Source organism: Polypterus senegalus, chromosome 10 (genome assembly GCF_016835505.1).
Source record: "Polypterus senegalus isolate Bchr_013 chromosome 10, ASM1683550v1, whole genome shotgun sequence".
Classification (NCBI taxonomy): domain Eukaryota; kingdom Metazoa; phylum Chordata; class Cladistia; order Polypteriformes; family Polypteridae; genus Polypterus; species Polypterus senegalus.
In genome coordinates, this window is record NC_053163.1 from 2,540,241 (window position 1) to 2,681,519 (window position 141,279).

At 47.1% G+C, this 141,279-nt stretch overlaps 6 protein-coding genes across 15 annotated transcripts; 3 read left to right on the forward strand and 3 right to left on the reverse strand.

The window, feature by feature from the left end:
* Positions 1 to 376: 376 nt before the first annotated feature.
* LOC120536481 (cytosolic sulfotransferase 3-like) lies at positions 377 to 4,180 on the reverse strand. Of its 2 annotated transcripts, none has more exons than XM_039764859.1 (8): positions 4,078 to 4,180; positions 1,759 to 1,905; positions 1,524 to 1,652; positions 1,343 to 1,440; positions 1,127 to 1,253; positions 937 to 1,031; positions 687 to 861; positions 377 to 606 (listed from the first exon to the last, which is right to left on the reverse strand). In XM_039764859.1, exons 2-8 carry the CDS (start codon positions 1,901 to 1,903, stop codon positions 494 to 496), a joined length of 882 nt encoding a protein of 293 aa, XP_039620793.1. In that variant the 5' UTR covers positions 1,904 to 1,905; positions 4,078 to 4,180; the 3' UTR covers positions 377 to 493. The 2 variants fall into 2 exon arrangements, with proteins under 2 accessions (XP_039620793.1, XP_039620794.1); XM_039764860.1 differs by having other exon boundaries at positions 4,009 to 4,111.
* A 6,999-nt stretch (positions 4,181 to 11,179) lies between these two features.
* Positions 11,180 to 15,396, reverse strand: asphd1 (aspartate beta-hydroxylase domain containing 1). Of its 2 annotated transcripts, none has more exons than XM_039764862.1 (6): positions 15,067 to 15,396; positions 13,493 to 13,915; positions 13,069 to 13,284; positions 12,021 to 12,228; positions 11,822 to 11,935; positions 11,180 to 11,733 (listed from the first exon to the last, which is right to left on the reverse strand). In XM_039764862.1, the coding sequence occupies exons 2-6, from the start codon at positions 13,907 to 13,909 to the stop codon at positions 11,624 to 11,626; spliced, it is 1,065 nt and encodes a 354-aa protein (XP_039620796.1). In that variant the 5' UTR covers positions 13,910 to 13,915; positions 15,067 to 15,396; the 3' UTR covers positions 11,180 to 11,623. The 2 variants fall into 2 exon arrangements, with proteins under 2 accessions (XP_039620796.1, XP_039620795.1); XM_039764861.1 differs by lacking the exon at positions 15,067 to 15,396 and adding an exon at positions 14,577 to 15,025.
* Positions 15,397 to 19,553: 4,157 nt separating this feature from the next.
* On the forward strand, positions 19,554 to 51,067 carry sez6l2 (seizure related 6 homolog (mouse)-like 2). 5 transcript variants are annotated; one of them, XM_039764868.1, is made up of 21 exons: positions 19,554 to 20,182; positions 20,422 to 20,608; positions 22,739 to 22,921; positions 27,895 to 28,081; positions 30,214 to 30,396; positions 31,838 to 32,077; positions 32,162 to 32,295; positions 32,387 to 32,579; positions 34,670 to 34,855; positions 35,085 to 35,256; positions 35,334 to 35,497; positions 35,589 to 35,783; positions 36,696 to 36,834; positions 36,927 to 37,123; positions 37,192 to 37,386; positions 37,460 to 37,651; positions 42,043 to 42,234; positions 42,325 to 42,360; positions 49,974 to 50,091; positions 50,189 to 50,291; positions 50,383 to 51,067. In XM_039764868.1, exons 4-21 carry the CDS (start codon positions 28,006 to 28,008, stop codon positions 50,410 to 50,412), a joined length of 2,745 nt encoding a protein of 914 aa, XP_039620802.1. In that variant the 5' UTR covers positions 19,554 to 20,182; positions 20,422 to 20,608; positions 22,739 to 22,921; positions 27,895 to 28,005; the 3' UTR covers positions 50,413 to 51,067. The 5 variants fall into 5 exon arrangements, with proteins under 5 accessions (XP_039620802.1, XP_039620797.1, XP_039620799.1 ...); XM_039764863.1 differs by having other exon boundaries at positions 19,555 to 20,182; positions 42,322 to 42,360; XM_039764865.1 differs by having other exon boundaries at positions 19,555 to 19,961; positions 42,322 to 42,360.
* A 6,641-nt stretch (positions 51,068 to 57,708) lies between these two features.
* On the forward strand, positions 57,709 to 66,911 carry LOC120536486 (BTB/POZ domain-containing adapter for CUL3-mediated RhoA degradation protein 1-like). Of its 2 annotated transcripts, none has more exons than XM_039764871.1 (7): positions 57,709 to 57,790; positions 64,769 to 65,058; positions 65,135 to 65,304; positions 65,378 to 65,467; positions 65,550 to 65,602; positions 65,690 to 65,885; positions 65,975 to 66,911. In XM_039764871.1, the coding sequence occupies exons 2-7, from the start codon at positions 64,779 to 64,781 to the stop codon at positions 66,203 to 66,205; spliced, it is 1,020 nt and encodes a 339-aa protein (XP_039620805.1). In that variant the 5' UTR covers positions 57,709 to 57,790; positions 64,769 to 64,778; the 3' UTR covers positions 66,206 to 66,911. The 2 variants fall into 2 exon arrangements, with proteins under 2 accessions (XP_039620805.1, XP_039620804.1); XM_039764870.1 differs by lacking the exon at positions 57,709 to 57,790 and adding an exon at positions 57,801 to 57,842.
* Positions 66,912 to 67,226: 315 nt separating this feature from the next.
* nlk1 (nemo-like kinase, type 1) lies at positions 67,227 to 89,229 on the forward strand. The gene is made up of 11 exons (XM_039764869.1): positions 67,227 to 69,342; positions 80,332 to 80,461; positions 80,552 to 80,607; positions 81,723 to 81,829; positions 81,917 to 82,002; positions 82,087 to 82,296; positions 82,396 to 82,497; positions 82,635 to 82,721; positions 84,192 to 84,390; positions 84,964 to 85,057; positions 87,966 to 89,229. The coding sequence occupies exons 1-11, from the start codon at positions 68,993 to 68,995 to the stop codon at positions 88,012 to 88,014; spliced, it is 1,470 nt and encodes a 489-aa protein (XP_039620803.1). The 5' UTR covers positions 67,227 to 68,992; the 3' UTR covers positions 88,015 to 89,229.
* Positions 89,230 to 97,013: 7,784 nt separating this feature from the next.
* On the reverse strand, positions 97,014 to 140,257 carry taok2a (TAO kinase 2a). 3 transcript variants are annotated; one of them, XM_039764874.1, is made up of 21 exons: positions 139,869 to 140,252; positions 134,136 to 134,330; positions 133,903 to 133,974; positions 133,709 to 133,810; positions 132,219 to 132,264; positions 131,980 to 132,076; positions 125,273 to 125,386; positions 124,888 to 124,979; positions 124,665 to 124,758; positions 124,388 to 124,469; positions 124,122 to 124,289; positions 123,809 to 124,015; positions 123,564 to 123,692; positions 111,231 to 111,467; positions 110,936 to 111,064; positions 110,656 to 110,859; positions 110,330 to 110,569; positions 103,941 to 104,153; positions 99,443 to 99,625; positions 98,681 to 99,368; positions 97,014 to 98,637 (listed from the first exon to the last, which is right to left on the reverse strand). In XM_039764874.1, exons 2-20 carry the CDS (start codon positions 134,265 to 134,267, stop codon positions 98,712 to 98,714), a joined length of 3,198 nt encoding a protein of 1,065 aa, XP_039620808.1. In that variant the 5' UTR covers positions 134,268 to 134,330; positions 139,869 to 140,252; the 3' UTR covers positions 97,014 to 98,637; positions 98,681 to 98,711. The 3 variants fall into 3 exon arrangements, with proteins under 3 accessions (XP_039620808.1, XP_039620806.1, XP_039620807.1); XM_039764872.1 differs by lacking the exons at positions 97,014 to 98,637; positions 98,681 to 99,368; positions 99,443 to 99,625; positions 103,941 to 104,153 and having other exon boundaries at positions 108,434 to 110,569; positions 139,869 to 140,255; XM_039764873.1 differs by lacking the exons at positions 97,014 to 98,637; positions 98,681 to 99,368; positions 99,443 to 99,625; positions 103,941 to 104,153; positions 110,936 to 111,064 and having other exon boundaries at positions 108,434 to 110,569; positions 139,869 to 140,257.
* Between the last annotated feature and the right edge of the window lie 1,022 nt (positions 140,258 to 141,279).

Genomic DNA, 141,279 nt, shown 5'->3' on the forward strand with positions numbered 1-141,279 from the left:
AACGTTCTTTCTGAAGACTTCAGACAGCGCTTCAGGCTCGGCCTGGTGATGACACATACACTCCACAGCCTGCTGAATGTCCGAAGTCCTTTAAAATCGTGTGCACCCAAGGGACCCTCTTACTTTTTCCAGAGGTGAAATCTGCATTTATTTAAATTCTACAACGGACCACAAACTATAAATGTTTGACATCTTAGATTGCCTTTACTATCGATGATGACGACGACGATGACATGAAGGTCCATGTATGCTCGGGGTGCACTTACTTTTTCACACGACGGTTCCAAAAAGATACGGTGACGAGTGATCAGTGACCGCCCCCTCCCCACTGAAGCCCCCCTCCAGCTTAATCAAATAAATGACACGCAGCCGACTCTCGAGGTCCCCTTGCAGTTCATCTTTTATTTCACAGCATGGAAGGATGGATGATCACAGGGAGAGCATCGCATGCCTACAGTCATCGTGCCCCCCACACCCACCCTCTAAGGTGTCATTAGATCTCGGTGCGGAATGTCAGCGTGGTGCCCTCCATCTTCCTCTTGTAGTCTTCATCGAATCTTTCATTTTGTGCTACAGTGAAGTGGTTCTTCCAGTCGCCCACCTGACCTGTAGGGGAGTGAGGGCGTGAGTGACCTCTGACCTGTCCATCCAGTCCACAAGCCCCGCCCCATTCATCATTCACTCACCTTTCCTCATGAAGGGCGACACCTTGTGGTTCATAGCGGAGCAGGTCGAGTAGTTGGCCATGGGGGTGCTCTTCATCACGTCAAAGCTGGTTTGGCTCACCAACTTCTGCTTGTCCGCCACGCTCAGCTCCCTGCCCAAGAAGCGGCAGATCTTGTCCACCTCACGTGAAAGGTTCTGCGTGACAGAGACGGAGTTAAAGACAGAGACGGACAAGGGTAGCTATAGGTGTGACAAGTCAGTGCTGCCCACCTCCTTCAGGTCCTCGTAGAGCAGGTACAGGATGGGGTGCGACTCCTTCTTGTCCCACCAGCCCCTCACGTGGTCATACCAGGGCCCAAACACCACTGTGAAGCACAAGAACACCGACCACCATGGGTTTTGGACGCAGGTAGCATTACCACCACACCCACCCTGCCAACCCTCCCACCACGTGGCTTACTCTCTCCATTTATGAACTCCTCCAGGAAGTTGGGCCACGTGCCCGCCCTCGACTGGATCTTGTTCATACGGCAGAAGTGGAAGTAGGAGACGGCTGTGTCTTTGGCATTGCGGGCCGTGTAGATGATCTGCAGGGGAATTGGGGGGATTAGGTTAGCTAGGGCTCAGGTGGGCGGGTAGTTGAGCTGGGCAGCAGCTACCAGCCAGGTGGTCTCACCTTGCAATTGTTGTCCCAGAAAGACTGTGGAATCAGCTGGACGGGGAGGTGGGTTTTGATCAGCCGGGGCGACGGCGTGGCATCCAGAATTATCGTGCCTGTGGACAAAGTAAGGACCAGCTGTGTGACCGGCAGGACACCAAATGGAGACTCACCTGGCCACTCGCAGGCTTCAGCCCACCTGCCTCAAAGTCTTCCGTCTTGGACATTTCCAAGAAGGGGACCCTCTCATAAATGGGGGCTCGGTGCACCCGGCTGGGATCGTTCAAGCAGTACATGAGGTCCACGATTTGGGAGACCCAGGTGGTGCCTGCAGGGCAGAAACAAAAAAAAACAAATTTAAAGAAAAGAAGAATGCTCTGCCATGAACCCTTGGTGCCCACCTCCCCCCTCCATATCTGCTCCCCCACTCGTACCAGTTTTTGGGTAGGATGCCACAATGACATCATCAGGCCTGGCTTGGAACGCCTCCACCTGGTCCCAGTTGTCTGTGAAGTAGCTGACCATATGGATGCCACGAAAAGGGAAGAGTTCTGGCCGATCTTCTTGGTCCTCCTCCATGGCTGCAGATGCAGAGAACAGAAACCAGCCAGTGGGTGAGTGCCAACATGGCACTGAGTGCCATTTGGAGTGCAGAGAGGTGGCAAAAGCAACTCTACTGACCCCTAGAGGCCATGTCTTTACTTTCAGACTTGAATAATGTAAAAGATGTGACGGGCGCTATAACATGAAGCTCAAAATGACGTCACGGCTCTCGGCTCAACGCAAAGCCCCAGCCGCTCTTCATCTCAGCCGCTTGTCTGAAATCGGAACAAAATGTCGTGTCTGCCATCTGACTTCAAATCTCGTGCAGTGTGGGCACGATTAGGCCAGAAGATGACGCAATCGCCTTCTGTCGAGTCATCGTGAGGCCAAGGAAAAAAGTGCTGAGCCTGCGCAGCGGGCACAGTGCCCAGCTGTGACACCTGGGGGTCCACTTGGGCCTTTTGTTTTCCAAAATTCCAGTCCTCTTATGTAAACCCAATTTGGACCCCCAAATAATCTTTAAAAAGGTGCAGTGTAAAAAACAACCAGAAACCCACTGACCTTAAGGTCACAATTCACTGCCCTGGCACAAACCTGAATGATAAAACTGTGCGCCCTGTATACCATCAGAGCAGTGGAGCAGAAACATAACATTTACTAAAAGTACAAAGTGCCCCAAATACCTTTAAGGGGTACCAACCAGCAGTGCCACACCAATATCTGGCAGGGTGACACAGAGCCAGTCCCATGACCAGGCTGAGGTGTTACAATTAACATGAAAATTGAAGCTGGGCATGAAAAGCAGCCACTCCACAGGCTTCACGGTGGAAGAGTGCCACCTTTGGCTTGGCAAGTGAAATAACATCCCACCTCCCCTGCACTTGTAGGACCAATCAATAAAGTTAAAAGTACACAGCATTGCGGTGAAAAGGTCCCAGATGTCCTGCTGACCTGGAGGGTGAAAGGGCACTTCCACAGACCTGCCAGCTGTTTGGCTGGGTCAGCCAGTCCCTCAAACACTTGGCACCTGGCAAGCAATGAGTGTAGAAACACAATAAAGCAAACCGATATTACCATCCACAAGGGGAGTACTGACAAAAAATGACACGCCAAGCTTAAAAGGGATGGCGAAGAAGGTCCTCGCGTGACCACGCAGATGCCTACGCACAAGCGCACCCGAGCGCCCTTTGACAGTGCATGTGCATTCGGGCTCGACCCAGGTGCACTCGCACACCAGCCTCACGCACCCGCGCTCCCTGCGGCAGTCCACGCGCACACAGGCAGACACGGTCTGTGAGGCGCGCTACCGACGATCCACTAATCTAAACGCAGGACTCGCTAGAGCCCACCCTCACAACTTTCACGAGTGGAAGTGACAGTTTTCATTGTAGGGTTTATTACTTGTTGCGTAAAGGAAAATATCATCAAATAAATACATAAAGAAAAAAATCAACAAAAATACTACGTGACATCCTTTCGTTATTTAGCCTGACATTTCATGTTATTATTAGTAATTTACTGACACAATACTTTTATTTATTTGCTCATTTATGTAGTATTTGTATTTTGTTCATTCCACCATACACATGCACACGGACTCCACGCAATCGTGCACGCGAACACGCATCCGCGCTCCTTCCTGCATTCCACGCACACACAGGCAAACCGCAGTGAAGGACGTGCACACGCATACGAACTTCAGCGCGCCCCTGAGCTCACACAGACTCCACGCAAAAATATACGAGCACGCGCGTGCGAACTCCACACACTTGCGACACACGTAACGAGATGGCGCTAATGTGTTTAAGTGTGAAGTGTACTCCACCGTGTTGACCTCTTTTAAAAGTAAGTCGCTTTGGAAAAAAGAAAATCAATCGAAACATTTAGGAAGCAACTAATGCAAAGGAAAAAGTAGGAGCAGTGCGTATGTAAGTGGGTGACGGGGCTTCAAAAGGCTGTCCGCGTGCCCGTTACACGACCCCGACGTTATAGTCAGTAAAGCCTGCGTCATGACAAAACCGCGAGCGACAGGACCGGCAAGAAGCCAAAGGCGGTCGCTGCGCCCCCGTGAGTCCGCTCGAGCCGTACTCCTTGCTGACTCCTAGCCAGTTGGTGTTTTGGTGTTTTTTTTTAATGCTTACGTGGAGTTTCCTCACTTAACGAACGGTGGTCGTTTCTGCACTCGCGCACGCGCCCAGCCGCGGTCTCACCTGTCTAGTCTTCTATGTGGACGTCTGTCGTGCACTGTGCCTTCCTTTCCGTGCCCTCTTAAATTATTCACTCCGCCTGCCCGCCCGCCGCCTGTCCACTCGCTCGTCCCTCCCACCAAACACACCCCCGCCTCCTCAGACCTCCTTATCTTTTTCTTTCTCTCTCGCCAGCTCTCACCCCACCCTCTCATTTTCTCTCCTTTCCCCCTGTAGAGTTCAGCAGGGCGGTAAGCGTCTGTTTTGGCAGGAAGTCACGGGGGGCGGTGGGGGATTATGGAGTAGCGAGGAGACGGACTTGATGACTGATTAAAATTCCAGCGGATTGCCCCCATCCTGAGGCGAAAAAAAATAATAAAAACCAAGCAGGCTTTGACATGACCTAAAGTGGAGCGAGTTCTTTTTGCTGTTTTTACAGGAGTTCTGATAGCTGATCGGAAAATCATTCGAAGTGTCAGATTTAGGTGGCTGAACGCATTAGTTTGGGTAAAAAGGAAGATTTAAATTGGATAATGGAATCTGAAGATAATATTTCAGAAACCAGAGTGTCTTATTCTGTCACTCCTAGCGTTGTGTTCGATAAATGGAGTGACATTATGTCCGGACATTGGCAGATTTCCCTGTTTATCCGGAGTCTGGAGGCGAAGCCACGCAAATTGAAGCTATCCCCCTATTCTGAAGGCTTGAGCTAACTTCGATTATCGTCTAACTTAGTTTATTGGGACCCCCAGAACTGCATATTGCTCCCACCCTCTTGTATTCTAGCCAACCAACCACTTTGCTGTGTCGGGCTTTGCCATTGCTGTTTTCCCTTTCCCTCGTTTAAAGTCTCATCGTTTGAGTTTAAGTCACTAATTGAAACAAGCAGCTCTAAAATGTAAAAAAAATCAACGTGGAGCTCAGCCTTAACGTTAGCGGTGCGCCACCTATCGGAAACTATTTTGTAATGCATGTAGTTATCAAATGCATTCCATTTGTCATTTCAAAAGACGGCACATCACACACTTTCTACATACGTCTGTAAGGCACCATCTGTTGGAATGACAGACATAGCAGCTGAATGGAAACTCAGATTGACAGGCACTCATCCTTTTATTAGGGTGGATTGACAGCTCCTCGGGGACATGTGGGCTCCATTCTGGTGACCTCAAAACATACAGCTTATGGTTTCAATATGGTGATCCTAAATTGTCCCTGGTGTGTGCTTGGTGTGTGTGTGTGTGCCCTGCGGTGGGCTGGCACCCTGCCCGGGGTTTGTTTCCTGCCTTGCACCCTGTGTTAGCTGGGATTGGCTCCAGCAGACCCCCGTGACCCTGTAGTTAGAATGTAGCGGATTTGATAATGGATGGATGGAAACCAGTGAACCAGCAGTTACACATTTTATAATTTGTTAGCTCAGGCCTCAGGTCTTCTGTGATGCCATGCACTGCCAGCTGCCTCATCCTCCATGCCAGCACATCCACGGCAGCTGCTCCACCTCCCTCTGCTCACTGAGTGCCACACTGTCCCCTTGGCTGGCAGCCCCTCTCACAGGTTGACAGAGGGGTCTCACTTATATAGCCGGCTTCACCGGGTGTCCCTGACCCCTCTTACAGACCTCAACTTCCTGAAGAGCCTGGCCATCTCAGCTCCAGACCCGGGGGCTTTACACTGCCCCCCTCTTAAAACCCTCCCTGCCAAGGGTAACACAAATTTCAGCCCCCAAGACATTCAAGGTGTGTAAGGTGACCTGGTCTGTCCAGCCTGAAGTGAGCCATCATAAGTGTGGTCAAGGGGTCCACCACCATTAGTGCTAGACCTCTATCTTGGGGTTGTTACTCAGTGATATCCCACCAACACAGCAGCCTGGTGGAGGGGCTAAAGGAATGTATTCAGCAGCTGTTTTACACCGGACCACTGAGGGGGCCCTAAAAAGGGCCTTTGGCATCTCCAGGTGTTCTGCACTGTCACAGGCTGCTTTGTCCCCTCGTCACCGCCTCGTTCTCCTCACCTGGGGTCCAAAGCAACCTGACAGCCTGGCAGGCTGAAACTGCACAGCCATTGGCTGAAAGGGAAAACAAAATAAAGAAATTCGTACAAAGACGAGGAATAAAACGAAACAAATCGAGAAAGGCCAGGGCGGCTGGCAGCCACAGTTTCGCGGGTTCAGATGGACGGTGGCACGCCAGGCTCCGATGACAACTCCCTCCCTCCTGCGTCAAGCGCACAGCACCTGTGGCCCACCATTCAGGCCCCTCCATCAGTGGACATTTAGGAACCTGCAGGCCTTTAAGCAGGTGTGGTGAGCAGAGGCTTTAAAACACAAACCCGAGTGAGACCTTTGATCTGACTGAGCAGTAAGGAGGCGCTGGTAAGGCGTTGGAATGTGACTGGCGTGCCTGCGGACCTTTGTTATCTACTAACCGTCCAAATCACGGCATCCTGACTTATAGCTAAAGAGCCGTTAAAACACGAGAGAACAAAGGAGCCGACAAAAGGAGCGCAACAGCAAAGTCACATGTGCAGCGGCAAGATTAGCCTGCGCTGGGACCATCCAGGTGAGGAGGACCACATGTGAGTAAGAATGACACGGCCCCCTGCCCACGGGACGATGAGGACCACTGACCTCAAACCTGCTGGAATCGGGACGCCATGTGACTTGAGCAGACAGTGCAGCAAACTCTGAGGATGCGGGTTCAAATGCCACTACTGACAGCGTGAGACAACGAGCCGGGCACCTCACCTGCCAGCGTACCAAGTGGAGAAAGCAAAAGAGGGGAACAGAAAAGGAACCAATTTAAGAAGATGGCAGCCAAAGAAGGAGAGACGTGTTCAGGCACATCAGGGTGATTTAACACCTAGTCCTGCCAACTACGCTATCTATCTATCTATCTATCTATCTATCTATCTATCTATCTATCTATCACCTTTCACTCTATCTATCTGTCTATCTATCTATCTATCTTAGTTATATAGCGCCTTTCATACCTATCTGCCCGTCTTGATTAAACTTCTTTCCTAAATGACAGGTTTTTCAGGTACAGTAGCCTGAAGTTTTCGGGGTCCGCCATTTCTGCTCACTCATCAGGGTCTTAGATTGTCGACGCGTTGCGTGCTGCTCAGGCTGTGCACATCAGAATCGCGCTGGACTCGTGATGATAAGGACCCTCCTAATGGCCCTCTAATTTGAAGGGTCTGCCCCTTTGATGGCTCTGAGCCGATTATTAGCCAAGTAGTTGGAGATTTGCTGTGGACACAAAAGGCTCGCTCCTGCTGGAGTCTTTATTAACGTGTAACTCAATCTGAGGGTGGCAGCCTGGCACAATGGGGAGCTCAGAGGTTGGCGTCATTGTCTTTGTTCTATTTTTGTGTTCTCATGGGTTTTTGCCAGTTCTTCCCCTTGTTAATGGTTGTGTGTGAGTGGGCTGTGCACTAGGCTGCCATGACACCATTGCGTTATTCCTGCCATGATGCCCGTTGCCCTCAGGACTGGCTCTGGTCTGCCCTCCTCATGAAAACAGCTGTGGACGTCTCATGGCTGCTATTTGAATGCTGTCTCTAAACTGTGGACACCCCTGACGGCCCCTCGGTCTCTCCTTCCGTGGCTGCTGCCTCTCGTGTTTCACACATGCCTTGCATGCGGGCACACCATCCCTGGCATAACAGATCTGTAAAAGATGCCAGCTGTTTGGCACTCCAAAGCCCGCCACAGGTTTTCTCATCTGAGCGGACACAAGTCGACTGTCTAGTCACCTAAACACCTCAGATGTGGTCATGAGATGCCAACGGGAGACCCCATGAAGAAACTGTGGCTAAACATTTGCTTAAAACAACAATTCCAGCTTTTGGCCTCCCTCGTACATCAGCTGGGAACCGAGACACACATTGGGTTAATAAGAACATACTGGGGTGTGGAGGGGACTTGACGCCCACCAGTACCCTCATGGTGCTCATCATCCACCGCAGATCTGCAGGTCTGTTTTTTTATTGGATTTTAACCCCTTATGCATAACTCATGGGCTTCTTATGGGCTGACCAATGCAGTGACCATCACAACCACGTCCAGCCAAGCAGATGGCTGCTTTTCTAAGTGGACTTCTGAGCACCACTCACCCCAAGGATAATCAACTGGGCACTGCCATTACTACCAGCCTGGGCATTTGTGTGCCAAAGAGAAGGTGCCCTCAGTCTTCATGGGTAAGAATATTCTCAGCCTTTACTCACTCCATCTGAATTTCAGCGCTTTCCATAAATTGTTAGTATATGGTGGGCTAGGGTACCCGTATGGCCACCCACAAGGTATGCTGGGAACTGTATTCCCGTCGGGCAGCCCTGTTACCTTATGAGGGGACCACAAGGGGGTGCTGCAGGTATTCGTGATCCTTACTTTGTTGGGCTTCTACCTGACCTGGAAGGGCTTCATATGGACAAGGAAGGAGCCGCTCTGCCTCACCCAGGTGAGGAGGAAGAGGACAATGTAGAAGAGAACAAAGCTCACTGAGCAGGAGTGGAGAGAGAAAGAAAGAAAGAAAGAAAGAAAGAAAGAAAGAAAGAAAGAAAGAAAGAAAGAAATGGTAATTAAATCTTCTACAAGAAGCTGCTGTTGAAGGTAATTTTTTTGCAATTACCTTTTCATTGGTCTGTAAGGTTGTGCCTGGCGTTTGGTGCTCTGTGGCTCCCCCTGCAGGTTACTCTTTCCGTGTATACAGTATGTACTGTACATGTGTGTAGTTAATCCTTCTTAATTAAAGGATGTGTGTCTGTGTATTGGTGTGGCAAAACCAACTGCCGTGTCTCTGTCATTCCAACAGATGGTGCATCACAAACATTTGTACTAATGCACTTTATCACTGCAAATGTTTGTGGTGCACCATCTGTGGGAAAGACAAATGCAATGCATTTTATAACTAGAAGCATTACAGAATACATTCCAATAGATGATGCACTGCAAACGTCAATGCTGTGATCGATCAACTGATTACTTAGATTTCAATCGGACATGTAGCACAGCTAGTGTGTGTGTTTAGTATGGTGTGTTATAACACTTTATTCTGCAGTAATGTGCCACACAGACAGAACTGGAACTAATGAAACTGGGATTTAAAAAATGTGAAAATTGGGTCACTGAAAGAAAACCAAAGAGTGTCGTTAAACTCGCCCCAGCGTTTGAGCCCACGACGCCACCTTCTCAATTGTGATTTCTTCTTGGGGTCGCTGGTCGCTCCTAATTAAGTGTGAAATGTGCTGCTGGGTTTAAGCAGTTAGGTTATTAGGTCAAAGGGGCGGGTATGTGTGTTAGCCAATGGGAACGCTTCCTGGGATCACATGCCTGCATTGTGCCAACGCCGCCTGTCCGGTCCTTGTGACTCTGTGTGTCGCCAGTTTGCTGTGAAGAATGAAGGTCTCATCGTCAGGGTCACAGGCTGTGAAAGGCAATCCAGCCTGAAGGCGTCGTAGGCACTCGTTTGTATAAAGTGTTTGAATGAAAAGAAAGAAATCTCCACAAATACAAATCACGGGTATGCGTCTGATTGGGTTTGTAATCGTGACAGACGCCTTAGGGAACTGAACTCTGATCGTCTTAAGGAGCTCTGCTGCCTGCCTTTGAACTGTGGTGACAGAGAGACAGATGTGAAAGGCGCTATATAACACAGATAGATAGATAGATAATGAAAGGCGCTATATACTAGATAGATGTGAAAGGTGCTATATAATAGATAGATAGATAGATAATGAAAGGCGCTATATACTAGATACATTTTTGGTACAGTAGGCAGGATTAGATAGATGGATATGATATGAAAGGCGCTATATGACAGATGCACCTCAAATGCTAGAAGATGTCGCCCAAGCTGCCTGCTGCCACACGTTTGTGCTGAGATGAAGGACACGGCTAACTCTACCTCAGTGCTCCAGGGTGGGGTGGGGGGTCACCAGAGGGGGGCTTTTCTTTCCAGCTACTCTTCTGGCCAATCAGTGATTTTTTTAATATGTCCATTTGATGGACTTACTGGTTGACTGACTGACCGAGACCTCCATGCATGCTGTTGAGCCCCCCCTTTGGTTTACCTGGGCGCCCCCTTGTGGCTCGTCGACTCACAAAATGCCCACAGAGTTCAGTTCACGTTAAAGTGACAATACAGGAGGACACTTGCAAAGAGTGTGCTGCTCATCTTCATGACGTGCCGCCTTATGGGGGGGAATATCCTGCCGGGGGGGTTCACTCCGTTCCCTTCATTATTTGCTTTCATCCTAATTTGAGCCCCACCCCCCAATTCCGATTTGCTGAGCCCCCCAAATAATTAAGACGTTAACCTGTAGTATTTGTGCCAGGCTTAAACAACAAGAAGTCGGGTAGCACAATAGTTTGGGGGGGGCTCACAATTACAGGGGTCCGGGTTCAAGGTGCAGACGCCTTGAGGTATCTACACTCATTCCGCATGCCTGAAGTAAGCAGAAGTTGGGCAGCACAGTGGTTAGAGGGGGGTGGTCTCGCCTTTAGACCATCTGGGCAAGGCCTGGGGTGGGGGGGCTGCAGAGATCAGTTTCTGAACCATCTTTCTGCAAAGCTGAAACTGGGAGCTCAAGGCTTAGGGGGGCTGCCTCCCCACAATTGGGACCCAAGTTCAGCATGTGCACAGCAGGGGGGTATTTGGGGTCTCCCAAGCAGCACTCGGGTGGCACAATTCGTGACCCGGCCCCTGTGTTCCAGTCCCTGTATGATAATAAAGCACCACAACAGCCTGGCATCTCATCCACAGTCATTTCCCATTGGACCCCTCGTGACCCTTCGGGGGTCCCCATGACTCATTTTCATCTTGACAGTCCTGACGCTCTTTAACCCGGTAAATCTGTGCCCCAATCACTCTCCTCATAAGAGTCAGAGGGTCACCTCAGAATTTAACAGCTGGCATCCAAATGGTGAGCCACCAACACAGAGCTGGCGTATTTGTACCCCCCCACCCCCCACTTTGATTCCAGATTTAAGGGACCCCCCTCCAATAAAACAGGAGCCCAGAAAACCCATGGATGAGTGTGTCCCCAGTAACCGCCACCCCCCACCCCCTCCCCATGCCAATCCCTGCCCTGTCCAGGCGGTGGCAGCACTGAGTCCCACTCGGCCACGTTGTTGCTGATTTTCGTTATTAATTTCCAATAAAAACTGCAATTCTTATACAGAGAGAGGATGGATGGAAGACACAGAGGTGAGTGGGGGGCACAGAGACAGACTGATGGACGCTCAAGTGGGACGGTCTGATTTGACACCCCGTTTTTCAGCGAGCTTTATTGATGTGTGTCATTATGGTCACATGTCCTCCAGGCCACCGTTACACCGGACACAAAGCGGGCACACGACGACGGGCACTCGAGTGTAAGAGGCGGACGTCTCCTGGGCCCACCCAGGATGCCAGTGTCCAGTCAGGAACTTTGGGAGGTGGCCACATCCCCTGCCCCAGCTGTTGGGGTCCAGTCTCTCGGAGGTCTACGCTCTGGAAGCACAGCAGTGGACAGGGTATGGTGGTAGGGGTGGGGGGTTTGGTGGGTCGGTGGTCTCAAATGGACATCTGCTTCAGCGGCCAGGGGCAAAGATGTAATCCAAGGCTTGTCTCTCAGCAGCAGCCACGTTGGGGTGCCAGAGATCGACGGTGAAGACCACGCAGGGGCCGTCCTCAGGGCTTCCTGTGTGGCACAGACAGAGAGAGTCACCTGGATTGTCACTCCCTACCCCAGAGCCACCGGTCGGCCCACTCAGATCGACTCGACTTACCATTATGAGCCGTCGTGTGCAGAAAGGAGTCGTCCACCAGGAGGCAGTAGCCCTCCGACCAGCACTGTGGCTCACCGCCCACCACCAGCTCACACCCTGTGGGCACCTTCAGACCTGTGGGGGGCAGAGGGCGGGTTAGTGGGTGACAGGATGGCCCTGGCCAGTCAGATGTGTGAACCCAAGGAGCTCAGCCTCTCACCCAGATGACAGCGCAGGCGAGTGTTGGTGGGCCCGTAGGTCCCTGGCAGGCTGGTGCCAGGCTGCAGAAGGGAGAAGCCAGCATTGCCAAAGATGTTTCCGTTGATGAAGGTGCGGAGGGAGCTGAGGACGCGGTAGGTGCGGGGACAGCTGCGGCAGTTCTGGGGCACCCACACCCCCTTTGTGAAGAGGAAGAAAGAGAAGTGGCCCTGAAAGAGGAAGTCACACTGTTAGCCCCCCCACACACACAGACTTCATGTTCAGCACCTTGACGCCCCCATTCTGCACATTGCTATTTTAAAACACACCACATGTTTAGAACTACAATTCCCATCATGCCTTAATAAGGTGACCCGCACTCGCCTGCGCCTGCATTTCCCATGAGCCTCAGTTCTTTGGCAGTAGGATTCCCGTGACCTCTTTTCATTCTCTGACTACAGACCCCAGAATGCATCAGTGTTTAAAGCCTGTATTTCCCTTGATGCCTCAGTAACCAGGATGACTATGTTTGCCATCATACCTCCAAGACTTAAAGTTGTTAACGCCTCAATATTTAATGGCCATAGCGCTCTGGAAGCAGGTCTGTCATGCCAACTCAGTGCCCTATGGCTGCATGCCCAATACAAGCTGAATATTCTCTAACCTTAACTCCCAGAATGCCTTAATGGCTTAGCTTTGTGGTTCTCTTCGAGTCTCAGTAGTTTAGCATTGCATTCTCTATGCTCTGCCCACCGACTCCCATGATGCTCCACCTCTCATTGTACCATTTAACTCCCTGACCACAGGGTGCCCATTCTTTTGCTGGTGCCTAAGCTCTCCATGGCACATCCTGTCTTAATATTCCCAGGTTAACCCCAAGTCCCATGGAAGGACCCCACAGTGCAGAGAAGCCCAATAATAATAAATAATAAATAATAATAATTCATTACATTTATATAGCGCTTTCCTCTGTACACTGACACTACAAGCTGCATGGCTGTGCCAGTCTACCAGGACCCTACCAGCAGCCACTTAGAGGCTCCTAATGAATTAGGGCTCGATTCTCTCACCTTAGCCTGTGTACCTCCACTGGTCCACCCTAGTTTGCCCTCCAGTCCACGCTGGTAGACCACCTCAAACTCGGCCAAGATGGCAGGGAAGCTGGCCTCCAGCACCTCAATATCATGCCGCTGGGCATCCCGTGTGAAGTATGGCATGCTTGGGACATCAGGCAGGTAGAAGAGCTTGGGCTTCTGGATGGACAGGCGGTCAGAGAGGTAGCGAGCCTGGAGGTGGACAAAGAGAAGGTCGCTAGTGCCCATATGCCAGTCACTAAAGACATATCTCACTGGGCACATATATCGAGCCAAGACTGACAATTTAACTTACATCTGAGGGCTACCAGGGACATCTGTGGTCAGCTACAAAGATGCCCAGCTGACATCCACCGGGGGCTTCTGAAAGCCAAAAGAGCAAAGAGAACACAAGCCTCACCTGCTCTCGCACCCCCTTGTGGACTCGTCCCATGCCAGACCACGAGTAGCGCTTGGCGTAGTCCTGCAGACTCCTGTACAGCTTGCGTCGGCCTGGCGACACCTGGTCCAGGTCTTGGAATGGATGGCCAGAACTTATCGGAGAGAAGTAGCCGTGCTCCGATGGGGTGATGCCGATAATTCCCAGTCCAACCTCACCACCCATGGCTCCGGACACTCCCAGCGCTTTTATCCGACCCCTGGTTCGCCTGCTGCTGGAGCTGTCTGGCTCCTGGTCCTCCGTCCCAATCCGATAGCAGTACCACAAGAAGAGGACGAACAGGCCGGCCAGCAGGGCCAGTAGCGGCCGAGACCCCAGCTCCGGCTTTGGGGCACGAGACAGGAGGAGCGAAATCATGGCTTCCAAATCCCACTGCATCGCTGACTGTGGGGGCCAGAAAGTGAGACAAGAGTCAGAGTCTCTGTGACAGTGACACCTTGGCTTGGTGGCATGTGATCATGACCACTGAGTGTCCAATCATCAGAGCATCAATCAGACCCAGAAGACCACCGGGCCTCTGTTACAGCTGTCAATCAAAGTCGGCTTCAGGGCATCAGTATTGGCATTGGCTTGAGTTTAGGTACAGTGATGCCAAGGATTAGACACTGAGCTCGATTTACATCAGTAAAGTAATAAGACACAAAATATTAAATTATGAAATAAAAGAGAAGAAATAAAAAGATGTGAAAGGTGCTAAGTAATAGAGAGCTTGGTATGAAAGACACTATATAATGATAGATAGATAGATAGATAGATAGATAGATAGATAGATAGATAGATAGATAAACAAGTTTTCAATAAGGTAATTATACGTATAATGAAAGACATTATATAATATGTGGTAAGTTATGAAAGGCATTATCATTTATAGATAGATCAACAGATAGACTGATGGATAATGAAAGGCATTATACAATATTCACTAAGTTACAAAAGGCACTACGTAACAGACAGACAGACAGTCTTCAAAGGTGCCGGTCCTGTCCGCCTCTGCTCATCGCCCTCGACATCCCCCGTCATTCCCGGTGCCCTCGCTCACACTGACCAGTAACTGAAGGCCAAGCCCATTTCTGCTGGACGGGGCCACCTGTTTGTCACCGGCTCGACACGCCCGCCCATTTACTCCTGCGCAGGTAACGTCCGTTTCATTACAGCACAGATGTCCCCAAGCCTGCGGTGCCCACCGTAGCTGAGAGCATAGCGCCCCCCTGTGGCTGTCCATTGCCTTAATGGCCGGCGGCGCGAATGTATGCACGTCGCGAGCCCGCGTGTGTCTGTGCGCGCCTGTGTGCGCTCAGGTGGCGCGCGGCGCTCTGTTGCACACTCGTTTTCGCCAGTTTCACACCAGGCTGCTCGCACCCCTTCTGCCAATGGGCGCTCATTCCACTGACCACAGGCAGATAAAAAAAAAATCGATGAGACAGCCAGCCAGCTAGCCAGTCAGGCCTCTCTGGTCCCCTCATCCGCTCGCTCCACCGACCTCGCCCCTTTTAACGCGGCCCCTAAATGACAAATCGCGCGATCTGCGGGGGTACCTGTGTATCCGGGTTCCGTGGCCGTTAACTCAGTCAGTCGTCATCTTTGTGAATGATGTTGCTTCTGCTCACGAAGATGCGCTACGGAAAAAGCCGGAAATGTACGAGAGGGAGGCTCTGCGGACTGGAGGTTCCCGAGACTTTCTGGGTTTGGTGCAGGAAAGAATGAAAGAACGAAAGAAAAGAAAGGAAGGTGAGTGGGCCGGTGGAGAATCCGAATCCTCCACAGGTCACTGAAACACAGAGAGCACCGCCTAAGGAGCGATGAATTAGTGCATCACGGGAGCTCAACAAACAGCATCGCCCCTACAGCGACGCAATTCCGCACTGACACCACTGGGGGCGCTGGGGGTGCTTTTAAATTGTTAATGGTTTTCATTTGTTATTCCAGACGGTGTGTGAATTCTTTCCCGATTTAAACCCAAAGAGAATGAAGTGCGATCTGACGTGATAATGTGCGGGACTGAACAGAGAGAGGAGAAATGGAGCGCACTGCGCCCCGAAGGCTGAACCGTGAAAGAAATACTCATTAATGGACGGCGACGGGGGCTCCTTCGTGTTTTCGGGCTTCTAATTCGCTTAAGCTCATGCGTGATGTGGAGTAGTTGGGGCAGGAGGGGTGCCGCTTAGCTAGCCATAGCAATCAGTGGGGTGACGGCTTCCAATGGCCGAAACTAAGGGTGTGGGGGTGCAGTGCTGGCATAAGGTGGGACAAAGCAGGTAATCTGTGAGTTAACGGCAGACACCGTCATTTACACATCTACATTCGATGAGCATACGCCGTAAATCACGGTGAGAAACACCGAGAAAGCTCACGCACACACGGGGAGAAGATGCAGACTCCATGCAGCCGGGGCTATGGGGGCGAGAGGCGGACTCCACATTTGTTTAATTTGCGGTCTTTTATAAAACTCTCTTAGTCATCTGTGGCGTTTTTAGACATTCGGTGTGGGAGTCAAGTGCTGTTTCGTCATTGGCTTATTTTAGTGTTGGAACCGAACGTCACACACCACGTGTGCTGCGCTTCGGGAGCGCGCTGCGCGTTGCCGTTTCTCCGCGTTCCCCCGCACAGTTGGGAGATTCGGCCGAAAACTTTCCTGTTTTTCTACAGAAGTCTGCTAATAAATACAAACGCAGTGATTTTCAAGAAAGCTGAAGTTTCTCTGTCGCATTCACCAGAGCAGGAAGAGGGCAAAACCAGAAGAGTCCTAATTTCAGAGACCTATCTATTATATAGCGCCTTATTTATACTGTTTTCTATATATCTCAGCTGTAATCCATGATTTCTGATAATGATGTCACGGACTCCATGGTGTTCCGTCTCTAATCCTGGTTATTTCTGCATTTCTTCACATGCCAAAGCTGATGCCCTCAAGTTGAATTTGATCGTTCGATGTAAGATTGGCCTTTAGCTGAGGTGTCATCGTCACACCGGGGCTCTGGCTCATCACTAGCGTTCTGTCCCACCCAGTCAGAATTTGGAAGCCATGCTGTTACTTCTTCTTAGACACAAAGGCAATATCTGAAGTAACTTAGAGAGAGAGACCATAAGGAAATGGGATGTGCGGGGACAGCTGGTCGGGACCTGTGGTCTAAACTGGACTCCGGCCACAACAGAAAACCAGTGAAGAGGTGAAGCTGAAGGTGAGCCTCCAAAGATGTCAGGCAGCGTCCTGAGGAGGTGAGCACTTCAGACAGCGGCTGCTGGCAGTTAATAAGCCAAAGGAGAGCAACAGCCTGATGTGCACAGAGCCGAGAGGGGTGGGTAACGAGAAGGGGTCACTTTGGGGGGCTTTGAGAAGACAGAACTAGCAGGACAGGCTCAGTGATGAGGGACAGTCGTCCAGGTTGACCAGGCTGAGGGTGAGCATCCATTCAAAATCTTCTGCTAGTCCTAGTTGTGTTGGCCAGCAAAGTTCAGCCTTGGAGTATCCAACCTTCACAGAAACGTGTCACCATTCTCCAGTTTTATAAAAAGTAGACAGTCTGATAGGTGGCTGTGAAAGACGCTATATAATCGACAGATAGACTGATACTGTCTGCTGCACTTTTTCCTAGATGTAACATTTGAATTTGTATCATTGGCCTTCTGCCACATGCAAATGCTGCCCTCAGCCCACCTGGTCTTATTAACCCTGCTGTTCTCTGCCCACCTGCCCTTAACTAACCCTGCTGTCCTCTGCCCACCTGCCCTTTACTAACCCCACTGCCCACCTGCCCTTATTAACCCCGCTGCCCTCTGCCCACCTGGCCTTATTAACCCTGCTGCCCTCGGCTCTTACCTGTATCTCTCCATTTCTAGGACTCGCCTCAGGTTCCTCACATTTTCTAATATTCTCTTTGTTTCCCATCTGCCACTCTTTATGCTCAGAGACCCCCTCAGATTTACAACTAGAATCCAAAACAGTAAGAGTGCTACAACATTAGCTCCCCAGCCCACAAACTTCACTAAACCAGTCTGAATTTGCAAAGGGAGTGGGCCTGGAAACAATTGGGTAGGCAGATAATAGGCTGTTTTTGGGGGGTCCAGGTCCCCTTGAAGTTTTGAGCCACTCACAGGTGTCAGGGGGTTTGGGGGTCCCATAGAGGATTATGTTGCACTCAGCACTCAGGACAACAGAACATTGGATATCATGTCTGTTATTAATGTTAGACCTGAGATGTAACCCACCGACATAGGAGAGCAAAACCTGCACACCACAGCATAAACCACTGGGGGTCCGGGGTCGGCTATATCAAATATTATCAGTCCAAGTGCAGGCTCCAGGACATTTCACAAAATGATCGTAAGAACATCCTGAACAGCTGAGGAAATCATTTTATGGTTGATGCCAAGTCTTCCAGTGGTGCTGGGCTCATTGGCTATAGGCAGCTTGACCATGTAATGGTGGCACCAACAGGGGTCCAGAGAAGAGGCAGACAGAACAGAGGAGGCGTCACGAGAGTCCAGCCGCTACTTCTGGTGAACAGAGACACAGTAGGGTCGCCGCTGCTCAGGCTGTGCTAAAAGCCGACATGGCGCCCCCAACAGGCCCAGCAGCTGAGTGCCCAGTGCCCATGGTAGGTGTGTTTTAAATGCCAATACCTTGAGATGGTGTGTATGCACTGGTAAGTTCATTTAGCATGGCCCCGCCTGGGATCACAAAGGACTCGGACCCCTTTTGTTGTGTTGCTAAAATTGTTTACATTTGTTTTTTTATTCTCCACATCGAGTGACACTCAACTCAAAATGACAAAAGGAAAACTGGATTTTAGACACTTTCTTCAAATTGATCCAAAATATAAAGCCAGAAATACCCCACTGACACGAGTATTCGGACCCTTTGTTGTGACTCAGGTACGTCCCATTCTATTGATCATCACTGAGATGTTTGCAGCCCACCTGCGCTCAATTCAGTTTCCCACCCGTCTACCAGGGTCCCACAGTTGACGATTACCAAGCTATGAGAGGCTGAGCAGATGCCTACAGAGCCTGGAGACTGTCGGGGGGCTACCAAAAACATGCAGCAGTGAAGGTTCCCAGGAGCACAGTGGCCTCCAGAATTATTACACAGACAAAGTTTAAAACAACCATGAGTCCTCCTAGAGCTGGCAACCTGGGCAAACTGAGCAAGAAACTTCCACAAGGCGACGGTGTTATGACTGAGGGGTCCGGTGGCAGCCTCCCCTTAGTATACGGCACATGGAAGCCCGCTTGGAGTTTGCAAAAAAAAAAGGAGCTTAAGATCTCTCAGACTGTGAGGAACACGATTGTCTGGTCTAATGAAACCAAGATGAGCATCACGTCTGGAGGACACCGGGCACCGCTCATCATCACCTGGGCAATGCCATTCCAGTGGTGGAGCAGCCTCAGGAACTGGGAGACTAGACGGGGTTGAGGGACAGCTGAATGGATACCCTGAAAAGCTGCTGCTGTGGGTCTCGGACTGGGCAGAAGCAAAGCCACCAACAGCAGTAACTGAGGAACAAACACACGGCCTGGAGCAGCCAGAGCCCAGAATCCAGAAGATGGGGGTCCACTGACAGAATCTGAAAGAGGGTTCAGAAAATCCACAACAAGAGGTGTGCCAAGCTCGTCGTGCCAGACCTGGAGACCCCGGGCCTTGAATACTCGCGTTTCACTTTTCATAATCCTGCTCTCCTATTGTCATTTTTTAGGTATTTAGTGTTGTTGGATTAGGGTTAAGCACAAGACTCCAACACAACAAAAAGTGAAAATAAAAATATAGGGTGCTGAATAAACTCCACTGGGGTCTGCCGCCAGCCCTAAACTGAACCGGAAGTGGGTGTGAGGAGTCGAGGAAAGCCCTTACGGTTATTCGCATCTTCTAATCGCTTGTCCCGACTGTAGCAGCCCCCCCAAGTCCTGTGCTGATTTGTCACTCAATTAAAGTTCTCTGGTGAGCTTTGCCAGACACTCGGTTATCTGAATGTATTTTCTTTTTCGTACTTTACCTTTAATTTATAATATTACTACTAATGATAATAAAGTACAATTGCGGCTCCAAAGCCCTTCCACGAGCAGACCGTGAGATGCGACAGCAGCAGACCTCACAGAGTTAAAGAGACGAGATATGAAACGGGATCGCAGCGCAAAGAGAGGCACCACAGTGAGGTCTGACATCAAACGTTACATAAAACCCATGAAGGAATCCGTAGGACGGCGAGATCGGACAGACCCAGGGCTGCGAGGAGCCAACAATTCCGTTTTCCGAGTTCACATCGAGGAAGCAAAGCTGCTGGCAGTCGATCCGATTCGATCCAGCTAAAAAATTCCAGCCAACGAAAACGCCAGCGAAGAAAGCGCAGACAGACGGACAGGTGAACGCGGGCTGCTGTGCCGGGCTGTGCCGCCGGAGGCGCGAGTGAGTCTGCGCCCTCAGACAATAGACACGGTGAGAAGCTGTCATCGCCGACTGTGTGGACCTGCATAGCAGCCGGAGAGGCACATACCGACACCCGGAGAAACGGAGCACTGCGGACGGGCCGACGGCAGCGGGGACACACGCTCGCACCAGCATCCCCCATTACATCCACCGGGGTCGTGCCCAGAGGCGACCAAGAGGGGGCAGGCAGGACCGGTCGGGAACGGGAGCGTCGGGGAGACTGCTGACAGGTGCCCACCCCGCAGCAAGCGGCGCTTCGCTGCCTGGCCCGCGTGTCGTTAAATAAATGAATCGGGGGGCCAAGGGGATTGAGGGCTCGGGCCGAGGCGGCTGGGGACTGCGGTTGGCGCTTTCTCGTGCCTCTCGTTCACATCGTGCGCTTATACCGTTAAGTGGTGCTGTTGGTGGGGGGGGGGGTCGCAGACGCACGCGAGCGAAATATTAATTCGCGTTCTTTCTTCACGCGCAGGTTGAGCCGGACCCCCTCTGCGGGATTTTGATCGCCTTCCGCAGCGCGCTCGCCGCCTCTCGTTCTCGCAAGGCGCTCATCTGCCTGATGTGAATTCAACGAGAAGACTCAATGGGTGTCAGCGTTCTGCCTTCTAAGATGTGCACCTTCGCCCTGTGCCTCTACCTGGGGCTGGCCGTGGTCCGAGGTAAGGCCTCGCAGTGTCTATCTGTGTGTGTGTGTGACCGACTCCCCGGCCAGCATTGGTGACATTGCACACCCTAGGTGTGAGTGTGTGGGGGAGGGGGTGCCTGCGTATGACGTCATGTGCACGAGTGTGAATGAATCGCGTCTCACTGCCAATGCGTGAAAGAGTGAGACGTGAACAAGAGTTGAAATGTGCCACAGAAGTGTGTGTGTGTGTGTAAGGGGCCCTCAGAGTGTCACTCTCCACCTGAGACAATACTCCTCAACATAAGTGCAAGTGTGTAAGAGTCTGCGTACAATTGCGTGAAAGAGTGAAGTATCGCTGGAATATGAATGGAATTGTGCAAGATTGTCATGTGTTAGTTGACAATAAGCGAGTGTGCGCGAGTGTGTGTGTAGGACACAGTGAGAGTGTGTAAGGGTACGCAAAGGTCGAGGTTTGTGCAAGACAGCCGTGTCTGGAGCTGGGTGAGACACAGTTGTGTGCAAATGCATGTGCCCGCAGGAGTGCCACTTAGGCAGGGTGAGAGTGAAATGGCTTTGAGCGATTTGAAGGCCTGAATGAGAGTGTGAGGAACATCACACAACTGGGCAGTGTGTGTGTGTGTGTGTGTGTGTGTGGGGCTGGGATCTCAGGTTCACACTTTCATCAGTTTACAGGGGCCTGAGTGTGCCTGTCTGCCCTCATATCTAAGAGACAATTTAGAATGTGGAGATGGATTAATAGATATGAACGACACTATAGGAGACAGATACATCAGATATGAACGGCACACTGTACTAGGCAGATAAGACAGAATACATGTATAGAAAGGCGCTATATAACAGATAAAGATAGAAAAATCTGAAGGGAACCGATAGACAGCCATGAGCAGCTCTGTAATACATGGATATGAGAGGCTCTGTTTAATAGACAGACAGATATATAGTGCCTTTCACATTCATCTGTCTGTTATATAGCGCCTTTCACATCTATCTGCCTATTTTTGCTTCTGATGGCCCCACAGAGTTGTGACACATTGCATGTTGGCTGGACGTGCCATCTGTACTACATTTGCGTGCCATGGTGGTGGGAGTGTGCAGAATAAAGTGGGAGGGGGGCACAAACATATGCATGCGCACATTCACGAGTCTGTTTCTTGTACTTGTGTGAATACAACCAGAGTGTAATGGGGTATGGGGTGCTGTAGTGCTGCACATCACCCAACACTGAGGGGTATACTGTGCTATTGTAACTGCCACAAAAAGATTTAGGTGTTAAAAACTGACCCACCCAAATCTGCCGCCCTGGGGAGTACAGAGAAAGACGCTCAGGTCTGCTGACCTTCTCAGCAAAATAAAAGTGACAGCCTGGAGACCTGAAGCCTGATGTGCCTTCACATGGCATCTGAGACTTGCAGCAGTAGGCACTGACGGGCAGGGAGCAGGGCACTAACAATACGGTGGGTCATTAGAGATAACGGGGGCAGAGATTAATTCAAATGATGAAAAGGCCACTTGGATTTTGAGCAAAGGGTGGACACTGGGACAAAAGGCTGACAGAAAAATTTAAGGCTTAAGTCTTGGAAGGGAAAAAGAAGGCAGATGGATAAAAAATGGGGGGGAAGGAGTCTATAAAACAAGGGGAGGGGGCACAAAACTCTGATGAATCAAGAAGTGGGCTTGGTGGCAAAAACAAGGGAATCAAGTACAGAGAAAAAGGTGGGGTGCCCATCTGAGGAGAAAGGTGATGATGGCTTTGAGACAGAAACATGAAGAGGACTTGGGGGGCACAGCCATCTGGGCCAGTGAGGGGCACAGGCTCTAACTAGAATAAGGGTAAGGCATGGGAGAGAAATGGGCCCACCACCCTTTGAAAAAGAGGGGGTCTGGACAAATCTTTAGAGAAATAAGCACAAAATCAGACAGGAGAGCAAAGGGCATGAGGATGTGAACCCAGCACAATGAAGACCCCGGGTGCTGGCTGGGCACACACTTTGAATACTTTTCACAATCCTCAAAGGAGCCATCGGTCAGGCAGCAAGGGTAGCGATATCAAGTGGCACTGCTCACCACGGGGCAGACGGAGACCTGGAGAAGACACATGTAGCCCGCTGCTGATGTGGTGACACTCTGTTTTGTTCCTCTCTAGGTCTACCCTTGGCACCGGATGAAGACACAGGACTTGACGACGGACTTGGGTCCACAGCAGCACCCATCATGCTGTCCACTCAGCGTGCGGACACTGTACCCGCCTCGTCCACCTCCTTCAGGCAGCTCATCCACGCATCTCTGCTCAGGAAAGATTATCTGGGCCAGGAACAGACCTACTCCGGTAAAGGCACTGATGTGTAGGGGGGCTGTGGGGTCTCCTGCCATGTGGGGTGAGCCGCGACCTCAATGTGCCACTCAGCTAACTGTCAAAGCCTAAAGAGACATTGAATGAGGTGCCATAAACAAGCGGGTGAGCGGCAGTGTGCGGTAGAGTGAGCAACAGGATCAGAAGTAGGATGACGGTTGAGTGGCAGTAGAGTGGAGGACATGGCAGAACATATCAAGAGACGGCACTTAGAAGGATGGCATAGTAAAGTAACTGCACGATGGTGGCATAAGTGTGACAGAGCATAGTGCAGCTCAGGGTACTAAAGTGGAACGAGGCCGAGCACAGATACGTGACTATTAGTGACAGTGATGTCAAAACACCTGACAAAGGCAGAAGGTTCAAGAGAAGAAGTAGGTGCAATGCAGCAGGGTAAATGGAAGTGCAGTACAGCCGAGAGCTCCACTCCGCTTCTGTCGTGTGCACTCAACTCATTAAACTAAAATCCTTAACTTCTCAGAAGAGCTGACAGTAAAACATCCATCCATCAATGTGGCGGCACTGGGGCCTCAGCAAGAACAACAATTCGAACGATACTCGGCCGCAGGGCAGACTGTTGGCACCGTATTCTAGAATGGCACCCAGGAGGGCACACTAGCTGCGCGTTGCCGTTGCCGTTTCTCCGCGTTCCCCCGCACAGTTGGGAGATTCGGCCGAAAACTTTCCTGTTTTTCTACAGAAGTCTGCTAATAAATACAAACGCAGTGATTTTCAAGAAAGCTGAAGTTTCTCTGTCGCATTCACCAGAGCAGGAAGAGGGCAAAACCAGAAGAGTCCTAATTTCAGAGACCTATCTATTATATAGCGCCTTATTTATACTGTTTTCTATATATCTCAGCTGTAATCCATGATTTCTGATAATGATGTCACGGACTCCATGGTGTTCCGTCTCTAATCCTGGTTATTTCTGCATTTCTTCACATGCCAAAGCTGATGCCCTCAAGTTGAATTTGATCGTTCGATGTAAGATTGGCCTTTAGCTGAGGTGTCATCGTCACACCGGGGCTCTGGCTCATCACTAGCGTTCTGTCCCACCCAGTCAGAATTTGGAAGCCATGCTGTTACTTCTTCTTAGACACAAAGGCAATATCTGAAGTAACTTAGAGAGAGACCATAAGGAAATGGGATGTGCGGGGACAGCTGGTCGGGACCTGTGGTCTAAACTGGACTCCGGCCACAACAGAAAACCAGTGAAGAGGTGAAGCTGAAGGTGAGCCTCCAAAGATGTCAGGCAGCGTCCTGAGGAGGTGAGCACTTCAGACAGCGGCTGCTGGCAGTTAATAAGCCAAAGGAGAGCAACAGCCTGATGTGCACAGAGCCGAGAGGGGTGGGTAACGAGAAGGGGTCACTTTGGGGGGCTTTGAGAAGACAGAACTAGCAGGACAGGCTCAGTGATGAGGGACAGTCGTCCAGGTTGACCAGGCTGAGGGTGAGCATCCATTCAAAATCTTCTGCTAGTCCTAGTTGTGTTGGCCAGCAAAGTTCAGCCTTGGAGTATCCAACCTTCACAGAAACGTGTCACCATTCTCCAGTTTTATAAAAAGTAGACAGTCTGATAGGTGGCTGTGAAAGACGCTATATAATCGACAGATAGACTGATACTGTCTGCTGCACTTTTTCCTAGATGTAACATTTGAATTTGTATCATTGGCCTTCTGCCACATGCAAATGCTGCCCTCAGCCCACCTGGTCTTATTAACCCTGCTGTTCTCTGCCCACCTGCCCTTAACTAACCCTGCTGTCCTCTGCCCACCTGCCCTTTACTAACCCCACTGCCCACCTGCCCTTATTAACCCCGCTGCCCTCTGCCCACCTGGCCTTATTAACCCTGCTGCCCTCGGCTCTTACCTGTATCTCTCCATTTCTAGGACTCGCCTCAGGTTCCTCACATTTTCTAATATTCTCTTTGTTTCCCATCTGCCACTCTTTATGCTCAGAGACCCCCTCAGATTTACAACTAGAATCCAAAAACAGTAAGAGTGCTACAACATTAGCTCCCCAGCCCACAAACTTCACTAAACCAGTCTGAATTTGCAAAGGGAGTGGGCCTGGAAACAATTGGGTAGGCAGATAATAGGCTGTTTTTGGGGGGTCCAGGTCCCCTTGAAGTTTTGAGCCACTCACAGGTGTCAGGGGGTTTGGGGGTCCCATAGAGGATTATGTTGCACTCAGCACTCAGGACAACAGAACATTGGATATCATGTCTGTTATTAATGTTAGACCTGAGATGTAACCCACCGACATAGGAGAGCAAAACCTGCACACCACAGCATAAACCACTGGGGGTCCGGGGTCGGCTATATCAAATATTATCAGTCCAAGTGCAGGCTCCAGGACATTTCACAAAATGATCGTAAGAACATCCTGAACAGCTGAGGAAATCATTTTATGGTTGATGCCAAGTCTTCCAGTGGTGCTGGGCTCATTGGCTATAGGCAGCTTGACCATGTAATGGTGGCACCAACAGGGGTCCAGAGAAGAGGCAGACAGAACAGAGGAGGCGCCACGAGAGGCCAGCCGCTACTTCTGGTGAACAGAGACACAGTAGGGTCGCCGCTGCTCAGGCTGTGCTAAAAGCCGACATGGCGCCCCCAACAGGCCCAGCAGCTGAGTGCCCAGTGCCCATGGTAGGTGTGTTTTAAATGCCAATACCTTGAGATGGTGTGTATGCACTGGTAAGTTCATTTAGCATGGCCCCCCGCTGCGGGATCACAAAGGACTCGGACCCCTTTTGTTGTGTTGCTAAAATTGTTTACATTTGTTTTTTTTTTATTCTCCACATCGAGTGACACTCAACTCAAAAATGACAAAAGGAAAACTGGATTTTAGACACTTTCTTCAAATTGATCCAAAATATAAAGCCAGAAATACCCCACTGACACGAGTATTCGGACCCTTTGTTGTGACTCAGGTACGTCCCATTCTATTGATCATCACTGAGATGTTTGCAGCCCACCTGCGCTCAATTCAGTTTCCCACCCGTCTACCAGGGTCCCACAGTTGACGATTACCAAGCTATGAGAGGCTGAGCAGATGCCTACAGAGCCTGGAGACTGTCGGGGGGCTACCAAAAACATGCAGCAGTGAAGGTTCCCAGGAGCACAGTGGCCTCCAGAATTATTACACAGACAAAGTTTAAAACAACCATGAGTCCTCCTAGAGCTGGCAACCTGGGCAAACTGAGCAAGAAACTTCCACAAGGCGACGGTGTTATGACTGAGGGGTCCGGTGGCAGCCTCCCCTTAGTATACGGCACATGGAAGCCCGCTTGGAGTTTGCAAAAAAAAAAAAAAGGAGCTTAAGATCTCTCAGACTGTGAGGAACACGATTGTCTGGTCTAATGAAACCAAGATGAGCATCACGTCTGGAGGACACCGGGCACCGCTCATCATCACCTGGGCAATGCCATTCCAGTGGTGGAGCAGCCTCAGGAACTGGGAGACTAGACGGGGTTGAGGGACAGCTGAATGGATACCCTGAAAAGCTGCTGCTGTGGGTCTCGGACTGGGCAGAAGCAAAGCCACCAACAGCAGTAACTGAGGAACAAACACACGGCCTGGAGCAGCCAGAGCCCAGAATCCAGAAGATGGGGGTCCACTGACAGAATCTGAAAGAGGGTTCAGAAAATCCACAACAAGAGGTGTGCCAAGCTCGTCGTGCCAGACCTGGAGACCCCGGGCCTTGAATACTCGCGTTTCACTTTTCATAATCCTGCTCTCCTATTGTCATTTTTTAGGTATTTAGTGTTGTTGGATTAGGGTTAAGCACAAGACTCCAACACAACAAAAAGTGAAAATAAAAATATAGGGGTCTGAATAAACTCCACTGGGGTCTGCCGCCAGCCCTAAACTGAACCGGAAGTGGGTGTGAGGAGTCGAGGAAAGCCCTTACGGTTATTCGCATCTTCTAATCGCTTGTCCCGACTGTAGCAGCCCCCCCAAGTCCTGTGCTGATTTGTCACTCAATTAAAGTTCTCTGGTGAGCTTTGCCAGACACTCGGTTATCTGAATGTATTTTCTTTTCGTACTTTACCTTTAATTTATAATATTACTACTAATGATAATAAAGTACAATTGCGGCTCCAAAGCCCTTCCACGAGCAGACCGTGAGATGCGACAGCAGCAGACCTCACAGAGTTAAAGAGACGAGATATGAAACGGGATCGCAGCGCAAAGAGAGGCACCACAGTGAGGTCTGACATCAAACGTTACATAAAACCCATGAAGGAATCCGTAGGACGGCGAGATCGGACAGACCCAGGGCTGCGAGGAGCCAACAATTCCGTTTTCCGAGTTCACATCGAGGAAGCAAAGCTGCTGGCAGTCGATCCGATTCGATCCAGCTAAAAAATTCCAGCCAACGAAAACGCCAGCGAAGAAAGCGCAGACAGACGGACAGGTGAACGCGGGCTGCTGTGCCGGGCTGTGCCGCCGGAGGCGCGAGTGAGTCTGCGCCCTCAGACAATAGACACGGTGAGAAGCTGTCATCGCCGACTGTGTGGACCTGCATAGCAGCCGGAGAGGCACATACCGACACCCGGAGAAACGGAGCACTGCGGACGGGCCGACGGCAGCGGGGACACACGCTCGCACCAGCATCCCCCATTACATCCACCGGGGTCGTGCCCAGAGGCGACCAAGAGGGGGCAGGCAGGACCGGTCGGGAACGGGAGCGTCGGGGAGACTGCTGACAGGTGCCCACCCCGCAGCAAGCGGCGCTTCGCTGCCTGGCCCGCGTGTCGTTAAATAAATGAATCGGGGGGCCAAGGGGATTGGAGGGGCTCGGGCCGAGGCGGCTGGGGACTGCGGTTGGCGCTTTCTCGTGCCTCTCGTTCACATCGTGCGCTTATACCGTTAAGTGGTGCTGTTGGTGGGGGTCGCAGACGCACGCGAGCGAAATATTAATTCGCGTTCTTTCTTCACGCGCAGGTTGAGCCGGACCCCCTCTGCGGGATTTTGATCGCCTTCCGCAGCGCGCTCGCCGCCTCTCGTTCTCGCAAGGCGCTCATCTGCCTGATGTGAATTCAACGAGAAGACTCAATGGGTGTCAGCGTTCTGCCTTCTAAGATGTGCACCTTCGCCCTGTGCCTCTACCTGGGGCTGGCCGTGGTCCGAGGTAAGGCCTCGCAGTGTCTATCTGTGTGTGTGTGTGACCGACTCCCCGGCCAGCATTGGTGACATTGCACACCCTAGGTGTGAGTGTGTGGGGGAGGGGGTGCCTGCGTATGACGTCATGTGCACGAGTGTGAATGAATCGCGTCTCACTGCCAATGCGTGAAAGAGTGAGACGTGAACAAGAGTTGAAATGTGCCACAGAAGTGTGTGTGTGTGTGTAAGGGGCCCTCAGAGTGTCACTCTCCACCTGAGACAATACTCCTCAACATAAGTGCAAGTGTGTAAGAGTCTGCGTACAATTGCGTGAAAGAGTGAAGTATCGCTGGAATATGAATGGAATTGTGCAAGATTGTCATGTGTTAGTTGACAATAAGCGAGTGTGCGCGAGTGTGTGTGTAGGACACAGTGAGAGTGTGTAAGGGTACGCAAAGGTCGAGGTTTGTGCAAGACAGCCGTGTCTGGAGCTGGGTGAGACACAGTTGTGTGCAAATGCATGTGCCCGCAGGAGTGCCACTTAGGCAGGGTGAGAGTGAAATGGCTTTGAGCGATTTGAAGGCCTGAATGAGAGTGTGCGAGGAACATCACACAACTGGGCAGTGTGTGTGTGTGTGTGTGTGTGTGTGTGGGGCTGGGATCTCAGGTTCACACTTTCATCAGTTTACAGGGGCCTGAGTGTGCCTGTCTGCCCTCATATCTAAGAGACAATTTAGAATGTGGAGATGGATTAATAGATATGAACGACACTATAGGAGACAGATACATCAGATATGAACGGCACACTGTACTAGGCAGATAAGACAGAATACATGTATAGAAAGGCTATATAACAGATAAAGATAGAAAAATCTGAAGGGAACCGATAGACAGCCATGAGCAGCTCTGTAATACATGGATATGAGAGGCTCTGTTTAATAGACAGACAGATATATAGTGCCTTTCACATTCATCTGTCTGTTATATAGCGCCTTTCACATCTATCTGCCTATTTTTGCTTCTGATGGCCCCACAGAGTTGTGACACATTGCATGTTGGCTGGACGTGCCATCTGTACTACATTTGCGTGCCATGGTGGTGGGAGTGTGCAGAATAAAGTGGGAGGGGGGCACAAACATATGCATGCGCACATTCACGAGTCTGTTTCTTGTACTTGTGTGAATACAACCAGAGTGTAATGGGGTATGGGGTGCTGTAGTGCTGCACATCACCCAACACTGAGGGGTATACTGTGCTATTGTAACTGCCACAAAAAGATTTAGGTGTTAAAAACTGACCCACCCAAATCTGCCGCCCTGGGGAGTACAGAGAAAGACGCTCAGGTCTGCTGACCTTCTCAGCAAAATAAAAGTGACAGCCTGGAGACCTGAAGCCTGATGTGCCTTCACATGGCATCTGAGACTTGCAGCAGTAGGCACTGACGGGCAGGGAGCAGGGCACTAACAATACGGTGGGTCATTAGAGATAACGGGGGCAGAGATTAATTCAAATGATGAAAAGGCCACTTGGATTTTGAGCAAAGGGTGGACACTGGGACAAAAGGCTGACAGAAAAATTTAAGGCTTAAGTCTTGGAAGGGAAAAAGAAGGCAGATGGATAAAAAATGGGGGGGAAGGAGTCTATAAAACAAGGGGAGGGGGCACAAAACTCTGATGAATCAAGAAGTGGGCTTGGTGGCAAAAACAAGGGAATCAAGTACAGAGAAAAAGGTGGGGTGCCCATCTGAGGAGAAAGGTGATGATGGCTTTGAGACAGAAACATGAAGAGGACTTGGGGGGCACAGCCATCTGGGCCAGTGAGGGGCACAGGCTCTAACTAGAATAAGGGTAAGGCATGGGAGAGAAATGGGCCCACCACCCTTTGAAAAAGAGGGGGTCTGGACAAATCTTTAGAGAAATAAGCACAAAATCAGACAGGAGAGCAAAGGGCATGAGGATGTGAACCCAGCACAATGAAGACCCCGGGTGCTGGCTGGGCACACACTTTGAATACTTTTCACAATCCTCAAAGGAGCCATCGGTCAGGCAGCAAGGGTAGCGATATCAAGTGGCACTGCTCACCACGGGGCAGACGGAGACCTGGAGAAGACACATGTAGCCCGCTGCTGATGTGGTGACACTCTGTTTTGTTCCTCTCTAGGTCTACCCTTGGCACCGGATGAAGACACAGGACTTGACGACGGACTTGGGTCCACAGCAGCACCCATCATGCTGTCCACTCAGCGTGCGGACACTGTACCCGCCTCGTCCACCTCCTTCAGGCAGCTCATCCACGCATCTCTGCTCAGGAAAGATTATCTGGGCCAGGAACAGACCTACTCCGGTAAAGGCACTGATGTGTAGGGGGGCTGTGGGGTCTCCTGCCATGTGGGGTGAGCCGCGACCTCAATGTGCCACTCAGCTAACTGTCAAAGCCTAAAGAGACATTGAATGAGGTGCCATAAACAAGCGGGTGAGCGGCAGTGTGCGGTAGAGTGAGCAACAGGATCAGAAGTAGGATGACGGTTGAGTGGCAGTAGAGTGGAGGACATGGCAGAACATATCAAGAGACGGCACTTAGAAGGATGGCATAGTAAAGTAACTGCACGATGGTGGCATAAGTGTGACAGAGCATAGTGCAGCTCAGGGTACTAAAGTGGAACGAGGCCGAGCACAGATACGTGACTATTAGTGACAGTGATGTCAAAACACCTGACAAAGGCAGAAGGTTCAAGAGAAGAAGTAGGTGCAATGCAGCAGGGTAAATGGAAGTGCAGTACAGCCGAGAGCTCCACTCCGCTTCTGTCGTGTGCACTCAACTCATTAAACTAAAATCCTTAACTTCTCAGAAGAGCTGACAGTAAAACATCCATCCATCAATGTGGCGGCACTGGGGCCTCAGCAAGAACAACAATTCGAACGATACTCGGCCGCAGGGCAGACTGTTGGCACCGTATTCTAGAATGGCACCCAGGAGGGCACACTAGGAGGGGGTATAGATGAACTTCTGTTGGAATGGGTGGACTGAGAGAGCACCAAGGGAAGAGTGTGCAGAGTATCAGGAGGAGTGCAGTGGCCTGTGACAGTAAGGGCAGTGATGTTCAGTTACTGTCACGTGAACAGAGTGCAGTGGAGTGCCGCCTGGTGCATGACACACCGTGTCACTCTGTGGAGTGTAGATCAGAGTGGACTGCAGGACGGCAGGGAGAGCTGCTGTTTGTCCAAGTGTGTGAAATGTGACGGTACAAGGGACAGGATGGGACTGCAGGGCAGTATTGTGCAGTAGAGTGGGCCGAGATGAGGTGTCATCTCACCTGAACTGTGATACAGAGTATGCTGGTGTAGTGTAGCATAGCAGCCACCTCATGCAGAGGGCTCAGCCCACCTGATTGAGTTGGAAGTGTAACAGAGTGAGCAGTACCGCTTGCTACAATGCAGCTATCGTGCAGGTAGTGTGTGGTGAGGTAACGCATTCTGCACTCTACTGAGCCAAGTGACATGACACGCTGCTCACCTCACTCCAGTAGTGTGCAGTGACAGGCTAAGCTGGGGCTCAGCAGAGTGACCCGTGCTGCGTTTAGGGTGTGCCATCTTTCAGCAGTGTAGTGGAGTGGCATGAAGCACAGGCGAGTGGTGTGCCCTCATTGCATGTGACAGTAACATAGCAGATGAGGTTTAGCCTAATGGCCCGCCCAGGAGGGTCGTGAGGGTTGGCAGCACATAATGGTCATTAGTGGCACATTGGCTCGTTTGGACTCTGACCTCCTGTCACCTCCATTCCACAGGCACCACAACTGACCCCACTCAAGCGGTTCCTTTGATTACCCAATCAGATCCTGGCATCACAGCGACATTTGCAGGTGCACTGACCACAGCAGTCATGTCCGCCTCCTCCGTCACCCTACCTGGAAAGTCCAAGGGTTCAGCCTTGTCCACCATGTCATCGGTGTATGAAAGAGCAGGGGGTGAAGAGACCACGACGACCCTTATCACAACCACAACAATCACCACTGTGCATATGCCAGGTAAGCACATGGTGGGCACCGCTCACAGTGCAGGCCATTCGATGGTCACCTTTGGCCAACTCTTTGTGTGTCTCTCACTACCAGTGCAATACAGTTCCAACCTGAGTGCCCAGGATGGGTTCATCGAGTCTCCAGAGCCTACTGGGTCTGGATTCTACCACAGCCTGGACTGCACCTACACCATTCGAGTTTACATGGGCTATGGCGTGGAGCTCCAGGTGACACTTCTGTCCACTTCTTAGCCTCCGTCTCTGCCATCCGCCAAGGTGCTGTTGGCTCACTAAATGTGCCTCTCTGGTCCTCCTTCAGGTCAGACACCTCAACCTGTCCAAGGATGAGTCCTTGAGAATCGAGAGCTTTGGAGGGGAGGGGCCGGTCTTCTTGGCCAACGAGACACTGCTGGCTGAAGGCCAGGTGATCCGCAGTCCCACCAATCAGGTCCTGATTCATTTCCAAAGTTTCCAGCCGTCCTCTCCAGGAGTCTTCAAGCTGCACTATCAAGGTCAGTGGACAGTGTCTGGCACGCTGAGCCATGTCTGAGGTCCCGCTTGCTCCGCTCTCGGTCTCTTCTGCGTCTTACCTGCCTACCCATTTGCGTAATCTTGTCATCTCAATGTCACAGCTCACTCTGTGCTGTACAGCCCAGCACTTCACTTCAAGCCAGTCCAGCTATCCACCTCTCACTCCCAGCCTTTTGTTTGTTGCCCATCTCATTCTGCTCTGTCTGCTGCTCACAGTTCACCTGCCATGCTCACCTGCTTCTCTCATCTCCACTTGACGTCACTCACACACACACTATGACCCCACCCCCCCCGAGTCTACTTGTCTGTTATCAGTCTAACTCACTCTGTGCCACCCATCTCACTCTTCCCATTCGGCCTGCTGCCCGCAGTTCACCCGCCCAGCCCATCCTATCCCCCTCCTGCTTTAATCGCTTAACTCTGCCTGCTCTTTCATGCTAACATGTTTCCTCTCTTTGGCACTTGCCTGTTATCCATCTTTTACTGCTCTGTACAGCTCATCGTTGTCACTAACCCTTACCCTAAGTCAGTGTTCCCCTGTCCTTCCTACTGTGTCCGCCCAACTCTACTTCATACCACAACATCTGTGAAGTGCACGCTCACCAGGGGGGTTCTTACTTCACACTAGTCCGTTATCAGTCTAACCTGCTTCATACCCCTTAGCTCTCTTATCCCATTCCGCCAACTGCATATGACTCACCTGTCCAGTCTCATCCGCCCTCTCATCTCCACTGCATAACGTCCAGCCACATCCATCACCTATCCTCTGATTCATGCCACCTCATGTGTTCTTTCATACGCGCCTGTCTTCTCTCTTTCACACTTGTCCATTCCTCATCTACTGCTCTGTCCACACTGTTTTGTTCTCCTTCACTCCCATTGTTCACCTACTCTGCCCACCATGTTCTCTCTTCTCTAATTTGGACCACCCCACTGGTCTCCTCTCTTTCAGACTTGCCCATTAGCCACACTGCTCTGCATGGTTCATCTTTGTGTTATTTGCCCCCGTTACCTGATTCTGTCTAATTCACAGACTTGACATATCCAGCTTATTCTGTCCCATCAGGTCTACTTCATCGCACTCCACTTGTCCAGTTCACATTCACCTGGCTGTTGCCAGTCTAATTCAGTTTATGGGCCTGTCTGCTGTACACAGCTAGCTCACTTGTCCTCTCGTCCTTCATCTACACCGCCCCATCCATTCATTCTAATTGGTCTTCTTCCTCTCTGTCATACTGGTCTGTACAGTTGCTCTTCGCGTCACTTGTCTTTCTTGTCCTGCTCCATTCTGTCTGGTCTTCTCTTACCTGCTGGTCTCTGCGCTGTGGTGTTCCACTGGTCCAGTTCACCTGTGTGGTCTTACTTCACTTGTTCATTCTCAGCACCTCATCTTTCCTATTCCCATTCTGTTTGTTTCACACACCAGCCCACCTCACCCTCTCATCACCATTGCATAACGCACCACCTATCCACTTCACTCCCACCAGTCCACTTTAAACTCACCTGTCCACTGGGAGTCTAATTCAGTTCTTGTCACTTATAGGTCTTCCATACTTCACACAGTTTACCTGTCCAGCCCACCCGGACCACCTCTCTCCAGTACACAGCACTACCATGTCCAGTTCATCTTCATCCTGCCCACCGTGCCTCTTATTGCGACCTACTGTATAAGCCCGACTTGTCTCTTCTGTGCTTTTCTGCCTCGTGTAGTCCTTCAGCCACTTGTAGTGTACAGTCCAGAGGTCCAGCCCTGCCCCCTAATCCTCAGTGACACATGACAGCCGTGTTCTAAATGTCTGTGACTTGGCGGCCAGTGGAGTTTTTCCACACACACAGAGACACGTGGGGTGCTTGGGGGACATTTGGCTGGCGATCCACTTCTGTGAACAAAATGTCTGAGTGAGTTGGTGCTGCAGGCCAGCAGATTGCCCTGTCACTCCAAGTCTACATCTCACCGAGTGTGCTGGCACTGGAGAAGCGGGCACAGTGGGTGAAGCCAGCGCGGGGAGTGTCTCAGTTTTCCTGCTGTGTACTTACATCTCATTTTGTGCCCCCTTCTTTCCGACTTCAGCCTACCTGCTCTCCTGCTCATTCCCGTTGTCTCCTTCTGACGGGGGCGTATCCGTCAGTGACTTGCACCCGGGAGGCTCCGCCCAATTTCACTGTGATCCAGGCTATGAAGTCAGAGGTCACGATGTTCTCACCTGTCTTAACTCGACTCGACCACATTGGAGTGGACCAGAGCCCACCTGCGTAGGTCTGTACCTTTCAATCCGTTTGTCTGTCTTTCTATGTCCAGCCTGTAGGGTACCCACTCAGCATGGCTCTGCCATCTGCCCCCATTTTAATTCCAGCAATATGTCCTCTTGTCAATCATGCCCACTTTTAAATTGCTTGGCCCTCTATATCATTTTGCCACCAAGGCCACTCCTAGCTTTAGGCCCATTGAGATTTGATACCGATGTCCATTTTTGTTCACTGTGCAGCCGTGTCATGTGGAGGCATAATCCGCAATGCCACCCTGGGCCGGATCCTTTCTCCCTACCCGGCCAGTAACCACAGCAACAACCTGAGCTGCCATTGGCTGATCGAGGCGGCAGAGGGACGCCGACTGCACCTGCATCTCGAGAGAGTGGCTTTGGACGAGGACAGTGACAGGTGGGCATAACTTTCTGCGTCTCAGGCTCAACCGCTCCTGGTGGCTCAGTTAACTATGTCTCCTCTTCTTCTGCCAGGCTCATAATCCGCAGTGGGAGCAGTCCACTTGCACCACTCCAGTTTGACTCCGACTTGGACGATATTCCTGAGAGGGGCATCGTGAGTGACGGGACATCTCTGTACATCGAGCTGCTATCTGAAAACTCGGGCATCCCCCTTCTGTTGGCCCTGCGTTATGAAGGTGAGCACCTGGACCGTGTTCCATCACTGCGTGTGTCCACCTCTGTCTCCTATACCTTGACTGATGCCCACCATGCCCACTTGCCTTGCAGCATTTGATGCCGACCACTGCTATGAGCCTTTCCTGGCCCATGGCAACTTCACCACTTCTGACCTGTCCTACCATGTGGGCACTTTGGTGGAGTTTGCCTGTGTGTCCGGCTACGTGATGGAGCAAGGCTCGAGCGTCATCGAGTGTGTGGACCCCACTGACCCCCACTGGAACGAGAGCGAGCCGGTCTGCCGGGGTAAGAGTGGGCAGCACCTGTCCTCCCCCATCTCATCTGGGTGGGCTGGCCAAGTCTGCCAGCTCTCTCTCTTTACTGTCTTATCCAATCGACTCATTTCCTTTATGCTGCACATCTCCCCCCCACCTGGCATGTTGGTCTTTTTAACTTCCATTTTCTCCTTTGGCCTTCTTCATCTGTTCATCTCAGTGCCAGACGGCTCTCCTGACCTGTCCAGTTAACTGGACCTTCCCACCTCCATCTTGTTGGTGAATCCACCTCCCTCGGCTGTTTCCTCTTCTGCATTCCTCATGACCACTTGTGCCACCATACTCATCCACCTTAGCTGTCATTTCTTTCCTGAATGGTCCATCATTGCTTCCAAGTTTTCGTGACCAAAGTGTCTTATTGTATTTTCTCTTTCTTTATGTGATCCTCTCTCTCTTTCGAGTTACCCCCTTTCTGTCTTAAGTGTATGGTCTTCTGTCCCTTTTTAGCTCCCCGTTTTTCCTCTTTATTGCTCCTACTCACATCCGTACCTGTTGTCCACTTTTTCTCATTATCTTCCTCCATTGTCCACTTCCTTGTGTTTTTCAATGGTTTTCTCCACCCATCATCTACTGGTCTTTTCCTCATGGTCTCTCTCCCTCTTTGGTTTCCTCTGTCGTCCATTTCCCTACATGTGATCCACTGTCCCCCTGGTTTGTCCAATTTACTTGTCTGGCCGTTGTCCCACTGATCTGTTTCATTTTGTTCTGCCCAGCTGTCCACTTCTCCCTGCGTGGTCCACTTTTTTCCCCCCCTCTTTCTCTCCCAAGGTGTCCTCCTACTTCTCATGATCTGATCTGACCGTCTCTTTATCTTTTGCCTCTCCTGTCTCCTTTGGCCTGTCCATCTATCTGCCTGTCTCCTCTCTTGACCTGTCCACCTCAGCTCTGTGTGGCGGGGAGATTTCTGAGTCCTCTGGCACAGTGCTGTCACCTGACTGGCCACAGACATATGGGAAAGGACAGGACTGTGTCTGGGGAATTCATGTGCAGGAGGACAAGAGGATTCTGCTGGACATCGAAATGTAAGCAAGCGGTGGAGTCTGAAGTCACATCTGTGGGGTATCAGGAGTTCAGTCCAGTCCTTGAAAATCAGTCTCTTCTTTCCGCTTGCCAGTCTCAACATCCGTCGCAGCGATGTGCTGACAATCTTTGATGGTGATGACCTCACCTCGCATGTCATCGGGCAGTACATGGGCTCCCATCAGCGCTTCCGGCTGTACTCTAGTGGGGCCGATGTGACGATCCAGTTTCAAAGTGACCCCAATGACCCCATTTTCACAATGAGTCAGGGGTTCATCATTCATTACCGAGGTAAGCCTCTACTTGATTGGGTCATCCAAGATGGCCAACCACCCCCAACTCCTCTCCTTGTATTTCAGAGGTGTCCCGTAATGATACCTGCCCAGACCTGCCCGTGGTTGAATTTGGCTGGAAGACGTCGTCACATCCCGACTTAATCCGTGGCACCGTAGTCACCTACCAATGTGAGCCCGGCTATGACATCATTGGTTCAGACATCCTCACCTGCCAATGGGACCTCTCCTGGAGCAACATCCCACCCAGCTGTCAGAAGAGTAAGTGCCCCCCACTCACCCACTCTGCCAGCGCCATGCTGCCAGGCTTTAACAACTTTCCTTCCTTTAATAGTCCTGTCCTGCACCAATCCGGGCGAAATCGCCAATGGAGTGCGCATGGTGTCCGACCAGCGCTTTGTGGTGGGCTCACAGGTCCAGTACTCCTGCTCCGAGGGCTACCAGCTGGAGGGAAGCTCAAGCATCACCTGCTATAGCCGGGACACCGGGACGCCGAAGTGGAGTGACCGCATGCCGAAATGCGTCTGTGAGTTGATCTTCACTCTGTCTGCATGTGCGAATGGCCCCAGCCCTGGCCATTTGTGTCATTCCATTGTGAAATCTCAAATGAGGCTTACGCATGTGAAGAAGACGATGGACTGACTAGGAGGGACAGAGGGTTTTGGGGTGTGTATAGAGTGCTTGTGACGATGTGAGTTCAGGTTCCACACTCCCATGGCTGTTGGAAGCACTTGAACCCAACACCGTCGATAATGTTACCGAGTGAGCTAGTCATTGGAGGCAAATAACTGAGCAAGGGGAAGGTATACAAAAAGTGCAATAGTGCTTTTATTAAAAACTGTCCATCAAAACAAAACAGTGTCCACAAATACATAGTGCAGTGTTTCCAAGTTCAATAAATAATCCAATAAAATGAAAACGTGGAGGTTAAAACAATAGAAAAAACAATCCTTTAAAACGAGAGGTTAAAAATCTTCTTTAGGAAGAAATCTTTAAAACAATAACAAATCCGGTGTAACATTTCTGTTAGCGTCTCACCTGCTTATCCCGTTTGGGCCTAGCAGCAGGCAAGACGCTCTTTGTAGCTGCCCTCTTCTACACACACACACACGAGACTGGAGACCTCCCGATCCCTGGCTCCGGTATGGCACTCATCCCAGTCCCTGAGAACTTGGTTTCCCACAACGGCCAGGTCGCCCACGTTGGGGATTCCAGCACCAAGTCTCCCGACTTCCGCTGCCTTTCCATGGCCTCTCTGCGGCCAGTCGCCTTCCCTTGGTCACTCCCGCTACCTGATCGCTCAGCGGGAGCGACATCAACACAAACACCTGGGTGTCGGCCTAACACCCAGCTTCCACGCAGCTGTCCACGAGCTCGCTCTTCGCGGCTCGCGCTCTCTTTCACCGACCTGCTTCCTCTCCTGCTCCCGGTAACCTCCGTCCTCTCCTTTCCTTTTTTTCTCTCCATTTTTTTCCTCCTCACAACCGACTCGCGCTTTTTAAAATGACGAGGGCCACAGCAGCTGCAGCATTAGCCATGAGACAATCACGAATGTGGGCAGTTCCTCACCTGTGCACTAGGTGAGAAACGCCCACACCCTACGGATCGTCCCACGGCTCGCTATGGCCCAACGACTCGCTAAGCCGCGAGCGCGTCGATTATTTATTTAAAATGAATGGCCTTTGCTCAACGAGCTGTGGACCCATAACACCACATTGCTACATAGATTAGTATGAAAGCGTGCTCAAGAACAATAGTGATAACTGAGAAACCCTTGGCACGACTTTGTAAAAATCACTGCACATGGCAGACATTCTTAGTGACTGCTAATTAACATGATGTGATCTCATTGCATAAAAAGGATGATTGAGTTAATCAGAGCAACTGCAGGCCAGTAAACAAATACACATCACAGGAAAAAAATAATGGAACTATTAAGGAATAGATTGGTCATCACATGTGAAGAAGGATGTTAAAGAACAGCCAGCATGCGTGCAGACAGGGAGACAGTGTTTAATTGTACATGAGAAAATGGCAGAGAGGTATAGAAATGAGCATTAGAACACTCTGGACGAGAACAGGCCATTCAGCCCAACAAAGCTCGCCAATCTTATCCACTTAGTTCTTCTAAAAAAACATTAAGTCGAGTTCTGAAAGTCCCTAACGTCTGACTGTCTACCACACTACTTGTTGCTTATTCCAAGTGTCTATCATTGTGTAAAGAAAAACTTCCAAATGTTTCTGAGAAATTTACCCTTTACAAGTTTCCAACTGTGTCCCCATGTTCTTGATGAACTCATTTTAAAATAATAGTCTCGATCCAGTGGACTCATTCACTTCATCATTTTAAACACTTCAGCCAGGTCTCTTCTTCACCACTGCGAAGGCTCAGCTCTTTTAATCTTTCATCCTAACTCATCCACTGTAGCCCTGGAATCAGTCTAGTTGCTCTTCTCTGGACTTTTCTCTAGTGCTGCTATGTCATTTTTGTAGCCTGGAGACCAAAACTGCACACCGTATGCCAGATGAGGCCTCCCCAGTGTATTATAAAGCTTGAGCAGAACCTCCTGTGACTTGTACTCCACACATCAAGGCGCTATATAACCTGACATTCTGTTAGCCTTCTTAATGGCTTCTGAACACAGTCTGGAAGTCGATAGCTTAGAGTCCACTACGACTCCTAAATCCTTTTCATAAGTGTATTCAAACCTTACATTTTTACTTCCTATGTGTACTTCTTTACATTTACCAACATTAAATTTCATCTGCCACAAATCTGCCCAAGCCTGTATGCTAAGTCCTTCTGTAATGATATAACAGATTCCAAATTATCTGCTAATTCACCTACCTTGGTATTATCTGCAAACTTAACCAGCTTGTTACTTATATTCCTATCTAAAATCATATAGATTTTAAAAATAGCAGCAGCCCCAGCACTGCCCCCTGCTGGTCACCACTCTTAACATCGGCCAATTCTGATGAGGTTCCTCGTACCATCACCCTCTACTTCCTGTGGCTGAGCCAATTCTACACCCATCTATCACCCTGAACTGCCACTTCTTTTAGTTTGATGCCCAACCTCCCATGTGGCACCTTATCAAATGCTTTCTGAAAGTCAAGATAAATAATCTCATCTGTTCCACTTTGATCTTATCCTTTTGTTACCTTCTAAGAGAATTCCATGAGAGCATTGAGCTAGCCTGGTAGAAAGCTTTTGTTCGGAGAGGCTGGGAATAGAAGAAGCAATGTGGAGGTGGGGGGACAATGGGCTTAAACACCTGGAACAAGGGTCTATGGTATGAAGAACAGTATCAGAGTTAAGGGAGATTAAAACTGGGGGCCAGCAGAGGCTGCTGCTGCTCTTTTAAATATCAATAAGTTGTCTGTTAAGAAAATACATTTCAAGCTGGTTAAGGATGACACAATCATAACAGACAATGGAGAATCAGCTGCATCACCACAGAAGGCCTGACAGCAACACTGATGTCAAAGGTAATGTAGGTAAATTGTAACGTATTACACGTGCAAAGCAAAAAAACTGTTAGATAAGAATGCACTTTGGAAGACTTGAAACTCAAAAATGCAATGAATGAGAAGGGACTAGGAGGTCACAGTGGACTGGCCACTAATCTACAGTATATCCAGACAGTGGACACTAACAAGGCTAATGGAGTACCCTTAATGGGTGCAGCACAAATTAAGGCAGGTTATGTTTACTCACCTGGAGTCCTGGGTACAGGTCTGGTCTCCATTTTACTTAAAAGGCATAGCAGCTGTAGAGAAAAGTCCAGAGAGAAGCAGCAAGGCTGACTTGGTGACCATGGAAAGGAAATCTGAAGTACCTGAAACGTTAAAGCGTTAAGCAAATGCAGACCTGCTTCTAGTGTTCGCCATTTCGAATGGAATGAACACAGTGGGCCAGAGCTAGAATTTTAAAATTGGGTCTTCAACAAGAACACGAGGATAACGTTTTAAACTCGACAGGTAGATTTACCAAGCTTATGTTTACACAAACTACAGACACACATAATTGATGACTTAAGTAGTGTGGTGGACAGCACAAGTTTAGGGTTCTTCAAACTTTGCGATTTTGCGAAAGTCGGGGTGAATGGGATTGGCTGGCTTGTTGGGGTGAATGGCCTATTCTTATGAAGATTACTATTGCAGTGTTCTCTAGGGCAGCCCCCTCCATTCATTGTTCATTCACCCCCTCATAAACCTCCCACATGGCTAAGTGCCCTTTACATTGCTTAACTTAATCTTGCTGATGTTTTTTTGCAATTGGTTATTTATTGGAGAGTAAACCAATCAAATGCAGATACGTTTTAGTTAGAACAATGGTCACCCTTAACTCAAGATAAACTAAATTAACTCCCCCAGCCCTTCATAGTAATTCTTGTATTTGTACAAAGCTATTGGAGGCTGAAAATGACAAATGACAGAAGGGTACCCTCTTTGATCAATTGTGAGTACCACCTGACACCAGCTTCAGAATAATCTTGATCCCGTGCACCCCTTCTTAAATTAGTCCCAGATGCCTCTTTAATTCTTATTAAACTAACAAAAGAAGCCTCCCAGGCAAGTCTGGTTGGAGTCTGTGGATTTGCAGCAGGTTATTTGTGCCGATTTTGCTGCAAGACAGCCAAGGGAGAGACAGAGACAGAGACTAGGCAGGAAAAAAGGATGAGGAGAGAGAAAGAACAACAAGAATGGAAAATAGAAGAAAGGCACCATTGGACCAAAAAGCTTCTTTCTCAAAGGGTATTCCCAAAATATGTGGAAATGGCCTGGATTGGCAAAGGTGGGATAACCTGCTCCTGCATCTTCTGTTGCCCCCCTCTGGTGGTCAGGCCTCATGCTGTCTTTTTCCTTGCCTGTTCAACACTTCTGACTAACTATTCTGCCCTCACACTGCAGTGAAATACGAGCCTTGCTCGAACCCTGGCGTCCCAGAGAATGGCTACCAGACGCTTTACAAGCACCGCTATCACGTTGGCGAGACCCTGCGCTTCTTCTGCTACGAGGGCTACGAGCTGATTGGAGAGGTCACCATCACATGTGTTGAAGGACACCCCTCGCAGTGGAACAGCCCTCCCCCATTCTGTAAAGGTAAACCAGAATCAGCATCCCAAACTGCACTCCCCCACCACGGTCATCTACACAGTCCTGTCTAACAATCTTCTCTCTTGTTCACAGTAGCTTATGAAGAGCTGTTGGATGGCCGCAAACTGGAAGGTGAGTTCCTGTTCCACCAAGAAGTAGAGCACATGTGTATCTTGATCGGATGCGGCTATCGAGCTTATGCTAGGCATACAATGCAGAGTAATCGGATGGATTCTGAGGGCACACTCAACCTTGTGGACACCCCCAATTGCATGCAGGCCTTGAATGATTATCTTCCTGGATTATCCTGTAACGTACATCATGGTTAATCTTAAACCTCCCCAATTTGCACCCAAAGACCATTGCTGCGAAATTTCACATTATAAATATTACAAAATGGTTAATGTTTAGGACTACAAATCTCATAGTATGAAGGGAGAAAAATGGCAAGTTTTTCAGATATCACAGCAATAGCCAATGAGACAAGTGGAAAAACTTAACACAGTGGCAAAGAAGGGATCATCATTTTCCTAAACAAGATGGACATTTCTATTTTTTATTACAAAATAAAAACACACAAATGATCATCAGCTTGATTCTATAGGTGAAAAGCAGCAGACATGCCACTGTTGTCCACTTGTAACGCAATCAGCTCACCAAACTTTTATCAATAGAACTGCTACTAGTACCACTATAACACGTCTATCATATCTGTTACAGCTTTCATGGGGCACAGATATGAAAGGCACCATATAAATCTGTTATGTAGCACATTTTACATCTATATTTACCAATTACTGTTCTCTCTCTCTAACATTATTAATAACTAGCAAACCCGCGGCAAACCATACGCCGCATAATCAGGCCGGTTTTTTAATGATTTTTAAGCACAGGGAGAAAAATAACATTTGAAAAATCGGTAAAGTAATAAATTAGCAAGAAAAGCAACATTGTAACAGAACGAACCAACACACAATCGTCCGTGACTGAAAACTGGCGGACCGCCATCTCGCCTCCTCCTGCCAGACGGAGGGATGGGGGTGCACAGCGTTCAGGCACGGAGGGTGGAACGGGAGGAGAGGAGAAATATGTCCATTCCGCTTCCTCCGTCATGCTAGTCTGCCGATTTCTCGTTCAGTATACACTGCCTGCTCATGTGCCCACCTCCAACTCATCACTTGAGTCGTTGTCGTCTTTGCATAGTCCAGATGCACCTGTGTCTCACGTAGACTTTTCATTGCTCTGTGCGGTTTTGGCTGCTTTTCTATATATAATCCACCAAGACACTCGACCACGGTAGGAGCGAGGTGGGAGGGGGGTGTGTACAAAGGGTAGGGACGTAACCAGTGGGAGCGTATAAGTCGCACTTAATGGGAATTCCACGGTTTGCAGCCCAAATGGGGTTCAACGGCTTACCCACGCCTCTCTGCGCCGGGTAGACACACGCTCAATCTCATGCATAATTATTTATTGAATGCTAAACACTTCTGGAAAGACACGGTTGTCTAAAACGGGTTGGTGTGAGAATACAACAGTAAGTGAATGAAAAGATGGAACTCTGGAAAGAGCAACATACAACACAATAGTGAACCCGCGGCATAACAAACGCCGCATAATTATTTATTGATGATTGAACACTTCTAAATGTCCGTGAGTGAAGAAGACGCATGTTTGTCGCGGATGCGAATTGCTGTATGTAGCGTGTAAAACAGTTTGCTATGGTGCACGTGGTCGTGCGTCGTAACCGAAAACTCGGTTTTTAAAGACTGCTTACTTCATTGTGTTTTAACCTCAGTTGTAAAGGATTGTTGTAAGGATCCCATGGGATACCCCTCGCAAACCGTTTTACACACTGTATACGGAGATTCACCTCCACAAGAAACATGCCTCTATGAACAGTCAACGTGGCTCGGAAGTGCATGTGGCCTCTACGACAGACGAATATAAATGACACCGTTTTTTCTGTGTCATTGCGTCCGAGTTGGTGGGCGTGGCTCTGCGAGTTGTCGTCGTATCCAATGGTCTTGGAGTTGGTGGGCGTGGCTCCTTCCTGCATACGCCACAGGTGTCTTACTTGTCGGCAGCTTAGTGAATCCACGCCCCTTTCGGCGTGCTTTCCATGGGTGTCTTGCCTTAGTGAATTATATATATATATTAATAGATATTATTATTACAGTGAACCCTCGTTTATCACGGTTAATCCGTTCCAGACTCTACCGTGATAAATGAATTTTTGCGAAGTAGGATTCTTTATTTATAAATCGAATATTTTTGCAGTTAGAGTATAGAAAACCTGTTTACGACCTTCTAAATACGTTTTTTAACATTATTAGAGCCCTCTAGACATGAAATAACACACTTTAGTCACCATTGCACTCGTATTACCCAATACATTAGACAAAATAAGAGAAAATAAGACATTACAAATATATTACTAGGCTCACCCGCCTTTTAAGGCGACCGACTTTTATCCTCAATTTGTGTGCGCTCCATGTGTACATCAGGCATGTAAGTGTAGAGAATGAGAACATTAAAGTGCCCATTCATAACATCTCCCGAAAACCTACGTTTTTGTATCCCCTCGAGTGCCTGTCCAAAGTCGTACAATGTCAGCCCGAATCTGTACCGCTAAAGACAGAGTTTCATGCACTAAACAAGCTATAGATGAGAATAAGCAAGCACCATCTCCCCTGATATTTACTACGTGGTGAGGCATTTGTACTCCATCAACATTAATTATTTCCAGAGACATAATTTTGTCTATTTTTCCAGCACATCGCGCACAAAAGCAAGGGAACGATGGGAGCACCAGAACTCTGCTCACATCGCGTCGCTTCATACCGCAAGCCGCAAGTAGTAAGTCTGTGATAAGCAGAATACCGCTACGCTTTACGGAACGGAAGGACAATCCTGACCGCTTTTATATAGTAGATTATTGTATTCTACTGTACATTTAATTACACACACACACACAGTTCTTACACACAACCACTAACCTATGAAGGCACAACCTCAGTAGCAGAGTCTTCAGGTGGTGTGCAGTATCTTCAGCAGGTGTGTCGTTGTCTTCTTCCGCTGAAGGAGTACTAAGAGTAGGCTGTAGGTATCTGGGTGCGCGGCTGAAGAACATCTTGATAGGCAGTTGCTGGCGCTGTCTTTTCATATGCGTGAGGAGGCTTTTGTAGGGTACTGCCATCTTTGATCATATCCAAGAGTTTCACCTTCTCCTGGATAGTAAGCATCTTCCTCCAGCACTTAGTTTTATTGTCAGAAGGCTTAGAAAAAGCAGCACGTTTAGGAGCCATCGTGGGGCTTAGATAAAAGTTCTCAGAAAGTACATGTATACTGACGTTAGCGTGTATGAGAAAAAATCGCGATAGAGTGAAGCTGCGAAAGTCGAAGTGTGATATAGCGAGGGATCACTGTAATAACTGGGAAACAAGACATGCAAGGATCAAAACACAGACAATCGAGACCCTCAAAACTGTCAAAACCAAAAGAAAAATGTGAGGATCAACATCAAAGCTGAAGTTTCCAGAAAAAGGGACAAATAATAAAGTTTTACGAGAAAGTCTTTGAGGGTCTTATCCATTAAACTCCAATAGTAAATGACCATCTCAATTGAACTTATGATTATGACACAGAAGTTGTGACATCTAAGACCACACACCTAGCAATCTCACATGCATCATAATGATTGGGAAAAAAAACAAAATGGTGTCTCCCATATACAGGAGGACAAAATGGGGTCAGAAACTGGACCTCCGTCATTACACTTCAGACCTTGAAATAAATGTGAGAAATGGCTTCCTCCCTCTTCTGTACCCCAAAACCAATATTTAATAGGGTAAACCATGTTCAAGTTATTAAAAAAATATATATATTAAAACACACAATCCTAAAAATTATTATACATTGTTGTTTTTATCGTAGCACAGGAGAGAGTAGCAACATGTTGCATTTTGGTTGGACCTGCAAGTAAAAATTTCACTCTTCCCTGTACGTGGGACAATACAAATATTAATAGTGTTATTACTTCAGAGTGCCTTTTATATTTGCTCTTCATAGTGTCCCATCTATCTTAGGGTACATTTCATATCTGTCTGTCTATACAGACACATTATATTGGACCTTTCACATGTCCCTATTACAACACATTGTTATTTATTATGGCATCAGAGAGCAGCAAAATGTTGAATGTTAGTTATTCACACAAAAAATAATTTATTTCACAGGACTCTGCACATATGACAGTATTACTACCACTATACTGTCCATTCTCCCACATCAACTCCTACTCAGTATTTCATGGGGGTTCTCTCACTGTGCAGCTTCTAATCTGGCACTGCAGGCCACAGCCCTGACACTGACAGACCCCCATGTAGCCCTCCAGGAATTTCCATTCCCATGGCCCTGCCTCCATCACCTTGCTAACCTCATATCATCATGGGCAGGATGTGCCAGGTAAGGGGGAATTTTTCTATTTTTATGGGGAAATTAGGGCCATAGAGCGGAGAAATATGGAAAGGCAAACACACAAAAAAAAAATAATTCACATTTTTTTAAAAAAAACCCTTATTTTTATATTCCATACCTTCCAAATGCTTGATGAAACCTTAATCCAACACTAACCAACCTGCCACTGCTCCGCCCGCTCCTCTTAATGCTCAAGTATAATTGGTCAGGGTGGTCTTGGATTGATGGGCCCTCTGAGAGTGGCAAGCTTGTCCCACCCCGCCTGTACTCATCCTGCTCTTTTTTTTTATTTAATCACAAGAGTCAGAATTCCAGAGAAATGCGCACACAAATCCAGGGCTGGCATTTGCATGCAGTGTTCTGTGTCATCCACTTAACTTTGCAAGATTAAAATTGAATATATTTCAGTAAAGAAAATACCAAAGTTGGCACCTCCAGACAGTTAATCCACCTGAAGCTAAGCATGTTTGAAAGAGAAAAGTGATACATAAATGTAATTATTATTATTACTACAATTATTAGTAATTCCCAAGGAGTCCAGCTACAAGCAGAAATTCAGCAGTACATGGAGTACAGAATCAGAGTTCATATACAGTGCCTTTATTATTAAAACTATTAACTTTGCTCTTCTAAAATTTGTTCGCTTGTAAATTAAACTTTTGCTACATATTACATTTTGGAATAAATTTTTGTGTTGTTCCAATTTAAATTAAACTCTTCATACCCGAGCACGGAACACTGTCTCTACATACAGTATTTACAGTGAAGTTTACATGTTATGAGAGATCATTAAAATTTAAAATCCGTAAAGAATATGTTCATCCATCTATCCATCCATCACCCAACCCGCTATATCCTAACTACAGGGTCACGGGGTTCTGCTGGAGCCAATCCCATCCAAAACAGGGCGCAAGGCAGGAACAAATCCCGGGCAGGGTGCCAGCCCACCACAAGGCACATACGCTAGGGACAATTTAGGATTGCCAATGCACCTAACCTGCATGTCTTTGGACTGTGCGAGGAAACCCCCGCAGACACAGGGAGAACATGCAAACTCCACGCAGGGAGGACCTGGGAAGTGAACCCGGGTCTCCTAACTGTGAGGCAGCAGCACTGCGCCACCATGCAATAATAATTTAAAACAACTTCCAATAACAGTTGCCAGAGAAGGTGCACTTGCTAGATTTGGCAACACAAAATGTACACGTTCAAGTGACCAAACCTGCTTTTACCACTGGACAGTGCTCTGTATTGAAACAGCCATTTATTAAGGTGTTTTAATTACTGAACAATACTTGCAAGATTGTTATTTTAGTTGGCAACCTTGCTTATGAGAAGGATTTTGAGGTCAGTGCAACGACCCTGAAGAAAAAAATAAAATAAATAAATGTAAAGCTCCAATTAGTTTACTTTTATCGTCCACAAGTGGAAACTTGTTTCGAGTCAGTCAGCAACATACAAGAGCACATTCTTTCATACAAGTCACACATTAAAATACAAATTAGTGAAATATAGGAGTGTGTGATTATATATAAACAATTCTAGAACAATTGCTTAGTTCAGCAAAATTGAATTTTGCCAATTTTAAAGTCTTACTACTGACCGTATAAAAGTACTTCTAATACATTTTGGCAGCAATTTTCACCTCCCAGGAAGCTGGACACACTTATCTATGCAGAGTGCCCTGCCCTTTACAATCATCTTCTATTCGCTGTTTTGTTATACAGTTCTTCAAGTGCTATTTGAAGTTGTCCACACTGAGCAGACCCCAGTTCGATTATTTTTATTAGTCACGGACAGTCTCTTGAACCAGGCCAGGAAAGTCACTACACTCTCATAAAGAGCCGTGCAGGTCGCTAGATGAGATGTTCGCTTTCCTCGTCCTTCTTAATCAGCCGCTCTGCCGTTGCCAATTTTTTTTTTGTAATTGTAACCGCCGGTTTTCATTAAAGTTCAAGCGGTTATCTAACATGGTCCCCGAGGTACTTAATGCTACCAACTCTATCAACTTGCTCTCTGAGGTCCGTTGGTTCAACGTTTTTCCTAAAATCAGTGATCAGCCATCTCGACTTCCTCAGACTGCGCGGGGCGCTCTGCTGCTGCTGCTGGCCCCATCTCTTCATCCTCTCGGCCTCCTCCTCAAAATGTGCCGCGTTGTTAGAGGTGTCAATCAATGCCGCATCATCTGCAAACTTGGCAGCTAAACAACTGCTGTCAGGTCTTCTCACGTTGTTAGTTGACATTGAGTGAGAAGGCTATGAGGCGATCGCTGTGCACTTTGGAGCGCCTACTGATGTATGACGAGCTGTAGAAATAGGATTATCAATCTTAATAAAACTGCGCCTCGTTTACCGAAATCGACATCTTTACCACGAATTAATAAAAATAAATGCAAACTTTTTGGCAAAAATACTGTAATTTAATCGTAGCTTGTCGCTTTTATACTGCAAAGCACTTTATCATTAGCACGTTCAAATTCACGGCCATTTATAGCATTTGGCGTTCACAGACATCTATAAACAACGTCTTCTGTACTGCACTTTGAACACAACCACAAAGGTTGAAAAATACCTTCTTTCCGATGTAAAAAATAAAACTTGTATGAACTCAAACTGTTGCCCTTAAATGATCTTTTTAATTTTTTCTTTGAAAAGCGCGTCCTGAAAGTGCCACTCGTACTGCCTCGTCCTCTTGGCGGCAACGGCTTCTCCGCGTCTTTAACGCGTTGCTCTTAAAAATATTAGTAAATAATAATAATACGAAATACGAAGCCTTGCCCGAATACATATCTACTAAGTTACAACGAATAATCTTTCAAAAAGCGTATTTTAGCTGCTTACCTGTAGAGGAAAAGAAATACGCGAAACTCGCCACCCCCATCAGCGTCTTTATCGCAATGGGGAGAAAACCGCGGGAGACGCGCCTAATTGCTCTTCCGCAGGCATAAATAATCAACCGCCCATCAACTCCCCAAGGCAAGTCCTTATAATTAGATCGTGGATCGGCACTGCACACTGCAAATACATCAACAGAGCTACAACTGATTTTTTTTTTTTTTTACGAATGTGAGTTGACGTCCAATTTCCTGTCGGATTCTGATTTTGTGAAACGCGAGAAAAAAAAAAAAACAAGTAGAAAAATGGCGACTCGGGGTCATACTGGTCAAGTCTCACTTCTGTCAATCTCAGTTTTGACTTGTAAGGTTGAAAGTGTCTGATTTCCACCGTTAACTTTTTCATTTGTCCATTCTCTCTTTTATTGTATTACAGTTTCCAGGACAACTGACCCCTCCCATCAGATTGAGGGTAAGAACATCGCCTTGGCCATCTTCCTGCCGATCATCCTGGTCATCTTGCTGATTGGAGGGATTTACCTGTACTACACCAAGTAAGCCCCACCCATGATGGCTTCTCTTCCTTTTCTGAAGCCAAAACTCCGCCCCAATCCCCTTCCTTTACCCTTTACTCATTACTGCCACCTACAGGTTCCAAGGGAAGTCCCTCTTTGGCTTTTCGTTATCCAGCTCCCACTCCTACAGCCCCATCACTGTGGAGTCTGACTTCAACAACCCCCTGTATGAAGCCGGGGTAAGTATACATGGGGGAGGCAAAGGTGGTCATCAGCCCAGCCTGGCCATGGTAATTCTGGTGATTGTCCGCTTGCTTATTTTTTCTGCAGGACACAAGGGAGTATGAGGTGTCCATCTGAGGACTAGCCGCCGCCTTTCTCCTCACCACCTGACCTTCAGCTTCCTCCAGACCATCACCACAAAAGGCAGTGCCAACACCACCTGTCCATCCATCGCCTGCATCTACCAGGACACCTGAACACCACCCCCCCTCATCCCCCCGTGGCAGATGGATGGACTAGCACAGCATTATGAATGTAAATAGCTGAGCCCATCAGACAATTACTTTGTGCCAAACTACTGCCACCCTGTGCCAGGGGTGCCCACTCCAGCCAAGTGAGCCCATTGCCAAACCTCTCGGTGGGCAGGCTGCTCTTCATGCCCCCTAGTGTCTCCACATTACACCAGCCCCCCCTCCCCACACACACACCCCCCAAAGCCCTCGGCAAGAGCAGCCGGACCTTAGCCAGAGGATCGAGCCTGGACACACGCAAGGCCTGTATAGATAGATATTTTATTTTGACTCCAAGATGTCGCTTTGGTGGGTTTATTAGCTGCCAGCCCAACGCCCCCTTTGTAGGACAGCGCTGTTCTGGTGGCAGTGGCCACTCCACCGTCCTTCAAGGCGCTCGGCTTTCTTTCATTTAACCTGCATGGTCCGTCTCTGAATCTGGATGTTCATCAGTATCCGTGTTTACAACTTGACAATTCTTTTGTAATAAAAAGATGAATGGAGTGATGATGCTCTGGTGTATGTGGGGGCGAGTGGGGGTGGGCATACAAGGGGCTCCAAAGGGTGATTAAAACAAAACAAAAGCAGATACTTAGCATTCTTTACTTTAGAAATGAGCACCAGCAACCCCATAGTGACGGGCACTGAACTCAGTCAGCAGAGTCTTCTACTGGTCCAGCCAGGCTGCCACAATAAGAACAGGCGTCACTTGACAAAACTCCTGGGGGGCTCCTGGGGAAACCAAAACCTCATTCACCTTCATGCCACCATTATGAAGTTATTCTTCACACAGAAAACCAAAGACACGTGGAATAAGTGGTGAATAGGAGGACTTCTGGGACCTTCAAACCTCAACTTGATGTCACCTTGGAGGAGTTAAGTGGAGAGGACTGACGAGCTTTATTGGGCCGAATGTGAATGACTTGTTCTCGTCTAAATCTTTCTAATGGTCTAACATTCATTACAGACCGGGGGCAGGGACCACCTAGGGACCCCACTGCCAAAGGGGCCATAACCAAATACGACTTACAGGTCCATACTTCAGAAGTATAGATGTTCCCCAGTTGGGGAATTATCAGTATGGTTACGTGTTAGCAGAGAGGAAACTGTGACGATGGGCAGTATCGACAATGACGGGGGGCCTGGGGTAGTGGGCGGGGCCCCAGTGGGAGGGCAGATCAGGTTCCTCACCCGTCACGGCGTCATGCGAATGATCGATCATACTATTAATAGTGGAAGATGAGAGGATAAAACCATTGCACAAAGCGGCACGTCCCGACTGTGACTTGACCAGATGAATACCAATTACGACAAGTTTGGGTTCCTGCACAAATTCAGATGCATTACGAGCAGAAGTGAAACGGATTTGAGAGACGGTTATGATGTTCTCAGCACCATTCTAAAAAGATGAAATGAGTGGGTCTGATGTTGAGGCTCACCATTTATGTGCCGAATTTGCACAACTTAGCTCCACAAACTATTTCTGCTTCATACACGAGAACAATTTGCAAGATTCTTTCCCAAACGTCTCTGTTGAATTACGCATCACTTTGACAATTCCTGTAACTGATTATGAATTGACAAGCCTGACACAACATCGATTTTAGCTTAGCGTTAGTATCAGCTGACCACCAAGTCGTAGACTTCCTCCATTATTCAGACTTAATCAAAGTTTTGCAAAAATGAAAGTATGCAAGGTGTTTTTACATTAAAGGTTTGATTTACACGCTACCTTAGGTATGGTCAGTAGATTCCTTTGATGTATTCCTCTCAAATCTGATATATATAATCATAAGCTATACATCACTAATTATTATCATACCTTTATACGGATAGAAACAGCAGGGCCCCTAAAAACCTAACAGCGGGGACTCTTTATATGGATGGGGACCAAAGCAGACATTACGGTGGGGGGGGGTCACTGGTGTTCTAAACCTACTTGAGGAAGATCAGATGTTCAAACTAGGCCTGTCCTCAGCGTAACCTCTATGGGGTCCACTCCACCCAAATTCACCTTCTTCAGCACCATTAAGGCCAGCAGACCCATCCAGCCTGCCAGACAACTGGTTAGGTTGGACCCACCGCCATTCAGTACCTACTGATTGTATGTTTTTTTTTACTCATGCCAGTCAGATGAGCGTAGTTCTTCACATAAACCTCCATTAGAACCGAAGGACACACAGAGCCACCTTAACAGAGGCCCAAATACTCTCTTCACTGATGTCCTGTGTATCAACACGGAAATCCGGAAGTGACGCCCCGGGGCCTTAAAGGGTGCAGAAGTGCTTGGATACACATTGGGTACGGTCACCTTAAACGTCCCTTGCATGTAAGGACTGCCGGACTAGAGTTTGGGCATCAGAGTGGGTAATGTATTATCATGGGATGAGTGGCACTCCCCCGCGTTTGTTATTGGGTGGGTTTACTTGACACACATACGCAGAAAGGCCCTCATACAGAGACCCCGTTCACTAAGGCACTGACTACCCACAGCCTATTACTCCTCGATACTCCATACAGGGTCTCACCAGCTACGACGCGAACAACACACTGGTGTCCACAGACCTTAAGGCTACGTTGGTCCCCAAGAACACTGTAGACACCTAATGGCAGACTCACCTTCACTACCTGACCGTAAAGGCTAACACACCTTGAACCTCTGAGAATAACCCTACCACCCAATTACCATGAGGCTCACACTACTGGGGCACCCCCTTAGCCTGCTAAACCATGTGAAGAAGAGAGTGGCAATGTGCTCACACTAGGTGCCCTGTAACTGTTTGACACACACACACCCTGTCATGAATGATGCCAGCACAGCTTATGACTCCACACAGGACCTCACTGGCTACGGTGTGAACAACACACTACTGTCCCCGAGGTACCCCGAGACCTGAAGGCTCACACACTTGAGAAGAAGAGCCAAGACAAACTTATGAACCAGTTACGGTGGTCTGCTGATCCCACTGGGGTCCCAGTTTTTACTTCATTACTTCAACCACTCTTGATATATCACAAAAAAAGTATAAATATTCTAAAGTCAATTTAGTATTTATTAAAAAATGACTAAGAGCAGGAGAAGAAAACACAGCAAAGTCTGGAACTCTCTAGTTCTAGTTTACTGAAAGTTAGCAGCAACATCAAGATAGAACGCGGCCCTTGGCTGCTCTTCGATTCAACGGTTGGACGGATTCACGAGTTTCGTTCTCAAATATCCAAATGCAATGGCATCTTTCTCTGATGTATCCCTTGCCTTTGACATCTTTTTTCAATCCCTTTGAGGGATCGTCATTTATGTCACAAAGTTCCCATGGGGTTCCAGATCTCGTCATACAGGGTGGCCCACCTCCACCGAGACAACTGTATTGCGTGGTGAAGAGAGGAAGGATCAAATCTGGAAGTCTCACTTACAGAAGGTGCTAAAAAAGTGACCGCCTTGTGCCCATTTCAGAAGGGTCACGGACACTCTTTGTAACGTCATGGGATCGTTTCGTCTCGGTGGAGACGCGCCACCCTGTACTACACAGAGGTGATTTTCAGGCTATCCTGGTTAAACTGAATCAAAGTAAAAAGGAAACGAAATTGACCTAAATTGGAAAAACAGGCCAAAGGTCAAAACACGGAAATCTTTCGTCAAAGTCAACCCGCGATCAAAACGTTCTGAGTCAAAAACAATGGTGGGGATTCGAAAAGGCACAGGATGGACTAAAAAAAAGATCTTTTCAAGAGGCACAGCAAGGCGTTTCTGTTAAACTCAGACAGGCCAGAAATGTCCAGGATGATCTTTGCATCAAAGCAAACTTGACGTCACAAGCGAGTGCACCAGGGGGACTTCTGGGAAAGATTTCTGGGGAGACAGCAGAAAGAAGAAGCCAATGCAACAGCGCTCAAACGGGAAACAAAACAGAACGGGATTAAATCATGAACTCTTCCAGAATAGATTCTAGACAAGATTAAAGTCCAAATCTGAATTCCCCAAATCTCAAAACCTTACGATCCACAAACAGATTGACAGGAACAGCGCAGGAACGGAGACAACACGTGTGTAAAGGTGAGGGCTCTTAACAACGGTGATGGATGGCTCTGCCTAAAAGCTGTCATCCTCGCATCGGTGCCATCTCTCGCAGTCTCCAATTCCTCTCCTGTATAATAATCATTTTAAACTAAGATTTCTTACAGGAAAGGAAGAATGCAGAGGTGAGAAACTGCTGGTACATTTTAGGGTCATAGGAAAGGAAGACTGCAGATACGGTTAAGGAAATTGTAGATGGTCTTTATAATTCATCGCAGGTCATTTAAGCAAACCTGACATCTATACATCCACAGTGTTGGTTTTATCCTCCAAAACAGGTACCCTTAGCCAGAATACCCACCAGAATGACAGCACCCACACCTGACTCACCCAGCGATCGTTGGGGTTGGCGTTGTCCAACACCTTTGGAGGAGGAGGTTAGCTGTTGGTTCCTTGTGGTTCAGAGAACTGTAAGGGTCTCACAGTGACACCTGGAGGGGAGGAATAAAGGGGGGTGGGCTTGAGAGCACAGCAGGTTTGTTACCATGACATCTCATGTGGTATTCATTACAAGTATTGGCTGTAAACACTCACAAGACCCCCCCAAGATGGAGCACAGGTTAATCGACTTGCTCCGGTCACAATGTGAGCAAGAGGTGCAAATTAGGCCTGAGACCCTGCATCCGGTGACAGTCCTGGGTAATTTGGTGCCCCAGTCAAGATCTCACAAAGTGTGCACCTGCAATCCCCTCACCTCAGGAACACAAACTGTACTGGTGAGTACATGACGGCAACTACACTGGCACAGGCATGGAGGAAGTTAAGAGCTAGCAAGATGGTGGGGCTTAAGCGGCAAAGAGCGGTGACCAGGTGGGTGGCAGAGTGCGTTGTAATGAAGAGTCACCTGGGTGACTTCCACCGGGTTCCCTTCCAGGTTCAAGCTGCACAGGACACATTAAAGAGTCCAACTAACCTTTACATCCAGGGGAACATTCAGTTGCCCTTCTGCCCTCTTTGTACAAGGAGAGAGCCCTTAAACCGCCATTGGGGGAGTGGAGAAGGGCATTACAGGTGGCATCACAACCAACTGCTAAAGGAAGTTATGGATAACGTTGCCACAGACCTCAATGTCGCTAAGCATTAGGCCTACCATCCTGCAAGGAACATCGTCCTCTGTGTCAAGGCTGGCCAAAACGCCAAATGATTTCTTTACAGTGGAATAACTGGTTTCAAATATTCTGGCAATTTCTTAATGAAATATCCTTGCCAGACTCGTAGGCATCCACAACGTTCTTTCTGAGGGCCGTTGACTCCAAACACATCAAAGAGGACACCAGACCCTCAACCCGTGTGGTTTAAATGAGACAGTCAGGCCTTAGGGGGGCTCTAATCATCTGGAACACCTGACTCTGATTAGATGGATTTAAAGGGGACCCTGAGCTTCGCAATTTCGTCTAATCTGTATACTTGTATATGGTTGAGATGACAATAAAGTTCACCTTCACTTTGAACGTTTATGTTCATTTACATTATGAGAATCAATAGGCCGTGTCAGTTTAATGTGTCATTTGCTCAATCGCCTTTATCTGTAGATAATGTGTGGAAAACGTCAACAATTTCCATGGAGCATATTTACTATTTCACATGGCCGTAAATGTACTCCTCAACACAACCAATTGTTCCCCATCAGCTGCCATTTGCTTTATGCTACATTGCTTAAACGTGACTACTTCCTCTTCAGATTTATTTTTTACACATACTTTTTTTACTTTCTTCATTAAGCGTCTGCTTTTTAAGATGAAGATTATCTTCATGCTAATTCCTGCAAAATTCTTTCTGCTTTTCTTTTTTTGTTTGTAAGAATTACTTATCAATACTTTGAAATTACGTCAGTTTTTCTAATTTTTATTATTTGACACCTCCTGAGTCACCAGTACAAGAAACCCCCCACCCAATATATTGTTCAACGCATCATGAGGTCTTGTTATGCAAGACAGCAAACGTTTTGGGGTCTCCATCCCTATTTGTGGCTCTCTAGAAAAAAAACGACTAATTTTTAAGCAATTTCTTGACCACATTTTTGCAGCAAAAGTGACCATAAGGATTTGAGGTCGCAAAGGCCACATCACTTGAACCCAAGGGTTCACCCCCTAATGGCGTACGAGGGGTCAGTTACTCATCTTCACAAAAAAAAATTAAAATTAACGTTTTATGCAATTTCGAGGTTGCTAGCCACAAAAATGTTCATATTTTTGATATCTGATAATTTAACAGTTGAAATTGTTCCATTTCAAACCTAAGCATATGAATTGAATTCGTAGTTGATCTATTCCTAGAAATCTAGCAACTCTATATACATCTATCAGGGGGTAAAAAAAGATAAATGTCTATACAACCGAAAATATTTAGCTTTTAAATGTTTAAATTGAAACACGCATTTTAAAATTTCAAACATTTGTCGCAGCTGTTTCTCTTTATTGTGTACTTCTCCCTCAGTACGTAAGTTATTACATTTTTTCATGCAGACCCCGAATTAGCGCGGCTTTCACTAACTCAGACTTTTTTATACTGCAGTTTGTCATACGAGTATTTATTCCACTGCACAATACACACAGGACAGGAAACCTGCCTTGAACAGTACAAGGTCACCTGCGAAGTTTTTAAATTCTCTCCAATGATCTTTAATCCCAAACACTGCGGTCCAACATAAGGCTTTAAATATTTCTCCTAACACTACTGAAAATAGTTTTGTTGATATATAGTGAAGAAACTAAATATGCATTCCATTTCCATTATACAACAAAAAAGTCTAAAAACTCTAACACAGAAAAAAGCTTACGATATTCATGTGCCTTAACGACTGAATAAAATAAGCCTAAACTTTTTGACACGCGTGCAAGAACGGACACGCCCACCTGACAAGTATAACCCAATGAAAAATCATCTCCCCGCCCCAATACTTGAAAGGCCCTAAATTGAGCCAATCTCAGATGACGCACGTCCCTCAACCCGTGGAAGGGAAGTGGGAGGGATCAATTGCGTCCAACGAGAAAGTGATACACTATCGACCAATACAATCTCGTATTCTGTTAGGCCAACGCCTGAGCGACAGAGAATAAAACCAATTGTAGCGCCAAGGAGCGCCAGGTCCAACCCATGAAAGGACTGCTTCCTGTGTTTGTTGTTGCTGTGAAGAGTAGGACTGGAATCGCAGGTAAATCATCGACACAGTGGCGCGGTGGAATGAAATTGTCAGGGGAGGGCAGGTCGGTGAACAGTCGTCTGATTCGGGGGTAGAGTTTAGGCTAAGAAAGGAGTTTCCGTAGGGCAGCCGAGTCAGGATAACGGAATATAGAAAGTAACGTCTTTATGGGTTGTCACCAAGAAAGAATGTAGAGTACGCAGAAAGAAACGTAATAAAGCACTGTTTGTGACTCGCACGTTGAAAACTGCTTGTGAATTTAACCAGTCCGATCGACAAAAATTCACGAGTGGTTGGAAGGGGACCGTGTGAGACATACGGTTCAGGTGAGACACAGAGCCGAGGGCAGCAGCACGGATTCATCGATCCCGTTGTCGAGTCCTCTTAATCCAGCTCGGTGGGGGTTGTCTGTGGTTTTTTCGGCGTTGCTCCATCACAGGGCACGTTGACTCATACGGGGTTGGCTGTATTTATTTATTATTTTTAAGTGTAGGACATTTACAGTGTGGGCGACACGGTGGCGCTGTGGTTAGTGGTACTGCTTCACGGGGACAGTTTTTTTGTATGTTGTTGGCTAAATACGAAGGTAAGCACTTTACCGTACTGTGCACAGGGGACGATATTCCGATTGTGGGGTCATTACTGTCACGTGTACAAATTACAATTCTTACTTTTTTTTTTTTTAATTTGTTACTCAACATAAAACACATTGCCGTCCCTCTTCAGTGCCATTATTAAAGTCCTAGCCTGAAAAGTCTCAGGACGTATTGTATTTATTGCATCATTGCAAACCGAATATTACGGTTCTTGATGTCACGCTACTGTCGGTAGCTGTGGGCACTTGCCCCTGTTGGGACATCACGAAGTACATGACCAAGCTGGACCTGTAGAAGTGATGGGGCAAACCAGCGAAAACGTGGACAATGTTTATTAAAGGCCTAAAGAATTTAACGTGTCACAGTGCATGCAAAGTTATTCAATAAATCCACCTTTTAAAGTCGTGCCATTAAAAAACAATATCTTAAGGAGGGAAATAAAAATAAATAAAAATGGTTACAATCTAAAGAAAACGTATTCCGCTTTCATCGCCAGGACCCTGAAACAAATCCCTCCAGCTTAGTCTGCCACTTTTCATCCGTTCCCGCACCTGACTTGGGAGACGAGATCATCACATCTCCTCTCCCAACGGGATCCCCAGTAACCACTTCCAGGTCTGCCTTGTCAGTACCAATGCTGCAGCACTGTAACCGCTGATCCTCCTGCCTGGGGTGGCTCTCCATTTTCTTCTGCTTTCTCCGAAAGTTAATCGACAAACTCGAATTGTGCTGGGCCCCGAAACTCGATGGCCAACATCAGACCTGCTCCCTCGTGTAGATCAGCAGAGCCATTGTGACGTTCTCAAATCAGAATTCTCCCCACACTGCTCTTCTCATGATTTGTTTTTTCTTTTTCTTATTCCGCCCCTTTGTTTGTTCTTTGTTTCATTTTTCTGTCTGACATGTACCCTTCCTTTTTTATCGCTGCTTAACTTCAGCTGGTGTCCATTAACTACTGCGCCACCTTCTCAACTGCGTTAAACGGTCAAACATGTGAGCCACTAGCTAGTGATGGTTAAGCTGCTGGGCAGTGCTTAGAAAAATACTAACTTATAGCTTTAGAACACCTCATAACCCGACTTGCCAAACATCCATACTTACAAGTGGGAGCGGCACAACAATCCACGGAAAATGTTAAAAAGGGGAAAAGGAAAAACCCAACATTCAAAGCACCAGCCTAATCTTGTGTGGGTCCCCTTAGGCTGGTAAAAGAGGTCTGACCCAGCGAGGCCTGCACACCACAAGCCCTCTGAAGGAGTCCTGACGTTAGTAAAAGATCCGTTCAATCTCGTATGCTGCGAGTTGAAGCCTCCATGAGTCGAAATTGTTTTTCATGCACATCACACAGAGGCTCGACTGGATTGGGATCTGCGGAGTTCTCTTGACGGTCGTTTTGGATAAAAAAAAAATCCCCAAAGTCACCTGTGTGGTTATAAATTAAAGGCCAGAAATGCATACATGATCGACGTGGCACAATGCCACTCGGCAGAATGAATAAACTGGCATGTTCAATCGTTAACCCCATGCTGTTGACCGTTTCTTGGAAGTTTTGGGTCTCCCCCCTCCTATTATACCTATGAGTGCCTGCTTGTCCTGGATATATGGGGAGGATATTATAGGATACAATAATATTGATGATGATGATGATGATTAAAGGCTGATTTAAGGTATAAAGCATTTCTCAAATGGGCTTTCTGCAGATACCGTCGTTCTTTTGTTCACCACCATCTTGGATTTCACTCTTCACATTCACTCCTGGCCCGTTCTCCGTAGTCGTGCCTCAACTGCATGGACGGTGATGTTGTTTTCTTTGTAAGCATTTGCATGGCTACAGTAGACAGGAACTATGGGTCAATGGTTCAACCCAATCTCATTGAATTTTGTGATTCTGCCACACTAGTCGGTTTGTTTCAGGGGCCTAAATTGAATTTCTATAGGGTGGTCCAGATCTAATTATGCAATTTTCATTCCGCTATAACTTAAGTTTATTACATGGAAAATCGGCCGAAAAATCCCTGACCATCGAGAAGTGTGTGAACTGACGACATGAAGAATCGTCTTTGCGCCGAACTGGAATCGTCCCCACATAAATCAAAGTCATCCGGACGATCTGGATCTGCATAGTTAGATCTGGACCACCCTGTGTATTGTGATAAACCGCACGATGGTAATGGGGTATGCCGGTATTCAGAGTACAGCAACACCTTGTAAATTGCTAAGGCACCTTAGGTTTTCTTTCATTTTGCTGCTGGAAGTAAATGGTATATTTTGAAGCCCCTCACACTTTGTCTTTGCCCACCATGATTGGAGCTCCGAGGGGGGCCCATGCTTTTTGATTTTTACCCCCGTGTTCTTTGAACTTATGTAATTGTGTTTTTTTTTTTTTTAACCATGTCATTTTTCAGAGTGTGTGTCGTAGCGGGGAGGGGGCTGCTGTGAAATGCCTTTGGTTATCTGCTTCACAACCATTTTGAGGTCCAGACTGTCCGGGCCGAACTCCACAGGCGGTTAAGGTGCTTTTCCACTGCATAGTACGGCACAGCACGGTTCAGTACAGCTCACCTTGGTTCGGCTCAGTTCGGCTCGGTTTGCGTTTCGACTGCAGTTTAGTACCGCTTTAGAGTGGGCGGGATTATTCACGTGTCGTTATAGTTGCGCCGCCTCTAGTGCCGTGACACCGTGGAACTTTTACAACAACACGCAGACAACGACAACACTTTAGCTCGACGACGTGCAAGGGTAAGCATCTAAAAAAAGCACATCACTAGCTAACTTTTATCACTGTTGCAAAGCATAAAATGAACTTAACTGCCAGTGTAACATTAAAATGCTGATTCTGTATATTACAGATCTTCCACATTTTGCAAAAAAGTCGCCGCAACAGACCATCTGTTTGGACATTTAACCGTGCTTCAGAGTGGTGGGATGTGATCGTTCCCGGTTTTACAAACACTCAGTGGCTGGAGAACTTTCGAATGTCTGAAGAAACATTCATCCACTTATGCAACAAACTGCGTCCAGCGATGGAGAGACGGACACAAACTTCCACGTGTATAAAGAAAAGAATAGCCAGTGACGCAGTAATGACGATTTTCTCCGGCCAATCAGTGACCAGCAGTTTACACGTCACGTTTTGGTAACGGTTCAGCGCGCTTGGAACCTCGGCTGAGGTGGTACTAAAAAAAGGACCAGGTACAAGTTACTGTTCCCAGTGGAAAACCCCCCAAAAGTGAGCTGAACTGAACCGTGTCGTGCCGTACTATGCAGTGGAAAAGCGCCATTAGTTCTATCAAATCCTCGGTAGGGTGGCTGACCAACTTGACTGCCCCCTGCTGGCAGTGTCCACCCAGTTACCTTTTTGTGGCCACTAGGAGGGCCCCTGACAAGACCAATCCCCTAGGGTTACCTCTCTTTGTCTGAAGGGGGCTTTTCAGACCCTCTGTTGTAGGTTTAGTGGGCCAGTATTGTTTCACGTACTGAGTGTACGGTATTACGCTACATCCACCGTTCTGTTTTTTTGGTTTAAAAATGCAGTCTCGATTTTATGCCTTTCAACAACGCTGCCCCGCCATTTTTTTAGCCACAGTAAACTGAGACTTTTGAAGGAGCTCCTCAGAGTCGGATATTCTTGAAAATGCAGCTCGGAGTTTTGGTGTAGGAGGGTGAAAATGTAGCTCGACTCAAATCGCACTCCGATTGGTTTGTGCTTATAATGTGGCCCTTACCTGATCGTATCCCGCTCAGGGTGGTCACCAGTCAGAGAAGGAAAACATATTGCAGCACCGAGGAGTTGCCTTCCGTGACGCTGCTTTCGTGTGTGCGTCTGAATTGCACTTGAATGCTGCATACGTGCACAAAAGGCCGATGGTTTACCGGCCAGCCCTTCAAGTAGGACCCTTCCTCTCCCTGTTTCTTGTGACACACGCCTGCCCTGTGTAGGTGAGCAGCGTCTTCTTCATGTGCGTTTTTTAATGAGAGTGGAGATACTTTTGTAGGTGACGTGACAACACAGCCCCAATTTTGTTTAGAACCTCCATTTTCATTTTAATGGGTAGCAGTGTCGATGTACCCTTATTGCTGGGTGTGGAGTCTGCACCTACAACTCCACACCCCCAAAACCGTGTTTGTGTGGTGGTTCCCGTCGCCAGGGGGTTACATTAATCGGTGATTCCAAACTGCGCTTTTGTGTGGCTGATTCTGGGTGAGGTGGACTGGCACCCTGCCCACAGTTGTTTCCAGCTTGATTAGGACAACCTGGAGCTCCAGTGACAATGTTAGGATACTCTTGACCTGCCATTTCACACAAGCTGCCCACTTTGAGGAGACCTCTGAACTTCAGGGGCACGGTGACGTGTTAAGGAGGGGGGTGTCAGTTTGTTTAGCCCAGACGTTGCACTTCCACTCCTTTAAGATGTCGATGAGTCTGTTTAGATAAGTTTGTGTAACCCCAGGTGGCACCTCGACTCACGTCACTGCAATAAAAGCAGGGAGTGAATGGGGAGAGAGAGCAGGACACCAAGGCAGCCAGGAAGTAGCCATCTTATTGTGTCCCATACGCTTCAGGGGGAAGATAAGTCCTTTTAAAAAGGCGAATTACCGCTTGAGTTTTATGTGGCGCTGCTCACGGTGAGCACATGACGATCAGAAGTAACAAATAATTTGATGCCCTGACGCGAATGGCCGAGAGTGCAGCGCACACTGGGATTGTAGGACTAGAAGGTGTGATGGCCGCCGCTTTCCTTCCGTCACTCATCTTTAGGCCAGGGGGGGGTGAATCACGTTGGACGGATGCAAATCGGAGCTTTCCTGGAAATGGAATCCAACATTTGGAACAAAGGCAGAAGTGTAAAGGTTGAGGCACCTCCTCGTCGCAGGATGGCTCTTCATAAAGTGCTGTGAGGAAATGTTTGCCCCCTTCCTGATATCCTCTGTGCTGTGTATATATTTTTTTTGATTATACTTTATTAATCCAAAGGAAATTACTTGGTTTTCGCATACCCCTTGGGGTCAGAGTGCAGGGTCAGCCATTGTGCAGCACCCCTGGAGCAATTGAAGGTTAAGGGCCTTGCTCAAGGGCCCAGCAGAGTAGGATCTCTCATTTGACATAATGGATTGCTTCAGCTCTTTAGATGTAATAATTAGATAAAGGGTAGTAAGACTGAACATATAGAAGTATATTTAAGTCCCGTTTTCCAGCTCCTGGATTGCCCCCTTTTAGTTCCTCATTCAAACCAGTGACTAACATCCGTTGATATTCCGATTCCTCTGTCTGAACACAGGCCAGCCATGTAATGTAAAGCTTGACGGTGGAAGTCGAGACCACTAGGCCTCATTCTCAGAAAGTTCCAGAAGAGACGACGAAGAGGAAAGTTGTCAATACAGTTCTGTCAAGATGAGGCTTCAAGTTCATCTCTAAGGCACTACGACTCCATTATTGCCAAAGGGAGAACATTTGGGACAGCAGGCCTGCCAGAAGGACCCCCATATGGCACAATGACTACTCCTTCAAGAAGAGTGTGCCAGAAGAACATCCAGAAAACCTGAAGATGTCTCGTGCCTCAGCAAAGGTTCGTGTTCAAGATTCCTTGTTAAGAAAGAGGCTGAGGAATAAAGGGTTCCAGGTAAACGTCAGTGCAAAGGAACACCTGCATGATCTCCAAGATATGTGGAGTAATGGAGATCTCTTTGGACAACACACAGTGTATGTACCATGTCTGACATTGGACAGTAAGAACATCAGACCAGCAGTAACGCCTAATGGCGGGGTAATGGTGTACAGATGCTTTAGAAGGCCTGCCATTATGGAACAAACTGGTAAAATGCAGAATTCACAGAATATTCTTAAAGAAACTGTCTGTGACGTCAAGCTGAAGCGTCATTGGGTAATGCAGCAGGACAAGGAGCCAAAACACAAGACATCTGAATGGCTCAGAAATTTTGCAGTGGCCTTGTCAAAGTCCTGACTTGAACCCAGAGAAGATGCTGAAATGAGCAGTTGGCACTCTGGTTGACCTACTGGTGTATCTGAATTCAAGTGGGCTCCTCCACTCTGATGTGAAAGGCTAATAATCACATTGCAGGAATCCTTCAGTTTGTTGTTTGCTAAGGCCGTTGGAACCAAGCATTGAAAGTATGGGGGCAATTACTTTTTCACATGGGTGATCGGGGTGTTTTGGTAACTTTTGTTGTTTGACTACAGAACGTAATTTTTTTTTTAAAGCTGTATTGGGCATTCACTCGGGTTCCCTTTCTCTAATGCTGCCTTCTGTCTCCAGGCCTGAGGTCCTCCTTCAGTTGAAATGCTCACAAACGGAGAATAGGAGGAAGGGGGCAAATACTTTTTCACAGCACTCTGATGAACACGCGTATCTTTTTCTCTTTCATATCTCTATAGGTGGCTCACCATGTCTGCCGAGGCCACATGCTGCTCACTGGGGGAGTGTACTGGGGCGAGCGGGGGCGCCGGGAACATGCCAGAGCTGTTACCTGTGGCAGCTGCCACCATGTCCACGGCCACCCCCCTGTCGTACGAGCTCAAGCCCCTTCCGTTCACCAGCAGTAAGTATGTGAAGCTCAATGTGGGCGGCTCCCTTCACTACACCACCGTGCAGACGCTGACCAAACACGACACGATGCTGCGGGCCATGTTTAGCGGGCGTATGGAAGTATTGACCGACAGTGAAGGTGAGGAGTACCCGCCATTCTGTTCGTCTGCCCGCTCGTCGGCCCACTGCTCACTGTTGTCTTGGTCTCTCCATAGGCTGGATCCTGATCGATCGCAGTGGCAAACACTTTGGCACAGTGCTGAATTACCTACGTGATGGCACAGTGCCGCTCCCCGATGCTCCCAGAGAACTGGAGGAGATCCTGGCTGAGGCCCGCTTCTACCTGATCCAGGGCCTGACTGAAGCCTGCCAAACTGCTCTACAGGTGGGCTGCTATCCTATCATGCCAGTTTTCCTCTTTCTTTCGCCACTTCACACTAGCCCTCTCGTCCCTACAGCAAAAGACTGAAGGCTACGATCCAGTGTGCCGTATCCCCATGATCACTTCCCCCAAAGAAGAACGGAAGGTCATCTCCTCGTGCAACAAGGCGAGTGTCCAACCTCGCCCGATGTGCCCTGTTACCCGCTCACTGGGCTGTTTTTTTTTTACTTTTGTTTATGTCTTAACAGCCCGTCGTCAAGCTGCAGCACAACAGGAGTAACAACAAGTATTCCTACACAAGGTGAGCACGGTGGGCCTTTTTTAGGTGCTGGTGGTCCCATCAGATGAGTCCCTCAATGTCTTTCTCCCTCTCTCTCTGTTATTTCAGCAACTCTGACGACAATCTGCTGAAAAACATTGAGCTCTTTGACAAGCTGGCATTGCGTTTCAATGGTCGCATCCTCTTCATCAAAGACGTCTTGGGCGATGAAATATGCTGCTGGTCCTTTTACGGGGAAGGGCGCAAGATCGCCGAAGTGTGCTGCACCTCCATCGTCTATGCAACAGAGAAGAAACAGACCAAGGTGAGTGGAGGAGGTGGCGTTGATTGGCCGGCTGGTCTCCCCCATGGGTGCCCACTGCTCACTGGTTTTTAACTGGCTGTCTCCTGCAGGTCGAGTTCCCCGAAGCTCGGATCTTTGAGGAAACCCTCAATATCCTGATCTACGAGAGCGGCCGGGCATCCAGTATGGCGTCTGCTGTGCTGGAATCCTCAGCCCTGGGCCTTCTGCCCGAGGAGGAGGACGAGAGGGGCCGAGAGAAGAGGGTGCGCAGGATCCATGTTCGGCGGCACATTATGCATGATGAAAGGCCACATGGGCATCAGGCTGTCTTCAAAGACTAAGCTGCCTGTGTGTGCCCAGACCCCATCTGACCCCCACCCCACCCCCCCTGCTGGCCAGGAGGGGTATCTGCATGGTGACCTCAAAGGCTGCCAACTAATGGTTCCCACACCCCTGAACATTCCCAAGGTGGGCAGTCGGCTTCCTGGGATATGGAGGGTGGTGCCCACTGGGTAGGTGAACCGTATGACACCATCCCATCCCAACACACCCTGTTCACATTTACATTTTGGAATAACTTGCCACTAAAGTTTTGTATTTATTGATTGTGGAATTCCACAGGTACGTACCCATAACCTTGACCCCCTAAGACCACCGCAGCTGACCATCGGGCAAAGGGACATGAAAACAGTTGGCAGCTGCTGGGGCGGGGCTGTACCCAGTCTGGTGGTGGTAGTGCAAGGCACTATATGCCAACATGCGTGGTTCAGCTACACTCCTATCCCAAAATTACCCTCTGCATGAGGAAGAGGCGGAGGACACTAGAAGAATAAAATGTTGCATTTCTGTCATTTTTTAAACTAATTTGTGTTTTTGTTTTTTTTTTTTTATGTTACTTTGCAATTCTCTTTTTAATTTTTTATAAATGAAATGGTCCTGTTGTGTTGTGCTTGACTTGTATCTTGTCTTTTAAATTATTGTAACTGTTTGAAAAGTTGCAAATGATGGTACGGAAGAAACCCCTTAATAAAACTAAAGTGAACATGGCTTGTAAATGTGTGTGTGTGTTTGTGCCACAACTGCTCAGGGGGCACTTTCGCCCACTGGTAGACTCTGCCATCAATTGGCAGACTTTTTTTTTTTTTCTTGCGGTCTCTCTTTGGTAGGCGCCCTTCTCCCAATAGTCCCCCTCTTATGGGGTCTCTCTTTCTCTTCCACTCTTTGTCACTTTATCTCGACTGCCCTTTACAGGTCTTCATCTGTCACCAGTCTCCTGATGGGCTCTCTCTCTGTCCCCAGAGTCTCCCCTGCCACTCACAACTATCCCCCTTCTTTTTGTGTCCCTTGTCATGTTCTCCTCTCTCAGTCCACCGCAATATTTTTCTGCAGAATGTCCTCTTGGTCCACCGAGTGTCTTCTGGACGATGTCCTTTGCCCACCACTTCTCAACTGGCTTCCTATCGCTCTTCTGTCCTCCTGGTGTCTCTTTCTCCTGTCCACGGGGTCCATGCTAACCGGTGTTGTTCACCCACTGGTGGCTCTGGGCAGGTGCCAGTCACCACAGTATTTCTAAACGCTGCCCTCTTTGTTCCCAGTATATCTCATCTCTCGTGAGGCTCCTTTCTCTGTCCCTCATGTCCTTGTTGTCGGATGTCCCTTCTCCACTCCCTTCTCTCTCACCCTCTGGTGTCTCTTGACAGGTGCTGCTCGTCTCCTGAAGTGTCCTTCTGCTGGCTCTCAAAAGGCTCCTTGTCTCTTATTTCTTCCCCTGCTGTCACTTGACAGGCCCTCTTCTGTGTCCCCAGTGTCCTTATTGACAGGTGTCCATCACACACTTGTCTCTCTTGACAGGTGCCACTCATCACCGTATACTTCTGTAGGTTGCCCACTTGGTCCCCCATCTCTGTCCCTAATGTCTCTCACCCAGCATCTCCACCATGGGCTTCTTGTCTCTGTTGCTCCAGCTGGAGTCTCTTAACAGCTCCCTTCCTCTGACCCCAGTGTTCATGCTGGCAAGTGTCACTCCCCCTTTTTTCTCCCCCTCTCCTGACAGGTGCCAGTCTCCACCATGTGGTCCCATAGACAGGCTCCTGCCTCCGTCCTCAGTGTCCCACACCCAGAACCTCCGCCATGGGCTTGTCGTCTCTCTTTCTCCCCCTACTGTCTTATGACAGGCTTTCTTTATCCTCTGCCTTACTTGTCTTTGTTCCCTTGATGGGTGCCAGTCACACCATTGTGTGGTCCTACTCGTCTGTCCTCCGTGTCCCACACCCAGCACCTCCACTACTGACTCCTGACAGGTGCCAGTCAGCACCCTGCCTCTGTCCCCAGTGTCCCTTGGCCAGTCCTCGTATTTTCTGTCTTGTTGACAGGTGCCAGTCAGCACCATGTGTGTGTCTGTCCCCAGCGGCCCGCACCTCTCGACAGGCCGGCTCCTCGTCTCTCTTTCTCCCCCTGGTGTCTCCTGCCAGGCACCACTCCACTCCACTCTCCTCTCCTCTCCGATCGTCTCCCTGGCCGCGGCGCGAGTCTTCGGGTCCATTGTCTGCCCCCCGCCCCTCCCCCACTCGCTCGTGCTCCTGCGCCGCCTCGGCTCTTTAAACGGCGCCGCTCCGCCGGCCTGCGCTGCTCGCTCGCTCGCTCATCTTTCCCGTTTTCGCCGGTGGCTGTGAATTTTTTTTGGGGTGGTCAACAATTGCTTTATTTATTTATTTTTTCCTGTTTTCTTTATTGTTTGAACGCCGAGGCCTTCCGCACATGCTAGCCCTGGCTCGGTAGCGTCGTCGCCGCCGTCGTCGTCTCTGTCCCACCCCGGACGCAGCGACATGGCCGCGCGCCTCTTCTCGCCGCCGAGCTGGGGCCGAAGCCCCTGCGCCGCCGCCTGCGGGCCCCTTTAAGCCGCAGCAGGTCTTCTAGAGGGGGGAAGAAGAGCAGGCAGATGGCCCCCGGTCGCGTGTGACGCGACGCTCCCCCCCATTTTCTTTTTTTGTTGTTGTTGTCGTTTATTGTTTTTTTTTTCTTTCTTTCTTTTTATGCATTTTAGTTTTGGAATCGCCGCGGCATTTCGGTTCGAGCCGCTCCGTGGCGCCTCGCCTTTCTTTCGTTCCTCTTCATTCTATGCGCTGTAAATGGCTTTCCAGGGGCAGGGCCACCCTTCTGTGTGTGGCAGTCTCTTCGCGGGCCCGGACCTCGGCCCCAAGTTTTTCTGCCTGCCGACCAACTCCTCCAGCGCTGCGGCCGCCGGCACGTCCGCGGGCCTGGGAGCCGCCCCGGTCTCGAGTGTGCCGGCCGTGGACGCGGGAGCGCCCCGTAACCCGGCCGCGCTGGCCGGAGGAGGCCCCGGCGGCGGGGCAGCGACGGTGGTGGCGTCGGCGGCGCCGCAGCAGCCTCAGCACATTCACCCGGGGAGCGAGGCGCCCAACGCGGCCGACCTGGAGCCTGACCGGCCCATCGGATACGGGGCCTTCGGAGTGGTCTGGTGAGTATTCACTTTTCTATAGCGCCTTTCTCCGGGGGCTGAGGTGAGCTCTGAGTCTGCAGAAGGAGAAACAGAAATGGAAGAGAAGTGAAAAGTTTTAATGTCGAGCCTTCGCGTATCGTGCGGTTTATGGGCTGCTCTGGAAATGTGTAGCTGAGGTCATTGTGCTCTTGTCAATTCAATGTTGTTTACCCCGTTGGCAGGTTTTTATTTTTGCTAAATGAAGGTAAAACTCCTTCCTTTTTCAAGTTGTTTTTTTCCTACTTTTTAAAAATGCATTTTTTGCTAAAGTGCAAGTGTGGATTTTCCAAAGTACTAAACTCTTTAACTCCAATGGAAGCCATCAAGACCTGTCCATGAATGAACTGGGGGGGGGTCTGTGAGATGGGGTGGTACTTAGAGGGGTCCGCACTTGTGCTTTACCAAACGGGTCACTTTGGGGTCAACGTGGGGCGCCAATCATTTGTTGGCCGATAGCCTGGCTCAGGGAGTGGGGATACCTGACCTGCCCGGCTTGGCTCCTTCCTGCCTAAAACTGATATTTTGATCGGACGTTGTGTGTTCAGTGAGGGGTCCGCAGTGCTGCTTTCTTCTTTGTATTGATTTATTTAAAAGCACCATTAACTGTACTGTAATTGTCTGTTCGAACTGGCTGGCACTGTAACTGGTTTTGTGCTTTTCTCCATGGTGGAACTCTACCGTGTGTCGAGATTCCAAGGTTAAGCTAGTTATTATCACGCAGTATGGGGGCACCACGTCACATGTTGATTAGCCATTTCCTTATACTTTGTGGGCAGAACAAAAAGGACCCTACAAGCGTGTGCTGGGAGGAGTAGCGAGGCTGAACTGGTGTGTGCTCTGAGTTCTGAAATGGCACCAGTTCTGCTATTGGCCTGCAGTCTCGAGCCAGTATGAGCTTTGGGCCCAGTGTTAGAGCTGGAGCTGCTCCAAAGAGCAATGGGGCTCAACTGGTGGTCCGATCCTTACAGATGAGCTGGGATATCAAACTGGGACGCTGGTGCAATGGCAGTGCATTACCAGACACTGGGAGGACTTTGTGGTCAACATGGGGTGCATTGGATTAGAAATTAGTTTAAATGTATTTATTAGCTAGTGTCTGACCTTTCAAGCCAGGTTTGGTGAACGGGAGACTTTTTGTTTTTCTCGTGCTTATCTAAACCTGATATTTTAATCCAATTACAGCACCAGCCGAACGTCTTCTCTGATTAGATGTTGTGCTGTGTGCTCTGTTTGAGTAGTAAGGAATGCTGCTTTGTCCCTTGGATTGATTTTACTAAAAGCTTTTGAGACAGTTGATCGTAATCGTCTGTTAGACTTCATGGCACTGTTTAGCTCTTTTTCCATTCTCTATGAAGAAGTTGTGAGGTTAAAGTGCTTACAGTCCCAGATCATGGCGGCAGAGCAGAGTGTGGCAACATGTCACTCGTTGATTAGCCCGTGTAAGTGAGAGATTGCTTGTGTTTTGTAAACGAGACAATAAGGAGCCTAGAAATGGGTGCTGGAGAGGCCAATCAGGTGGTCTTATTCGGCTTGAAAGAGATGTGTGGCTGGCACACAGGTGACCAGAAACTGGGCCAGTTAATTCATCACATTTCTAACTCCTTACCCGGGGTACATCCACACTGGTAGGTTTTCTTTTAAACGTTCTCCGTTCACACCAGCTTTTTCACGTCATTTACAAAAGCATCTCCATCCAGAAGAACAAAAGCGCATGGGACAAGGTTCGCTATCTACACTGGGCCTGCGGGCAGCACAGATGTCTTAAACCGGGCATACACGGTGAGATTTGTTCTAGGCACAATTTTAAACCCAATTTGCTGTCGCAGACTGATCATTTTTCTGAGTCGGCCCGAATTTCGGTTCCATTGCGGTACACGTAGAGTTGTGATGCCCAATTTGCATTTTGTGATTGGGCCCTGGTACCATCTGATGGATTTCTGTCCCGTCAGATATTTAATTGGGCACTCTTGTAGTTTGAGTAGTCTCGTTTTCTGATGTTGCCATCAATCAATCAACATTTATTTATATAGCACATATTCATACAAAAAAAATGTAGCTGAAAGTGCTTTACAAAATGAAGAATAGAAAAATAGAAGACACAATGAAAAATAAACCTAAGTCAACATTAATTAACATAGAATAAGAGTAAGGTCCGATGGCCAGGGTGGACAGAAAAAAAAAAAAAAAACTCCAAAGGCTGGAGAAAAAAAAAAAATCTGTAGGGGTTCCAGACCACGAGACCGCCCAGTCCCCTCTGACTTTCTGAAATTCGTTATGCTGTGAGTGTGCATTGCACACACGTAAGCTGAGCACCCATGTCATGGGTATGTCGACCGGACTGAACGCGATTGTGCGGGTTGAGCGTAGCGTGCAGAGGGAGTAGTCGCTTGACCGCAGTTTCTAAAAATCCTACCTGGCATTGCCTAAATTGGCGATGCTAAGGGGTGTTCAACCACTAGGATTGCACTGCAAAAGTACCACAAAAACCCAAATGTTAAAATGGTACTCTACCAGCGCTTTCGGTACTGGAAATGCATGTCAGATTTCCGCTCAATATCCTCCTTTAACACTCGCTACCGCAGTTGTGGGAAAACATCTGTTTTGTAAAAATTGTGAAATGAAACTACACGCTTCAGTGGGATCAGGAATTCGGGGGACCCCCACATTGCTCTGACATGATCAGGATCATGTGGGGACGGCTATCAAGAGGTGTGTACTGCAAGGCACCAGGGAGATTGGAGTAAGACAGGAGGTTTTGGAGTTGTTCGTTATTTTCTTTGGGACTAAGGTCTGAAAGCTGGTGTTGATCCCAAAGTCGAGATATTAGTACCACTCCAACAGTAATGTCCGCAGAAGAAACCCGCATTCCAACATAGTGAAGGGTGACCAGGCAGGGTTTGAGATGATGATGTTTTCAGCAGAATTCAATCAGGAATAAACGCACATAGTGAGCAGACACCACTGGCGAGTAATTGGATTGGGCCTTTTCAGAATTCTGCTTACGCCGGTCCACACTGAAACGCTGTCTACTCCATTGCACTCTTAAACCTGAGATCCATGATTTGCTGTTTTATTATAAAACTTAAGCATTTATTGTAGCAAACAAAAGCTGGTTTTAAATTGGCTTTAATGGGATTTTTTTTTAACTTGGTAGCAGAATTTTTAGGTTGCTGTTAATGAAGGTGTTGGTTAAATAAATAAAATCTAACAAGGAGGGAGTACTTGGAGAATTACAATGCAGCATTTTGAACATTCAGTAACTTCTTTTGTGAAACGCAAATAGATTCATTGCACCTTAAAATCTAGGAGGACACTGACTTCATGTCTTTTGTACCCAAGGACCAGGAAGTCACAAAGCAGGGCAGAGTGTGAAGGACTTAAGGCCATGTCACATTACACTTTTTTTTTGCCCTCCACTTTTCCAACGATTTGCGGTCATCGCTTTTGTTTACCTGATTTTAGCGAGTCGGTGGTGTACTCTGGTGAAGCTGGTCTCCTGATGTCATATTCCCAACAGCTCGCTCAGATATATAGGTTTGATCTTTGTCTTTAGTCGTAGAGGTGGGCACCGTGCACATGAGAGCTGACAACCAAGGAATGTTCATCTGGGAGTACAGAATGAAGGCTCAAGTAATAAGCGGCTCCTCACAAACAGAAGAGAAGTGTTGGATCAGTGCTGACATTCTGGCTGCAGGTTTTTCTTCTTTTGTAACCCCAATTTAATAGGAGGCTTGGCCCTCAGTTATGACTGACTTGCTTTAATTTGTGTTCCTCCCTCCGAAACTGCAGACAAACCACAAGATGCAAAGCAAGCCACGAGATGAACAGCTAAGTCGGGCATGTCAAAGTGCCCTGGAGGAGCCACCATTTTCATTTCAAGCCGTTTTCTCTTCAGCTCATTATTTAATTCAAAGGCTCATTCGTATTCTTTTTCTCTCACACTAGCCATTTCCAAAACTGATTTTTATATATTTTTTAAGATCTTTTTCGGATCTGCATTTCTCAACATTCTTTTATTGTGATATTTTTAATTGAAATAGACACGGATGCAAATGAGATCTAAATTCGCCAGGTGATCTTTTGGCTTGCTTTGTATCTCAGTATTGTTGTTCAGCTCCTTTTAAAGAAGTCAATAAATTGAAAGCTGGTTAAAGACAAGGCAAAGTAATATGCATTGGTGATTGGTTACAAATGAAGAGAAAGAGAAACCTGCGGCCCTCCAGGTTCTGAGTCGGGTACCACTGGACTAGGGTAACGGACTGGACCACTGATTGTGTATCCAAATAAAATGGGGACCACATCAAGTATTGCTGATCAACAAGGGGGCAGACGTGAGCTGGGCAAAAGGGCGTCGGAGGAGAAGCGCTGTGGGTGACATGGGGACTCGCATTGGTCAAGGTGGGCAGCATGACTGAACTGGGCTTTTCATTAGGTTTGGGAGTTGTGCTGCACACGTAAAAGGGGCCCTAAAGTGGTCTGGCTGAGCTGCTGCCCCTCCAGAGGTGTTTTAGTGTAATTAAGTGCTAGTGGTACGTGGTATACTGGTACCAAAAGAGTACAGAACTACCAAAGTCCTGACGCCATTCTATACCAGCATCATGCTACATTTGGTACCAGCACCTCGCACTCAAACTCCCCCATCTTTAACACAATACTGGTATTAGTGGTGGATCCATACTTAAATTGTGAGCAGCTGTGACACCTCAGCCCTGGCACCACAACGATACCAAAGCAGATGATGGACAATTGCTGCCAGCTGCTTTGTACACTTGGCCTGCACCCACGAGTGTCTCCCTGCTCTACCACACAATGCTCATCATTATGATGAGTCATGGGGGCCTGTGGGGTGCAGTCTCCCTCATGGAGTGTCCATCGCATAAATATAAAGGTTCAGCGAATGGGGGTTTGAACCCCCTCATGAAACGTGCATATTACATCAAAGAGTGGCGAGTGGGCTTCACCCAGGGAGTTCGGATTGCAGTAATAAACCACGGAGTGTGATGTGCTTGTGAGGAACATTCGGCACTGAAATGAGCTCAGCTCTGGCTCTGTGCCTTTCTAAAAGGTTGGTTTGTTTTTCTGTACTTTTACAGTCCTAGTGGTGTACCCCGTAACACTAACACGTACAGTATGTTCGCACGCTCAAAACTACAAGGGGGCACCACAAGTCCTCGTTGTTGTTATACATACTCCAAGATGGATAACTTGACTAAAATTCTGAGTGTCAAATGGACCCTGCTGGAATTGGGGGACACCATGGCAGTCTGGTTGTACATCGGTGTGTGTGTGTGTGCATTCATGGGGGGGGCAAAGAAACTGGGGTCCTGGTATAGTTTTAGTTCTAGTACTGAGGTGTGAATGCTGGTATTGGTACCAAAGTCAGAATTCTAGTATTAATCCAGCCTTGTTAGCATATAAAGCAAAAATGAACTGGTTCAGTAAACGGACCCACATGGCAGCTGCACTTTGAAAACTGATAATAGTCAAGGTGCCCACATAACAAGTGTGGGAGTCGGTTGCTGTGGTTTGGTCCGAATTTGTTTTTTTTCTGGACATGGCAAAGAATTGTCTAGAGAAGGAACGCGGGTTAGCGTGTGTGGAACCTGTGAACTGCTTTTAAACTGGGTGGGCAGCTGTTGGAGTCCTGGGCCAGTTTAGAGTGCTGAGGGAAACCAACAAATGTGGCACAAGCGTTATGATGGAAAGCCTTGTCATATTTTGTGTATTGGGCACTACGTTGGTCGTTCTGCCAGCCTTGGTGCCCTTATGCATAAGCACTTGAATCCCTAAGGCTTGGCTGCACAAAAGACTTGACTTGATAGACAGACAGTGATGGGCACCCGTCATGTTGCCCAGTCCAGCCTTTTTATTTGCAAGAGTAAAGATTTCTCAAGAAGTAAAATGGGGGCTTGGTTGATGCTAACCCCCTTTTTTTTTTTAAAATGAAAACGGCGTTAATTACGCACGTGGTCCATTTATATAGCAGCCAGCTTGGCACAAAAGGCTCCTTTATCAGCAGCCTTGTTTTTCAACCAACAATATCTGCTTGTGTTTCTGGGCAGAATCGTTAATCTGCCGCCCTCCCTCCCCTCCTGGCCGCCCAATTTAAAGACAAAACAAAAGACAGAGGAGTCGTCTGATCCTTTTAATCTGATCTCCCTTCCTGTCTCTCTGTGTGTGTGTGTGTGTGTATCATGTGCGCACAGACACACTCGGGGACACACACACACAGGTGCGTTTGGCCGCTGATTTGATTGTGACAGCCTGCACCTTTTATCCTGACTCTGGCGTTTTTAGTTGGTTTGTTAGCCTCTTCAATTACTCGAGGGCCTGAGCCACGTTTTCTAACGTGGGGGTCCGGCTTGTCTAATCGATTTTGTTTCGAGGGGGTGTTTTGCTTTGTTCTCTGCTTGTCTGTGTGGTGGGCACTATAGCATCCCAGCTCCAGGACTTTGGCTCCATCCCCATTACTACGGATTCATTTACAAAGCACCAGTATTGGTCTCCATTTTTTTTCACCTTTCGTCCGCGCTACTCCAGCATTTTCAAAAGTTAAAAACGCATACTTGTGAAAGTGTTGACTCGGCGGTGCAGTGTGAAAGGGTGAAAACGGACTTTTTGACTACGCAGACTCTAATCGCGCTCCGATTTTGTTTGTTCTTCTTCCATAGTCCCTCCTTGATTGGTTCTGCTCGTTACGTTCCTCTTCATGGAAGAAAATTGCCTTCTGACTTGGCATTGTTAGAGAAGTTGCTTTCCATGGCAGTTGTGATGCTTCCTTCTGTGCATCTGAGTTGTGTTTTGCACAGTTTGAATGCAGCGTGCAGTGCAAGTGTGACGTTTCCATCCACTTGTGGTGAGATCTTGAAAGCTCACTTTATAACCCTCCACAGATCTCGTGCTGACAAACTATAAACTTGGCATATCGTTGACGACGTCTGCTTTGTGTTTTTTTGGCAGCAGCGTTCCCAGACCTCCGTGTATTTTCCCTTTTTATTGACTGTATCGCAATTCCAGTGGCTCACAAGCTCCCATACACTTTGTTAACTGGGCCTTTACACAGAAACTGATGTCCCGCCAGTAGGCACTTGCAGAGTTAGCTTCTGATAGCCAAACTGGAGTCAACGTGTGGATGGATGTTACGGCCAACCATCAAACTCATTGCCTCTCGATATAATGGGGGGAAAAATCAAAAGAAATCGGCCAATACCTCAGTTGGGGGTATGTTTGGACCTCCACAAATCAGGTGTTTGCAGATTGTTCCCGAGGATGAACCAGAAGGTTCCTCGTTCATCTGTACAAACAATAAAACACAAGTATAAACTCCATCGGACCACCCAGCCGTCCTACCACTCAAAAAGGAGACACATTTAGTCTCCAGGGGAAGAATGGACTTTGGCACGAAAAGTGCAAATCGATTCCAGAACAATAGCGAAGGACCCTGTGAAGATGCTGGAGGACGCAGGTAGACCAGTCTCGATATCCATAGTAAAACAAGTGCGACATCAAGGAAGAAGCCCACTGCTCCAAAGCCGCCATCAAAAAGCCAGATGGCAGTTTGCAGTGACACATGGGGACAAAGATCTGACCTTCTGGAGACACGTCCTCTGATGAACTGTTCAGCCATAGCGACCATCCCTATGTTTGGAGGCTTGCAAGCCAAAGACCACCATTTCACCCATGCAGAATGTTGTTGGGGCTGCCGGAGGGGCGTCCAGAGGAAGAAAAATGATGAAGATACCCTGCAGCAACATCTCGAGCTCAGCAGCTCCATCACAAGCGGGTCTTCCAAGTGGACAAACCCAAAACGTTTGGCTCAAGACCGTGCTACCGAAACTGAGCAGAGTGCACATCGACGTGTGACCCACTGGAGTTGTGATGTGCTCAATAGAAAGTGAAATACCCGCAGGTCTGTGACCTTTGTGCCACCCCCTCAAAGTAGACGTGCTAAACGACGATAAGCCAAAGGGATAGTTAAGTTGGAGTAAAATCTGTGGAGGGCCCAGAAAGTGAGTTCGGGTGAATTTATTCAAAGTGTGGAAACTGTAGCCGTGTAAGAGGCAAGTCTATCAGTCACCTCGGTTTTGTGAGAAATCCCCCGGCAGTGTGTGCTTGCCCACTGTAGGCGAGTGGTGACGTCCTATGTATTGTCAGGCCTTTTAGTGCGGGCAGACATTTTCTGTGAAAGCGCTGGTATGGACAGAGATCATTTTTCATTTAACCGCGTTTTAAAATTGAAACTTCTTTGCCTTTAATTCCCGTTCTAAATCGGCCAGGTGACGTTCCCTATCCAGGCTGATCCCTGCCGTTAGGATTGGCTTCAGCTTCCAGCAGCCCTGTAGGGAGGGGGGGGATTGTGCCGGGTTGGCGATCTTTAAATCCAGGTTTCCACGTAAGCCTTGCGCGGAGTTGCTGCTCTGAGTTGAGAAAGTCAAGTGGCCCAAATTACGCTGACCTTTCACTTCAGCCTGTCGTGACTCAAAACTGTAACCCAGAAATGGGGGGGTTTGCGCTCGAATTACATTTGGAGCAGCTTGACGCGCCTTTTGTTTGGTCTTTGATTTTCATTGAGACATGTAGTTGCTTTATTTGGAGGGCAAGTACCAAATTCATGGCAACTGTTTTGTTTCTTCCAAAACTCCAATCAGAATTTCACAAGGATGTGCTGAAGTGGAAGGTGAAACCTCTCAAGGCGACGTTCTGAAATCTCCAACAGGCCACAGCATCGGCCCTCGTCCCCTAACGTTTTGAAGGCTTTAATGACCTCAAAGTCGCCCTGCTAGCCTCCGTTTTTACAGACGGCCCCAAACATGGAGGTACTTCTGATAAAGGCCTTTGACCAGATGCACTTAGGGCCGGGGTCCTCAATCCCAGTCCTGGAGAGCCGCAGTGGCTGCAGGTTTTGTTCTGACCTGGTTGCTTAATTAGAAAGCAATTCTTGCCAATAAAGCACTAACAAGCTATGAAATTAAATTAACTCTGCTATGTCAGGTCATTCTCATATCCTAGATTTTCTTTCCCTTTCTATCATGCAAATGATTTGAAGGCTAAAATGGACGAGTAATTCTCAGTCCTTCACTTTTTTCTCTTCATTTTTCTTCCAAGTATTTAATTAAACCCAATAGTGCAGATAAACACACACAGGTGTAAATGTAAAGAAGCTAAATGGAGAAATGCTGCTCTCTCTTGTCATTTGCATGTTATTGATAATAAGGAGCAATTCAAATAGCTGTTTAAGACAAAATTAAGCAATAAGGGCTCAAAATCACTAAAGTGAAGCAGAAGTGTTACTTTAGCACTAAGAGCTTTTTATTAAGCAACTGGGTTGGAGCAAAAACCTGCAGCCACTGCGGCCCTCCAGGACTGGGATTGAGGACCCCTGACTTAGGTGATAGAGGCTCGACCTTTGACCTGATTGTGACACAAAGGAGTGGGTTATGTGCCCAAGACATCCATGAATGTGATTGGGTGGAATTGACTGTGACCTGTCCATTGAGGTCCGGATGGGCCACTGCCAGCACTTGGAGTGCTTGACCTCTTCATCTCGGCGGGGCTTCTCAACACCACCGCTGGTGAAAATATTTCCCGTCCCGCTGCTTTAACCATTGGACTGAATCTCAAGGTAGGGGAGAGGATTGCATTTCATCGCACCGAGTCTGCCCTCGTCAGAGCTGAATCTGCTGGAGCCTCCGACACGATTCACCACAATATGCTTAATGGTCAGCATTTGGGGTACTGGCCTCGAGTGGGTCACAGGCTACCTTGAGTGTGCCGTTTGGCACCTTGTCATCCTCCCTACTCCCTGTTATCTGCGGGGTGCCGCTAGGGCCTGTTCTAGGACCAGTTCTTTGCCTTTGTGTTTCCACTTTGCGCTGCTCTGAACACGAATAACCTCAGAAATCCTAGTCATGCAGACGAAAGCTAAGGCTGCATCAATGCTACGATATTTCTCTGTTACATAAAAAAAATCCTGGGATGAGACGCGACTTTCAGAGAGATGCTTTTAACCGCAAGACGAGACTTTGTGCCAAGAGATTTAAGTATGACCGGGGCCTGAAATAAAAGACAAAGAGTAGAAGACAAAGTAGAACATCATAAAGAATTCAAAACGTCGGCAGGTTAGAGATTATGAAAGTACTAAAATTCGAAAGTCTCAAAGAATCGATAGTAAAGATCACATTAGCACAAACAAACGGAAATTATTACTCGAAATAACAGAAAAGTAAAAAGAGATTGAATATATGGACGTGGGTGATATGACAGAAGTATTTAGATATTGTTCAGATTTAAAGTTTAAGTCGGAGACTTGTAGATCATCTAATTTGTGTTGCCATCAGGAAAAGTCGTGTTTCTTCATAATGAAGAGGCTTATCTGTAAGAACTTAAAAGATTTATTTGGTGAAAGTGAAATCCACATACGTGAGCGGCAGAGACGTGAAGTGGCTGGCATGTAGTGCAGGCCTTGGCGAGCAAAGCACCCTGGTCTTCATTTAAAAACGATACCCACACTTAACACCTAAAATGCATGAGGCGTAGACTAAAGGAGCAAGCGTCCTCCATACATTTGTTTACGGCTGGCGTCTACACTTGGAGGACAGCGATGGTGAATACGAAAAACAAAGTAAAACTCTCTTATTGTTGGGGCGGTCATTGAGAGCACTGCACGAGCAAAGCCCTCGCTGTTTAAAGTTCTCGTTTTATCTTTATTGTTTTAATCTCTAATCACACAGTCCGTCTTAATGGGGTCCTCTTTATGGGGTCTTTCTTGTGTTGTAACACATCTCGTGTCTGTGGTCAGTTTTATTGTTCCAGAGCAGTTTGGTCCACCTTTTTAGTAGTTTATTATGTAAAACTGGACGCTCTATCTATATGGCCGAGGGGCTCGAGGTGTCCCCTTCATCTAAAGATGTCTCAGTGCTGCAGTTTGTCCAAGTTAATTCCACCCACGTTGTCTCTTCTCTCTGTTAGGTCAGTCACAGATCCTCGAGATGGAAAGCGAGTTGCCCTGAAGAAGATGCCCAACGTCTTTCAGAACTTGGTCTCCTGCAAGAGAGTGTTCCGTGAGCTAAAAATGCTCTGCTTCTTCAAACATGACAATGTTAGTGGTCTCCCAAACCCCCCGCCTCTAATCCAGCACGTGACACTGTTGTGCGATGGCCTGCGTTAATCCTCTGCTCTGTTCCTGCAGGTCTTGTCCGCACTGGATATCCTCCAGCCCCCTCAGATTGACTGCTTTGAAGAGATGTATCCTTGCCTGTTCACTAACTAATGCCAGCGGCGTGCTACACAACCTCGAGTCGGGGGGCTGGCTGGTTGGGAAACGTCGGACTTAATGACTGCAGTTGCTAGGGTCTGTCACCTTAAGGGTGTCGGGTTTTATGACTAGAAGCCGCAGGGTGTGATGGTTTATGCGACTGCCTCGGGGCATTTTGGCAACACTTTGAAATCTCAAAAGTCTGGTGTGCTCGCTGCATTTTGACAGCCTGTTAACGTGCTGCCTGACGCCAATGGCGGGTGAACACACGGGTTCCAGGTATGAGGAGTTCGGCAGCAGTCCCACCCCATCTTTATTGTGGTAATGCAGAATGCCAGGGGTCAAGCAGAGGAGCCTCTCTTCTGTTTGCATTTTTCTTCTTTCCTTGCGTCCACATTGTACTTTACTTCGTGTCCTTGTTACTTTGTTTTCCTTTAAAAACGCAGACATTAGTCTCCATTTTCACCTTTTGTCCCAACTACCCTGAAAATGAAGGCTTTTGAGAGAGCTGAATATTTCTAAAAACGCACTCCTTAAAACCTACTCTAGCTCTCATTGGTTTGTGCTTATCATGTGGCCCTTCCCTGATTGGATCCTGCTTGTTAGACGGTCTCATTCCTCGCTTGGTCACTCGTATTCCAGTATAGCAGATGCAGAGGATCTTGTAGTTGTATTGCTTACGTGTAGGAAGTCAGATGAGCTTTACGATGTTTCCAGCCCCGTATGCGTCTACGTTGCCTTTTGTACAATTTGAAAGCTGCCTACATGCAGAAAAAGCAAATAATTTACCGGCCGCCTCGGTTTTGGGATAAATTCATGGTTGGCAATGTAACCACCATCTTAGGTACTTCGGTAAAAGATGTGAAAACGCCAGTGTGACTGGAGAAGGTTCTCATTTAAAAGCGCCACTTAGAAATGAAAGCCTGGTAGTGTGGATGTATCAACTCTCACGACACTCGAGCGTCCACCCTACGTCACAAGACACCATCAAAGTCACAAACTGTTATGACCCAGTCTCTGTGGAGGTAGACTGGTGGTCTCGCCCCGCTAGGATTGGGTAAATAAGTTGGCGGTGGTGAGCAGCTCTCCTTGACTTGACGTCTAGATATGTGATCACTGAGCTAATGCAAAGTGACCTGCACAAGGTGATTGTCTCCCCCCAGCCCCTGAGCACTGACCACATCAAGGTGTTTCTCTATCAGATCCTGAGGGGTAAGTGAGTCTGTTAAAGCTAGCAGTGCCCCCCCTCGCTGTGCCCCAGCAACCCCCTTACGTTCCACCCCCTCCGTTTCTCAACAGGTCTCAAGTACCTTCATTCTGCTGGAATTCTTCATCGTGACATCAAACCAGGGAACCTCCTTGTGAACAGCAACTGCGTGCTGAAGGTGAGCGGGTCGATGCAAGGCCATGGTCTTCAGAGATGCCCCGGCCTGAAAGTGGGTTACTTGATCTGCTGATTGCTCTTACAGATTTGTGATTTTGGCCTGGCCCGTGTGGAAGAAATGGATGAATCGAGGCACATGACCCAGGAAGTAGTCACCCAGTACTATCGTGCCCCAGAGATACTCATGGGTAGCCGCCACTATAGCAGTGCCATTGACATCTGGTCTGTTGGTTGTATTTTTGCCGAGCTGCTCGGAAGAAGAATCCTGTTTCAAGCACAGAGCCCAATTCAACAGGTGAGTATCGACACCCACCTACCCGCACACCTCAACACCCACCCAGTGTTGTCAAAGGTGCAACACCACAAGTCTCAAATGTAACCGTCTCTCGTCTAGCTGGACCTTATCACCGATCTCCTTGGGACCCCCCCACTGTCTGCCATGATGTCCGCTTGTGAAGGAGCGAGAGCCCATGTTCTAAGAGGACCTCACAAACCAGTAAGCACATCACGTTGCATGGCTATCCCTTGTGGGAGCCATCTTGCTTGTACAATGTTTCTAGACTTGCCAGTTTGAAAACTTGATGCCTCTCTCTGTCTCTCTGTGTGTCTCTCGTTTTGTTGCTCCTGATGCAGCCGTCGCTGTCGGTCCTCTACATGCTCTCTGAAGGTGCCACCCATGAGGCCGTTCACTTGCTGTGTAGAATGCTGGTCTTTGACCCGGTAAGCGTCTGCGTCTTGCTGTTGTGTCGCGTGTGATTTTTTTTTAGTCGTCTTATAAAGCCCGTGTGTATCGCATGAACTCTTGCATTGGCTCTTGAGGATTTCTGGGTCACGTTGCGTATTGAAAATGACGACTTGATAAGAACATTTTGTGGGGTTTGATGCGCTTGTTCCTACAGCAGTTTCGCAGATAAGTCCAGACCTGCCGGTTTATTTTTATCTGCTATCTTTCATTTTGTACGTGTGAATGAAGCGGACTGATTTTTGATGAAGATGCGTGCATAGCAGCTGTCGCTAATGCAGAGACACAACACATCGCAGCCTGTATTTTCTCACCATTTTGTATCATTTTTGTGCTTTTGCTTGCATGTATCAGAGTGAACTGCGCACAGCCGTCCGATCATCTCGGTCAGCTGGCCTCTGTTTACATTTCCCAGGGTCCTAAACTGTGGTTTCCTGGTACATCTGTCTCGTAAAGTGGAGGCCATGGTGTGCCGAGTGACCCCTCAACGGTGACCGCGCACCTCACAAATCTCTCTGTGCTAGCAGGGTCCCTTTGCCAGCCTCATGAGGTTACTGTATCGTGATGAAACTGCCGTTCCAGGTGAGAGTCGCAGTCATAGCAGGACAGCTGGGTTCACCCAGACTTCATTGTCCCCAACTACAGATTCCAGTTCCTCCTGGAGAATTCCCAAGCCAGCTGAAAGATGTAACGCCTCCAGCGTGTCTTGGGTTTGCTGCCCAGAGCAGGTGTAGTGGCAGCCATGGGGTGGGGACATCCTTTTGACCTGCCCAGACCACCTCCGCCGAGTGCTGTCAATCCAGAGGACCAGTGACTCGACGGCTCTCCTGAATTGCTGAGCTGGTCAACCAGTCCATGGCTAACTCTGATGTGTGTTCACTTCCACAGTTACAAGGCTTAGGTTTTTCATTTGTGCTCATTTTTCCTCCATTATATAGATTTTAACTCTCGCGTCAACTTAACCGTACCGCTCATAGTGCATGTAGGATGTCGTTCTGATTTGGAATTTCAAAAGCTGACATTTTCCTGAGGCTGATGTTGCTGTCTCTCCTGCCGTAAAATGTAAGCAATAGATGATGAGTGGGACGTATGGAAATAATTTGAGAATTAAACTGTAGACCTGTTTAGAAACCTGGTGGCAGTAACTTAAGGTGGGTTTCTATGGAAGGGGAGTACCTTTTTATATTAAAAATAAGGGCAACTGTTCTAGTAGGCAAGCCCCTTATGTTAAACACGCTCCGTAAGAAATGATTTTTACTGAAATCAACATTTAGTAGAGAGATTGGAGTCCTCTGGTTTCAGTGCAGAAACGGAGAAATCTGAGCGACTCCCGAGTGTCAACAGTTGATCTCGATTTTGAGGAGTATGTTGCATTGTGTCCATTAGGTGGGCTGGAGGAGAATGTCCTCTTTTTGTTTTTGACCCCTTGGTTGTGTCGTCCTCTTTAGGCCAAGCGGATTTCAGGACGCGATGCACTGTCTCACCCCTACCTCGATGAAGGACGCCTGCGCTACCACACCTGCATGTGCCGCTGTTGTTTCTCGGTGGCTTCAGGCCGGGTCTACACTCGTGAGTTTGAACCCAATGCCAACGGAAGGTTTGATGACCAGTATGAGAGGAATCTGTCATCTGTGTGGCAGGTCAAAGGTGAGTGAGGAGGGTCTCTGTTCACTTGCCTTGAGTGATGATAGCGATCAGAATTGGACACCATTGCAGTTGCCTTCAATCCCTGTCTTTTATTTTTTTCCACTCTGGATTGTTGACAACAATGCCAAGGACTGGCGACATGTAGAATGCCCAGGAGGGGGTAGGCAGCCAGTTGGCCGGGGTCTCCAGGTCTGTCTCTGTGGTTCACTTTGTCTCCCTTTACAGCTGACCACAGACTCCACCAGGAGTTTATTTTCTCCATTAGTGCTGCTGACTGAGTTTTTATTTTCCACTTCTCTGTTGTCTGCTGACCAGAGTTCAAGTAATTAATGGACAGGTAATGGTGGGTGCCATTTATGTTAATCCACTTCAGTGTACTTTGTGTGTAAACAGATCTGTGTCTTCATGAAATGCAGAGTTAGTGCCCACAATCTGTGAAATCTGCACTTGTCACAGCACCTGCACGCGGTGAGAGCGCCAAACTGACTATCCTGAGTGATATGGGGGTCCGGGGTGGCATTGGCTCTGCCTCGGCCTTTTGTGAACGCTGCTTGTTTGTTTTTGTCTCCGCAGAGCTCATTCATCGCTTCATAACGGAGCAGCAGCAGGGCAAGAGGGTACCGCTGTGTATCAACCCACAGAGTGCTGCATTTAAAACCTTCATCAGGTGAGCAGGAGCGAGTCACACACACACACACACACACACACAAACGGCAAAACAGGGTTTGCTCTTTTGAAGAATTTTCCTAAAGTGACGACGGTGAGCCGTGCAGGACAAGCGCATGTCGTGGTGGTTTTGTTTGGTTGATTGAATAAAATCGGAGTGACAGTCACCGGCTTTGTAAAAGGAGTCGAGTTCTTCGAAGTTCTCCCCTAACTCGCCTTTCAGGCAGCCTCGTCGGGAATTCTGAATTGTGGCGTCTTCTGTGTCTTGTCGCTTCGGCTCCACCGTGAACCCTCCAGTGCATGTGTGGCAGTAAACCTCCTTTACGGAAAATCGTGGCTAGCAAAAAGGAAAGCAGGCGACTTTAATTTATCCCTCTTCCCGTCCTCCATGTCCTCAGTTAGCCGTTTTATTCCATTCCATCACGTTCTCCAAAGTTGACAGTAAGCTGGTGTTTGGTTGTGCCGCTGGATTGTGGTGAGTGAGGGGTGTGTGAGAGAGACTCTGATTCAAGAACATTGTAGTCGCCATCGTTGAACTCCACCAACCAGTACAGGCCAACACCTCTCACCAGGAGGAAGTCTAACTAGAGAAGGGGCTTCAAATGCTCCGTTTCTGAGACTCCCCTTTAATTAGTGCCCCCTAAACCTTTGAGCCAGTCTGGGGGTCCATGTGTAACCATGTGAGCCTCCCTCCACATTGAGACTGTTAATTTCCCCCGTTTTGTCTTTGATTGTGAACGTGTTGCAGCTCCTTCTCTGTATATTCACCCTCCGTGGAGAAATTCAAACGTCATGCATGGGGCCGGAGCTCGAGTTGTGGTCCAAGTGCAGTTGCAACTGCGACATTCATGAAGTGAGCTATGAGAGGCCATGATGCTGGGAGTGGGAGATCAGCAAGGACTTCATTAAAAACAGTAAAAGCCTCCGTCTGCCATTCTGATTTAGCGACTAGAACGTCGTGGGTACACGTGCAGGGCGTGAATCGGCAGCCCGCTGTCTTCTCGTGTTCAGTAACGTTTTGCTCATCGTGATGTTTGCCAGATCCCTACACACTTCATCTTGTAGACCCCTCTGGCTGTCCTGTCCTCTTTGGTTGAACACCAGGTAAGCTGGCTCAACTGACGTCCTCAGGGGTGAGACCTGTTCTTCTCCTCCTCAGATCATTCCACGTCATCTCTTACCCCCTCCGCCGTTTCGGCCAATCGCCTTCTGTCTACTGCACCACATGCCCTAAAATCAATCGCTCATTCTGTCTGACTGATCTCCTCCACGCCAAGTTTTTCTCTTTCCACCTCACATCCTTGTTTCTCCTTCATCGGCCACCTTTCTCTTAACCCTCCTCCTCCTCCTCCTCCTCCTCCTCACCCTTTTTTCAGTTTGTTTCCTTTCAGTGCCACAGGGTCTCCCTTTAGAAGTCGCAATGGTGGAACTTCTTCTTCACTGCCCTTCTCATCCTGACAATCCCTGCTGTGCCTGCACCTCCATCTGCGCTCCACATGATGTCTCTCACTGCACGTATTGTCACACACACAGAGTGCCACCTGCACACTGCCCTTCATGTAACCCCGTCAAGGCGGTGGAGTCGACACTGAGGGTCGAACTGTGTTATGTGCTGTGGACCACTAGATGGCAGTAAAGTCCACAAGCTCAAGTGGCAGTGCCAGCCGCTGTCCTTCATGTGGCAGCAAACCCCAGACGTCCCCCTTTGCAGAAGTGCCTGGTGGGGTGGGAATTATGGATGAATATTTAGGGCAGAATTAAAGACACAAATGTATTATAAAATGTGACGATAAGACGACATGATGCGAGCAAAAATGAACGGCCCACCTGACCACCTGACCAGAGTCTCGGTAAATAATGGCTGTTATCATCTCTCTCTGTGTTTCTTTAATTCTTTACATTTTATTTCACTGCACATGACATGAAGTACACCCATCGGAGTCGCCAGGGTGGGCTCTAGCCAATGCCGCTGTGCTGTTTTTATTGCCACTTAAAAGGCCCTTGATGGCCAGAGGGTCGCCAGACACAAACACCTGACAGACGGTGTAGTCCTGGGCTTCCAGAATGAAAGCGATGGGGGGTACATTTACATGCACTTGTGCCCACCACAGTCGTGCCCTCTCACAACTGTACTTCCTTGGGAATCCTGTGGCTCTCTGGCAGGGGGGGGACGCACAGTCAGAGCTTTGCACAAATACCCACAATTCCTCAAACTGCAGCACTCGCTAGAGCCCACCCTGTTGACATTTTGGGGCAGACCGGGGGGTGGGTGGGGTGAAAGGTCAGCATTACGTGACAACTCGGACAGAACCCAAATTCTCCAACATGTCACTTGGAGTTGCTGATGAATCCACAAGGACCTCATCTTTACCATCTGAGTGGCACGAGGACGCAAACCACTAAGCCACGTCTCGTAGGCTCCGCCCCTCCTGATGGCTTATGGCGTCACACAATCACGTGCTTCAGAGCGGGGGGAGGGTGTGTGTGTCGTATACTCAGAAATGTTAAAAATGAATGATGAGCGACTTGACTGTTCATCGTCGTCATCAGTAGGTGGCGTTCACTTGTAGCCCCCCGTCAGGACTGCTGCCCTGTCGCTGTTTGACTTCTCTTGCCTTGCATGTGCCTCCAGCTTCCCTCATACCCCCGTTACCTGCTGTGAAAGACCCCCCTTCCTATTCTGTCTTTGACGGTGACTTGGGTTGTGACCCCCCCCGGCCCCCCAAGTCGGGTTGCAAGTTCATTTCATTTGTTGAAGTTTTCTATTTGATTGTCTCAATTAGGAACTGAACATCACTAGCAGTGGGTGAAAACTGACCAATCAGATTGTTGGAGGGCCCCCCCACGCTCACACGGAGTGGGTTTATTTATTTAATTTATTAATTTATTTCTTTTTTTCCTTCACTCAGGTCGACGGCGTGGCATTCATCAAAAGTCTCCAAGAAGGAAGAGAGATGATAGCGAAGGGCGCAGGGTGATGGCCGGGGGGGGGACGGCATCGTGGAGTCCAGCTCTGGATGTCTGACCTGCACAACTTGGTTGGTTGGCTGGCTGGGTGGGTGGGCAGTTTTAGGGGGTTGGCGCTCGAAGAATGAAAACTGCTGCTGCTGCCATACAAGTGAAGTGTAGCTCAAACCCCCTGTTGATCCGCTTGTTCTGCCCGCCCTGCCATCCTCGATCACCGCCTGGCACCTCTGGGCAGCCTGTCTCTCTCCCTGGCACATTTGAGTAAGGCTCCCCTTTTTTTTTTTATCATCCTCTTCCTCCTTTTTTCCTCCTCCTCCTCCTCGCACACGGACGTGACTCGTGTTTGTCACGGTGGGGGGGGTTTCTGTCCCCAGGTTGGTTTCTTTCTTTCTTTTTATGGAGTGCCGGGAGGAGGGAGGGAGCCTGCCTTTGCTGAAGGTTTTTTGTTTTGTTTCTTTGGACCTTTTTAGTCGATACTTGAATTTCCTAGACACTGGATAAGGTGCTCAAGTGTGATGTGCACGAGTGCGTTTGCCTCCTCGCTTTTAGAGACTACAAAAGCATCAGGTGCTTGCTGCTCTCCCTCAGTCGGCCGCCGATGTCTTCACGCAGCCTTCACTTTTTTGGTTTTTAATTATTATTCTTATCCTTTGGTTTTCAAAAAATACGAAGAATAAGAGGCCGACAAACCCCTCCGGATTGAATCCTCCCAGCCAAGGGACTGAATGCTGACATTTTAGGTGTCCCCTGGGGTGCTGCTGGGACCTTTTTATGTGAAGCTCATGCGTCTGCTGGCCCGCCGATGGGACGAGGTGCGGTGAGCCGGTATTGTTTCGTTTTTTTTTTTTTTTTTTTTTTTTTCGTCCTCCTTGTTGGGCCTTTTAGTGCCTCCTTCAGGATCATGCCAGCACCTGGAATACTTATTTATGTGTAAATACTGTTGGTTTGTTTTCTGTTTTTTAATTTTGTGTACCTGGTTTTTATTATGTTTTACATAGTCTACCTCGGATTCCCACACAAACCATTGTTTTTCCTTTTCTGCCACCCTGCCTACACCCCTTAACCTCTCCGAATCTTAACTGGTCTTCTATACTGTGAAGAGAAAAAAAAAAAAAAAACGTGTGACCTGGTAACATTTGCCCCTTTTGTTTGTGCTTCTTTTTGTAATCCTTTGAATAGGAACAATAAATTATGATGAGACTTGAAGCGCGCTCTGCCTCTGTCGCCCTCTGCCGCTCGTGTGCGGGTATTGCGTGTCGCCCGGCTCGCCTGGCCTGGTTACGGGATGCCCAACGTCCGCGGGTTTCTGTGACTTGATGAACCTGAGGGGACGGGAAGAAAAGAAGAAGAGTCTCGAATGTGAAGTCCGGGACTGGGCTATGGCGGGAGATCGCCGTCAATAGCAACTCGACGTTCTTTACATCAAAGTGACGTTTCACACGTGCCCGCCCTGCCCACTTGAACGTCATTCGCGTTTGCAGAATGCGGGGGCGGCGACTCGGCGCGGATTTACTTGATCTGCCGAAGCGATCGCGTCACGAAATGCTGTATAAGCTCCGCCCTACCAAGTTGTTAGACATTTCAGGAGTTTCTTTCGTCGCACTAACGTCATATCCGCTCAGTCCACGGAGGCGCACTAAGTGTGTGTAATTCGCATTGTCACCTAATTTTGTGTTTATCTGGCGGTGAGAATTAATTTAACACTAGACCCCAGCCCGTTACCTGCACTGCTTGACGTTTTTAAATAATCGCTGATACTTAGTTCGCCTTTCACCTCCCCTTTTGGGGGCCTTTAGGTAAAATACACAATAATTTGAATACGTTCAAGTATTATAAAGTGCTGGCTTTACACTGTATAACACCACCTTTGTCTTCCTCTTGTCATCCTACAGCTATTTGCTGTTTTACCTGCAACTTCCACCTCATGTAAATCGCCCCACTCCCCCTTAGTAATTCTTCATCTTCTTCTATGGTGATAAAGTCTGTCATGACGTAATATTCAGGAGCTGGCGCGTCATTCAATGAACTTGTAACTTCGGGAGGAACGAAGAACACAAACTATGGCGTTATTTCAGTGCCACTATTCTGAGCGCACGTAAAAAAATATTGCAAGTGCAAGTGTTGCATTTTGAGGAGAAATTTATTTTGAGCGTACAAAAGCTGAATTTGAGTGAACAAAATTCATTGCTGCGTGCAAAAAATGTATTTCAGTGTTTGCGCTTATCCATATACACACACAATAGCACCCCCTCTCGCTCAGTTTTTTCATTTGCGCTTGCTCGCAATGTGTTGCTTGCGCTCACAACATTCTCTGCTGCAAGCGCTCAACTCTCTGTACACCGTTATAAGTGTGCCACAAAACCAACCAATCACAGACTTGGTTTCAAAAATTCTGATTGGCTCTTACGGTCTCCAATCAGCTCGCTAGCTGCTGCATTCCGGAAACAGTCCGAAATGTAGCTAAATCCAGCTAAACTCAATTAAACCCCAATTTGCGGATAATATCTTTATTTTATTTTAAAATATATTATTTGTTAAGACTATCGTTGGTGTAGTATAATGTAGTTGCATACTGTGGTGTAGTATTATTGGAGCCATTATTTGATTCTGCCATCTCTTCTTTGGCTGCAGAGTAAATCAAAACTCCCTCTATCTGCAAGAAGCGAGGCTGAGTGGACAGTGTTTCCGGTGTCCGGAATGCAGCAGCTAGCGAGCTGATTGGAGACCGTAAGAGCCAATCAGAATTTTTGAAACCAAGTCTGTGATTGGTTGGTTTTGTGGCACACTTATAACGGTGTACAGAGAGTTGAGCGCTCGCAGCAGAGAATGTTGTGAGCGCAAGCAACACATTGCGAGCAAGCGCAAATGAAAAAACTGAGCGAGAGGGGGTGCTATTGTGTGTGTATATGGATAAGCGCAAACACTGAAATACATTTTTTGCACGCAGCAATGAATTTTGTTCACTCAAATTCAGCTTTTGTACGCTCAAAATAAATTTCTCTTCAAAATGCAACACTTGCACTTGCAATCTTTTTTTACGTGCGCTCAATATTTTTTTACGTGTGCTCAGAATAGTGGCACTGAAATAACGCCATAACAAACTGCTTTTGACAGATCGAAAAAAGTGAGTGGGCGGGTCTGAACGCGTAACTCCACCCATGTGTGTACACGCCCCTCGGAGAAGCGGGGTGTCCAGCCCGCTATATCCTAACTTCAGGGGCAGGGCGTCTGCTGGAGCCAATCCCAGCCAACGCAGGGCTTAAGGCAGGAACAAACCCCGGGCAGGGCACACACTGGGGACAATTTAGGATCGCCAATGTACCTAACCTGCAGGTCTTTGGACTGTGGGAGGAAACCCATGCAGACCTGGGAGAACATGCAAACTCCACGCAGGTAGGACCTGTGACGTGAACTCAGATGGGTCTCCTGAGGCAGCAGCGCTACCCACTGCGCCACCGTGCCGCCGAGAGAATAATCCACACCTGTGAAATATCAGCTTGTACGAGTTCTTTTGGATGGCGATCTCACCCCCTAGAGAGGGGTCCTTAGGGGCTGACCCTGACTTGGGTAATTTTTTTTTTATTTGTTCTTTATTTTGCCTTATACAATTTCTCGTATTAGGAATATGTTAGTTTTCGCATACCCCTTGGGGTCGGAGCGCAGGGCCACTGGAGCAATTACAGGTCAAGAGACTTGCTCAAGGGCCCAGCAGAGTAGGATCTTTTTTGGCAGTGATGGAGATTCGAATGGCACAATCTGAGCCGTGATATGGAGGACCCCCGGGGGTCAAGTGTAATCAAGCAGCGGCAATTAAAAATTAATAAAGAATTAACGAGCAGACAGTAGGGCTAGCATTAGCACTTAATTCAGGGCTTAGCCAAGTGTGCCATCAGTCCTACTGGTCCGTTTTTTATTTGCACGTGCCAAGCGGCGGGAGGATGAGGGTGGTGGTCCATCCATGCATGTCTCAATATACAATGGGGTCACCTGAGGATCATGGGGGTAACGATGGTGTGTGGACCAAAGCCCCGAACTCTTATTGGGTCCCATGCTGAATGTTTTGTGACCCTCCTTGCAGGTCGCCCAGTGTTTCCCAAACTCGGTCCTGGGGACCCCCTGTGGCTGCAGGTTTTTGTTCCAACCGGATTCCTAATCAGTGACAACACCTGATAGCACTCCTCTCATTTAATCAGCGGGTATTCTTTATCTTTTATTCTACATTCAGAAAAGCACTGAAGCAGGATTTTTTCATTTATAAGACATTTGGAGATATTTCTGCTATTGCTGTTTAATTTAAATGCTAAACTCTCTTTTGCTGATTTCATTCTATTTTGCCCTTTCTTTCTCTCTCTCTCTCTCTCTTTCTCTGTGCCCCAGTTGTTGTATCTTATTAATGACAATTGAAAACGAGCAGAGCAGACACGCTGGCAAACACACAGAATAATCAAAGACTGCAGTTACTTTAGCGTCAGACCCGCTAATTAGTAAATACTGGATTAATTAAACAATTGGAACACCTAGAAAAGCAGAATGAAAAGCAAGATGAAAATACTGATAAAAAGAAAAATCTACATTATTCCTCTGTAACTGCTTGCTACATTTTAATTTATTTATTTTTAAGCAAACTTAGTTTTCTAATTAATATATGTTTCCCTAAACACAGAACTTGGAAAATATCAGTTCAGTTAATTAGCCCAGGAGTCCAACTAAAAACAGAAGGTGGTTGGAACAAAAACCTGCAGCAACAGGGGGTCCCCAGGACCGAGTTTGGGAATCACTGAGTTTGAGGGTCTCGTGCCATTCGCTATGGAATACCGGCTGTGCCCAACTGAAATAAGGGCATACAGAAGGAGCGCAGTCCTCGTCTCGGTCAGTCGGCATGACGCGAGCGCGCGCTCTTCTGATGACGTTTCTCAAGGCGCCTTTCCCGACTGGCTCTTTTCAAACCAATGCTGCTTGTCAATCACGGCCAGTGGGCTGAACCTTCCCCCTATTGGCTCCTCCTCTGGTGTCGATTGCTTTTGCCTGATTGCCGCTGGGAGGCCGCCAGAGATGTTCGAGCGCCCGCCGTTCAAAGTGACGAACACCCGCGGCTGTGCAGACGACGTGCACAGAAGGAATTTAAACGTGTTGGAACTGCGCCGAGCAATGGCCGCGCTAATTAAGCGAGAATAAAGTGAACGTTACGTTTCCACCCGCCCGCTTCGCTAATCTGATTCATTCACTGAAGCCCGATTTCTGAAAGGCCGTGTAGACCTGCGCAGTGGAGAAGGTGGCCGCTCGTGTAAGCCCATCATCGGCCTACTGACTGTCCAGGCTGCCGTGGTCTGCGCTGCTTGGCTTGGCCGCGCCCAGGAAATGAAACGTTCAGGCCGTCGCAGCCTCGAGAACCAAAGGGGCAACAGGTGAAAAGTGACACCCGTGACTCGGGCAGGCCGCTTGTAAAAGGAACGAGGAACCCAACGCACGTCTTGCCCCGGCGTAGTGTTGTCCCTGATGCCAGCAGCGGTGGGTGTGAAGCCTACAATAAAGCGACAGTCGCAGGTCGCAGGCTAATTGACGGACAGATGGTGGCCGAGGCCGCCGTTTCATTTTATTTTGTCGGAGTGTTTGGCCAAAGGAGAACTTGAGCAGATTACAAGTAAACGGGGCTCTTTCAGAAAGCAGCTGTGTGTGTAGACGAGGGGTGGTCCACAGTAAACATCAGTACGAGACGCCCACCCACCCAACTCACTCACTCACACGAGGACTTCGTCACAATCAGAAGATGTTGTAACTCCCAGTCCACCTTCCATGTTATTACTCCATGCATTACACAAATGTGGAGAGATGTTGGAATGAAGAAATGCAATGCGGTGGAATACTAGAGATGTTTGTGAGGCGCCACCTGTTGGAATGTCAGAGACATAGAAACCAGGGGGTCGCCAGCCTGAAATCCAAATAGTCAACGTGAACCTCGGCGTCTTCAGCACTGATGGCTTATGATGCAAGGGGTGATAAAGTGCAGTGCATTTGTCACTCCAACAGATGGCCCAGCACCAGCATGAATGCCATACCATGTGCTTTATAACAGAGATGTGTGCCAGTAAAAACGTGGGGGGCCAGCTGGGTGCGAGGGGGACGTCTGCTCATCTGTCCGTGACCTGAAGCTCCTCATCTGGTGAGGCCGAGTCAAAGGGAAAGAAAGGCGCAGCTGGCACTCACAAAGCGACCAGTGGCTCTGAATTACAGCAATTAAAGACGGGGACCCGGAGACGCAGGTTTGTTCTGCTAAAGACCCCCCAGTCGGGTACTGAGACTCTTTACTGACGTTTTCACTCAGATGACAAATCTTTCAAATCTTTAGTTTCTTACTCCAAGTACAGACTCCTTTGTTTGCTCTCTCGGGTCCCAAGATGTCTAAAGATCAAAGCTGCAACACCTGGGGGGCACCGGGGGGGGAGGGGCATACACTTTGGCCAGCACTCTTACCACCTGGCATGGGTCATTTGAGGTTTAGAAGTTACAGTCAACTGCACACATGGCATGTGACGGTTGCCAGTCCTGTATGTGTGTGGTGGTCCGCCTGAAATGCCACAATGGGGGCACCAACTCGAGGGGTTTATTTGTTCTTAAAAAGACGAGAGCTGCTCGATGTCACCTGGTGTACTGCGGGTGCTTCAGAGCCACAACGACGTGGAAGGACAAGTGTGTGCGGACCACCAGGGTCTCAAGACGAGGGGGAGAGCCGAGGGACAGTAAAGGCAGCACAGCAGGAAGAGAACAGGCTGGAGGGGACGGGAATGAGACCACCAGAAGTGAAAGTGACAGGAAGGGGGGGTGAGAAGGGACAATGAAATTCTGGGCAACGGAGTGAGGAAGACCAATCAATGCCTGACTGGTGAGGAGGGGCAGGACTGAGGACATCAACCGGACCCTGCAGTGGGACAGGAGGAAGAGGAGGAGAGGATGGCGCGGCGCGACTCTCTTACAGAGCGATCTGCACGTCATTTACCGTCACTGCTTGTGTCACTGTAGGGGTCTTACTAGGGGACAGGAAGGAGCAGGATGGCAGCTCCCCTCACCTTCCACTGTCCAGTCACAAACCCGAAATCCAACCTCCGGGGGGCCTCACTGCTCTCCCACACACAGCGGGCTTTGGGAAACGTGCCACCCACCCGTCTGGCGAGAGCAAATCCCACTCTATGCTGGCCGAGTGACGTCCACAGCTGGCAGCACGTGGGGGGTTCCATCTCTTGATTTCTCCAGTGCCAGCCGACTGGGCCTGTTTAGGGGTCCTGGTGATGGACTGTCACATGAGGGTGGGCAGACCACCAGGATTGTAAGCAACACAGGGGGGACTTCACATTCTAAGATCAGAGCAGAGGCAAGAGTCGGGGGACTACTGATAAAGGGGGACGAGACAGAGGAGACTGGGCGGGGGGATACTTGGAGAATCATCTACAATGGAAGGGGCTGCCACACCAAAGGCGTCCAGTCAACATTCACGGAGTTGGGGGTCCACACCAGTGACAGGTTGGACTGCTCTCAGACCCCACAGGAACTACACCAGTGACATCTTGTACAATTCTGTGACAGACAGTCTGGTGGTCTGGGCTGGTCACAGCACTTCAGGAGCGGACCACCCAATCAACAGGCTCACTACACACTCTGGGACCCCTGAAGATCATAACAAAGGGGAGGATTAAAACAAAAGTGAGTGACATTATGGACAACGCTGCACGTCCCCTGCCTGTGACACACCAACACCGAGGACCTTCAGTCGATAGGGGTATCAAGAAGCGCGACTTGGGGGTCTTTAACACCCACAGCACGAAGCGCCTCACTTTCAGCCATTCTGCGGTGTGCATTTCTGTAGTCACTGAACCCCCACACCCCTCCGGGGTCAAATCGAGTCCCCCCTGTCCGTCCGTCCGTCTTCCCTCGAGTGTCCGACGGCAAACTTCCTCTCAATCTGCCGCCCGCCGGAGCCGAAGATCAGGCCTACAAATCGATCGAAGAACGACAGCCGCTCACCTGCAAGTGCGTCTACGGGGACAAAGCCCCCCTTTTCTTTCATTTGCCCCTCCGCTCCGTCTCGGTCACGTGGCCCTCCGTCTACACAGACCCCCATTTCTGACGGCTCTTTGACATCCTTTTCCCCAAACCCTAATCTGGCCGTGCTGTTGCGGAGGCGTTTCTTGGTCTTGCAGGTGGTCTGCTGTGTTGCTGTTCATGAAGGGGGGTCTCTGACTTGCACACGTCAGCCCCCCAAAGACTCTGCATGATCCGCCGCACACGCATTTGGGGCTTTATCTTGACCAGAGTGAGGATTCTCTCGCGGTGGTCTTCCTTGGCCCACCAGCTCTTTTCTTCTCGGGGGTACCTGAACCAACTGTCTGGTTCATCACGGAGGGTCTACCGCGGTCACCACTCATGATGAACAGCAGCAGCTCCAGACTCCAAAGGGGTCTTACAAAGAAAGCCAAGAAACCCACCCGCGACTCCAATCATCCCAAATATAATGGGGGGGTAGAAAAATGTCATCTGACCAAAATGTCCACAGCTGCCCCACTTTAATCACGACGTCCGAGTCACTCGATTTGTAATTTGAAACTGTGGAGCGGAGGGGCAAATCAGAGGGCAATGGGCCTTCATCCCCAAACATCATGGGGGGCACCGTGCAGAATAAGCAGCAAGGCATCTGGAGGAGGGGCTCGTCTGGCGGGCAAAAAGGGGGTGGAGACTGCGGCTGAACCCGCCTACCCGTGTGGCAGCACACCATTGGCCGTCGCAGAAAGAGGGCGAGTACAACTGTGCAGTCACTCCATTGGACAAGCCAAGCGATTACCAGTCATGTCAGCTGACGAGGACCTCGGTCAACAAGAGTGACACCACCTATGACAAGGAGCTGTGCAATGGGACATGTGGACACGTGACAAGGACCACGCGAGGGCGAATCTCCACCCAGGACCCTCAGCCCACCACTCAAAGACCAAAAAAAAAAAAACAGATTTGTTTTAACTTTTATTTTTAAAAACAAGATAAATCCTGCTTTTGATCTCTTTGATATATATATGTATGTATATATATATTTTCTACCCTCCACCCCTCCAAAAGTTACCTCTGCCATGAGGTGCCACAGTGCCCCATAGTGGCAGGCAGAGGAAACACAGCTCTGGGTCAGGGTTCAAGTGTTCCTTTTAGCTCGTAGACAGTTAAATAAAGAGCTCAACGCCGGACCACCCCACTGCTGGAGCGGCACCGGCAAAACAAATAAAACGAAATAAAATAAAAAAGGGAACCAAAAAAAAAAAAAAGTTTTGTTTGTAACAAGAAACAGCAATGACCCCCAACCCCCCCACCCCCACAAAGAGAAGGCCGAAGCGGACCGCCATGAACTGTACATCCCGCCCTCCCGCCCGCCACACAACTCTCTCCCACCGTATAAAAAACCAGGAATCCGACAGGACGCGAGCAAAGAGAAGAGACGGCTAATAAAAAGTCCCAAGTGTAAGAAAAACGGAAAAGGAGAAGAATTGGCATCGTCCACAAGCCACGCCTCCAACGTCCTCCGGTGGAAAAGTCTGCAACTTTAAATAAAATATAAAAATAAAAATATTTACACAAATGCTCCGAGTGACCGGGTCAGTCAGGCACCAAAGCCCCCTCCCCCCCTCGCCGGGCCAGAGGGAAAATACTGGTGCAGACCTCCTCCCCGGAAATGGGGGTCTGCAATCTTGAAAGTCTCAAGGCGAGCGAGCAGTGGCAGGAAACGGAGGGCAACCTCCTCATATTGGCATCGAGAAACAGAAAAATGGCAACTGCACCAAACCCCCCCCACACCCCCTCAAAAATACCAGAATAAATGAGGTAAAATAAACGATGAGACGCAGCTGGCCACAGTGGGCACCAGCTGGGGGAAGAGTGTAAAATGTGGCCAACGTGGCACCCCCCCCCCAAAAAAAAGGCAAACCCAAATGAAGTCCAGCTTGTGGTTCAGGAGTTAGTGTTGACACAACGGGGGGCCATCCATCCGATACGGCTGGTTCGGCTTCTCCCAAAATGAGTTCAGTTCCAGGCGCCGTGAAGCCCGTGCAGGGGCATCGTCTGTAGTTTGCAATGGTAGTGATGGTGCCAACCCCCCACCCCCACCCCACTCCCGACACAACACCTCCCCCTTATATACAGACTCTACAGACATAAATATACATAAGACCCCCGCAGCAGGCTGTGGACACCCCAGCGCACTGTGTGGGTGGGGGTGGGTTTAGGGGACCCCACTTCCAGACTCCAAAGGGATGCTTGCTGCACAGCAGGGCACAACGTCGGCAGCAAGAAGCCAAAAAGCAGCCAATGACCGATTAGCAAAATGAGCACCTTTACTGAAAGTAAGATTAGCGAGACCCTCCGATGCCACCCCCCTAACCAGGCAGGTCAGCTCACTAAACAGAGCTAGCGAGGACCTCACTGCCCAGGACGAGCTACCCAGAGAGCCCACCACCTGGGCCTTTGCACCATAGCTACTGAGTGAAAGAATCCGAGGCAAACATGGCAGCCCCATCAACGTGTCCGCTTCCTGCTGGTCAGCAAGCCCCCTTTACAGGCTGAAGGGCGGGGCCAATATGCCAGCACCCTTGAACCCCCAAACCCACCCCCCCCCAGGTTCAGCCAGCACAAACAAAACTCTGCCCTAACGGGCGCAGGTCTTACGAGTAGGAAAGATGGGAGCCGTTGGAGATCTGCGAGGTGACCGATGTGCTGCGGCTGATACCTTGCTCTCCGGGGTTACCCGCTCCCCCAGATGCCGTCCTGCGCAGGGGCTGGGGGCTGTTGCGCAGAGCCAGCATACTGGTCCCACGTGTTCCGATGCCACCCAGGTTACTGCCACCTGGAGCCGGAGAAGGAAGTGCTAAGCTCTGCAAGCTGTGCTGAGGACCCCAGGGAGTACCGCCGCTGGAACTCCCTTCTCTGCCGGTCCCACCGTGGCCACCGCCTCCCAGCGAAGATGAGCTGTGGGTGCTGAGGGGGCTGTGGCTGCTGTGCGAGTGGACACTGTGATGGTGCCCGCTGGTTCCCATGGCTGGGGCCTGCCTCCAGGAGTGGGGTGCACCACTGTTCTGTGGATGCACTGCGTGGCTCCAGTGTGAACCGCTGCGGGGCACGGGCCGTGAAGGCCAGCCCTGGGGAGGCGCCTGGTAGCCTTGGGTGAAGGCCTCCGCTGGGATGCCAGTGAGTGCCATGTTGCTGAAGCCCAGGCGCATGCTCTCCGAGTCAAAGGCTTCAATTTCACGCGCCTGGCGTTCCAGCAGAATACGGATGCGCTCCGAGCGCTCATTCTGCAGGGCCAGCATCTCCTCTTCAATCTGTGGCCAGAAGAGAGCAGGGGTCAGCGCAAGCGAAGAGTTGAGACCAGGGCTCCAGTGGACAGACTACTTACCCGCTGTTCGAGCAGCGCTCGCCGGATGGACACACGCTGCTCCAGATCCTTCAGCTCCCTCTCGTGCTGCGACTCCGTGTGCATCTTGATCTTGCTCTGGTACGCGTTGAGCAGTTCGAGCTCTTGCTGCAGCTGCAGGCCTAAGATTTTGTACTCGGACATCTGAGTCTCATCAAGACGGAGCTGCAGGACAGAGGAGGACAACAGCGTAGGGGGAAAGGCTTTGGAAACAGAAACTCAAAGACCTTCAAGTCAGTATCTGCACGCGACCGCTAAACCAACGAGAGACAAATGGAGCGAATGGCCTCCTTGGTCAAATGTCTTACTGTATGTTCTAAAGGTGCTACATAAACGCTGGCATCACAATTTGCACATTAGGCATCTCAAGTACAAAGTGGGCAGAGAAAGAACTATGGGCCTATTTACAGTCATGTGGAAAGGTAAGCACACCCCACGGCAGACATCTGAACTTCACCCGACCAGATCGAGGCGACCTACTTGAACCAATGCCATGCTTAATCTAAACTAAGCTGCCTTACCCGGCTTCACCCTGGGAAATGTCTCAGTCAATGGGTCTCCGTTACAGGGCCGTTGGCGTGAGAGAGTAACGTCATGAAGAGAACAAGTGAAATAAAAGACAAGGATATACGAGAATGATGGCTGAGGTGATACTAGGAGATGATTAGGAGATCAGCAGATGTCCTGCAAACAACAAGACTGGCCAGCTGTCACACGGGGCAACAGCTGGAGCAGAACAAGAGTGCGGCTGAACTGACGCGTTATTTGGGTGTAAGCCGAGTCGGAGAATCGCAGCGAGTGAGTGTCTGCGTTACTCTGCGCCGTCATGCAAATTCACTTGCGCCTAAAACGGACCTCTGCCCCGAGGATTTGACCATTCAGTCATTGACGTCTGTGCTCCCGAAATGGACAAGTCTCCTCCTGCCTCAAACAAATTTCACTTCTCCCACACAGGCCAACTGGGTGCACCTCAAGTTCAGTGTCATTAAGCCCTTTTCTGTATACAATATTGGTCACTTTTGTTTTTTAACCAGTGGCTGATATTTTAGTTCATCTGAGGAGTTTATTGTTGAACACCCAACATGCAGTCCTTGGTGGTGCTGCAGCCATTAACGAGATTACAGCAGAACTCCATATTAAAGCCACATCAAGATCTCAAGTCTCCATTAGCATCATGACTAATGACTTTAACTCAATCCGTCAAAAGCTCCGTCACGTTCTCTTCCCATCACATCCTGACAAACAGCTGCATTCTGTTCAATCGTGGCTTGGCTCCATCGTGTTTGTCTTAGCTTCATAAAGCACTTAACACGCCGACTGGTATTGCAAACTTAATTACAGTACGCAGGTGGACAACAGTGATGGCTTTTCCAAAAATGCAAGGCTATTCCATCGATTCAAATTTAAAACGTATTTATGTGAGGTGTATGACGCCGAAGTGACTGACAGCACTGCCCGATATGTGCACCTCTTCCTAACTGTGCTTGTTTTACCAAGGAGACCCTCCTCCCCCAAATGTCTGTCGGTTGAGAAATACCGCTCTCCGAGAATCGCTGTAAATGAGACAATGAAACGGTCATTCTAAACTGGCCGTCGGGAACGGAAGTTGTCACCTTTGATGATGTGGCTCTTTTCTCGATGCTCTTATTTAAACTTTGTGAGTGCTGATCATATTGTCTGGAGCAGTGCACTGGCTGATGGGAATTGTGGTCCCCACTCTGGCATTTGCACAAGGATGCAGGCATGACGGAGTTGTGGTATTTCATATTTAATACCTTTCTTATTGGGGCAGCTCTGCTTCACAGTAAGGAGACCGGGGTTCACTTCCCAGGTTTCTCCCCCAAAATTCAAGTGTGTCTGGGTTTGCTCCCACCATCCAAAGATATGCAGGTTAGGAGAACTGGCATCATTAAATTGGTCCTAGTGTGTGTTCGCCCTATGAAGGACTGCCAGCCTGTCCAGGGGTTGCTCATGTCTTGTCCCCTGTGCTTTCTGGGATAGGTGGCAGCCCCCCAGCAATGCAATACATATACACATGGCACGTTTTATTTTATTGGGTCAGAATTAAAAACTTATCAACCAAATGATCCATCAATTCTCACTACAGATTGCAATTTTAGTGCCAGTTTAACACTGCAAGTTAATTCGTGTCCGTAGGTCACCATGTCTCACACCTAAAGGCAAAGCAAATTTACTGCATTTCAGCGACTGCTCAAGTGTACTGCAATTTGATTCGAGACCAGACGTTAAATCAGCCAAAACAGAATGCAATGACCGCTCAGCGCCAGGAGGCGTCCATTGGTGGGGTCACGACAAGCAGATAAGACACGGGTCTGCCATCTGAACGGGTGAAGCTGGCGATGTAAATGAGGACTTCATTCTCTTCCGCGTCAAAAAATATATCTGGTTATCGTAGACCGTATGAATAAGCTCGATGACGCTAACAAATGCTTCACTATATTCAGTGTTTAGTTAAAACTGCTCAAAACCCACACCTTGAAAATGTAACTGCACCGCTTAATTTAACATGTGTAAAAGAAAACGACTTTTAGGTAACTTAACATCCCCATGACCCAAAACAGACTTGTCACCACTTCAGTTAGCACTCCATACTCCACATTGACGTGACAGAGAACTGTTGGGAACTGTGGGCACCGATTGGTTATTTGATGATAAGACAGGCCTGTGGTCTCCATCTGAAATTCAATACACCTGCAGCAATATGTCCGCTTTGCTTTACACGGCTTATGGATACGAAATAGAATGCAGTTTGCCTTTCTACAGCACTTTAAACTAACATGAAAACTGCGGCCCGTAGTAAAAACCGATCATGTTTTGGAGGATTACGTTTATAATTGTCATACGATTAAACCATGTCAAAAATCAAATGTGCCCCATGCATACGCGTTACATTTCAAAGTAGTTGACACCTTGGACTGCGTAAATAAATTTTCCACGCACGTCCGCAAATTATTAAAAGGAAATCATGCAGACTGAGAACAGTGGGCTCCGATTGTTCCATTTGGTCAGAACTGTTGAGGGGGCTGAAAATGTTTTCCATGCACCACGTTTGTCTGCCAGCCCGGCTTATTGGCTCTGTGGGCTTTGTGTTTTCTGGGGCAAGGGGGCATACAAGACTGCAGTAATCAAGACAACAGACACTGTGAAGCTGGCAGCCCACACACAATGTCCTTCTGTCCAGAAGGGCTTCATGGGCTCAGAGGAGGCTGTTGATGTTGTAACATAAATAATACAGTAGGCCACCACCAGCCTCTTCACACTTTGACAATAAAATTACCTTTCAAGTGAGTCAAATCTTACCAGAAATTGAGCAACGCAGGTCTGTGAATGATGTGGACATAACGCAGTAAATGAGGCCTACCTGCTGCAGACAAACTACCAAGTGACTTCCTGTGTGGCACCTTTAACAATAAACACCAACTCCAAATACGTCACCATGCTTTACTGAGGCACGTTAAATGAGCCAGCAGTGGGCTTCGACTCTGTCATCTGGTGCTGTCCATCCCCTAACTTTCTGCTTATTAAATGGCACCAAATCTGCCCAATGTGGTGTCCAGTTTCTACACAGATATGGATGGATTGGGGCTAAGCACATCTGCATGACTTCCTCTTGTAGTTGCCAACATGTCCCTCTATGGCGAGACCGTGTTCAATGTAAAGTCTATGGATTACTTGGCAATCGCTGCCTGCAGCAACCAAGCCTCCTGTGTCATCTTGTATCCTTTTGTTGATATGGTATTTCTAGAACTCTGCAATAGGGTCACCATAGAAGTCAGCTATACTGGCACTAAATTGGTAACCTGGAACATCCGTTTCTATGCTTCAAAGGCAGAGAGGCCCCCCTGATGTCCTACCTTTTATCGGTCAAAAACCCAAATTGCACCTCATCCGAGCCTTAACATGTCTATATTAATATATGTGCCGGTAGTGTGCACTGCTCTACCCTACCTTTAAACTATGCCCTGTTACAGTATCCTGACACACGAGGACGCTCACTGCTTCACTGCACTCTTTGTCAATTCAGTAAACTCCGTATGATATCTGAAAAGAGCCGCAAAAAGTCATTTGCTGCTGTGATTACTGCCTCATAAGCATCTGCTGATTTGCTCTATTTTGAAATGTGACAGGCGCTCGGATTGTGAACTTTACGAACGTAGCTGCTGACTTTTACTGTGCTGCGATAAGAAACACACACAAAGTCCTGGGCTATGGCATTTATTGACATGCCAATAAAAAGCGGTTTAAAATTATTCTTCTAAGTCCTAAATGATATCAGTGTGTCCAACAGCCAACTTCAACTACTTTCCAGCAAACACCACACCAACCCAGGAGTAAAGAAGTTTTTCCGTCCGTCCGTCCGTATCCTAGTGCTATATACTAGACAACGACCCTCTCAACAGGCCTGTAAGAAACCCAATCTCATGCAAAGCCATTTTGAAATGGGGAGTGAAACACCTACCGCTTGTGTGGAGAGCATCTCATTGATGCTGTGGTCATACTGCTCTGCCAAGATAGCCAGCTTGCGCGTTTGCTCCTCCTTTAGCCGCTTGAGGATGTTCTTGTGATCACACTTGGGCGTCGTCTCCAGCAGATGGTTACGCAGAGCCTTGTACTGGCGAGTCTGGATCTTGCAGGTGTCCTGGAACTGCTTCTTGATCTGGAGCTCTTTGGACTGGAGAGAAAGTGGTTACTCGTGTCACCAGAAGACTCAGTTTACAAGGAGGTACAGGGTCTATACAAGCAGCAGCAGCAGCATGGGCACATGGAGGGGTGGGACTGGGGTATAGCACCAGGCGAGAGTGTGGGGGCTATGCCTGGAGACATTATTGACAAACACCTTGGCATATCTAGAGGAAACACACTTCCATGTAGGGAGTCTTCCAGTAGCAGATATATGTCTAAAAAAACAACCATGAGAGAATTTTGCATAAAAGTGGGTGGGAACAATTAGACAGCTCACTGGCCGTCACATCTCTAAACCAATCCAACGCCTCAGGAGGGTGGCACTCAAAGCAGGGGTAGCAATTCTGAACTGCAAAGAGCAATGGTGCTCTTATTAACCTGGCCCAGCAGATTATGGAAGTCCCCTCTTATTAAACATTTAAACGTGGGTTGCATAGGAGGAGTGCAAACTGCACGTGTTAAAAGTAAATATAACCTGGTGCAAGAGAAAAAAACGTTTCCATTGGCATTCAAAAACATCAATGGACTAGAGGAAAAAGTGAACTATGCGCTGTCGCTGTTGCTCACAGTTATGATGGTAATGTCATATGCCAGTTTGAAAGAACTGGCAGCTACGTGCATGAAAATATGAGCTGCAAAATAAGCATCAAGTAAATAGTGCGTCATAACCCATCAAAAGGAGGCGAAAAGGACTTCCATTAAACAAAGTGCGACAGGAGATGCAGATCTCAGTATTCAACACGTAAGAGTCAGTAAATTTGCCTAACAACACTGACATGACTCCAGCAGAACAACGGCCGAGCCAACTCTTCACTGCACGTCTAAACGACTAACTAAACTAAGTTAATATTGCTGTCTGACTGTAAATGCAAAGATGCCATGCCAGAATAAAGTGGCAGCATTTCAACACCCAGTACACACACAGACTACGTGCTCATCTAAACTCGATTTGCTGTTGTTAGGCCACAGTCAAAAGAACAGGAAGATACTGCGGCAGACAGAAGCGCCTCTCAAACGCGTGGGGTCAAGTACCTGCAACGGCCTACGTGTGTGTGTGTGTGTCCACCCCGATATACAAATTAATTATTAAGTTGCAGTTACCTCGTGCTACTGTGTTCTTGAATTGACAACAACAATTTTACCTTTCTGTTTTCTCTCTGTGTGAAGTTGTTTGTTCAGATTCTATTACACTCTCCCCATCTTGTCCGTAGTTATTTCACACTGACTGAAATACCCAGCGTTGCCCGGGAGGAAAATAAAGTGTTTTTTTTTTTTTTATTGTTGTTTGAGAAAACCATAATTAAAAATAAAACACACAACTTTAAAAATAAATTAACAAACAATGAAGACTCACTAATGTGCATGTTTTGCGGTCTTGTATGTATGTCATCATCCAGCTGATGCTTAGAACCGGCCAACTCTATTTAATTTGAAAAGCAACAGGGGCGCGGTGCTGGCAGTCACCTGCTATATACTAACTGTTAAAAGCATGGGATCCTAGAAAGTATTGACATCGTTAGAACTACTCTGGGCATCTCTCTGCTATGAGGATTTTTGTTGCCGACCTTCTCGCGTCGTTTGTGCATTAGCAACTAAGCGACCGTCTTTCTTAGGTGGTTTCCATTTGCCGGAGTGCTGGCCTCACTTGCGTATCCTCGGAGCTGGAGTCCTCACCCCGACTCTACGTCTCACTTACAGACACACACACTTGCACGTGTGTCATTTCAAAAGCAACAGGGGCGCGGTGGTGGGGCTCAAACATAAAGAATGCTGGCAGTCACCCCCAGTTCGTCCTCTGGTGGTCATTAGGAGTGTCAGCTGGATGATAACATGCATACAAAACCATAAGATCACCCCCTTCTGGTTAGGGTTGATTTCACCCTACAGTATTTTTAGTTGACCATTGAGAAACATGTGTGCCAAGTTTCACGAAAATCGCTCCAGCCGTTCGGAATACTAGAACATACATACATTGAAAATATATATATATATATATATATATATATATATAAAAGAGAGAGAGAGAACTGAACCTCTGAACATTTTAAGTGTACGGACCGGAGGAAATTAGGGGTGCATTTTCTAGGAAGAAAATCTGTGGCATAACCTTAGCAGTGGCAGATTTCATTGCTCTTCACTATAAACGAGTTAACAAGTTGTCCCTAGATGTGTATTCTCGTTTGAGAGTCAGGTCTGGCCCCGCGAGACTTCAGATGCAGGCACTTCCAGAGAGCCATATCACTACAGTTAAGTGGCCTGACTGGCCAGACAAATGGAGCGAGTATGAAGAAGCGTACATGACAAGGCCAACTAGGGTGGGGGGATGCCAATGGTACTGGAATACTTGATGACTTTCTGTTGGCAAAAGGCACTTTGATAATTCAAAAATACTCAAACTCCAGCCCACCCCACCCCATACCCTGTATCTGAAATAAAGCAAAACCGAGGGAGACACAAAGGCAGAGAACCCTGCAGAAGGGCCTTCAAAAGAGGAGCACAGCAAGCACCCTGGTACTGAATCACTGCAGACATTGGGCTACAGCAAAAATGAATGTGGGATCAGGGTGTGTCTTTGCATGCCCCAAAATCGACATGAAATGAGGAGGAGGAGGAGGAGAACATAAAAAAAAATCAAAATGCATAAACCACCAACCCCGCCCTCCCACTTCTGCACACATAGCAAAAGGCTTGTAAGACAGCAGGTTCAAGTAGCTCAGTGGTTAGAGTGCTGGGCTGCGATGTGGAAGACTGCTTTCCTTCACATTTAGAAAGGCTCAAAAAAAAATGACATGGTCTCATTTCAATACTCAAATAAATAAATAAAGGAAATCAAATCCCCACAAAGCTCCCACTGTAGCAAGCAAGCAAAAGAGAGGCAGTAAGAGAGCAGAAACAGCAACCCACACCGTGGAGACACAAGCACAGTACGGGAAGAGGGCCTAAATCCCTTAAAACGACTGACTGTCGAGCAGTTCACCTGCAGGCCACGTGCGATAGAAGAGCCCCCTTATAGTGAGCCACTGCTACTAAGCAGGCCAAACCCATGGAAACCACTGACCCCCCTCCCCAATGAGATGGCACAGGATTAGCACCACCTGTCTGAATAGAGTGCATGCCAGAGAAAGCAGAGTGAGCTTTGCCAGGACTACAAGGAGACACCCCCCCCGCCCTCCAACACCACACACACACACTCACACTCACACACACGCCTATCAACAATGGCTGAAGACAACTGAAAGAAAAAGAACACCCTCACTGACACTGGGGGTGGGGGTGGGGGGGTGTGAAGAGGGGAAAAAAATAACTCTCACAACTAATGAATTTAACACAATTATGTTTATTGTGTTAAAATGGATAACAGAATAATAAAACACAAATTGTGTCAATGCCACACACACACACACATTGTCAAAGCAAAATTTACAAAAAATATATTATTATTAATATTTAAAAAAAAAAAAAGGAAAAAAAAAACATACAGATCCAAAAGCTCAGGGTTGGGTTAACATAAGGAATAAATTACTAAACACAAAGGAAATGAGAGACTCCAAACCATGGATTACATTCAAGTGGAAAAAAATAATAACTGTTTTGGACATAAAAACAAAAGAAACACAAGCAAGAGGTGAAATGAAGACTCATAAATAAACCAGAAGGGAAGAGAAGGCCACCCCCCCCACCCCACCCAAAAAAAAAAAACCCACCACAGCAGGACAGGACAGCAGAGGTGTCCACGCCACCATGAATCACCCGCCCGCTGACCCTCTCACCTCTGATCAGGAATGGAGCCCCTTGAGGAAAGGTTAGGGATGGGGAAGAGGTGTTCCCTAAACTTGGGGGGCGTGCTGGTTTTAAAGTGCCTAGACCACAAATGATGGTCACACCCACCTCTCCCCCCTTAGTCAAGCACACTCAGTAAGAGAGCCGGTTAGTTGACCTGAGAATTTCACCTTCTCCCGCACCCCAAGCTCACTCATGCCCCCTGTTTTGAAAGCATTTCCCACTCACTCCTCTCTACTCCTCATTGTCTATTACACGTCTGGCTGGCTGTCCTAACCCTTTTTGTGTCACAATACTGTCACGTCGCTTCACTCCCTCACTCTTTCTGCACCAACAGTCTTCATTCACACTCACATACGGCTCTTTTAGCCCATTCAGGGCGCTAATTTTGCACTCTGCCCATACACACATACTTAAAGTCTCTCCCTCTCTCACACACTACACTTCTTCACTCTTTCATGAACTGAGTTGGAGTTTTTTCCGTTCCTCTCATCCAGGGGGTGGGGGTAAACATTCTCATATGTGTGCTTAAAACACCAAGTGGCACTCAAACAGCAGGAATGGAAAGCATTCAATCACCTCCTTGGGAACGGTGCTCTTGCGCACACATGCATGCACCCACTACCGTCTTGTGATGAAGGCTTCTGACCTATACGCCACAAGCACAAGTGACATATCCCCGCCATGAACAAAACAATCCCATAAAACCTAAGCATGTGATTAACACTGACTGTTCCACATCTTACAGCCCAGCTCTCTCAACGAGTCAAGTCTTCCATAAATACACCAGAGCTACTTGAACCCAAGGAGAAGACTCCAGAGCTATCCATCATTATCAAGCATGGGAAAGAAACCCTCCCACCCCAAATGGTGCCCACTTCAGAATCTGTTTTACCACATTAACCCTAATGCTTCAATGGACTGGATGGATGGGATGTGCAGCTCATCTGTACTCTCAGTCCCTAACTGCTGCAGAAGTCCAAGGTTGGTAAGAGATGCTTAACGCCACGGGATGACCTTTCTGCCACCCAGAGACCGGCAGCTGCCAGAGCGTGTCAGTCGACTGGACCTATCAGACTGCTGTAACTGCTGGTGAGCTTGTGTGGGCTGGCGAAGGTATCGTGGCAACAGCCTGGGCAGCAGGCTAGGCCGCTCCTCTTTTAGTAGGCCCAGACTTTTCAAATATGGCAGGCAGGACGGGGGAAGGCACCGAAGGAGGCGCCTGGCGAGTGCAAGTACCTGCGCATTGGCCTGGTCTGTCAAAAGCATAAAGGGACGGCTAATGAGTTTCCACAGGGGCCTCCGCATTTTGCCCTTGGCATGAAGGGACTTGGCCAGTACTGGGATTTGACTGCGGTAGTTGCCACGTCGGGTTTTGGGAAAGAGGTCATAGAGACTCTTCTCAGTGACCACCCCGAGTTTCTGAAAGACAGCAAAGAGGGGCAGGGGCAAGCGGAAAAGAAAGCGCACCCAGAGCCGGTTGGCTTTTCGGGGCAGGTCATTCACAAAACCCCTTGCTGGCTTCACCACCAACACAACAAAGAGGTAGAGGGACAGGAAGAGCGATGGGGAAGAGAGGAAATAAGCTGAAACAAGGGAAGCAGGCACATAATAGAGGCCCAGGCGGAAGGACAAGGCCAAGACAGCCAGGCTGCATCCACATTTGGCCAGGAAGATGTAGAAAGTCAAGGACACAGCAAAGAAAGAGTGCAAAAGAAAGTAAGAGGAGAGCAAGGCCACAGCCACTACCTCAGCCGAAACGAGGAAGGCTGCCAGGACAGAGTCGGAAGGCGAGCTGGAGCGGGTCTTACGATTCTGATCTAGGGCCAGTACAACAACCAGAAGCAGCAGTTGCAGGATGAAGCTGGGGTAGGCAGCGACCGAGACCGAGAGCATGATGCAGGTGAAATGAGAAAGCAGGGAGGGCAGGGCAGAGGGTACCCCAGAGGGTGATGGCTGAGGGGGAGAAGGGGGCCGGGGTGGGTGCAGTTCATCAAAGTCTTCAAGGGTGGATGGGAACAGGAAGGCATCTTCCGTGTCAGCCCACCACGCGGGGTAGGAGTCTGCAGTGTTGGGAGGCTCTTGATAGCTTATTAGCTCAGAGGGGCAACCATCTGCAATTCCTCTCTGTAGGTCGTCCTCATCATCATCCTCCTCCTCCTCCTCCATACCCAATGGCCCTGCTCTGTTTAAATCATCCTCAGGAGCAGCAGCGGCAGCTCCTTCCTCGCCTGCACCATCCTGTACAAGGGAAGGCTGAGTCTCACCCTCGCCCTCCTCTTCCAAAGGCAATTCCTTGTAATCTCCCCCCTCTGCATGCTGCTGCTCACTGTTGTCCTCCTCCTCCTCCACCTCCTCTAGCTGCCCACCCTCCTCGTCACTCACTTTAAGGCTCTTCGGCTGCTGCCTCACTTCCACAGCGTGCTTCTGCCGCAGCTCCTGCTCCCGACGCTTGTTATACTCCTGCTGGTTGTTCAGTTCAGTCTGATGCTGCAGCCGGATGAGCTCTGCACGAGTGCGCTGCACGGTGCTCAAGTGTCGGAACTCCAGCTCCTGTGTGGACTCGTGGTGTCGAAGCAGCATAGCACACTCCAGGTCTTTCTGGGTCTGCTTTTTATTCAGTTCCTGAAAAGCAGAGTCAAAGGTCAGCTTTCAGTGAGAGATGCCGGGAGTATGAGAAGACTACACTGGAAGAGGGTTATGGGGTATACCTCTCTCAACAGGTCCTGCTCCAGGTTGTGGCGGGCCAGCAGCATCTTTCTCTTATACTGTCGACACTGCAACTCATAGTATTGCCTTTGGCGACGAAGCAGATTGGCTTCTTCCTCAGCTTGGTAGTGTTGCATGGTTTCCTTCTGCCTTAATAGCCATTCCTGCTTCTCACGCTTTGGCGTACTCTGATTTTCCTGCAGCTCCTACAACACAAGTAAACTATTAATACCGTGAGGGCTGCATCGCACAATCACCTGCCAAAAGTAACCTCCAGCACACCTCTTTGAGCTGCTCCTTACGCATCCTGTACTGTCGCTTCTGTGACTCTAACAAGCCAGTTAACTCTTTCTTCTGCTGGCCAAGGATGTGCTGCTGAAATTTCTTCTCCTCTGTGTATGCAGCTTTAGTCTGAAAGTCCAGACAAATATAACCAACATTTCAGCCTCACCCACCTGAAACCTCCAAGCACTCACGTCACATTGGAAGGGATTATTTGCCATCAGGTAACATACTTAAATAATGAACCCGTATCACAACACGCAAGTCATATAATCGAATCAAATGCATCTCTCACCTCCTTCTCCAGTATGGCCTGGTGCTTTTTGCCCAGCTTGTCTGCCTCTCCAACAAAATTGTTTCTCTGGGTCTCGAGCTCCTTGTCCAACCTGAGTTGATGCTCATCCATCTCAGCTTTCAGCTTGTTCTCCAGGGCCATCAGCTGTTTCTGATGCTGGCGTCGCATTCGCTTGTAGCCAGACATTTGTTCCCTTAGAGCAGAGCCTTGCTCATGTTCCTGGATTTGGCGAGTCACCTAAAAGGGGGTCAAGATACAAATCAGAAGTAGCCTTCAGGGATCATGGTCACTTGCTGTTACATGTCACCTAGGCGGTTTGTACAATACTTCCAGTACTTCACAAGGGTGTACATGTGTCACTAGTGATGAACATTTATAAACAAGCTCTATATGTTTCTTGTATTTTTTTCTTCCCACCCAGGTCTCTTTTTCATCCTTCATCATTTGTGTAAATTAAATGCCCTGTTAACAGCTACGTTATCTTTAGGTGTCGAGTGTAGACAGCCATGTGATCCAATCGATATATATATATATATATATATATATATATATATATATATATATATATATATATATATATATACTGTGTCACTGTGCATTCCATAAGCTTTACAATCAAGTATTGTATTAGTCCCACATAAAAAAAACACCATAAATAACTTTTTAAAATGTACACTGGCACACAGTTATGTTGGGTAGGTGCCAATGTTATTAAGATTGAATAAAAATATCTTTAATAAAGTTAGTCATTATTTTCAGGCAAATGATGGAAGTTGCATATACTGTAATACTTATACTGTATAACTCCTTTATAACAAAGACAGCATAAAATGTGCTGTGAAGCATGTGGGAGTTCAAGTACCTGTCCCTAGAGCGCACATTGAGCAACCTTCAGTTGCCGGTTATTGATACCATGTGTACTGTAGAATGCAAAGTTAAACTAGTACCAAGGTATTTCATATGTACTGTACTTATTCTAACATTTTTATAAAGTAAAACATATACATTTCAAAATATATGTTACAAAACACAAAGCAATATATTTAGAAATTAAAGAGCAGATGACAAAGAAGGCAGAGGCAAGAGAAAAGAAATGCCATGACAGAATCACTGGGCTAAACAGCTGGCCATTAAAGAAGCCAATGTGGACCGTGGAAGACCAGGCATACATAAGGATCTTGCTAGCAATTCGGAGTCCCTTCTCCTCTGCTGAAGTGCAGTGGCTTATCTCCTTAACGACCCCGACACAGTTCAGCTCATTTTAGTTGGGAAAAGTGAGGCAGATGGTGTTGCCTCTGACCCCAAGTGAGCGGTGCAAGGCAGAGCCAGTGGCGAGAATTTACAGACACGAGATAAGGCAGATTAGAGTGTTGCTGGATGAGCACTGAAACCTGCTATCAGAACTCGGTAGCGTAACATGGTTGGGGTTTCACCTTAGAGTCTCCACAGCATTTATTTTATATATTACACACACACATACCCATATACATATATACACATACATATATACAATATATATAATATAATAAATATATATTTTTATATATATATATATATATATATATATATATATATATATATATATATATATATACACACACACATATACACTGCTCACAAAAATTAAAGGAACACTTTAAAGAAACACATTAGATACATCAGATCTCAATATGAAGTTGGATATCTATACAAATAACGACAGGGCAATGTCTTAGGAACAAAAGTCTTTTAATGGAAATAAAAGTTTTCTGCCTACAGAGGGCTCAATTGTGTAGACACCCTAAAATCAGAGTGAAATGAAGATGTGGCAGGCTAGTCCATTTTTCAAAAACTTAATTTCTGCTACTCAAAATGCTTTTCAGTATCTTGTGTGGCCCCACAGCTTGTATGCATGCTTGACAACGTCGGGCATGCTCCTAATGAGACGACGGATGGTGTCTTGTGGCATTTCCTTCCAGATCTGTATGAGGGCATCCCTGAGCTGTTGTACAGTCTGAGGAGCAACCTGGCGCCTAATGGACCGAAACATAATGTCCCACAGATGTTCTATTGGGTTTAAGTCAGGGGATCGTGAAGGCCATTCAATTGTTTCAATTCCCTCATCCTCCAGGTACTGCCTGCATACTCTTGCCACATGAGGCCGGGCATTGTCATGCATTAGGAGGAAACCAGGACCTACTGCACCAGCGTAGGGTCTGACAATGGGTCCAAGGATTTCATCCTGATACCTAATGGCAGTCAAGGTGTCTTTGTCTAGCTTGTAGAAGTCTGTGCGTCCCTCCATGGATATGCCTCCAAGATCATCACTGACCCACCACCAAACTGGTCATGCCGAATGATGTTACAGACAGCATAACATTCTCCATGGCTTCTGCTGACCCTTCAACGTCTGTCACATGTGCTCAGGGTGAACCTGCTCTCATCTGTGAAAAACACAGGGTGCCATTGGTGGACCTGACAATTCTGGTATTCTATGGTAAATGCCGATTGAGCTCCACTGCGCTGGGTTGTGAGCACAGGGCCCACTAGAGGACGTTGGGCCCTCAGACCACCCTCAAGTCTGTTTCTGATTGTTTGGTCAGAGACATTCACACCAGTGGCCTGCTGGAGGTCATTTTGTAGAGCTCTGGAAATGCTCATCCTGTTTGTCCTTGTCCAAAGGAGCAGATACCAGTCCTGCTGATGGGTTAAGGACCTTCTATGGTCCTGTCCAGCTCTCCTAGACTAACTGCCTGTCTCCTGGAATCTCCTCCATGCCCTTGAGACTGTGCTGGGAGACACTGCAAACCTTCTGACAATGACACACATTGATGTGCCATCCTAGAGAAGTTGGATTTCCTGTGCAACCTCTGTAGGGTCCAGGTATCGCCTCATGCTACCAGTAGTTACACTGACCATAGTGAAATGCAAAACTAGTGAAAAACAGTCAGAAAAGATGAGGAGGGAAAATGTCAGTGGCCTCCACCTGTTAAACCATTCCTGTTTTGGGGGTCATCTCATTGTTGCCCCTCTAGTGCATCTGTTGTTAATTTCATTAACACCACAGCAGCTGAAACTGATTAACAACCCCCTGTGCTACTTAACTGACCAGATTAATATCCCATAAGTTTCAGTGACTTGATGCTATACTCTGATTAAAAAGCGTTCCTTTAATTTTTTTGAGCAGTATATATATATATATATATATATATATATATATATATATAGTGGGAAGCAGCCCGGTCACAGACAGACGGACATCATTTCAAGTCCAACACACGTTTATTTACACAATAAAGTAGTGCACAAACCCAGTGCCGCAGCATCAATCACCCCAACAGTCCAGGTCTCTGTCCACAATGCCTTTCCTTCAGACCGCCTCCTTCTCTCTCTCCAGACCTCGTCCTCTTCAACCCGACTCCAGCCCTGAATGAAGGGAGGCAGCCCCTTTTATGTCCCCCCCCTATATATATATATATATATACCCGCTTTTCACAGCAGAGAAGTAGTGTGTTAAAGAAGTTATGAAAAAGGAAATATTTTTAAAATAACGTAACGTGATTGTCAATGTAATTGTTTTGTCACTGTCATGAGTGTTGCCGTCATCAAGGATTTGATTCTCATTATTTCTTTCAATCAGGTTCGTATTTGGAGGATGTGTTGTTATGAGGTTACATTCCGTGTTTGTCAACCATTGTAAAGATAACAGGTTTCATTCATCGAAGTGATCACCACCCAAATCACTACTCGTGAATGTAAGATGTTTAACAGGCATTCCCGATATTAACTTGTGCTAAACGTACCATGGTGTGACGTAAGCGGAGCCGACTGTAAAAAGGCAAGGAGGCGCGTATTTTGAACGAAAAGGGAGAAGACAGCGAAGGAGTGGAAAAGTGAGAAGGAAAACTGTTTAAATAAACAGCTAGGAAGGTGAATGGAAAGAAGGCAGCGGTAAAGCAAGGAAGACTTCGTAATAAGGACGGTTCGGTGCACGTAGAAGGTGTAACAATAAGATTGTTAAGCCTTATGATAATGTTCCAGAACGGAGGATTTAGAGACACGCACTGAGAGCTACTGTTTCGTTTATTTTCGGGTTGTAATGTTCATCAGATTTACGTATCATCTGGTCCATTGGCGGACCGTGCATCTCACACCTAGGCCTTCAGTAGTGCTCCGTCTGAATCAACCTGCCCCTCAAAAACTAATTTATGGTTATAAAAACCATCTTAATATGCAGAAATACAATGTAAAGAGCCACTGCATCGCAGATAGATAACTCCTGTAGCCACAATAAATGCCTTTAGTGAATAGACAAACCAGGGGTCAACAAGTTCCTTTCTACTGCAGCTACAGCTAAAGCCGCGACACACATAAAAAACATTAATAATAACTCATAAACTTGCAATATTATTATTTAGGAAAATCACAACATTTTACTCACCAAAAATTCGGATTATTTGTAAACAAAATCCATCCTCCTCTCTTTCCTCAAAAACAGTTCAATTAATATGTCGTACGGATTATCTGTGCGCTTCAGTTCCACCAAAAAGTCCCTTTCTATCCCCATCGAATTTAATGCTGAAAGTCAAACCTGCCCTGTCTATTTCTGGCATAAGTTTGAATTCGCTTTAGAGCTGAAAATGTCCGCTCGACAGAAGCAGTATACACGGGAATGGTCACCGTTAAATATACCAATGTGAACAGCTGCCCCATGCTCTCATTCAGATTTTTCTGATGAAGGAAGTCAAGGAGATCAGTGGGAGATTTCCCTGCAAAATCATCCATGGCATACATTACAGTCAGTTCTGTTTTTAGCCGAGACAGATCAAAAACTGCTCCGTGGCTCTTGTGTTAAACTGGAGAAGGCTGCATGCGTGAAATTTTTCTTGTATTCCCGAAACTTCTGGGGGTCGAGGAGTATGACAAACATCAGTTTTTCATGGTCTTGAAATCTGGTTTGTGTCTGGCAAATAATATTGTCCAGAATCCTGCCATGGAGTTGGTGGTAGTGTGCGTGAGGATCTTGCGCTCGAAGCGCCTGCAGTGCGTTCAGTGGTCTCGTTGAGTTCCTCATATCGGCTTCTATCCAATCAATAGGTCTGAATACGGTGACGTTGCCGTACGCCTGCTAGAGGGCCCTACTGACACCAACTCAAAATCTGATTGGTTGAAGCAACAGTTTAATCGACATTTATTCTGTGTTAGAGGGCCTGCAGAACGGATTGTGAAGGCCTCTCTGCCTGGCAACAAATGATGGCTGAAATGTGATTGGTTAAATGCTTTAATACGAAAATACATGTCTGGAAGCAGCACAACCATCGGATTAAACTTGTATCTCACGAATATCTAGTGCAATCTTGCGATGTCCACAGCTTTATTTAATTTTAGATCAGATCCGGCACTTAAAAGTTTCTCGCACTTTCGCTGAGGGAGGGTTTCCGCAGTAGATGCACTTATGAATATGCTAAGCACAGTCCTTCACCCGCGAATATTGACCTTATATGGGCAGGCACTCAATTACGTGGGAGGCGTGATGATGCGAGACGCAACTCCGCCTCACACGGCGACCAAGCTACAGGCTATGGCCATATCTATACAGTATATGGACGAAAGTAGGTTCCAGTTATGACCGTTACGCGTACAACTTTGAAATGAAACCTGACTAATTTTTGTAAGTAAGCTGTAAGGAATGAGCCTGCCAAATTTCAGCCTTCCACCTACACGAGAAATTGGAGAATTAGTGATGAGTGAGTCAGTGAGGGCTTTGCCTTTTATTAGTATACTAGCAAAATACCCGCAGATGGAGAAGTAGTGTGTTAAAGAAGCAGTGAAAAGAAAAGGAAACATTTTGAAAATAACGTAACATGATTGTCAATGTAATTGTTTTGTCACTGTTGTGAGTGATGAGTGTTGTCATATATATATATATATATATATATATATATATATATATATATTTATTTATTTATTTACACACACACATAAACATATATATATATACATATCTATACATATACACATACACACACACACATATATACACACAAATACACACACACACATATACATATATATATATATATATATATATATATATATATATATATATATATATATATATATATATATATATATACATACATATCTACATATATACACACACAGCTATTTTGTATCAGTGCAATACGCTGCTTGTTAAAACGGATGACTGCCGCTCTTACGTGCAAGTCTGCGTGGATATTATGAACTATCGTATTTGTTCAAGTTCTATTTAAATTTTAAATAGAAGGAATTTTTATTTAGTCGACAGAAATATCTTTGGTAGGAATGGTAAAACAGACAGGAATATTATTCCTGAATAAATCAACTCAAACCTTAAACAACTTATAATATTTTGCTCTCCATAAAAATATATCCTGTCTAAATTATACAAGTTAGAAATAAAGTAAACGTTAAAAGAACAAACATTCAAGTTTCTTTACTCTTATGTAATTTTATATAAAAAAAAACTTAGATTTTAAATATCCCAAAAGATTTTGCTCTCCATAAAAATATATCCTGTCAAAATTATACAAATTCAAATATGAACATGCTGCATAACAAAACCTGGAAATATAAATAAAATGTGTTCCTTTCAGCAATAACAATCAAATCATTCAGTTGTCTTTGCTCATATGTCATTTTAGAGCTGGACGCCTGGCATCTTTTTTTGGCCACAGGTTCGTTTCTGTTTGCTGTGAGGTTCTGTGTTGTGGAGATTCTCAGGATGGATTGCAGGTGCTCATCAGTGAGGTGACTCCTGTGTGCTGTTTTGTTAGTCTTCATCACTGAGAAGAGCTTCTCACACAGATATGTGCTACCAAACATGCACAAGGTTCAAGCCGCATGTAGACAGACTTTTTTTGTTCTTCAAAGTCACCAAAGCGCCGTGCAAACTCAGTGCGCTCAGTTTATCAGCAAAGTCGTGATTTGGGAACACCGTAGTGCGACTTGGTTCAACATTACTTGGCAACAGGGAAAGTGGGGCAAGTTGCACTGGTGCATTTGTGTCTTCCATAAAAATAGCTTCACTTGAAATCGTGATTTTGCACGGGTAAAAATGTCTGCTGAAGTGTCAGATTCTTATTTAACTCTTCTGCTTTCTGTATCTTGTGCATTGCATTCAGGTCTTTCAGGTTACCCTGATGTTTTGTCTCGTAGTGCCGTCTTAGATTAAATTCTGTAATTACAGCCACATTAGCTCCACAAATGAGACACACGGGTTTATCAGCAATGTCAGTAAACATATACTCAGCCTCCCATCGGTTTTTAAAGGCTCTATGTTCAGAATCACCTTTCTCTTTGGCATCGTGTGGCTAGCTTCGCAAGAACTAGCAGCAACATAAGCTAGACTTGATTAACGCGGTAAGTGTTCGGCAAGGCAGCTGAAGCGCTGCATTATGGGATCTGTAGTTTATTGTGTTACCAGCGCTTCATATCCCCGGGCCATTAATAACAATAATACAGTATATTTGAGTTTGACACATATGGACTAAATAGAACTTGAAAAGATATATTTTTTCAAATGTGATCGCGCAATTCAGATAGAGTTGACGCAAGACTACAGCCTGCATGCCTCAATAAGTCATCCTCCGCTCGCTCTTACTTTTTACCGTTCATCTAATGAATACACTGAGTATGGCTTTACCAAAACAATCATTGATGGCGAATAAAGTATCCATTATTCGAGTATGTAGATCGGGATATATATATATATATATATATATATATATATATATATACACCGCGTATCGCAGCGGAGACGTAGTGTGTTAAAAAAGCTATGAAAAAGAAAAGGGAACATTTTAAAAATAACATAACATGACTTTCAATATACAGTATTTGTTTTGTGAGTGTTACTGAGTGTTGCTGTCATCAAGGATTTGATTCTCATTATTTCTTTCAATCAGGTTCGTATTTGTAGGATGTGTTGTGTTCAAGTTACATTCCGTGTTTGTCAATCGTTGTAAAGATGACAGGTTTTTTCATCGATTCGTTTCTTACTGCATCAATAAACAGCTCGTCTTCTTCTTTATCCGAGACCTGACACACTGCATGCACGGGTTTTTTTTTTACACTGTCTTCCTTTAGCGGGACATTGACTTTTTCCACCGTGTGCTTTGTTTCCACAGTAGCAGCATTTATGAATATGCTTGTATGTATCAGACGCTTCATATTTTTTGCTGCCTTTTCAATTGTGTAATTCGGTTTTTGTTCAGCGCTCTTTGGAACTGTTGCTTTTATCTGTGCACTGCATCAGTTCACGTGAGCCACTCGGTGTACATGCATCGAAGTTTCCCAGCTGTGCTGGTGCCATCTCGTGCTATGTCCATGGCTGTATTTAATGTTACCTTAGTCCTGGCACTTAAAACTTTCTCTCGCAGTTTCGCTGAGTTTGTGTCAAACACCACCCTGACCATCTCATCTTCCTCTGCATAAGCACAGTCCTTCACCCGTGAATATTTACTTGTGGCAGTTTGCTATTGGATTGCCGCTGACGGACGGCCTTATATGGGTAGGCACTAAATTACAAACGCCAGCGGCAGCCTGTCTATGAACTTAATTTAAAGTGTAGGTTTACATCGTGCTTTGTTTCCGAAGTAGCAGAACTCATGAATATGGTTTTATATGTCACTCGCTCGCTTCTTATTGTTTCGCTGCCTTCTCAATTATATAATGCATGTTTTCTTCAGCGCTTTTTGGGCCTCCTCCTGGTTTTCTACATACTGCGTGATTACGTGGAAGGCGTGATGATGTCACACGAAACTCCGCCCCCACGGGTTTCAAGCTCATCTCCATTACAGTAAATGGAGAAAAACAGCTTCCAGTTATGACCATTGCTGGGGTTGAAGAGAGAGAAGGGACAGCCGGAGTGCTTCCAGGGATACAGCCGGCACTTCCGCCACACTGGGGCGCGTCGGTGGAAGATTGCCGGAGCACACCTGGCGCACATCCAGGGGGACATAAAAGGGGCTGCCTCCCTTCATTTAGGGCTGGAGTCGGGTTGAAGAGGACGAGGTCTGGAGAGAGAGAAGGAGGCGGTCTGAAGGAAAGGCATTGTGGACAGAGACCTGGACTGTTGGGGTGATTGATGCTGCGGCACTGGGTTTGTGCACTACTTTATTGTGTAAATAAACGTGTGTTGGACTTGAAATGATGTCCGTCTGTCTGTGACCGGGCTGCTTCCCACTATATATATATATATATATATATATATATATACATATATATATATATATATATATATATATACATATACATATACATATACATATACATATATATATATATATATACACACACACACACACACACACACACACAGCGCATCACTTTTTCCACATTTTGTATGTCACAGCCTTATTCCAAAATGGATTTAATTCATTTTTTTTCCTCAGAATTCTACACACAACACCCCATAATGACAATGCGGAAAAAGTTTACTTGAGATTTTTGCAAATTTATTACAAATCAAAAAATTGAGAAAGCACATGTACATAAGTATTCAAAGCCTTTGCCATGAAGCTCAAAATTGAGCTCCGGTGCATCCTGTTGCCCCGATCATCCATGAGATGTTTCTGCAGCTTCATTGGAGTCCACCTGTGGTCAATTCAGTTGATTGGACATGATTTTGAAAGGCACACAGCTGTCTATAAAAGGTCCCACAGTTGACAGTTCATGTCAGAGCACAAACCAAGCATGAATTCAAAGGAATTTTCTGTAGACCTCCGAGACAGGATTGTCTCAAGGCACAAATCTGGGGAAGGTTACAGAAAAATTTCAGCTGCTTTGAAGGTCCCAATGAGCACAGTGACCTCCATCATCCGTAAGTGGAAGAAGTTCGAAACCACCAGGACTCTTCCTAGAGCTGGCTGGCCGGCCATCTAAACAGAGCAATCGGGGGAGAAGGGCCTTAGTCAGGGAGGTGAACAAGAACCCGATAGTCACTCTGTCAGAGCTCCAGAGGTCCCCTGTGGAGAGAGGAGAACCTTCCAGAAGGACAACCATCTCTGCAGCAATCCACCAATCAGGCCTGTATGGTAGAGTGGCCAGATGGAAGCCACTCCTTAGTAAAAGGCACATGGCAGCCCGCCTGGAGTTTGCCAAAAGGCACCTGAAGGACTCTCAGACCATGAGAAACAAAATTCTCTGGTCTGATGAGACAAAGATTGAACTCTTTGGTGTGAATGCCAGGCATCACGTTTGGAGGAAACCAGGCACCGCTCATCACCAGGCCAATACCATCCCTACAGTGAATGTATGGTGGTGGTGGCATCAGGAACTGGGAGACTAGTCAGCATGAAGGGAAAGATGACTGCAGCAATGTACAGAGACATCCTGGATGAAAACCTGCTCCAGAGCGCTCTTGACCTCAGACTGGGGTGATGGTTCATCTTTCAGCAGGACAACGACCCTAAGCACACAGCCAAGATATCAAAGGAGTGGCTTCAGGACAACTCTGTGAATGTCCTTGAGTGGCCCAGACTTGAATCCGATTGAACATCTCTGGAGAGATCTTAAAATGGCTGTGCACCGACGCTTCCCATCCAAACTCATGGAGCTTGAGAGGTGCTGCAAAGAGGAATGGGCCAAACTGGCCAAGGATAGGTGTGCCAAGCTTGTGGCATCAGATTTAAAAAGACTTGAGGCTGGAATTGCTGCCAAAGGTGCATCGACAAAGTATTGAGCAAAGGCTGTGAATACTTATGGACATGGGATTTCTCAGTTATTTTATTTTTAATAAATTTTGCAAAAACCTCAAGTAAACTTTTTTCACGTTGTCATTATGGGGTGTTGTGTGTAGAATTCTGAGGGAAAAAAATGAATTGAATCCATTTTGGAATAACGCTGTAACATAAAATGTGGAAAAAGTGATGTGGTGTGAATACTTTCCGGATGCACTGTATATATGTATACACACACATTATATTTAAAAAGCAGGACTAGGGTTGGTATTCAGCAGTTGCAATCATGCTAATAAATGACATCTGGTAACAAAATTGAACAAAATGCCAGTACTGTAGCGTTTTAAAAAATGTGTTTTTTCAATACTGGTATATCGCACAGTGAATGCAGTGGAGTCATGAAATAATTTTGGGGGGGTGGCGTTAGCAACCCTGGAGACATAGCACCCACCCTACCCCTCCACCTCCTATTGTTACAATGCAGATCTGTACTCCTCATATTGTACATGAAACTCCGCCAATAAAGTTCACTATAAGCAAATGAAATCCTGTAAAGCCTCTGCTTCATTAACTGAGGTGTTACTGCAGGTTGGTGGTAAACTTAGCCAAACCAAGGAGTTATTCTGGAGCAACTGGCACCAGCTTATAGTCAATGAACAGACAGCTCTGTTTTAATCAAAGACACAAATTTGTGATGACTAGGACCTTTTTCAGAATAGTTAAATGCCTGTAATTTGAAGCACAATAGGGAAAAAGACCATGTTATATTAACTTTAAGAATTGGATTAAAAAAAAAATAAAAGTCACTGCCACCTGTAGCAGTAGCACACATTAAGGAGGTAAATAGTTAACACTGCTCTGTTGCAGTTTGTACAAATAACTTAAGGGACCACAAGCTCTGTAAAGTCCCATTTAAAACTTCTTTGGGGACTCCCCAACTCAATCTTTCCAAAATAAAATGTGTAAGGCTGATGGTTACAGCAGTGCCCACTGTGTTCACATATCATGTAAAGCTAAATGAACCACATATTAGGAAACAAAAGATCTTTGTGCCCAGCCCCATAACCACACGCCTTATGGAGTTCGGTTGCCTTTGCCATCCAAGAAGTGTTTACTCAGTAACGCTCTGCAAGCAAAGTACATGACAGCACACCTCCCAGCACTCTTGGCCTATACATATGCTAATGGCAGTAAATGCCTCAAAATGCTTTGTTTGCAGACTGTGATCTACGTAAATCTCCAACAGAACAAATACTACAGGACAGCATATTCCAAAATGCTCAACTGTTAATTCCGTAGACTGGCTGTTTAACCTGTAAAGCTCCATGAGTTCATCACATGACTTGGTGCTAATTATGTACTTGTGTCATGTTTTTCCAGAGTGTGGTCATTCTCCAATATTCCATTAAACATGTTTTATCAGAGTACATATCCAATGGTTTTATGTTGCTTATTTTGTTAAAGTACACTTGTGTCACCATCTGCCATCATGCATGACGATAGCCTGTGAACCCAAACATTGCACTACAGCCAACTATTACCCACCAGCCCCCCACCACCAGAATACTTTGCCTTGCCCTGCCGATATGCACACGTAAACTACATGTAAAACGTGATAGTTAATACTGACCAAAGATGCCGTCCTAATTGTAGCAAAATGATCTCTGTTTCTGTAATATGCGCGACGCCTGGCAGCTGAAGATGCCTGTGGGGCTTCCATCTCCGGCTGGTATGGGTCATCATAAATGTTGTCATGACCCTGTAGGACAAAGAAAAAAAAATACATGTAGTCAGAGGCTGTGTGGAAATTGTACCTGCAAAAAAAAGGTAAGCACCAAGTTCAGAAGGTTGTACCAAGTAGATGGTTGCACTAACCGGAGGACGGTGTATAACAGAACTGTTGGATGTCACGGTGTGCTCTCCCTCCTGCATCATAGCAATCTCCCCACTATCATCGGAGGCATCCGCCAAACTGTTAACAGAACTACTCTGAGAGCTGGCACTAATGGACATACTGGGCACAGAGTGGGAACTTTCCATACTATTTACTGTGCATGTCCGCAATGCGTAGGGTTCCACCTCCTGCAGGGAAATGAAAATATTTGAAGAAATAATGGTGAGGGCCTGCGGTGGCAAGGGCAGTATAAATTGTTACCACAACCGCGGCCACCTGTGCATTTAAAATCACCTCTTCCTCCTCTTGGCCATCAGGAGCAGGCCCATTGTGCGTCTCCTGGAATAAGATCTTCTTCATCTTCCGATACTGCAGATTGTCCAGCTCTCTTACTGCATCCTTGGTCCTCTGGATAAGATCCATTACTACAGACATTGGCCGTTCTCGCATCAGAAACCGGTGCTGAAGGTTTTAAGAAGAGGACAGATGTGATTTAAATGAACTGGCCCAACACCACTACCATTAACCTCACCTGACAAACAACCAGAACTCAAATGTACCTTTAGAAGCACCTCAGACGTGGGACGGTCCTGAGGGATTTTCTGCAGACAGGAATCCACAAAGTTACGGAAGTAGTCAGACCTGCACAGAGACAAAAAAATAAATAATAAATAACCAGCCACAAAAAAATGGCAATTTCTCTGAAAAGCTTTCCATTCGGTTCAATGTGGATGCGCTGAACATTTTAACTTTCAACACACATCTTCAATACCATTGCATTCATGCACTAGCTCTTCACGCCCTGGCCAAGCTCAACAAACACACTGTTATACATACCAGTGATTGGACTGCAGCATGGGGGACTCATTTTGGGCGATATGGTATAAGGCACTCATTGCGTTCATGTTGAACAGTGGTGGCTTCCGCTCAGCTGTTGGGAGACAAAAAACAGATAAATGAGAGGTGGGATTTGATGACAAAGACCAAACTTTAAGAGGCAATACAATAAGTGAGATAACTTTGTTTTGTCCCAATTCATCACAGTCATGAATCTACTCACCAAGCTCAATGCAGGTAATACCCAATGACCAGACATCCACCTTCCCATCATACTGGCCCTCATCCATTGCTAAAATCACTTCAGGGGCCATCCTGTATTAAAATATGGACGGAAAGTTTGTAAGCGAGTGCTGACCAACAGAGTTACAAAACAGGCTAGCCCCCAGTGGAATCGCGAATGGCATCAACTTCTGAAGACATTTCTCCAAAAGTTGCCAGATCCCAACAAGGGGAGAGAAGAATGTAGAGGTCTCTCTCTGCATCACAGCTCAAGTCTAAATCTGCTTCCATTAACACTGCATACATTGTGCCAATCAAAAATCCAAAACAAACAACTACAAACGGCCTAATAATTACTAATGATACAAACCAAGAGAAGAACTCACCAATATGGAGTACCCACAAAGGAGTTGGCAGGAGCAACGATGGAGGCAGAGCCAAAATCACCAAGCTTTACTTGACCTGGTTCTGTCAGCAGAATATTTCCTGCCTTTACATCTCTGTAGAAAACAGACAGACACGCATGAGTAGGAAGAAATGCTTAAAGTGGTGATCCACCCTAAACTCCACCTTGAGCCCAAAAGAAATTATTATTGGGCAGCAGATGTTCTAACCATTAGACATGTGGAGAACTAGTAGGAACAAACCAGATGAATAAAGACTGCCTTCCCACCATCCTCAGATATGTGCTTACTTCCCCGTCCAGCTTTCTTTCAGAAGCCTTCATGAATATCCACATCAAAGACTGTGGCTTCGCAGTCCATGCAAAGTTTTTTTGGGGAACTGCTGCTGTGGTCTCCCCTCCCCATCAATCCCCCTCACTCTAATTACATCATATGCCTTCAAACATCTGTCATTAGACCTAACCACACATTTAAAGTCATTTTCTCATGCTTATCCAGATACACTCATTTACAGCCATACGCACATGGGGATATTAAATATTATACAAGAACCCAAACTGAAAACGGTAACTGCAACTCAAAAACCGTTCATGAAATCTGAAATACCAGCATGAAGACTAGCAAGATGATAAAATAAACCGGCTGATTAACAAATCATATGGACAAGCAGGACACATTTAACATTCCAGTCAAAAAAACACACACAAATACAGGAGTGTTGGGACTTCTGGCAATTCCAGTGACACGAACAAGCAAATAAAACTACTTAAAAAAGCAGCTCCCGCTTGTTTCTTACAAACAAAGCATGCGAGTTTTCACAGAGCAGCTGTTGCTTACCCAACAGCAAAGACCGGTAAGGCACATGTACTCTTGCAATCTGAGATCATTCTGTGCTTTCATTTGTAGACATTACCAAATGTATTCAGTAGGCTGCGCAGCAAGCGCCGTCTCAGGATGGGCAAGTGGTAGGCCTGCTGTTTGGACCTCCCAGAATCCTAAGCAAGCAGTTCCAGGAAGAGGGGAGTAGAAATCTGTCGAGCGATTCCCCAGCAGAGGCGGCTTGTACCTCGTAGTCATCAGTGAGGGGTGGCTTCTCGTTTCGTTACTACGTCTTTTTCAGCTCCTTGAGGTACTTTCATCATTACCAAAAACTGCTGGATGTTTAAGCGTAAGGTCGACGCTGCTGCACTCAATTTCATTGACTTCATATTAGTTTCAATTATTTGTATTTATGGAAATAAATTGACTGTAACGTTGCTTCAATATAATTTTAATGGTAGGTTTGAAAAGTAAAATAAGTTCCCCATTACATACATGCACACACATATACAGTGGGTATAAAAAAGAATCCCCTCCTTTAAAATATTATCTTTTTTTATGCTTTACAGCCTTAGATGAAAACACATACAAAAAACCTCTAACATCCAAGTGAAAGATATCACAGCTACAGTTCAGAAGAATTATAAAAAAAAAATCAAAAACAAGACCGACCGAGATTAATAAAGGAATGTCAATTTTTGCTTTAATGACAGCCTTGAGTCTGTTGGGATTCTTCTCTATCTAGATATTTGCCCCCCACTCTTCTTTACAGTTGAACTGTTCAAGTTCCCTCACACTGGAAGGTGAGCGTTGGTGGTCTGCTATCTTCAGATCTTTCCACAGATTTTTAGTGTGATTTAGGTCTGGGCTCTGACTGGCCACACCAGGACATTCACTTTTTTCTCCTTCAGCCACTCAATTTTGCCGTGTGCATCGAGTCGTTGCCTTTTTGAAAGGTGAACCTTCTACCAGTCTTCAACTTTCTGGCAGGAGGTAGCAGGTTTTCCTCAAGAAATTGACAGGATTTTGCCCCATCCATTTTTTAGCCTAACGAGAGCCCCAGGCCCCCCACACTTTACTGTAGGTATGTTGTGCTGTGGATGGTGAGCTGCATTGGTGTACCGTTTGGTATTGAGGTCAAATAGTTTGATTTTGGTCTCCTCTGACAATAAAGACCTTTTTCCTCTTGGCATCAGAATCTTCAAGGTGGCAAAGCTCAAACGAACCTTAATGTGGCCTTTTTTGAGAAGTGGCTTATTCCTTGTGACCCTACCGAACAAGCCACAATTGTGGAGCACTTGTGAAATTGTTGTCACATGCACACCATTAATGGCCACTCTTTGCCATAAATCCTGTCAACTCCTTCAAAGTGGCCTCTCTTATCAGTTTCCTCCTTGCTCTTCCATCCAATTTAGAGGGACGGCTGGATCCACGGAGGGTCCTAGTAGAACCAAACACTTCTTTATGATGGACTTTACTGAGCTCCTTGGGATTGATAAAAACTTTGAGATCTCCTGCCTTATGTCTGTCCACAACTCTGCGATCTTTTGAAAGTGGCTCACCACCCACAGTCAGCTTCACTAATCACACTCATTACAACTGATCACAGGTTGAAGGAAGCCAGTAATCATGGTCTGCAATGGAAATGGTGGGTACCTACACCAGATAGTGGGTACCGTAGGGTTGGGTGGGGTGGTGATCATTTATTAATCTCAGAATTTCTTGTTTTTGATTTTTTATCAATTTTCTGAACTGTAGCTGTGATGCCTTTCACTTGGATGTTAGAGGTTGCATTGAGTAAGTAAAGCTGGAAAAAATATTAAGTTTATGTGTTTTAATTTAACGCAGTAAGGCAAAAAAAAAAAAGGAATATTTGGGGTTTCTTTTCTATACTCACTGTATATGGTCTCTTATTCCAGTTCAAAGCAGTGAGTTTCCTGTATTTAACTATATTATATTAAGTGTTTGATACCGATATTGTTTTGTACATTTGATTGTTTTTGCCTTTTCTGTGTTGTTCATTTTATAAATTCTGTGAAGAACTTTGAGCGTGAAAAGGGCTCTACATAAAAACATATAAATTAATTATTATTATTATTATTATTATTACACAACACCTGCCTGTATGCAGAAAAAAAACACAAGATATTAAAAAAAGAAGCCAATAAAAGATTTCTGTGCCAACATTGCTATACATTTTATGCATTGATAAATAAATTCACTGAGTTTATTCCTCCCTGAAGGAAAAATACAAAGCATGTGAAATCAAATGAAAAAGGTCAAATAACTGACATTTTATAAAAAATGGAAAACAGAAAGCATAATGCATAATTTAAAATATGCATCTCCTTTTTTTTACTACACATTCAAATTTTCTCAAATACAATCTACTATATTATTAAAAAACAATCTGTTCATGGACTCCACCTGTGTACAAAATTAGAGGCTCACCTACTGTCTGTATTACAAATGAGGAAGACTCCAGCATCCTGATTATTGAGAATCAAAGTCTTGGGTAGAAGATGACACCATTTCAAAGATGCTGATCAGCACCGAGAGCTCAATTTAATCCATTATATGAAGAGGCGAGAGCGCGCGCAAACACACACACACACACGCACAAAAAGAGAGCTGCTCGGAAAAAGGTCCATTTTAGAAAAGCTCACTCTGAACACACTACTGAAGTCAGCAGCTGTAATTAAAGAGGATGTTTTTGGCAGAAGTCTAATATTTAAGAAAAGCTGGAATGGAGACCTTTCGAAAAGGGGAGGAGTCAAACTTTGAAAAGCTGCCAATTACCGTTAACTTGGAGCGTCTTTGTTAATCGTCCTCGTCATTTGAGCTAATGATTGAATGTAGAGTTCACTCTGAAGTTCTTAGGTGAAAAATAATAAAAGTTAAAACTAAAAACTGAGTTTCTCCAACAACCCCTTACCGTCACAGTATGTGAATGAGAATATGCCTGTGTCACCTGTAGTGTGCAGAATCACTAATGGCAAAAGACAAACTCTGCAGAAATTTGACACATAAAAAATTATCTATTATAATAATATTATCTAATATTAATTATCTAATTTATTAATATTATCCAATTTATTTAAATCACTGTAAAAAATGGATGTGAAAATTTCAATTTTTAAAACATTTGACATGGTTAAAGATTTTTAAAAGTAACATTATACTGTGCTCAACTTGATTTTCATCATTACAAAAAAAAACAACTAGGAATTAAAGGACTGAAATTCCAATAAACTAACCATCAGGAGTATGTCACAATGTCTGCGGACTCTACACATCGCCACTGTTTGAGCAGATGCTGTATTCATTGTACGTTTAACGGGTACGACCGCCCCATGCACAGAGTACACTCAAATTCTCGCTGCCCCTCTCGTGCATCACGGTGACGAGTATACCTGGGAAATGTCACGTAGCTGATGTGCATTCATTTTAATTACTTGAGTTTAGTTTGTTAGGGTCGGGTTAAGTCTGCACAATCGGCTTAAGAGGGTGGTGCCCCCTAATGCTGCAGTGAAGCAGCCGGTGGGACTATTCAGTGAGGTCTATATAGGAGCCTAGAAGGCCTCATTTTATATATTAGGCCAATTTACTAATAACAAAAAGCAGATGAAAGTGCACCAAATAAAAAAGCTGCTGACAGTTTTTCATTAGCTTGTGGAAAAGGGACTCAAACCCAAGACCCCACAAAACAGCAGGAGCACCTCTGTCGCATGTCACATTAAATGCAAGCAAAGAACTGAGAGCTAACTCCATAACTCCAAAATGACACTCAACCATATTGATCATCAAGACGCCTGTACACGAGGAAGTAAACTGACCCCTCACTCTGTCCAATGCTGAAATTAAGGTTGAATGGCGTAAAATGAACAAGAACTCCTACAAGAAAGTAAACACCACCCTTTATGGGACGGTGGCTAAAGTTGTGGTCACATCACATAACCTTTGGGCAGAGTGTATGTCAGAGTGGCTGATCACAGCCACTGATCTCATCGCCGCACCACCATGTCAAGTTAAACAACTAAAAATCACAACCCATGTCCCATTTACCAACCAAGCGCTGATCTTCTTGCACAGTTGTGCTTGCTCCTTTTTCTGACAGCCAATAAACAGCATGCTGCCTGATGCAGCCAGCGTTTTACAGAAGCTTAACAGCTGCGAGATCAGCAGCATCTCTACCATTTATTTTTTCCATTCTGTAATAGAGACAGATAAGGTTCCCTCCTATCTGTAAGGTCCAAAGTGCGTGTTTGTTATTCCTCACGGATAAACTTTCTTCATTGTACTACCGGCTAAATGCTCAATGGTTCTCAACTCTTGCACACCGCCCCTTAGACTAAAAAAAAATCAAACCGGTTTGATTTTATCCAACCAAGTCGCAAACTAGCCAGTCTCAGTCATTAGGTATGTCGCATTATGTGGTTGTCTTCACGGATGCACCCTGCCAACTGCCTACGGTTATGTAAATGAAGGCTTCTACTAAAAATGACTGAAAAAGTTTTCTAATGTGACAAAGCCTTTAGAAGAAACTCATAACCTCTATGATAATGCACATATGTGGCAGAACGGGTGGGTCTCTGACAAAAAAAACAGAAGTTAAACTTTTCCCTAAATGTTAATTAGTATATCTGATGCAAAACAAACAGTGCACAATAGCACACCATCCCCACTATGATAACATTATTGAGAAATGGGAATCTTGTTAGGACGGACTGAAAGGTGAATGCTCTCAGTAAAGTAAAAACAAATCTCCGGATAAAACCCTGCACTCGGACAACACCAAAATGGTGCAGAGTTTTAGGTCATTGCCTTTCGAGGCAACTCAGGCCCCTTCTTCAGGCGAGATGGAATCATGAAGCCTGAGTTGCCTTGAAAGCCTGCATATTGTAATCTTTTTAGTTAGCCAATAAAAGGAGTCATTTTGCTTGACTTCTCACTACATTCGTAATGGCTAACACAGTACAACACCCTAGTACTGCAATGATAATTGGAAAGTTATGCTTTTATTCCTACAATCTTCTTCACTCCCACCAAATTTCTATATCAGGGTCTTCACCAGCTACTTAAACGTGTGCTTCGAGGTGCTCCTGATGCACAAGTCCACCTTGCTCACCAGAATGAAGACGGACACATTGAGAGCCAGGGCCAAACCCAAGTGCTTACATGGTGTGCTATCCTCCAACACCCAGCATTGCAATGTCTGAGCTGTATTAAGGTATATCTGTGATGTCCCGTCATGCCACTGAAAGACTTATTTCAAACTCCCAAGTAAGATCACCTCTGCAACGGGCATTAATACAGTCCAGGACCCAATGTTAAACAAAGCGGGTCCAGATATAGTTATACCTGGCATTTTCCAGGGCAGGACATATATATTTACATGATGCCTGGGAAGTCAATCAAGGATTATATAGTGCAGAAAGAAATGTTCTAATCAAAGTTCCTAAAAGTGTTTTTAGTAAGTCTCCACATATCTGAGTGGATTTTCCTTCAGGTACATTGGTAATCATAAGACTTCCTAAAGCAGTGAGTGACGCACCAATATTAAACAGGACAAAGTCAGTGCAGCCATTTAATTGACAGTTTCTTTTCCTTAACAGAAATATACATCATGAGTGCACAAAAGCAAAGCTGGTGTATGCCTTCATGCACACTGGCTTCCTCAGCCTTAATTAACATCTTGTAATAAGGTCAAAACTAAATGTATGACAAGTGGAAAAGCAGTGAAATCCTAACACACGCTAAGTTGGTGTCTTCTTCATTCACACAGTGGAAATTGAGTAAAGAAAAAAAAATGCAGCCCGTCAGAACTGTACCAGCAGCTGTACAGATGTTCCCCACTGATCCTCACTCACCTGTGAATCATGTTGTGGGAGTGTAAGTAGGCCAGACCTTGCAGTGCACCATGGGTAATAGCAGCAATTTCCACTTCCTGGAGAGGTTTCTTGTGAACTTGTGAAATAAGGCACGCACACACATACAAAAAAAGAATGTCTGGTTAGATAATCAGTCAGTTGCGAGAAGCAAACCAACTGCGCTGAAGCAAGTCAAGTTGATGCACGCTGCGTGCTCGCATAAAAGAGAAGAGGCTTACCCTCCAGCAGGTCGGAAGCAGATCCTAAACAATACTCCATGACGAGCTAAAAAAGAAACAGAACATGAAAATGTGTTACTTCGTCCACAACAACAACTGTTGTCATAAATCAACAGGGAGTATTTCATGGCAGGAGAAAAAGTACATAGTCTGAGGGAATAAACTCGGGTGTTTTAGGATTCCAACCCATTTCCTTCGGCAGTTGGCTGAGTGCTATCACAGGCCACTTTAACGTCACACAATTTAAGCACAAATGCTAATAATGTAACTACAGTAAATGACTTCCTCAGAGTCACAGATTGCTGAAGATGTAAACAAGTAAACAAAATTCAGAAATTAACATTTTTGATGCACCTTTAAATGCTAACTCTCTTTTACCATATGTGTTTAAATGTAATGATTCTGCCGAGTTTACTCCCTTAACTAAAACTAAATACTTAAATTAACGATGAGCAGTAAAGACACGGGAGCAAATGACTGTCAATGCTAAAGAGAAGCAGCTACTTCAGTACAAAATTCACTTGTCATTTAACTGAGAAGGAAAAACAGCAATAATGAGCGTCACATACACAAATGCTTGCTACATTTCCCTAAAAATGTATCAAGACTCATTTTAAAATTTCAGGATTACCACAAAAAAAAAAAAAGACAAAAGCTGGAAAATACAAACTTGTTCAATAAAGGCAGGAGTCCAGTTAGCCTTTGATTACTAATTGGCACACACAGGAATGCAGCACTGAAGACGCAGCTCTGCTTTAGTACTTGGCGTCATTTGCACCCGTGTCTGCCCCTCTGATCGCTAATGGGGTAAACTCAACAGGAAATGATGTTGAATTAAAAAGAATCAAGTAAAGGAAAGTGAACATTTAACGACATGGCAATAAAAGTACATTTCTGAATTTTGTTTACATCTAAATATGCACTAGTACATATTTCCTGAATGCTAAATAAGAACACGACTTAATTGAACAATTGGATCATTTTGAATTACGACTGTACCGTTTATTTGTGAAACTGGTTGGAATGAAAACCCGAAGCCACAGCGGTACACCAAAGCACTGAAGTCAGGATCCCCTGCCTTAGTAGATTGTACTCTCCATTTAGGGTACTTTGTTTACAGCTCATCAAAATATCCTACATGTTTTAAAAACAAAGGATCATTGGTTCTACAGCTTAAGATGACCAATTAATACGAAATAAGACTGACAGGGCACGCAGCGTGCCAAAAAAGGGTCAAAATAGACCCAATAAGGCACAACACCGATGTGCATTTAAAGACTCTGCAGTAGTTGAGTCTGCAGCTCGATTCTTTAAACATTAGGCCCCGAGTCCACGAATATCTATTTTACTTACAATCCTGACAGTACATTTTTACAACTCAAACAATTCATGGAGGACTGGGGTGCTGGGTTTTTGAACCTCTAACACGCTACCTGCTCCTACTCGGAATCACAACGCAGCACTGTGTTGCCAAGAGAGGTGCCACCTACCCATGCTGTGTGCTCCCGGAGATAGCAGCCTCTGTACTCGATAGTGTTTGGATGGCGCAGCTTTTGAAGAAATTTCACCTCTTTGATGATGTCCTGCCATTTCTGTAGAAGATGACCGGTTATTGAAAGACCTGAAGCAGTGACACAAAGTTTAAAGCTCCTAAATAAAGTGGATTACAGATGGAATTATGTACCTCATTGGACTGCTTCCCACTGTAGGACATCTTTTTGATGGCAACGACTTCATTGTTGCGGATATCCCGGGCCTGAGATTAACAGTAAAAAAAAAAAAAAAGATGAGGCATTAATGAGATTACAAAAGTACAGACAACAGAGGGGCCACAGGAGAGATAAGTAGATCCTGTGGTGACAGGGTGGGGCAAGACAAACAGAACAACAACAACAAAAAAAAGTTTGGTACACATACAAAGTAGACTGCGCCAAAGCTACCATGCCCGATCTCTCGCAGGTCAGCAAAGAGCTTCTCTGGGTCATCGCGGTAAAAAAGTTCAGCCACTTCTGGGTCCTTCAGGCTTCCCGCCCGCGCATTTGACGGCATGGCGGGGGATGCCCCCTATAGCAGGGGGTGAGAATGGCACTTGTGCAAGGGGTGGGGGGGGGCCTGCAGAACAAACAAGAGAGAGAAAGATGAAGGACATTAGTGGCAGCCCCTCCATATCAGTTTGGGTACTGCCACTTGCCTGTTAAGAGTTTAAACAGTCGGCCACTTCCTAAACATCCTGTTTTTCTTGCTTCGAGTTCCTTTTTCAGCTTCCTGTTTAGAAGTCAAACTTTCTTATTTTGCTGCCATGTATGAAAAAAAAAAAAAATCTGGAAGCTATCCAGCACAAGGCGAAAAACTGGAAGCAGTCTTTCCCTGGGGGGTGTGTGTGCACGCACATGCACACACTCTCACAGATCAAACGATCTGGGTTACTGCCGCCTGATTTTCAAGGCGTGCACACCTCCTGAGTAGCAACTACGAGGTGCCTGGAAATGACTGCATGGGCTCCAAGAGGAAACCCCAATTCCATGAGAAAGTCGGCTACAATGTCCCAGATTTGTCGACTTGATGCCCAAATCAGATCAAGGAGAGCCCAGGCTACTTCGAGACAAAAAAAAAAAAGGATGTTGAGACCAGAAAATGCGAAGTGCAACTTGCTACGCCAACCCCTTGACAAACCAATTATCTAAAACAAAACAATGTGTATCGTACAAGAGCATGCGTCTATTTCGCATTTTCTTTGGGTATTTGTTGCACGTTTGCTCACCTCTAAAACTTTTGATATTAATGGTGGCAGCTGTGAATACCATGCCAGTTTAAAAAGACACCACGCGTGGCACCAAAGGCCATTTTAATGTCTAAAGCCACCTTTACACTGCAGCAATTCAAGAACCGATACCTGTCTGCTTTATGCACGTTTGGGTGTGGAGTTCCAACGCATTCAAAAGTAAAATCTTGAGGGCCGCACTTTGTTTACTCGGCTCGGTTTCCACACCTTGTCAAACTGCTTCAGGTAATAAGATGACAGCCAAAAAATGAAACACTGGAGCGTTAATCAATGCTTGCATATTAAGAGCACCATGCTGAAACATCTCGTCACCCGATGTTTAAAAGCTGATAGCTGTGGCACACACTGTACTAGGCCACTTGTCATAAGGAACACGCATGATGGCTGAAACCATATCAGGCAGGAAAGTGAGCTACAAGGAGTTTTCAGCATTGGCTTTTGTGTTCCCAATGCCCAGAAGTCACCAATACAGCCATCTAGTGAGGCCACTGTGAACCAAGGAGCTTTATCAATCACAACCCTAGAAACCGTCAGGGGAACCGGCTGTTTAGAGAGGCTGAAGCTGCACAGAACACCAACACAACATACCGGGACCTGTCTATCGGACAAAATGGTAATCAAGCCTAGAGCAAAACAGTTATGGTGGCAAGCACTACGACCACGAGGTGGGCAACTTTCCAGCTGATCTCCAGTGCCAGACACTAAGAAAACGTCTTCCGTCAGACACACAGAGACGCCCATTACCACCTTCACCCACTTGCTCTATTGTGTCAATAAAGGTCCTTTTGAAATGAACAGAGTGCACCAAGCTGGGTGCAATGCCTGCTGTTGGGACATAACAAAGCCATCTTTGATAAGTTACTTTACAAAGGAGCCAGCGGTGCCCCCACCCGCCCCCTCGACAAATGGGACAAGCAGCGTGACCAGTAACACTCATGTGAGGACACCGAATGTAAAAGCCGAAGCGAAAGAAGTAGCCACCCCTTGTCCGACAGAGACAATCTGCCCATATCCATCGGCAACAATGCACAGAAGCAGCTGTGTTCTACAACGCACCCTTGCTTTCACACTCCTCATTCGTTGAGGGCCTGACTGTGGGTGCTTTGATCCAAAAGCTCACCCCAAACTCCACATTACTCTCTGTCTACCACCCCAAACTCACCAGGCCCTACATTAAATGGACTCCTCCTGCCCATCCATCTTCAGTGTGACTGTCAACCAGCACATACCCACATGGCTCACATGCCCTAATCCCCATAGATCACAGTTTACTGGTCAGTATCACCTATCCCACCCAACACCAACGTCTCTTACTTTGTCTCTGGCACTCAACCACCTGCCTGACATATTCCACTGATGACAGCTCCTTTGGCCTCCTCTTAATTTCTTCTCTGTGTGTGCCAGCATTTTGTAATTTGTAAAGTGGGTGATTGAATTTTACCTATGAACTTGTTACAGCACTGCGGGCCTGCACTTGGTAAAGGGGGGATATTCAAAAACACGCTGAACTGAACCGAACCGAAACACATCAAGTTGTCTCACACTTTGACCCAGATACTGCCCCCTTGGTTTGCAAGCCCATCGATTCTCCTGTACCTCGTTTTTTTCTACAGAGATGCCCAACACTTCCTCAGTTTATCGCAAAGGTGACGCTCACTGGTTGGACTGTTTCAATCCTATGCTGGCTCCTTTGTATTTACCCAACTCCCTCAACTAACTGCCCCTGAATTAGCCAGGCAGGGCTTCTTTACAAAGAGTTGAGGAAATGCGAAACAAATGATCAAGACATGTAGCTGAAGCAGATATCTTGACAACCTAAGAGCTACTTGGATGAGATACTGGAACTGCTAAACAAATGAGCCTGATGGACTTTGTCAAATATCTTAATGCTCAATGTTTACCAAACGCCCCTAATGGCCGAGTACTGGCCCAATTCTCTTCTCATCCAAGTCTTATGTCATCTTGTGATATAACCAGAACTGGGAAGATAAAGGGACCACTAGTGCAAATGACTTCCTCCCTTTGGCTCTGCTCTCTGCAGACTTCAGCTCAAACTCGCTGGGATGGCAACTTCTAAGAACTACTCAAACACCCGCTTCTTCCTACTGACATTGGCATCCCGAACCATGCCCCATTATTTCATGGCCAGTTTTTATTCCCAAACCAGACCTCAGCCTTTACGCATCTGCCTGCCACACTCCCCAGTTTGGTCCTCAGTTGACCCACTTCTCTACATGCCTTAATCTTAACTCTGAGATTTTTTCTTCCTGGAACCCGCTTCTATCACTTTTTCCATTATTTGTCACAAGGTCCCCAAACCTCACCCTCTATCCCTTGTTGCCCCCACCCGTTTGCCTGCTTGCTTCACCGCCATCTGGTTCTTTATTGCTCATTTCTCCTCTCATTCAAGTCTTTTGATGTGTCCTGATTTTGGAAACTGAAGCGAACGCCCTAACAAATTACTCTGTCTGGGACGGCTTATCTATTAGTTAAACAAACAAGCTCGGTGGACTGAATGTTGTCCTCCTGTTTATAAGTTTTCTCATGTTTTTATTTCTGGGTATTTCTCTTCTCCTCTGCCCTCAGCTGACTTCCAGCTCAAACTTGTTTTTGGTTGGCACACTCTTCTGAGGTGTCCTCCATTGTTCTAATTCTCTTACTGGCATCTTCTCTGGGCCGAACCCCTTCCATATTTCATGACCTCCACATTCTCACCATCCTTTAACCACTTTCAGAACGATGGCTTAATGTGTCTACGCACAAGCCTGAGCTCATCTTTTACCCATTTCCTTGCCATGCTCCTCAGGTGCCCCACTTCTCTCCATATCCTAACCTTAATTTTTTTTGCCTGGAACTCACTTCCTGACATTTTTCCATCTGTCACCATAAGGTCCCAAAACCTCCCTCTCTCTACCTCATTACCGATTTCTCCTCTCATTCAAGTCTTGTGGTAGACTCAGAACTTGGAAACCAAAGAGACAGCGCTAGTAAGGCCACCAGGGCGATGATAAACGACTCTCTGTCTGGATGGTTCTCTTTGGTTCTGCCCTCTACGGACTCCAGCTCTAACTTGTTAGTCTGGCACACTCTTCTGATGGCTCCTCAACTGTCCCACTTCTCCTAGTGACATTTGCTATGGACTCTTTCCTCCCACGTTATTCCAAGGCCTAAACAATCACACAATCCTTTTAACCATTTTCTAAACCAGACTTTATCCCCCGACCTTGCCCAATTGTTCGCGATGCTGTCCTACTTCTCTACATGCCCCAATATTAACGCTGTGAAGGGTTTTTTCCTGGAAGCCACTTGATCCTGTCCTCCAACCTCTCTCTGCCTTACTGCTCTAGACTTTGGCTACCCCCTGTTTGCCTGCTAGGTATAACCACACAGTTCTTCACTTCTCCTTTTCTCTTCTCATCCAAGTCTTAAGTCATGTTGTGAAATGCCAGGAACTTAGAACTTGAAAAGAAAGCAGGTGAGCCCACCAGGGCCCTCACAAATGAACCTCTGTTTGGGTCTTTCTCTTTTATATGACTTCAGCTCAAACTTGTTTGGCTGGCACTCCTCTGATGGCTCCTCACTTGTCCATATTTTCCTACTGGAATTTGCTCTGGACACCCCCTCCCCACCCCATTTAAAAGTCTTACCACCATCCTAACCATTTTCCAAAACAGTTTTTATCCCCAAACCTGACCACAGCCCGTATGCATTTGCTTGCCATGCTCCTCAGTTGCCCCACTTCTTTTCATGCCCTAATCTTAATGCGGTGTTGGTTTTGACCCCCTGGAACCCACTTCCTCCCGTAACTCGGTGCAGGGTCCCCAAATCAAACTCTCTCTCCCCCTCAATACCCCTGACTTCTGCTCTCATCTGTTTGCCTGCGTGCCACACCCCACGACGATTCCTTTTTTGCCCATTTCTCTTCTCACCCATGTCTTGTGATGTGCCCAGAAGTTACAAACTGAAGACAAAGCAAGTGACACCCCACAAATGACCGTTCCCATCTATCTGTCTGGGACAGCCTTCCCTTCAGCTAAAGAAATGACCCTGGTGGACTGAATGGCCTCCTCTCATTTTTTTTTTTTGTTTTATATCTTTTGCTGTGCCCTCCACGGAGTTCAGCTCAAACTTGCCTGGTTGGCACAATCTTCTATGGCTCTTCAACTGTCCCACTTCTTTACTGGTAATTGCTCTGGACCCTTTCACCCCCCTTATTCCACGGTCTTGCCATCCTTTTCTATGCCCAAACCTGACCTCAGCCCTTGCCCATCTGCTTGCCATGCCCCTCAGCTGCCCCCACTTCCCCACAAGTCCTAATCTTGACGTTTTTTTTTTGTTTTTTTTTTCCTGAATCCCACTTCCTCTCGTTTTTCCGTCCGTCGCCACAAGGCCCCCAAACCGCACTCTCTCTCTGGTTGCCCCCGACTTCTGCTCCCACCTGTTTGCCTGCTTGGCACACCCCCAGATGGTTCTTCATTTGCCTCACTTCTCCAGTTGTCCTAGTCTTCCGCGGGCTCGTGCACTGCCCAGCTAACCCACTTTCCTTCTCCTCGATCGCATACCCGGCACTGACAACATGACCGTCTGTCTTCCTTGAAGCCCCCCAAGCCCGACTTCAGCTCGTACCCTTTTTGCCAATCCCATTCCCCGAATGGCTTTTCATTTGCTCCGTTCCTTCTTAACGGACCGTCACTTTAGCCGCCAGCTCTTCGCTTTTCCCGGTCTCAACACCCCACCCGACCCGGCGTCTCGTCATCTAAACCGGGGCCCGACTTCGCCCCACTTCCCCTCTCGCGGCTGGCCGCCCCCTCGCTTGCCCCCCAGCTCTCGTCAGCTCGCCCTCCCTTCTGACCCCCCGAGTTCCTCACCTGCCCGCCGTCCCTCGCCGTCGGAGTGGGCGCCACTCGGCGAGCTCAACCTCTGCTGCCCATTTCTGCTCGCGCCATGGGCCTCGTCTCTTTTTCTCTCTCCCGCCTGTCCGTCCGTCCGCCGTCTTTGTCGGATATCTCTCTCTCGCTCGCTCTCTCTCTCTCTCTTCACGAATGGCGGAGGGGGGGACCGTCACCGTTTATTGTTGTTTCGCCGTTAGACTCACTCCCCCGTCGGCGGTACAAATCCTCGCGGGTGGGCTGCCCGGCATGCCGCGTTTGTTCGGCCTCGTTCCCCTCCTGCCCTGGTACGGTCTCCTCGTTTCTGTTCGTCCCAACGTCTCGCCTTTTTTTCTTCTCCCCCTCTCTCTCTCTCGCCCCCTCCTTTTTTTTTTTTTTTTTTTTTTTTGTTCAGTAATTCAAGATGGCTGGCCGGGCGGGAGCCGGAAGTAAAGGTCACGGGAGGTAACTTCCGGGAAGGTCCTGAAAAATAAAATACACGTGGCTCAGATTCGGGCGCCATGTTGGGCAGGTCATTGAGCCTATACGATTACAGCGGTTACTTCGTCGCGAGCGTTAAGGGCGAAGTTTACTTAAATTCTTGGCTCTAACTTTGGTTGACATTTTCCTCTATTAACAAATGTTGTAAGAAGGTTCAGAAAATCAACTGGAATTGACTGGATTAAAAACTAAACACAGACTATTCCTGCATTTTAGGGTCATTTTCAAAGTTTTTAGGGTCACCAGTTGCGCTAACCGTTTAAAATGATTGAAATCTAAATAATCAGCTCCAGGGTACTCCAGAAAAAATGTTGATTACAACTGCAACAAAGCAAAAACCAAGACTGAATGGAGTTGTTGCCAAAAATAAGAGAATATCATCAGAATGCTTAGCGTATGAACCAAAGACTGAGAAGCGATGATGCCTATCACCAGGAGCTCAGAATTAATGCTATTCAAGGTTTAAATCCATAAGTTTGGACGGCAAGCAGAAGCATTTCATGGTGTTTTATAGTGGATCCTTTACGATGTGATGCATAGAGGCGCACATCCATAGCAACTCGTCAACCAAATGCAAAGACTCTACAATTGTTATAATGTGCTATTTTTGCCAAATTTTTGTCGCCTTCCCTTCAAGGTCTGAGTACATGTTGTGCATGAAATACGGATGTTTTTGACCATGAGGACTATGATTTTCACAGCTTATATTATGCAATATTTACAATATGTCGGCTCTTAAAATGAAGCAGCTAATCTCTGAAATTGAATTGACTAAACCAGAGCTACAAGGTGAGAGAAAACAAATGAGCAAAATGTCTTCAGAACGTTCAGGTAAAATGTTTGGCGTTACTGTGTCCTTAGCTAAAAAATCAAAAGGTTGTGAACAACAACAACATTTATTTCTATAGCA

Excerpts from the sequence above, each read along its gene's own strand:
- asphd1 (XM_039764861.1), bottom strand. The coding sequence starts at position 14,753 with ATGGACAGCCACAGGGGGGCGCTATGCTCTCAGCTACGGTGGGCACCG. Across the intron at positions 13,285-13,492 it reads ACAAGGGGGTGCGAGAGCAG|GCTCGCTACCTCTCTGACCG; the intron begins GTGAGGCTTGTG and ends GTCCACCTCCAG. Across the intron at positions 11,936-12,020 it reads TCGCCTGCGCTGTCATCTGG|GTCTGAAGGTGCCCACAGGG; the intron begins GTGAGAGGCTGA and ends TGCCCCCCACAG.
- LOC120536481 (XM_039764859.1), bottom strand. The coding sequence starts at position 1,903 with ATGGAGGAGGACCAAGAAGATCGGCCAGAACTCTTCCCTTTTCGTGGC. Across the intron at positions 1,254-1,342 it reads TCTGGGACAACAATTGCAAG|ATCATCTACACGGCCCGCAA; the intron begins GTGAGACCACCT and ends ATTCCCCTGCAG. Across the intron at positions 1,032-1,126 it reads GGAGTTCATAAATGGAGAGA|TGGTGTTTGGGCCCTGGTAT; the intron begins GTAAGCCACGTG and ends TGTGCTTCACAG.
- LOC120536486 (XM_039764870.1), top strand. The coding sequence starts at position 57,820 with ATGAAATTGTCAGGGGAGGGCAG. Across the intron at positions 65,305-65,377 it reads CCTGCCAAACTGCTCTACAG|CAAAAGACTGAAGGCTACGA; the intron begins GTGGGCTGCTAT and ends TCGTCCCTACAG. Across the intron at positions 65,468-65,549 it reads TCATCTCCTCGTGCAACAAG|CCCGTCGTCAAGCTGCAGCA; the intron begins GCGAGTGTCCAA and ends ATGTCTTAACAG.
- taok2a (XM_039764872.1), bottom strand. The coding sequence starts at position 134,267 with ATGCCGTCAAATGCGCGGGCGGGAAGCCTGAAGGACCCAGAAGTGGCT. Across the intron at positions 124,980-125,272 it reads TTTGTGGGTACTCCATATTG|GATGGCCCCTGAAGTGATTT; the intron begins GTGAGTTCTTCT and ends ATTTTAATACAG. Across the intron at positions 123,693-123,808 it reads CTGTTATACACCGTCCTCCG|GGTCATGACAACATTTATGA; the intron begins GTTAGTGCAACC and ends TTTGTCCTACAG.
- nlk1 (XM_039764869.1), top strand. The coding sequence starts at position 68,993 with ATGGCTTTCCAGGGGCAGGGCCACCCTTCTGTGTGTGGCAGTCTCTTC. Across the intron at positions 69,343-80,331 it reads GGGGCCTTCGGAGTGGTCTG|GTCAGTCACAGATCCTCGAG; the intron begins GTGAGTATTCAC and ends TCTCTCTGTTAG. Across the intron at positions 82,722-84,191 it reads GAATGCTGGTCTTTGACCCG|GCCAAGCGGATTTCAGGACG; the intron begins GTAAGCGTCTGC and ends CGTCCTCTTTAG.
- sez6l2 (XM_039764863.1), top strand. The coding sequence starts at position 28,006 with ATGGGTGTCAGCGTTCTGCCTTCTAAGATGTGCACCTTCGCCCTGTGC. Across the intron at positions 37,652-42,042 it reads CCGCATGCCGAAATGCGTCT|TGAAATACGAGCCTTGCTCG; the intron begins GTGAGTTGATCT and ends CTCACACTGCAG. Across the intron at positions 42,235-42,321 it reads CCCTCCCCCATTCTGTAAAG|TAGCTTATGAAGAGCTGTTG; the intron begins GTAAACCAGAAT and ends TCTTGTTCACAG.